We start from the raw sequence: 141,605 nt of genomic DNA, 5'->3' as shown, positions 1-141,605 counted from the left end.
CTGCTTCGATGTGTTCGTTTCGGCCGCATGTCCACCAGGGAGCTGCGGAGGGTCCGGGCCATGGGGCTGCCTCCACCCCTGCCCTCAGACTTGCTGCATCAGCTCCTGGTAGAAGCTGCAGTTCCAGGTCAAGAGAGGCGGAGGGAGCCTGACCAGGCCCTGGTAGTGATTGGTGGGGACGCGCTCCGAGCAGACATGGCCATAAGACAGCCATCCCGGGGAGTGTGGTGGGTGCGCGCCTTTTGCTGCGGCACGGGACTGGTGCGAACCGTGGAGTGGGGGCGACTGCCGGCTCTGCCTGTCCCGGGGCGCTTCCGGCATGGGGCTGCGAGCCTAGAAGGAAGTGAGCTCTACGTGTGTGGGGGACAAGATTTCTACAGCCACTCCAACACCCTGACTTCGACTCTCAGGTATGGGCCCCTTGGAATAGCAGGCCCTAAGGTGGGTGGCTGAGGGGAATTGTTGGCCCAGCCAGCCACAGGGTCCCGGGGTCACTCTTCTTTGGTCCTGCTGTGTCCAGGTGGGGCCCCAGTCAAGAGGACTGGGAGGAGATGGCACCTTTGTGCCAGGCTCGGAGCTTTTTCCCCCTGGTGGCGCTGGACGGATTACTCTATGCCCTGGGCGGCCTAAACGGTGGACTTGCCCTCAACTCTGTGGAGACCTATCACCCTGAGCTCAATGTCTGGAGGTGAGCAGGGAAAGGGCTGTTTCTAGACATCAGGGAAAGGACTTGGAAGAGGAGAGTTGAGGATTTTTGCCTGATCATGTGCCCTGTTCTCCCTTAGGCCAGCACCTGCTCTTCCAGCACCTCTCTTTGCCCATGCAGCTGCGGTTCTGGAGGGCCAGTTGTACCTGAGCGGTGGCTGCAGTGGGGCCGGCCAATACCTGGACTCATTGCTGCACTATGACCCCAAACTTGAGAAGCCAGGGACGCTTCTGAGCCCTATGGGGGTACCTCGGGCTGGCCATGTCATGGCTGCTCTGGGTGGCCGGTTGTATGTCGCAGGTGGGCTAGGTGAGACCGGGGACCTGCTGAGCTTTGAGGCCTATGAACTGAGGACTGATAGCTGGACTCAGTTGGCACCCTTGCCCTCCCCCCATGTGGGGGCGGCAGGGGCCGCGCTGCAGGGAGAGCTTCTGGTGCTGGGGGGCTACAGCCACCGTACTTATGCCCTGTCCCACCTTATCCATGCTTATTCTCCCGGCCTGGGCCGATGGCTCTGCCTAGGAACTCTGCCAAGGCCTCGGGCTGAGATGCCTGCCTGCATCCTGACACTGCCCACTGTGCAGCATGTAGCTTTGGGTCCCACACGGCACCAAACCAAACCCGCTGGGTGAGTGGGGAGCAGCGGTGCATGGGGGGAGGAAGGGATAAGAAACGTCACGAGAGGACAGAGATTATGGGGGGAGAAAGAGAAGGCTTGATTCATGATAGCATCTTATTCCAGCACAGCGTTTTACAACTCACAAACTGCTTTTGTATATGTGGTCTTCAGTGAGGAAAAAGTAGCTCCAGAATTCCTGGAAAAGGCTGTTGGAGGAGGGGAGGAGATGAGGCCCAGGAGCAATTTCATAAGGTTTAGGGACCCTGACACCATTCTTGGTGGGGAAAGCGCAATTGGCTGGGAAGACAGTCCAGAAGCTCCAGTAGCCAATGTGTAGGGGCCATGAGAGGAGAGTTAGAGAAATGATGATTCTGACCCATGGATCTAGATGGAAAATGTGGAAAGGCCAACCGTAACAATATTCTTTCTTAGGTAACTTGCAGTCTTAGTCCAGCGTTTCCTCAGTCCGCAGCCCCTAAGAGCCTCTTGGTCTTCATTCTGAGGCGGAAGTCCTTGCCTGGACCTGGCACGGCACAGGGGCCTGGGGTGCCAGGGTGCTGAAGCATGAGTGCTGTGTGTAGGGAAGATGAGGAGGGTGGAGGCAAAGGAACCAGGCACCTGGAGTGGGAAAGGGATGGCATGGAGTTTGAGGGGTGAGGTGCAAGAAGCCAGAAGCCTGACTGGCTTCTTTCCTTCCCTTTGGGGTGGAGTCTGGGATCAGAAGTGACAGGCAGCTGTTGTGAGCGGCTAAGTTGTGAGAGGAAGTGGTGGAGAGAAGACTCAGAAAAGTGGTTTCCTCCCTTTCTTTCCCCTTTCTCTAGAGTTTTAAAAATCCATTCCCCCCACTTTTTTTTTTTGGCCAGGATAAGTTAAATCAGATGCTTCCTCTCTTCCTTCTTTCACCCCTCTCTTCCTTCCACCCTCCCCCGCTTCTTTCTTTTCTCCCTTCTCCCACACAGTGATCAATCACCTACTAGTTGCCAGGCACCAAATGAAGCATTAAGGATACAAAGATCAGAGAGGTCCTGACCAACGAGTAGACTTGTAAACAAATACAGTTTTCACAGTGGACTTACGGGTATTGACACTTACCTCAACCCTGTCACACCAGGCACTTAGAGGTACAACAGCCCAGACAATGGAGAGTGAACTCTGCTCAGGGAAGGCTTCTGTTAAGGAAGGCATCATCAAATGAGTGTAGTTGGAGTTGGATGTCGAAGACTACTTGGAAACTCACCAGTCAGAGAAGGAGGAAGGTACTCCAGTCAGAGAAAAGAAGCACGTGGGTCATGTAGTGCCTTGTGTCTCTATAGCAAAGGGGAAGTCAGTATTCCAGAGGGTTCTTTAGTGAATTCTGCTGCTGTTGCCAGCCCACCTCTTACTCTGGAGCTTTTCTGAAGACAATAGCTTTCACGTAACCGTATATTCCCTCCCTCCACAGCTTCCCTATGTCTTTCCTGTATGGTATTTCCATTTCTGACCCCTGAGCAGCTCAGGGCAAAGAAGGGCCAGTTCTTTGTATAGGTCAGTTTTCTATTACCATTGTTTGTTAAGATTCTCATACTCCTAAGGGTGAAATAAAGGAGACTCCCTTGAACCTTTTTTCATCCTGGCCTGTAGGTGTTTGACATGCTTTGTTTATTTTTTTTGAGATTTCATTAATGAGTTCTTTTTTCCCCTATATCTCTGTTTTGGAGCATAAATGAAAATGAGGAGGGATATATAGTATATATTTGAGAAAAGGGAAGAAAAAATGAAGAAATCAGGAAAGAAGGAAATTGAAGGTACTGAGAAACTATGAATATGGAGTCTTTAAGATGAACTTCTATGAACATGTTCTTTGTGGTTTGTAGGCAAAGACAGCTTTAAATAAAGATTTCATCACTGTTGAATGCTGCTTGTCTGAGTTTCTCTACTATAAAAAGCTTTTAAAAATCCCCTGCAGTTAAGTTCCTCCTAATCCTCCTATACGTGCAAACATATGATATTTGTCCTTCTCTGCCTGACTTATTTCACTCAGCATAACACCCTCGAAGAACTTAACTGAGGACCATGGGGGAGGAGAAGGGGGGAAATGGTGGGGGAAAGGGAGAGAGGCAAACCATGAGAGACTCTTGAATACTGAGAAACAAACTGAGGACTGATGGATGTGGGGGGGAGATGGGCATGGAGGAGGGCACTTCTGGGGATGAGCACTGGGTGTTATATGGAAACCAAATTGACAATAAACTATTTGTAAAANTGGAGGAGGGCACTTCTGGGGATGAGCACTGGGTGTTATATGGAAACCAAATTGACAATAAACTATTTGTAAAAAAAAAAAAAAAGAAAGAAAAGAAAAGAAAAAAGAAAGGAAAAGAAAAGAAACTACAAAGTAAAAAAAAAAAAAATCCCCTGCAGTTTGGTTCCTATCTCCACCACAGTATTGAAACTACCCTCCCTCATTGTCGCCATGACCTACTTCTCACCAAATACCGTAAAGCCATCCTCATTCTCCTTCATCTTTCTGCAGGTATCGACTGGCTTGAAAACTGGCTCTTAACCCCCAAAATTTCTCCTCCCCTGGCTCCAAAGAGTGCACTTTCCTGGACCTTCTCTTATGTCACCCAACCAAACAGGTAGCAAAAAAACAAATAATATTGTCCAACGGACATGGCTCCATCCCAGGTGGAGCTGACAGCCACGGGCCCAAAAGTATGCAGATGGGGGCAGTTAGTTACAGAAGTCTCTAGCTTTCATTATTTAGTTTTTAGAGTTTATATTTTAACTTTTTTAATTTTTTTTTTTTTTTTTTTGAGAGACAGAGCATGCACAGGGGAGGGGCAGAGAGAGAGGGAGACACAGAATCCGAAGCAGGCTCTATAGATTCTGAGCTGTCAGCACAGAGTCCAACACGGGGTTGAACTCATAAACCGTGAGATCATGACCTGAGCCAAAGCCAGACATTCAACTGACTGAGCCACCGAGATGTCCCTCATTATATAGTTTTTAAATTGAGGATAGAGTGAGAAGATAGAAGGAGGCCTCTGGTTTGTAGCAGGACACCAGTCAATGGTCCACTCTTCATTGAGAGATGCCTCACTGAAGGTAATAGGTTGGGGTCCTAGCCAAGTGGTCTGAGATTCAAGGTAGTATTGCACCCCCCAGAAGGGAAGAGGGATGAGAAATAGGAATTGGGATGGAAAACATTCACACAGAGTGGGCAATTATGGCAATCCAGGGATTAGGCTACTGTTTGGTGAGTGTGTAGAGGCCCAGGATTCTTACCTCTGATACATCAGATAATGAGGCAAGATGTTTTATTTTTTTATTATTTAAAAAAATTTTTTTTAACGTTTATTTATTTTTGAGAGAGCACGAGTGGGGAAGGGGCAGAGAGAGAGACACACACACACATATGCACAGAATCCGAAGCAGGCTCCAGACTCCGAGCTGTCAGCACAGAGCTCGATGTGGGGCTCAAACCCACGAACTGCAAGATGATGACCTGAGCCGAAGTTGTAAGCTCAACCGACTGAGTCACTCAGGCACCCAGAGGCAAGATGTTTTAGATATTCCCCTACTAGCTCCCTCTGCGCTCTTCTTTCAACCCCTTTTGTGAGTAAGGGTGGAATTTCCACTAGTGCTCCCATCTTTTCAAGACTGACTCAGGAAATGGATAGGATTGGGCATGTGGACTGGTTTACCAGTAAATGCATAGGACTGCCTGAGTCTTTTGTCTCCCGTGCCCCATTCTAGATTGCCCATGTTCTTCTTTTACCTTGTTTTATGTTCCTCTTTTAGAAAGCTCACCTCCCCTCTATCTAAAGTCACAATAACTCACCTGTGTTCCAGACTGATTTTTTTTTTCAGCATTCCTCACCTCTACTTGGATGTACCACTATCATAACTTCAGACTCATCAGGCTTTGTTGATGCTCTCATTTTCCCTTTTCCCTAGACACAAAGCTTTGAAGTCATTTAAGCTTGCTCTCCCCTTATCTTTCTTGTCTCATATGTGATTTTGAATTGCTGAAATAGAAACCTAACTGGTTTCTTGTCCCAATATTCTCTCTGTCAAAGACAATACATGTATGATGCTCTGGACACCTGAAAAGTTGAAGGCAGAAAAGGTTTAAAAATGAAAAAAAAAAAAAAAAAGGAGATTGAAAGTCACGTGAAAATCCTACTAGCTACAAAATCACGTATCCTATTTACCGAGGCGGTCTGGACTGTAGAGATCGTGTAATTCAAACCCTTCTCTATCAAGTGCAGGAGGCCAAGGCATGTGGCACAGTCTGGATAATGAAGAGGAAAGCTTTTTGTGAGAGCAGTTTCCAGGTGACATATCTTTTTTTTTTAATGTTTTATTTATTTCTGAGAGAGAGAGAGAGAGAGAGCATGAGCAGGGGAAGGTCAGAGAGAGAGGGAGACACAGAATCAGAAGCAGGCTCCAGGCTCTGAGCTAGCTGTCAGCACAGAGCCCGATGTGGGGCTCGAACCCACGAACCGTGAGATCATGACCTGAGCTGAAGTCGGACGCTTAACTGATTCAGCCACCCAGGCATTCCCCAGGTGACATATCTTTACCTAAGGACCAAGAGGCTGGCTTGAACAAGCATCACGGTTAAGGTCTATAGGCAGGAAAGTCCTAACACCCTTTCAGGGTCACAGACTACATTCCAAATCCTGGCTAACCCTTGGGATCAAGGGGCTATAGGTGGACAAGTATGAATTTATCACAGCTCCTAGTAATACAAAAAAATACATATATGCAGAAATATAGCATGTCATTAGCCATGATATTAATAGCCTTTTTTTCCCTCAGAGATAGATATTTATGGTATTATTGTTATAGTTGATAATTCAAGATATAATTATCTGTATTTCTGATAATAATAGAAAAAAGGTATAGCTTGAATATATTGAATTAGAATCAGTAACTTGGGTTCGAGCCCCAAATCAATTGCTGTTTTGGTAATCGTAAATCCCTTAATCAATTTGAATGCCAGTATCTTAATCCATAAAACAGGAATAATAGCTGTACTGTAACTATCAGAGTGCTATTATAGTTGTAAGCCTCAGAGCCTGGGATAGTCTTAAGGAACTCTAGGCACATTTGGAAAAGTATGCCCTGGTAGTCCGTAAGTGTGCCTTGGTAGTTCCAAGACCTCATCCTTTTAGATGATGTCAAATAAGATAGTCAGGCCCCTGAGACCATGAGTGCCACACAAAGGGTTACAAAGTTTATCCCCAGCTACTCTGATCTAACACTGCTCCCAAGACAGGGATGTGGGTTCGTCGGGACTCTACCTAAAGCCAAAGCATTCTGGGGGTTATGGTTCTTCTAACTATATACCAGCTTGACTAATCATCAGATAGGCAATTTGATCCCCAGTACCTACTTTTCAAGCAAACTGTCATTGATGAAAGCCAATTCTCTCATAACAAAGTAAAAACCACTTGTTTGAGATTATAGTTAACGTTAAGTGGTTGCTATGTACCAGGCAGTATGCTAAATGCTTTATATCCATGATCTCATTTAAATGTCAATATAACCCATATAAAGTGGATGCTGTTATTATCCCCATTTTACAGATAAGGATACTGAAGCTTAGAGCAGTGCATTTAATTACCCAAGGTTACACAGTTTTGTAAATGTTGAGCATGCATTTAAACTCAAGTAGAAGGATTTAGAGCCTACTTTCTTTATTGTGCCATCTCTCCAATGTAGATCCACTTCCACAAAGGGGCAGGATTTATTCATAAAACTCATTGTTGGATTCTACTAATGGGAGAAATTAAAGGGTATGCATGATATTGGAGGCTTAGAGACATAGTCTTGAGGAGTCTGACCTCCAACTGCTATAACACATCCTAACTGTGAATTTCAAAGAAGGGACCCTAAAATAAAATAATTTGTTTTATTTATTAGGATATGTTGAGTCAGGGACTATTATGAGTACAATATACCAGGTGAAACTTTTCAAATGGAGGACCCTGACTGGCCCCTTTACCTTATCAGCATCATCTGGTCTTACTGCAGACTCAAGGACCAGTCTCTTACACCATTCGGGGTTTATAAGATTGTTTACCTTATTTTCTTCTGCAGCTTAGGTCACACAGCCCATCAATAGCAAAGCAGAATTTAAACACAGATCTGTTGGACTCCCGAGTATACGTTTAGTTACTATACAGTGTTATACCATTTCTACCTCATCTTAGATTACTCTAACATGGTGGCCAAGTATTCCAGTCCTCCTGGGACCATCCTAATTTCCATGTTTTGTTTCATTATTCCTACAAGCCATTAAAAGATTCCCCTAGGGCCATCTGGGTGGCTGAGTTAGTTAAGCGTCTGACTTTGGCTCGGGTCATGATCTCACGGTTCGTGAGCTCGAGCTCCGCATTGGGCTCTTTGCTGACGGCTCAGAGCCTAGAGCCTACTTCAGATTCTGCGTCTCCCTCTCTCTCTGTCCTTTCCCTGCTCACACTGTCTCTCTCTGTCTCTCAAAAAAGGAATAAATGGTAAAAAAATGATTCCCCCAAGTCCACTATTTTGACATTCAAAGTTTACTTTGAAATGCCCTGCCCACCCAGAAGCAGCACTCAATCCTATGTGAGATCAAGTGTCCTGATCATGTTTTTAATATGATTACTTCTTAAAAATTTTTTTTTAATTTTTTTTTTTTATGTTTTATTTATTTCTAGGAGAGAGAGAGACAGCGTGAGCAGGGGAGGGTCAGAGAGAGAGGGAGTCACAGACTGAAACAGGCTCCAGGCTCTGAGCTGGCAGTCAGCACAGAGCCTGATGCGGGGCCCGAACCCACGAACCGCGAGATCATGACCTAAGCGAAAGTCGGACGCTTAACCGACTAAGCCACCCAGGCGCCCCTACTTCTTAAAAATATTTTTAATAAAATTTTTAATGTTTATTTATTTGAGAGAGAGAGGAAAAAAAACAACATGAGCAGGAAAGGGGCAGAGAGAGAGGGAGACACAGAATCTGAGGCAGGCTCCAGGCTCTGAGCTGTTGGCACAGAGCCCAGCATGGGGCTTGAACCTATGAACCTTGAGATCGTGACCTGAACCGAAGTCAGATGCTTAACAGACTGAGCACCCAGGCACCACTGATATAATTAGTTTTTTTGACATGAGTCTGTACTTCCCAGGAAGGTCCCATTTTCCAAGACTTATGGACTGCTGACATAGTCTTTTTTTAAAAAATGTTTATTTGTTTTGAAAGAGAGAGGGAGAGTGTGAGAGTGAGCAGGGGAGGGGCAGAGAGAGACAGAGAGAGAGAATCCTAAGCAGGCTCCACACAGTGCAGATCCCCATGTGGGGCTTAATCATACAATCATGACATCATGATCTGAACTGAAATCAAGAATTGATGCTTCACTGACTGAGCCACCCAGGCACCCATGACATACTCTTTTAATGTGTTCATGTAAAAGGCCTCCAGGGCAATGGTTCATTTTAGCGGTGGCCTTCTGTAGGCAATAATGCTAAAGACATGTCAAAAGAAGCAGGTGCTATTGGACTGTGAATCAAGGGACTGGTGTTCTAATCCTAGCTCCTTCTCTGAGCTATTTCAATAGTTCCCAGGTTGAACCTGGGAAAGTCAAGTGAGACTTTCAAGTGACTGTCAAATGAGAAATTAATGACTTGTTAGGAAAGTGATAAGAGCTGTTTTTCTCCAACGGCTAGAATGTGGCTAGTAAGCTAGAGGTAAGATTGTCCAGGCCCTGTTTAGAGCCTCCAGGATCACTAATCCACAGCATGGACTCTTTTTGCCAGGTCCTTACAAGAGGCAGTGCTAAGGGGTATGATGCTAAGTGCTAGAGTATCTGGCCATAGTGACTTCCGAAATGATTTGGGTCAGTTTTTATTGTGGCTACATATCTAGAATGTGGCTATCCCAAATGGCCTCTGACTACTTGCATAGTCTTTTTAAACACAAACATGTATTTAAATATACACAAGGAGCAGGTGCCAAAGTTACCTGTTGGTTGAGTTTTAGACAACAGGGATCATTTGGTGATAATACTCTTTAAAAACCAGTATCCTAAGAGGGTATGGAAATTGATACTAAATTTTTATTCAAAAGGCAGAAGAATATATGGGAACATATATTAAATCTATACATTGTCTTCTGTAAAGACCTCTTCCCGATACCTCTCTGTAAGCTGAGAAACAGGGCCACTTCCCTCACTACAAAGACTAGATCAAGGTGGGGAGCAGTTCTGGATCTGATAGATCTAGTGTCTCCTTCTACCTGTTGACCCTAACTGTGGAGCTGTACAGCTATTAGGGAAACATGACTTCACTGTATACATCCCAGAGGTTGGTTTAGCTGTTGATTAATTTGATATCAATGAATAAATATTTGTTGAATGAATGATGAGGGAGTGTAATCAGTTCCTCAACTATTAGGCTCCTTGTCCAGACAGATCTGTTTGCCACATAGATTGGCATCTTCTTTAGCTAACCTACCTCCATGATAAGCAGTTCTACTACAAGGAACTATTGCACAAACCAATGTAATAGGAATTAAGTGATTTAGAAGACTTAAGGAAGGACTCTTGGGTGGGTCAGTGAGTTGAGCACCCAACTCTTGATTTTGGCTCAGGTTGTGATCTCACAGTTTTGTGGGTTTGAGCCCCACATCAGGCTCTGTGCACTGACCTTGAGAAGCCTGCTTGGGATTCTCTCTCTCTCCCTCTCTTTCTGCCCATACCTCGCTTGTGCTCTCTCTGTCTCTCTCAAAGTAAATAAGCTTAAAAAAAGATTTTAGGAGAGTGGGTTGACTACATGTAATCTGATGTAAACTAGCCTTAAGTGTTGCAGGTCTAGTGTTCCAATGCTCTAATGATACATAACAAACTACCCAAAATTTTTAGTGACTTAAAACAACTATTTTGCTATATTCCTCATGACTTTATATGTCATTGGTTTCACTTAAATTTGGGCTAGTTTAGTTAGATGATTCTTCTGTTCTGTGTTCATTAATAGAAGTTACTCAGTTGTATTCACTGACAAGTGGATTGATCTGGAGTGTCCAAGACAGGTTGGTTCACATGTTTGGTGATACTGGCTGGAAAACTAAGTTCAGCTGAGATTGTTAACTGAAACACCTGTATGTGGCTCTTCTGTGTGGCAGTCTAAGGGTAGTTGAACTTATGTGGCAGCCCCCAGAGGGAATATTCCAAGAGTCCTGGGTAGAAGATGTGAAGTTCCTTAGATCTGGCCTCAGAAGACTGACACTTCTGCCACATATATTAATCAAGCAAGTCACCAGATCAGCAAAGAATCAAGAAGTGAAAAAGCAGACTCCATTTCTCAGTGGCAGGAGAAGCAAAAAAATTTGTGGTCTACTTTAATCTGCCATACTTGGTAAAGGACACTAGGCAGGGAAGGAGGGATCACAATGGGAAACACTCATTGAAGGAGGGTCAAGAGAGGTGTTGGTAAATGTCAACAGGCTGGAAACCAGATGCAAGGTTGTTTTGAGTCAGAGGAATCAGAAGGAAGAAGGCCCTGAAGTTCTTGTAACCAACTGATTGGCTTCTGTGGCTTTCAGATGGCCCAGAGGGTGCTTTGGGATACCAAGTACTATTGTAGTAAGTGCTTGTCCACATATCACAACTTGTTAAAGTTGGCAGGGTTAGACTGAATGGAAACACAAGCTGTAAATCTAAAGGTAATTATTCACAAATGAGGAAAAATCCACTGAAACCAGTAGCCTATACATTATTTTTTTAAAGGTTTATTTGTTTATTTTGAGAGAGAGAGAGAGTGCATGCAGGAAGAGGCAGAGAGGGAGAGATAGAATCCCAAGTAGGCTCGACACTGAGTGAGACTTGGGGCTTGACCATGAAATCATGACCTGAGCCAAAGAGTTGGGCACTTAACTGACTGAGCCACCCAGGTGCCCTGGCCTTTACATTCTTATCAGAGGCCTGCCCTTCCCAGTTCAAAGTTCTATTCCTCCAGGAAGTTACTCAAAGTCCCTTCCCCACATAACCCTATAGTTTGTTTCTTAGTGGAATATAGCATTTCTCATAATCTGCCTGGTATCTTTGTGATTTCTGCATGTATCTAGCTCCTTCGTTAGACCATGAAACCTTGAGAAGAACTCATGTTTTATACATTTTACATGCTATCATTTGCTCTTGATATATGCTTAACAAATTAAACAATATTTTTAATTAAAGTATAGTTGACACTTTATTATGCTATATTAGTGAACAGGTGTTTGTCGAATCAAAATGAGGGAGGACAAGAAGTATGCAATAAAACTGATGAGAAGAGATGAACAATGTTCATAGGTGGTAGGGCCCTAAATAAAGGGGCTTTTAGGGGTGCCTGGGTGGCTCAGTTGGTTGAGTGTCAGACTTCTGCTCAGGTTGTGATCTCATGGTTTGTGACTTAGAGCCCCATATCAGGCTCACTGCTGTCAGTACAGAGCCCACTTCAGATCCTCTGTCCTCCTCTCTCTTTGCCCCTCCCCACCATATCTCTCATCTCTCTGTTTCTATCTCTCTCTCAATAATAAGTAAACATTAAAAAAAATAAAGGGACTTCTAAGGGCTGAGAGGATGGCGCTCCTTTACCCCAGAAAGGAATCAGCCTGGACACTACACTCATCACTTAGACATTGCAGCTCGGTGCCACTGATCAGCAATTAGTGGTATAGGCTGGATATAAAGAAGAAACAGAGTGGTATCCTCTAAGAACTAGGAAACAAGGAAAATAAGATCAGTTTATGAGAGTTAACACGGTGGCGAACACAATGCCCCCTTAGCTCTGGCATAGTTATTTGGTTGGCAAAACTCCCTGATTTCATCAGTAATAGTAATCTGAAGAAAGGTTGCTTCAACTCAAGAGGGTGGCTAATTTAGAAAAGCAGGACTCAAAAGAACAAATATTGGCAAGATGCCGTTAGCACCGTCCACCAGAATGAAGAGCTAAATTTGGACTTTGTAAACTTTTTGCCAGTTGAGAGATTTTTCTCTGTTGCAAGGCAGAGGGAGTTCATCTGGCTCCCTGAAAGTCCAACTGAAATCTCCTTTAGGGGATCAGTCAGTGGCTCTCTAACTGGGATTGAATCAAATTGGGCCCAACATATATGAAATACATATGTGAAATTCAGGTGTGGCAAGGACATTCCTTATTAAGCCTCAGTGGGGTAGGTAGTTACCATCTCTTTGGGGATTCACTCTGGACCAGTGGTTTCCAAAAAGGTGGTCCTGGGATCAGAGATCAGAACTATCATTACCTGAGCAATACTTTTTAGAAATATAAATTCTTGGGTCCTATCCCAGATCTACTGAATCAGAAATTTCTTCAGCAAAATTGCCTGAAGAATCTGTTAAAATACCGATTGCCAGGCCCAGCCCCCAGGATTTGGAAATGCTGCTAAGGGTGCACTCCACTTGTTAAGATTAGCACTTCTCAAATTTTAATGTGAGTGGAAATAATCTGCGAACCTTGTTAAATTATAGTTTGTGATTCACAAATCAGTGAGGGAGGCTAAGAGTCTGCATTTCCAACAAGGTGATGCTGCTGATGGTGGTCCACAGCCCACCATTAGCAAGACCCTGAGGCAGAGGTTCCCAAACTTGTCTGCACATTAGTATCACTGAGGGAGCTTTAAAAACTACTGATACCTGGGGTCCTACTCTGGAGACTGTAATTTAATGGGTCTGGGGTGTGGCTTCGGATTTTTAAAAGATCTCCAATGTTTAGGCTTTGCTGGCCTTGAATTCCTTCTCAGCTAACCAGAAAGTAAACTCTAGGTCTTCCTAGTAAATTAGGAAGTGGTGGTCCCCAGTTGCTATTCTTCCTGCATCGCTAGTGTCATCAGATCTGATGCTTCAGTGCTCATTGGACTAAGCTGGAAGGGCTTGCATATGCTTTTCTGTCACCGGTAGGGCAGGCAGATATTTCCTACAGAGGGCTACAGAGGAGGGCACCTTGAGGTTGGGACAATTACCTCCAGTATCTCCCTTATTCCAAGGGGAAGAGGCTTTCAGAAGGAAGTCTTGTGTACACTCCACTCTGTTCTTCCTTCCTTCTTCTCAATACGCCACCACTCGTGTCTTCTTGCAGAACCCCTTTTTTGGGTTCCCTAGATCTTATGTTCTTTCACCAAACTCCTCCTCTTCCCCTATAGGCCGACCTTCAATGGGCAGTAATGCCCCTGGGGTGGGTTCAGGAATTCGTGGAGGCGTTTTTTGCTCTCATAATGATTAGAGTTATCCATAGACATTTAATGAGCAGGATTAACATCTAGTCAAGATTGCTAGACATTCAGCAACTGTTCAGGGCTCTCCCACACAATGGGGAATGTGCCTACATCACTGACAACTTTGAATGATTTGCCAGCCATTTGTGTAGTTGAAAACCCATTGTAATTAGGATCTGAATTTATTTTAAATATAAACAAGGCATTTCGTATTTAGCTTAGTATATCTTGAACTTTCCGGGAATGCCACTGATATAAATATCATAGGATGATCACGCCTTGTTCTGTTCAAAAATTTTCCAGAAATTATTTGTCATTTTGGAAAATCATGCCACATCAGCACCTCTATTCATGGTATTTGAATCACCATCATAACACCCCTATATCATGCTACATTTGTGACTGTTACATTCAAGGTGCTATTATATAGAGCTGCATGTGTCTGAGTACTACATTGTGCCTTCTTGAATGTTGTGCCCAAATATATTTTTTTAAGTTTATTTAGTTATTGAGAGAGAGAAAAAGACAGAATGTGTGCTCATGAAGAGGGGTGGGGCAGAGAAAAAGGGAGAGAGAATGGCAAGTAGCCTTCTTGCTGTCAGTGTGGAGCCTGCCACAGAGCTCTGTCTCATGAACCATGAGACCATGACCTGAGCTGAAAGCAAGATTCAGATGCTTAACTGACTGAGCCACACAGGGTCCTCCCAAACATTTACATGCATAAACACATAATGTTTTTATAATAGTCTTCTTTTTATCCTTTTATATCTCTTCAGACATTTTATAAATTTTTAAATTGTGTATGGAGGTATGATATATTATTTATAAATTGTAGTTCAGGGTTCTAAAGGGGGCATAAAAATATTTGTTATAAGAAGGGAGTGTTGGGACTGGTAGTGTAAGTAGCAAAGGAAGCATCTAAGGAAAGAAACTGGAATCTGGCTCAATAAATTGAGAAGGTAGGATTTGGGGGCACCCAAATCTGAGATGAAGCTCAGGTGTTTACCTGAGAATGAAAGGTATCTCCTTAAGGAAGGGAATATTATCTAGAAGACAGATAATCTGTTTTACCCAATGTAAACTTATTTCTCCTGTTACTATCTGTTTGGCTCTGCTCTTTATGAAATGGCCCTAGAATTACCATCCTAAAGGTCACTGACTCTTTCCTGAGCCTATGCCCCCCCTTCTGGGAAAAGTTCTGCTTAGCCTTTCAGGATGGCTCCAAATACATTCTTTGTAATCCACGGATCTCTCTCAGATGGACACTGACACGCTCTCAGTTCACTCTGCCTTAATTATTCCATATCTACATTTGGTTACAGGCCATTTCCCTCACCTTTTATTTCCATTTTCGCCAGGTAACTTTATGATGAATTAAGAGTCCAACTCTCTTTGATACCAAGAGAAAAGGAGTCCAGATAGGCAGAGAACATGCCAAAATCCTTCCCAAGAAACAGAGTTTGAAGATATAACAGGTGAAAGGAGAGGAAATCTAGTGAAACTGGGATTTGGTTAGGAGAAAAGAGAACCAGGAAATGGGGAGTGGGGGGCGGGGAAGCGGAGGTGGGGCGGGGACTAAACGCAGGTCCCAGAAGATGCTGCAGGGTCCTCTAAGTGTTCGGATTCCCAGCGAGCAAGTCACCTCCCCGAGGCCCCGGGCTGGCACAGCGGCGGCCACACCCCGCCGGGCCGCGTTCCCTCCCGGCTCCCCGCCCGCTCCTCCTCAAGCTTCCACTCTTCCCGACAGCGGAGCCAAGAGCCCGGCTCCCGCTTCCTGCCGCCGAGAACCTAGAGGCCCCGCTTCAGACAGCCAGGGTCTCCGGCCATACTGGTTCCGGGGACGGTCCGGGCGCAGGTAGAAGCCGGCCCGGGCCCTGGGACCCGGCTGCTGGGCTCGGCTGCCGGAAGCCGGCGGGAAGGGCCTGGCGTAGTCACTTAGGAAGCGCCCGGGAGTGGGGAGGATCTGCGCCGGCGAGGGGAGCCTGCCCGCCGCGCCCTCCCGGAGCTCGGGGAGGGGGTGTGGGTGTGAAAGGGAAAGCGGGAGAACTGGCGAGGACTGTGAGGGGGAGGCAGGGGCGGGGGTGGAAGGCTCCGGAAAGAGACCAGGTGAGAATGAGTCTTCACTCCTCGGCCCTGAGTGCTCCTTGGAAGGGAGAGTAGCTGCCGCTGGTGACACGTAGGTGGTGTGAGTACTGCCTCCAATAAGCAGGAGAGACTGACGCCCAACTTAAAAGTGGGCGTTAATGTGTTAACTGGCAAGGTCTCCAAGACACACTAAGTGCAGAATATGGTCCTCTGTGGAAAGGAAAAAAAAGGTGGGGGGGGGGCGGTAAACATGTATTTGTACATGCATAGAAGAGTGTCTGAAACTGCATACGAAACTGTACGCCATGGTTATCTCTGCAAAATGGAGTTAGAGATGAGATTTTTACTTTTCATTAGTAGCCCAGCTGAATCTCCCGTCACAAACTCCAGGGTCCAAAAAATATTTAACTGTGTTTTTTCTTTTAACTTACTTTTTATTGTAAGGGTTTTTGTTTTTTTTTTAAATCTTGGGTCAGTTCTGAGATTCCCTGCTCCTTTCCCTAGGGGCTTATATAGTGCAGACATGAGGGAAGTGTACAGGGCACAGAGGCCAACATTCTTGATGTAATCTGCTTACACTGATATCTGGTGAAATATCACTGTCTTTTTCTAGTTCTGGTTTGATAGCCCCTTCAAGTCTTGGAAGTATTCTGCATTCCTGTCCCTAAGCTCTTATATAATAAGATCTAAGTGATCAACTTAACATACTTATCCCTAAAATACTTAAGTGTAAATAGGAGATAAGCACTTGTCCAACTAAGTAAGTAAATCATGCCTAATGGTATAAATTCAAGCATTTTCTCAGGCAGAGGTTCTTAATTTGCAGTTAATGGAGATTCTAGGAGTTCCATGAATGGGCTCCCTGACAGTTGAGTGCAAAATAGAATATACTCATGTTTTTCTGTGAAAAAGCTACATAGCTTTCACTAGATTCTCAAAAACCTCTGAATCCCACTGAGTAGGCAATGTAGAAACAATGGGGAACAAGGCTAAAGGGTCTCTGTCCTCAGGAGCTTGTTGTCTAGTGGGGGGGGCAGGTGGACATATAGGCAATTACAGTATAAGGATGTGTTCTACGATAAAGTTTGCTGTTGTAAGAACATAGAGCCATCAACATCAGATACGGCTGGCTGTCAGCAAAGTTGCCGTAGAGGAACTGACTATTAAATTGAGACATGCAGAGTGACAGGAAAGTAGAATTTGGACTGGTAAAGGAGGGGCTGGGGAAGGGAGTGGTCTTGGCACAAGGAAGAGTGTTTTAGGCATCTGCCTGTGTAAAGATCCAAGGTCAAGAGATACCTTGGTTATTCATAAGCTTAAAAGAGTTTGTATGGTTGCAGTTTAAGTATGAGTAGCAGTAAGGGATGAGGCTGGGAGAGTATCAGAAGCCAGGTTATGTGTATGATGCTGGCTATGCAGATGTGAACAAGAAAGAGAAGCTCCTTGAGCTTCAGGGAGTTTTATTTTAGTAAGGAGAAACAACGAACAAGTAGACATGTAAGCAAACAAAATCATTTTTTATCGTGGTAAAACAAACAAGGTGATGTCGTAAATGGTGGCTGGGGTATGTATTGAGGAGCTCCTTTAGACAGAGCTACATATAGTGTGCCATATAGATAGAGTTTCAGCAAAGGTGGTGACGGGTAGAATGGAGAGAATTGGATAGATTTGAGAGACACTGAGGGAGTAGAATCAATAGATTTGGTAGTTTACTGGATGACAATAATAATAAATAATAAAAGCTTCCAGTTAACTAATTACCAGGCACTGCTCTAAGTGCTTAATATACTTTTATTTATTCCCATAATAACTCTGTGAGGTAGGCATTTATCTCAGTTTTGTAGGTGAGGAAACTGAGGCACAGAGAGTTTAAGTAACTAGCCCAAGTAGATTCAGGGTCTCATCAGGATTCAAACTCAAGTTTGTTTCATTCCATACCCCTGTAAGCAGAGGGGGAAAAGGAGGGGGTTGGGTTTGGGGAAGAGTGGGAAAAAGGTGATACATTTGGGGTCTAGAGTTTTGGGTACCTTTGAATCAGCCCAGTGGAGGTGTCCAACAGGAAAATGGATAAATGGATGTGAAACTCAGATGAGATCTAGGTCAAGGAATGAATTTGTGAGTTGCCAGCATAAAAATGTGACTTGGAGCCTGAGTAGGTGAGACTACCCTGGAAAAGTATGGAGAGGAATAGAATAGAATTCTAAGGAGCTTCCACATTCAAGGGACAGCAGAGAAAGGATCTTCATGAAGAGGGGGTCAGAGATGTAAGAGAAAAACCAGGACAGTAGCACCATGGCAGCCAAAGGAAAAGAAAGTTTCAATGACAGAGTAAGCAACAGTGTCATATTCTCTTGAGAGATGAAGTAAGATAAGGGCCAAGATGCATCTGTTCTCGTAGTAACAAGAATTCCATTGGTTAACCAAGAGGACAGCTTTGGAGGCATAGGAGCCACAGAATCCAGTTTAGTTGGTTGAACAGTGAGTAGGAGGCAAGGAAGTTGAGGTTGGTGAATATAGACATCTTGATCAAAATGTTTGTTTCTCTAGAGCTAAGTATCTAGAGTCCAGATTATAGGTGCTCCCCCTATATTTAGCCGGGATCACACTCATAGCTCTAGGGGGCTCCTTCTTCATGAGAAGACATGTCCTTTTCATTTAGACTTCCCTGCTCTTAAGCTACTACCTTACCTTTTCCCTACTCCTCTCACTTAGAGTACCTAGAGAACTCCTAAGTGTTCATTCTCTCTGTGTTCATTCTTTCTGTATAATATTCTCTGAATGCATCCTTAGAATGAACCCAGTCCTGGACAAAGAAATCTTGGTTGTTCTCTGCCTGCATGTCGCTGGCATTATGAGGAGGACTATTAGAAAGACCTACTCCCAGTGCACATGCACTCCAGGAGCTCATCACCTGTCTTTCTTTCCTTCTAGGCATATGCTGGTTGGGCTCCAGCTATGGAGAAACTCCATGGGCATGTGTCTACCCACCCAGATATCCTCTCCTTGGAGAACCGGTGCCTGGCCACACTTCCTGACCTGAAGACCATGGAGAAACCACGTGGGCATGTGTCTGCCCACCCAGATATCCTCTCCTTGGAGAACCGGTGCCTGGCCACACTTCCTGACCTGAAGACCATGGAGAAACCACGTGGGCATGTGTCTGCCCACCCAGACATCCTCTCCTTGGAGAACCGGTGCCTGGCCACACTTCCTGACCTGAAGACCATGGAGAAACCACGTGGGCATGTGTCTGCCCACCCAGATATCCTCTCCTTGGAGAACCGGTGCCTGGCCACACTTCCTGACCTGAAGACCATGGAGAAACCACGTGGGCATGTGTCTGCCCACCCAGACATCCTCTCCTTGGAGAACCAGTGCCTGGCCACACTCCCCATTCTAAATAGTACTGTGTCTGCCAGCCGCTTGCTCCACTGTCTCCAGAGAGCTGATTTGGTGAAAGGTGATCACAGCCTGAACATCAGCAACTGCCTGCTCTCTGAGCCTCCAACTTGGAGGGCCCAAGGCCTCTCTGAGGGGCTGGGCCATCTGACCTGCCCCAGGGCCTTTAATTCCATCTCTGCCACAGAGAGATCTCCTGAAACAGCTTTGGTAATGGCTCCAGGCACCCACCTTAAGTCCACCCATGTCTGTTGGTTGCTGTAGTCCCTAGATTTTGATGTCATGGTTTCCCTCTGACCTGCTCTGTGTCTGTGTACCTTCTACCCTCAGAGCCCCTTCCTGAGGTGCCCTTTCTCCTCGGGCTGTGTTCTTCGGCATCATTACTTTTATTGCATATCTAGTTCAAATATTCTGGACAACAGAGCCAAAGCAGGTCCAGCCCTGAGAAAGCCCCTGCTTAGGAGGAGGGGCAGCATGATACTGTAGGAGCAGTCAGTCAAGTGCTTTTGAGATCTTACATCTGGCATGAGACACATCTGCTATACCGGGGTCCACTTCCCTGTATGTATATGTGTAAACGTATGTCCACTTGTACACATCAATACAAGCACATTTACGATACAGAGCAGAATCGGTAGGTAAATACATATTCCTTCTGTATGGACTTAGGATTCAGACTGAGGCAAAGGCTATACTATCTCTGCCAATTACAAGCCATACAACCTTGGCCAAGATTTAACCTTTTGAAACTTTAAGTTCTCCATCTTTATAATGCAGTCGATGAGGGGCTCCTGGGTGGCTCAGTCAGTTGGGCGTCCAACTCTTCATTTTGGCTTGGGTCATGATCTCAGGGTTGTGGGATAGAGCCCCACATCAGTCTCCACACTGAATGTGGAGCCTGCTTGGGATTCTCTTACTCTCTCCCTCTGCCCCCTCCCCCATCTGCATGCACTCTCTCTAAAACATTAATTAATTAATTTAAAAATATAGTCAATGAAAATCTACCTCATAGGGTCATTGTCAGGATTACTATGGCCATCTTACATTTATGTGAGGCTTTGCAATTTGCCAAGAGCCATTTATATATTATCCCACTTAATTTTCTAATGGCACCGTCAGGTGGGTGGTGGTAGGGAATGACCTGCTCAGAGGTCAAGCAGTTCAAGACTGCTGGGGGATTGATCTGGGACTTGGCCCTTTTTCTTCTGAATCTAGAATACCTTAATAGTATCCTGGGAGGTGTGTTGTGAAGGGCCCCAGACTCCTAAGCTTTGGCATCAACAAGGAGAAGAAAGCAAGGGGAGATCCCAAAGCATCACAAGTTTGAGTTGGGAAAGGTGGGGTGTGTGAGAATGAGGGGGTCACTGCATCAGCCAGGATAGATCCATGTTGGAGAGTAAAGGGGGAAGGAGAGGACTTTAGATGATAAAAGATTAGATGTAGACTCTTCCTGTCTCTGGGAGCTGCCTTCATATCTGTCTTTGTTTGAGGGACTGTGGGTACATGCTGTGATTAACAAGTGCCACTATCCTCAGGATCATTGCTCCTCTTCGGAAGAGAAAATGCCAGAAGCAAAGGAATGGGCAGAGGTTCAAATGCCTTTTTATAACCTAAGCTTGGGAGAGGAGGAAAAGGTAGAGGAGCCGGTCCTGAAGCTCACCGCTGGGGACTCTGGATCTTGTTCTGAGCCCACTGACCAGGCCATTAAGGAAAAGAAGGTAACAGTCCCAGAGCTGGGGAGAAGTTGATGATGGTGGAGGGGAGGATGCATGGGAGGGGTGGTGACGGAAGGCCGAGCCAGATCCCCTCCACAGATAGAAGGGGAAGGAGATGGGACATTGCCCAGCTCTTATTTTTCACTCCCTAATCCCTTTTTCTAACCTCTCAGTTGGACAAACATCTTCCTGAGTGTGGGGTTGTTTTTCTCTGTTCTAGATTTCCTAAGCTGGCCTGAGCTGGTGCTTCAGTTGATCCTCATTCCCTCTTTTTTTCCTTTCTCCCATCTCTTTCCTGATTCTCAGATGGCTCTCATGAGCTTGCTGTGCTCCACACTGGCATCAAATGTAAACATAAAAGATGCATTTGACCCTACCTCGGTGTCCCTCTTTGAAATCTGTAGTGAGCTTGCCCCCTTGGAGCCCGAGTTCATCCTCAAGGTACTGTGCCTGTGAGGGAGTGGATGGGAGCGGGGAGGTAGGAAGTGTGGCCATGGTGTGTGAGGGGTCAGTGGCCAGCTTGGTACCAGGGGTGGGAGGGAGGAGGTTCACATGGGAAGGGAAGATGATCTTTGGGTGAGTCTGAGGGCTAGTCCCTGGGGTTCTCTGAGGAGCAGGGGAAGATGAGATTGGGAAAGAGTATACTAGGACTCATTTGTTTAGTAAGTACAAGTGCTAGGCTAAGTACATAGTGCTATGCCATGAGGGTCATTCCAAAAGATGTAATTAAACTTGGATCTGGCTCTTAAGGAGCTGATGATATTGTTAGGGAAGCAGAACACTCCCAAGTATTATATAAATGCAAATAGAGTAGTAGGTAGTGAAGGCTTCAGAAACAGAGGAAAGGGGGGAAAAGAGTTTTCTATGAGGCTTTGGAAGACATCAGGTTTAATCAGCAGTTTGAACCCTGGGTAAAATTTCCGTAGACTTTGATGATGGAAGCCTTCTAAGTGCCTGGTTGACTTGGGAGGTAGTTTAGTAGACACGGAAGAAGCCGTGCTGCAAAGGTACATAGGGGCTAGATTATGGAGATATAGAGTGCTAAGCCAGGAGGCTTGGACTTTCTATTTTATAGACCATATAAAGGGCTCAGGAAAGGTTTTATGCAGGCAGATTAGGTTCACAAGTTAGTTTTGGGCATGATGTTGTGGGACAAGAGGCTGAGATGCCCGCCTTCCTCACCCTTTGCCCTAGGCATGTCTGTACACTAGGCAGCAGCTGAACATCCGGGATGTGGCCAACAAAATGTTGGCCATTGCTGCCTTCTTGCCTGTCTGCCGCCCTTACCTGCGACGGTATTTCTGTGCCATTGTCCAGCTGCCTTCTGATTGGATCCAGGTAGCTGAGTTCTACCAGGTATGGCACTCCGTTCCCTGAGCTTTGGCTCTTACTGGTTCCTCCTCCTTTGCTCACTGCATCCCTGTGGAAAATTCTCAGCCAGTTTTTGCCTCCCCTCAGCTGTCTTCAACCCTACATCCCAGGCAGGACAGCTTCTCCCTGAACTGGGTTGAGTTGCCCAACAAGAGGAAAATGATTGAGAAGAGCTGGACCGCAGTTTGAGGAAAATTGGTCTTATTCTGGACTTCATGTTTATGACTGGCCCAGTACCACAGAAGTTGTCACTTTAGAGGGCTGGGAACTGCCTCCATATTCTGTGCTCTCATTTAACCCTAGAAAGTGGTCTCGCTTGTTTAAGAGGTCAGTTTGTGTCTCCCTCCTGATGGCCTCTCCTCCCTCTCTGATAGGACCTGGCTAAAGGAGAGGAGGACAAGCTGGTGCCCCTGCCTGCCTGCCTGCGTGCTGCTATGACTGACAAATTTGCCCAGTTTGATGAATACCAGCTGGCTAAGTACAACCCTTGGAAACACCGGGCCAAGAGACGTCCCCGCCGGCCCCCTCGCCCCCCAGTCAGTCCCTGCTCAACCTGGTCATTCAGTCCAGGCCCCTTTTCTCTGGAGAGAGGGAGGGTTGGAGGAACATGCTGACTCTGGGAGATCCCACACTGAACATCTGACATGTTCCTACCACCAGAAGTAAAAGGTGTCAGAGAAAGGCAGAGGAGCTGAGTAGAGCTCAGGGGCAAAGAGGCAGGGCTTACCTCTTTCCTGAGTGCCTTCCTTTTTAGTAGAGAGGGGCTTTTGGAACTATTGGAATGAATCTCTCTAGGGACAAGCTCCATTTTCCTTTTTGAAATTGCTTCTTCTGGGGCACCTGGGTGGCTTAGTTGGCTGAGTGTCTGACTTGATTTTGGTTCAAGTTATGATCTGAGTCATGCGATCGGGCCCCACATTGGGCTCCATGCTGAGTGTGGAGCCTGCTTAAGATTCTCTCTCTCTCTCTCTGCCTCCTTCCCCTACTTGCTGTCTTTCAAATTAAAAAAAAAAAAAATGGGGGCACCTGGATGACTCAGTTAAGCATCTGACTCTTGATATCGGCTTAGGTCATGATCGCACAGTCATGAGATCGAGCCTAGTGTCAGGCTCTGCACTAAGCATGGAGCCTGCTTGGGATTTTCTCTGTCCCTCTCTCTCTGCCCCTCCCCAACTTGCGCACACAGGCACGCATACTCGCTCTCTCGCTCTCGCTGTCTCTCTCAAATAAACATTAAAAAAATAAAAGTGAAATTGCTTTCCTGTCCCTGCAGAAGACGAAGCCCCCATTTTCCGAGACACAGCGTTTGCCAAGGTACCTTAAGCCTCTTAAAGATGAACAGAAAAAGGTGAGTACCTTGTTCTGGGATACTGTATATATGCATGTACAACTTTTTCTTATCTAATATTTCAAAATGGAATTCCATTTGGTTTAGAAATACTAATGGTATGGTAGGCACATACCAGTTTCCTACCTGGGGAGTTCTCAGTCCTGATTATATGCTCAGGTGTTGAGAGCACTGAGAAAGGCTCCTTTTATTTTCCAATTTGCTCCCCTTGGTATTTACTGACAGGTGGCGTGTCCAGCCGGATAAGTGAGTTAAAAATGTGTGAAACATCTACCTTCCATAGGAAGTTTGAAAAACAAACCAAGCAAAACCTTTTGCGTTAATGACAAATGAGGCTCCGCACTTGGTGGTTAAGATCATAGAATCAGGGTTTGGACCTGGGTTTGAATCCCACCACCACCACCACTTGCTGGCTGTGCGACTTTAGCCAAGTGACTTACCCTGTCCTCCTTCAGTTTCCTCAGATATAAAATGGAGATAATAACAGCACCTCATTGGGTGTTTCATTGGGTTTTGTGAGGATTAAACCAATTACTGAATTTAAAGTACTTCTGGGGTGCCTGGGTGGCTCAGTTAGTTGAGCACTGACTCTTGATTTCTGCTCAGGTTATGATTCCAGGGTCTTGGGATCGAGTTCCACATCAGAGTTTGTGCTTAGTGTGAAGCCTGCATAGGATTCTTTCTCCCTCTGCCCTTCTCCCCCGGCTTGCACTCTCTTCCTCTCTAAATAAATAAATAAATAAATAAAGTATTTCTAACAATATGTGGCACTGAATAAGTGTTAGCTATCACCAATCATCCTTAAAATAGATCATTAGGAAAATGTATGATCGTGTTATAAGAGAACACATTTTCAGTTGGTCAGCTGATCTTTTCTCTTTATTCTAATACATCCCAAAGTAAGCTCTTCTACCACAGATGATTCTGGAAGCCAATTTCTTTCAGTTTACTCATTTCTCACAGCATTGTTCTGATACCTCCATTTACATCCTCCTCCAAGTCTTGGGATTTAAATAAGAGCTGCTTTTTTCCTTTCCCTTCAAGAATAAGATGTTCTCTGTTCATTTTATCCCCATCTTGTTTTTCACAAGCCAATTATTTCATGGTAATTGAGTTATTGATAGCTCAGTCTTGGTATAAATGAAACACAGTGACTCCAAAGAGCTACTATCGTGTGTTCACTGCAGGATCTCTTGTTGCTGGAGATTTTTTCCCCCATTCCTATTCTTTGCCTAGATCTACTCTGGGTAAAGAAATGACCTCATAGCTATAGGAGGTTTGAGGTTCTGATTTCTGAAGCAAGTGACTATGGTCATGGATTAAATGACCCCTGTGTGACCTGAGGGATATTTCCACAGTTTGAGGAGACCTACAATGCAGTACCAAAGAAAAAGCAGCCAAGATTCACTCTGAAGAAGTTAGTACAGCGACTGCACATCCAGGAGCCTGCTCAGCATGTCCAAGCCCTGATGGGCTACAGGTGAGAAGACACACCCTGAACATACCTTCCACCTGGGTAACGCCATGGCTTTTTCAGCATCCATGGTCCCAGCTCCTGTAGTTCTGACCCCGGCAACATTAGTTTGGGCAGATATGGGCTGTAAACATGACTGACTAGCTTTGACTGACTGACTTTTTCTGAGTTATTTTCAGTTGGCCTGGAAATGATAATCTTTTCCTTCTCTGTCCCAGATACCCCTCCACCCTACAAAAGTTTTCTCGAAGTCGCCTCCCTGGGCCGTGGGATCCTAGCAGAGCTGGGAAGCGGATGAAGCTTCTTCAGCCAGAGACCTGGGAGCGGGAGCTGAGCTTGCGGGGAAACAAAGCTTCCGTCTGGGAGGAACTCATTGGTAGAGTAACTTTGATCATATACGGCCTTCCTCTCTTCCCCATGCACACATCTACCTTATGGAAACTGACTTAATTTCCATGGCATGATACAGTTAATCTCTTGCCTGGTGGTTGCATCACTGAAAGTGATCAGATTTATGATGTTTGCCACTGACTACACCAAAGTGGACCAGTGGTACCTGCTTTGAGTAGTATTGGCATCATAGGGTGATCATTCTTCCAGATGTGGCTAGGTGATGCACCAGCCTCTATCAACATGTGACAAAAATGGTAACTTCTCTCTGATTTCACTTGCATCATACTGGATAAGCCATCCAAACAAGATGGGACTGGTACATGGCATATTGGAATCTCCACAGAAACCCATAAGTTTAGGACATGGATGATTTAGGCAATTTGCCCATACTAATAAAGAAAAAGCATTTTTAATTGGGAGGACGAAGTTACTCTCAGTCTTCGGTTGGTCTCTTTTAGCCTATTTTTAATTATAGAAGGCTCTTTCTATTTGATTTTGTCTTTTTTTACTTCCTCTTTCATCTTTGAAAATTTCAAGTCTACTTCTATCTGTTGGAAAAATATCTTGCTGTGGATCTCTTAACTGCTTGAGTTTTGGAGAGTTCATACTTTGGAGCTTCAGAAGCCCCAGTTGTTTTTTACCTATTTCTCCGTGAACTGCCAAGTATAGATAATACTCAGGGCAGCCCGAATTGCTCAGCTGTTTATCTGTCACAGCTCTCACTGTGATGGTGTAGTCATCAGAATCACATGGGGATTAAAACACACACATACCTAACAGCCTCTTCCCCAACATTTGATACTTTGGGTGGAATAGAATACAGTGGCCTGGATGGCATCCAGGATGTATAGATGATTCTGGTATGGGTCATTTCCACTTCCTCCCTCTGCCCCTGAAAATTAAAACTGTCATTTATCTAGGCTGAGACTAATGCCCATAGTCTAATCCGGTGGGCTCAAGAGGTTTTTTTTTTTTAATTTAAAAAAAATTTACTTTTGAGAGAGCATGAGTGGGGCAGGGGCAGAGAAGGAGGTACAGAATTTGAAGCAGCTGCCAAGCTCTGAGCTGTCACTATAGAGCCTGACGTGGGGCTTGAACTCGTGAATCACAAGATCATGACCTGAGCTGAAGTTCGCTGCTTAACCGACTGAGACACCCAGATGCCCCCAGAGTTTTTTGATCATATATTACACAAAAAGTTTTGGAGTATACCAGAATGATTTATATATAATTTAAACAGTTTGGTATATGTACTAATAAATTATGTACTTTAGGAAATACATGAAATATAATTATATAAATACAGAGCTGAAAGTCAGTATGAGTGGAGGAGGGGCAGAGAGAGAGAGGGAGACACAGAATCTGAAGCAGGCTCCAGGATCTGAGCTGTCAGCACACAGCCCAACATAGGGCTCAATCCCATGAACCAGGAGATCAGGACCTGAGCCAAAGTTGTACGCTCAACCAACTGAGCCACCCAGGCGCCTCTTAAAAGAGGTGTTTTTTTTTTAATGTTTATTTATTTTTGAGAGAAGGAGAGAGAGCAAGAGAGGGAGAGAGAACGAGAACGAGAGCACACAAGTGGGAGAGGGGCAGAGAAAGAGGGAGACACAGAATCCAAAGCAGCCTCTAGGCTCTAAGCTGTCAGCAAAGACCCTGACATGGGGCTCAGACCCATGAACTGTGAGATCATGACCTGAGCTGAAGTTGGACACTCAACTGACTCAACTGACCCAAATGCCCCTGGAAATCATTACTCTAGATTAAAGAATATATTTTGTCAGTTGAGTCCAATCTCAGGGCTGGAGCCAGCAAAGTAATAATAGAAGTTGTTTATTCAAATAGCCATTATAGACAATGTTATATAAATCTTGCTCCACACTTCAGGCCAATTCTGTTTTTATGTTCCCAGACCTCTAAAACATTTTGAGTAGGGTAGATCGTATGTTATAGTACCTCACCCTCCATCTTGAATTTTCTACGTGGCCTCTTGCTCTGGTCTGTGACCTCTTTTACTCATCCTTTGTTTGCTTTCCTCACCCTGTGCCTGACCCTCCACAGAGAATGGGAAGCTTCCCTTCATGGCCATGCTTCGGAATCTGTGCAACCTGCTGCGAGTTGGAATCAGTGCCCACCACCATGAGCTTGTGCTCCAGAAACTCCAGCATGAGGTATGTGGGAGGCTCAGGAAGACTAGTGGTTGCAGAGGTGCTGCCACATCTTCCTTGAGGCTGGGGAAGGCCATGGCCACCAAGCCATTTCCACATGAACTGTACACAGGTACACGGGGGAGACAGATCTGGGGAGACAACCCCCAGAGATTCAAGTATAAAAACTTTTCCTTTTTATATTCTGGGATCATTGATTTACCAAGAAGAAATACTTTGTGATGTAACTGACTTCAGAGGGAGTCTGGTACAAAAGAAATAAATTTGGCTCCTTCCATTACTTCCTCTCCATTTTTCTTCACCTCTTCTCATTTTCTCACTTGACAACTTTCTTTTTTCTTTATTCTTCTCCACCTTTCTCTGTATCTCTTCTCTAATATTCATTTTTATGCTTCTTCACTTTCCCGCAAATCTAATAGAGTAGTTATCTCATACTCCTGGCCCCTGATTTACCTCCCTACCCCCCTGATATTTAGCTCATGACCCTTCCTTTGTTTTTGTTTTTAAATTTTGTTTTTACATTTATTATTTTTGAGAGACAGAGTGAAACAGAGCATGAGCAGGGGAGGGGCAGAGAGAGAGAGGGAGACACAGAATCTGAAGAAGGTTCCAGGCTCTGAGCTGTCAGCACAGAGCCGGACATGATGACCCCTCCTTTGCTTTCCAGAAATCGGTGATCCACAGTCGGCAGTTTCCGTTCAGATTCCTTAATGCCCATGACTCCATCAATAACCTTGAGGTTCAACTCAAAAATAAAGGTATTTATTATCTCTCTTCTTCTGAATCCTGTTTGTTTCTCATGTCGGAGAGTAGGTGACACAGGAGCATTGGTATGTGTCAGCCTCCTGCTTTCTAGTCCCAGGGTATAAGGTGGGCAGAGGTCAGACACTTGCCAGCTCAAGGGTCTGGGCTCAGGCCGGTATTGATGGGAGGACAAATGGAGGGACCAGAAGCTGCTTGACTCAGTTGCTTACCTGTCATCACACAGCATTGCCACTTCCTTCCAACACAAAACTGATGCATACGATAATGAGTAGAAATGCAAGAAAGGACAAGAATTGGACCTATCGGAGGTATCCTTACAACCCAAGTCGTCGGGAACTTCGGACAACAATGATGATACCTGTGATATACGAGCAGCTTAAGCGGGAAAAGCTGAAAATACAAAAGGCCAGGTGTGTGTGTGTGTGTACATGCACAAATGTGCATATGTGCATGTGCTATCTGGGAGCAAAGGGTGGGCACCAAGAGTCACCCTTACAGGACTTGGGAGTCATCTAAAACCCGAACTTTTATTCTGTAAAGACATACTTGTCCCAGTGGCTCAGACTTGCCTGGTTCCAATCATCTCTTGCATAGCAAACCTTGTCTTTAACATTGTCCTATGGAGAGATCATAAAAAAAAACATGTTTTGGCCTTCAATTCATTTTATTTTATTTTCATGTTTACTTTTTATTTTTGGGGGGGGGGGGCAGAGAGAAGGAGAGAGAGAGGATCCCAAGCAGGCTCTACACTGACAGCAGAGAGCCTGATGTGGGGCTCGAACTCAGGAACTGTGTGACCATGACCTGAGCCAAAGGTGGATGCTCAATCGACTGAGCCACCCAGGTGCCCTTAGGCCTCTAATTTATTATGTGATTGTTTTATTGGTTTCTGTGGGTTCTGTGAATCTGCATAATATTTCTCTTTCTCTTAGTGTATGCTAGTGTCCTCTGCTTCTGCTCTGGTTTCATTTCTTTTTCTTCTCCAAATAAGATGTCTGTTTGTTCTTTTTGTTTCTGTCTCTTTCTCAGTCTTTATTTTCTGACTCATTTGCTTTCTTTCTTTATACATATACAAGATATGTGTAAAAAATCTTTACATATTTATAAAGATAGTTAATACCAAGCAGGCTCAAAGTCAGACATAAACCTGTAAGTTTGATGAAGTCCCAGCACTCTGTCCTTCAGGTGCTTCAACAGTATCTTCATTCAAGATACTTCATTCATTCGAGACAAACTCAGGGCTCATCTAACCTACTACAATCAGTGTAGGTTAGATGAATCAGTGAATCCTCTGAATCAGTGAATCAGTGGCTGAACACACGGCCATTTAAGAATGAAGCTTGGCGTACTGTCTAAACAATGTGCCTTCTCTGACCAGTAGACTGGCCACTAGCCACATGTGGCCAATTGGACCTAACATGCACTAGATTTTGAGGACAGTATGAAAAAGGATGTAAAATATCTCCATAACTTTTGTATTAATTCTATGTTAAAATGAAAATATTTTAACATCCTATGTTAAATATCATATTAAGTTAATTTCTCCTGTTTCTTTTTTTAATGTGGCTACTAAAAATTTTTAATTACATGTGTAATTTAAATTTTATTTTATTTCATTAATTGTAACTTGGATAACACTGGTAGAGACTATTGAATTTTCTAGATTGAAAACAGTATTATGAAAAGATTTTAAACACATACACACAATGAAAATAGTATAATGGACTCCCATAAAAGTGTTAGCATATTCAGTGATTATTTAGATTTTACCATAGTTCCTTTCCTGGTCCCTTCTTTTTAGGGGAAAGATGGTCTTAAGAAGATGTTTTTAAGAATGGTGAATAATATGATACATTTTATTTCATCCTTTCATATTTCACGTGTGTTTTTTTTTTAATTTTTTAATGCTTATTTATATTTGAGAGAAAGAGAGAGAGAGAAAGAGTACAAGTGGGAGAGGGACAGAAAGAAAGGGAGTTAGAATCTGAAGCAGGCTTCAGGCTCTGAGCTGTCAGCACAGAGCCTGATGCAGAGCTCAAACCCACAAACCGTGAGATTATGACCTGAGCCAAAGTCAGACATTTAACTCACTGAGTCACCCAGGTGCCCCTCACATGTATCTTTTAAAACAGGCATTTTCAGGGTGCCTGGGTGGCTTAGTCAGTTGAGTGTGTGCCTCTTGATTTTGACTCAGGTCATGATCTCACAGTTTATGAGTTTGAGCCTCAAGTCAGAATCTGTGCTAGCAGTGCAGGGCCTGCTTGGGATTCTCTCCTTCTCTCTCCCTCTGCCCCTTCCCTGCTCATGCTAGCTCTTTCTCAAAATAAATAAATACTTAAGAAAAAGAAATTAAAACAGATATTGTCTTATGTAATTAAAATGTCATTAATATACCTAATAGAACTGAAAATAATTCCTTGGTATTATCATTTATTATCTAGTCCATATTGAAAATTCCCAATTATCTCAAAAGTATGATTTCACAATTTTTTTCAAATCAAAATCCAAATAAGGCACACACATTACATTTAATTATTAAGTGTCTTATTTTTTTTTTAATCTTTTCATTTTCTTCATGCCATTGACTTGCTGTAGAAACTGGGTTCAAGGGCTTCACAGAATGTCCCACATTCTGGATTTGTCAACTTCCTCATGGTGTCTTCTAACTTGTTTCTCTGTTTCATGTACTGAGGGCATTAACTCTAAAGGCTTGTATAGATTCAGATTTCACTTTTTTTTTCTTTGCAAGAATATTTCATAGTACATCCTCTGTACACTATGAGTGAGATTAGCAGACTTCTTTTTTTAACCTTGTAAAATACAGGCTCATGAGGCACCAAAGATCTGGTGGTCGTACTCAGTGTGATGCAAACTAAGATTGACTCAGGTGCTTAAATGGTTATAGCCTGATATCTTCACTGGAAGTTGATAGTTCATCCATTGGTGATCTTTTCCTGAACTAATTGTTTCATTAACAGTTCTAGAATGGGAGTTTTCTATCATTCCCATATTCATTAGCTGGAATTCTATAAAGAATTTGCCTTATCAACTAAAGCTGTTTAGTTACCCTGGAGTAGAGATTCTACTAGAAACATGAGGTGAATGTTCTTTTTTTGGTCCCCTTTAATTGCCTCTTTTCAGAATAAGGAGTTAGTATTCTTTAAAATGCAATTTAAGGGGGGGAGGGGGGATGGGCATGGAGGAGGGCACTTGTGGGGATGAGCACTGGGTGTTATGTGGAAACTAATTTGACAATAAACTATTTGTAAAAATAAATAAATAAATAAAAATAAAAAGCCTAAAAAAAAAATTAAAAAATACAATTTAAGGAGTACTTGGGTGGCTCAGTCGGTTGGGTGTGTGACTTTGGCTCAGGTCATGATCTTGTGGTTCATAAGTTCAAGCCCCGTGTCAGGCTCTGTGCTGACAATTCGGAGCCTAGAGCCTGCTTCGGATTCTGTGTCTCCCTCTCTAAGTTAAATGTTGCCTCATGAAGTAAGTATGGGTTGATGTGGCAGGTGTGGCAAACGATTTCAGAGAGTGGAACAGGAGATGCTTTCTCTCCAGCCATGAGACTGGGTTAGAAGAGTCCTATAGGACGGGTGCAAGGGAGGTTCTGTCTCGATCTTCTCTACTTGCAATGGAGGCAGGCTGCAGAAGGAGTGTGAACACTTTATTCCGGTGTGGCAAGTTCTCATCTTCCCATCTGCCTCAAGATGGCAAACAGAGAAGCCCCTGAGCCCTTTTGTGTCTTTTCTGCCTGCAGACAGTGGAAATATGATGGTGAAATGCTGGCTCGGTATCGGCAAGCCCTAGAGACAGCTGTGAACCTCTCCGTGAAACACAACCTGCCCCCACTGCCGGGCCGCACCATCTTGGTCTATCTGACAGATGCCGATGCGGATCAGTTCTGTCCCAAGCGCAACCCAGAAGGGGTAAAAAAAAAAAAATTAAAAGGTGGGGGGTTGGTAGGATGCTGGGGATTTTGAGAGCTATCCTGTTCCCAGATGTGGCTCTCCCAAGGAAGCACTCAAAACTAAAATAAATGGCATACATTTGCTTCTCGGGATCAGACCTTGGTTCCTAGGGACAATTCCTAGAATGTTGTCTTAAGCCTGTTCGGGAATTACAGTACTTATATTTCACATTTGGCTGGTGCTTAATTCTTTCTAAATTTCTGTCACCGAAGCATGCTTCATTTTTACTTCCTACATCCCAGTGTTAAATTTGGGCAGGACTGCTGGTCCTTCTCCACCTTCCTCCGTGACCAGCTCTTCCTGAGAGCTACTGAAGCTGTCCCTTCCTAACTGGAGATTTTGTCTCTTTTCCCCAACCAATGGAGGCATTTGGCCTTCAGGGCTGGATGGGCAAGGGTGGGTTTCAAAATAGGGGAGCCAGGGCGCCTGGCTGGCTCAGTCCGTTACTCTTGATCTCAGGGTGGTGAGTTCAAGCCCCATGTTGGGCATGGAGCCTACTTAAAAAAATAGGGGATCCATATTTCACCATGATGTTTGTCCAATCAGCCCCCCCTAAACTATGTGCTGCTACTGATTGGGATGGTAATTGCACGGGCAGAGCAGGCGGATCTCTTACTGTGCGGAAGAGGCACTGTGAAGACTATCACAGTTAAGGCAGAAGAAGGTATCCTGAAGACGGCCAGCATACTCCAGGCTCAATTTCAGGTCAGATACCCGCCCCCACTGTGCAAAAATGCATGAATGGACACAGCCCTGGATACAGGGTGGAAAATCAGGAAAGGCTTGGACATATACAGTGCTGAAGATTCCCGAGCAGAATTGGGTGTTTGTTGCTTACCAATCATCTCCCATGCAAACAAGGAACGTGAGACTCTTTCTTTCAGGAGCCAGATGGAGAGGATGAATGGTCCCTGCACACTTTTGGGAAGCATCTGTTGTCTCTGGCTGCCCAAAGGGTCCCTGTGAGTACTCCCCAGTCCCTGAGAAACCCTCCCCACCCTCACCATTCCCTCCACAACTGATGTATCTAATTTCTCAAAGATCATCTCTCAAACGAGGGGCAGTACCCACACCCGCTCCCTGCTGGCTGCAGCCCCTGCCCAGTGGTGTGCTGGTAATTCTTTAACAACCAGCACTCTGGAAAAAAAATGAGTCTTGGTTAATAATAGCATTTGCTAATTTCTATGGTGTAAATTAGTCCTATCATGGCTGATTTCAAGTTACCACCATGGTATCGGTGAACAGAGGTGAGAAGAGATGCTGAGTAGTACACCATTATATAGTATTTCTACAACATAGATAAGTATGTAAATAAGATCTATATAATGGTAAAATGTAGTAAAATAACTAGGAAGTAATGAGTTTCAAGTATTTATTACCTTTGTTTTTAATATAATTTACTTAACTATAAGTTTATACAGTTTAATGTTTAATAGTGGCAATATTTAACAATTGGATCACAAAAATTCCTAAAAATTTAAGTCAGCTCTTGTGAGCTTGAGTGTGCCAGCTACAGCACACCACTGCCCCTCCCCTAACTTTCTTTCCCCTCCAAGACAGGGTGTAGTGACCTCCCCCATCCTAAGGGCCCTCAGGGGAGGCAATTTCCATTCCTTTCAGAGGAATGCTGAGGAGGAATTCCTTTCAGAGTTCTCCTAATCCCCTAGGCCCTAGAGATCTCTTCTCTTGATGTCCTGAACTTATTAGTATTTCTTCTGTCCCTCTGCTCCCTGGTCTCTGCCCCTCCCTTTTCATCTTACAGGTGGACAGGGTCATCCTCTTCGGCAATAATATGTATGAGAAACTGATAAATGAGGCCAAACAGCTTTTCTGGCAGCATGTGAATTCCAAGTGCCTCTTTGTTTGTGTTCCCCTAAGTAGGACATGTTACACGTAAGAATGCTCAAACTCCTTGTCCAGTGCCAAAAGTTAGGTTTCCATGTTTCTTCTCTACCCCCACTGATGCTTGGAACATTCCCACTCACCAGGTGCCTCCCCATCTCTGCCTTCTACCTCTGTTGCACTTCCAGTACTAGAACCTTCCCTAAAGTCTTCAGCCTAACTCCATACCCCTTTGTGAGGGTCCATCCCAGCCCCAGACTAGCACATGACCCTATTAAAAGTGCAGAGGTGCGGTATCTATCCTAGAGGGCAGGGACTCTGTTCCTGGCACTGTTTCTGATTGTTGCTTCTTTTTTTGCCAGATTATCAGATTCAAATCCTAATGACGTGACACTCTCGGGCTGTAATGACGGAATACTGAAGTGAGTACAGAATGGACACAGAAGGGGTTGGGAGCTTTGTTAAGAGTATCTTTCAGAGATTACTTGTGGCTTCCATTCCACTTGCTTTTCTTTTTAAGCGAGATAGAAGCTTATTTTTCCTTTGCCGCTTTCCAGATGTAGCAGCAGCAGAGTGTTACAGGGACCCAGGCACCTTCTATCTTATTGTTCCACCATCCTCAAATACTCTGCTTTCCCTCATGGTTCAAGACAGCTGCTCCAGCACCAACCTTCATTTTTGTATTACATCTAGTAGGAAGGAAGAGAAGGGGACAGGGGAGGTTGCACTGTTTGCTTTTAAGGTAACAACTCAAGAGTTGGTCACATCATTTCTATTCATTCTTTATTGCCTCTGTTCCACTCCTGATCCAGAGGAAATCTCATGCTAAATTTATTTGTAGATGACAAATTTATAGAAATCTTTTAACTTTGTCTCCATGCTTAGCCATCTTATTTACTTGTTTTCTCTCTCCTACCTTTTCCTTTGTATGCCTCCACTGCCCCCAGCTCCTAGTAGGAAGCCTCATGCCCATTCCTCCTCCAGAGAGCTTTCACAGCTGATACAGAGCTGATCAAGCTCTGAATGGGATGGCCTTAGTCTTTAACCTTTAATCTTAACCTTTGCCAGCCTAACTGCCCCTGGCCCAACGGAAAGCCCATAATAACCATGCCTAGCAGAAAGTGCTGGAGCTGGGTGTCTTCTCTGTTCCTTCATCCCCATGGTTCTGCACCCCTGTTGATTTTAAGTCTGCATTCACTGCTTATGGTCGTCTTCTTAAGGGGCTACAGTTAACCAGGTGACCTACCCTCGCTATATCTTTGTCCCCTGCCCACTTGGAAGACCTGCTTGAGTCTGACTCTGGTATGCACTCTTACTTATTTTGTCATACTTATTTCAGGTTCATTGCAGAGCGCGGGGACTCCTGTCTTCTAGAGCACGTGGGCCAAATGGACAAAATATTCAATATTCCACCACCTCCAGGAAAGACTGGGGACCTGTCTCTCCGGCCCCTGGAAGAGAACACTCTAAGCCCCTTGGCTCTGATTTCCCAGCACGGGTCAGTCTATGTTTCTATGCCTTTGTGAATTGGGAGAGACTGCGGTCAAAACCTGCAGAAATTCAGGTGTTTGCAGTTCTGGCTGTGGAGATGCTGTTTGTTCTACTCACTGAGTAGAACTCATCTCTTTCCCAGGTAGGGATTTCTCTGACGGAGGAAGTTGTCAGATAGTGAGCATACGACTTTCTCTACCTGGGCAAGGGGGTCAGAATGTGAAGCGGGCAGCAGGCAGCACCCACCATAGACATACAGCCAGGGCTCAGGCAGAGGGCTTAGGAGAACAGGCCCTGGCTTTCTCATCACAGCTTTGCCAAGTAGTAGCTTGAGTCTTGGGTTGTTTTTAACTTCTTAAAACTTCAGTTTTTTGATTACTAAAATGGAAATAATGATTGTGCTTACCTCATAGCGTGGGCAAATAGTAAGTGTATAGTAATCAGCTGACAAAGAGGGGTGCGTGAGAAATGGCGAGTAGAGTTTAAGTTCCAGGGCTCTACAGGGGAGGCTATGAGCAGGTTATTCTCTCGAGGGCTGCTGGACATCCCCTTGCCGTCTGTCCTACCTTACTGGTACCAGCTAGTGCTGAAGGATGTGCTCAGCCCCATCTGTGGAATTGGCATGTGGCGCTGATGGCTAGAGTGAGCCACGCCTCTGCTTACCCCAAGGTGGCGCAGCATCAGGCTTTTCATTTCCTCCACCTTCCGGGACATGCACGGGGAGCGGGACCTGCTGCTGAGGTCCGTGTTGCCAGCGTTGCAGGCCCAAGCGGCCCCTCACCACCTCAGCCTTCATGCCATTGACCTGCGCTGGGGTGTCACTGAGGAGGAGACCCGGAGGAACAGGTGAGGGGGCCACAGAGAAGAGCTGGGACAGAGATGAGGGGCTTGAGTGGTAGAACTGAGGCGGGTAGGGTTGAGGCTGCATGGGAGGTTGAGGGCCTAGGGCAGGGACTGCTGTTTGGATGCTGACAAAGGCAGCCTGCCTTTACTTTGCTCAGTTTTGAGCCAGGGCCCTGTCTTCCTATTTATACCTGTATTCCCTGATCTGATGCCTCCATAACCATGTCTGCAGACAACTAGAAGTGTGCCTTGGGGAGGTGGAGAACTCACAGCTGTTTGTGGGGATCCTGGGCTTCCGCTATGGCTATGTTCCCCCCGACTACAACCTCCCTGACCATCCTCACTTCCGCTGGGTAAGGCAGGTTGGGGGTTGGAGTGGGGTCCAGGGAGGAAACAAAGGTTGGGGCAAGTGTGGAGAGAAGCCACAGTGTGTTAGAAACCTTGGGACTAGGTCCATGAGACTTGAAGGTGAAACCCAGGCAGAAGGTTCTGTAAGTGGCCAAGTCCTAGATGAGGGAATTCCTTTGAGAAGTACCTCCCAGTTGGCCAAGAGATGCGAGGGGTAAGAGGGTAGGTCTGTTTAGGGTTTGCTATCAGACAGATCTGGGTTCTGATCTCCATTCTGTCCTTTACAGATTGTGTGACTTTGTGGGAAATGGCTAATCCTAACCTAGCCTCAACTTCCCCATATATTAAAGAGAAACAGTGGAGTCTACATTGCAGGGTTACTATAAGGATTAGAAACCTATATTTTAAAATGCTCAACACGTGACAGGCATTCAATACATGTTACCTACTAGCTATGTTTTGTTGACTTGTGTCTGGAGGGAGGGAGGAACATTGCTGAGATCCGGGGTCTTGGCAGATCTCAGGGAAGGGGTCAATGTGACCTGGAACTGAACCAGCCTGTTCTCTGCCCTCTCCCGTCAGGCCCAGCAGTACCCTCCAGGTCGCTCTGTGACAGAGATGGAGGTGATGCAGTTCCTGAATCGGGGCCTTCGCCAGCAGCCCTCTGCACAAGCTCTCATCTACTTCCGGGATCCCAGCTTCCTCAGGTACCTGCTGTTGCCTCTGGGCCTATCTTCTCTCTCCGCAGCATTCAGAGAATAGGAGGGGGAGCTAGAGGAGAGCACAGAGCTCAGAAAGCTTGCCTCGCAGCATCAAATCAGCCCTGCCACCAAAGCCAGGTGATCTCTGCTTGCGGAGTTTCAGGGAACCACAACCGGGTCTGATGGTTGGGGCTGAAGAGAGGCTGGGGTCTGTGTGTAGCCTCACTCTTGGGGTATCTTTGGTGGTCAGCTCTGTCCCGGATGCATGGAAATCTGACTTTACTTCTGAGTCTGAAGAGGCTGCACATCGGATCTCAGAACTGAAGAGCTACCTGAGCAGACAACAAGGGATTACCTGTCGTAGGTGAGTTGGGGTGGGGGCAGGGTGGATAGAGAGCCCCTGCATGGAGGGATAGAGGGAGAGGGGGCCAGGCCTGCTCTGACTCTGTGCATGCTTTGCCTGTAGATACCCCTGTGAGTGGGGGGGTGTGGCGGCCGGCCGGCCCTATGCTGGGGGGCTGGAAGAGTTTGGAAAGTTGGTTCTGCAGGATGTGTGGAATATGATCCAGAAGCTTTACCTACAGGTCAGCAGGGGCACCCATGGCCAGGGGAGTGGAGAGAAGGTAGGGTACTCTGGATAGTCCTGGGTGGGAAGTAATTTGTTGGGGGCTCTGTGAGTTTTCAGGCCTGGGGGTCCTGAAGGGCATGGAAACATTGTCAGTCACTGTCCCATGTGCCTTCAGCCTGGGGCCCAGCTGGAACAGCCAGTGTCCATCCCAGATGATGACTCGGTCCAGGCCACCTTCCAGCAGCTGCAGAACCCACCAAGTCCTGCCCGACCACACCTTCTGCAGGACACAGTGAAGCAGCTAACGCTGTACCGAGGGAGGCTGAGCCTGGTGACTGGGCAGTCAGGACAGGGCAAGACGGCCTTCCTGGTACATAGTCTCAGAGCCCTGGGTGGGAGGAAGTGAGGGCCGTATGGGCTAAAGAAGCGGGGCACAGGGACTTGTGCATGTAGCAGTGTGACCATGTTTTCTCTTTGCTGTCCACACAGGCATCCCTTGTGTCAGCGCTGCAAGCTCCTGATGTGGCCAAGGTGGCCCCCTTAGTCTTCTTTCACTTTTCAGGGGCCCGCCCTGACCAGGGTCTTGCCCTTACCCTGCTCAGACGCCTCTGTGCCTATCTGCATAGCCAACTGCAAAAGCCAGGTGCCCTCGCCACCAGCTACCGGTGTGTATCCACAGCCCAGCCTTGTTGATGCCACATGATACCGCCCTGTGTCTCCCTCTCCCATTGACCCTGTCCTTACAGGGGCCTGGTATGGGAGCTCCAGCAGGAGCTACTGCCCATGTATGCTCAGTCCCTGAAAAGTGGCCAAACCCTGGTACTGATCATCGATGGGGCCGACAGGTTGGTGGGTCAGCATGGGCAGCTGGTCTCGGACTGGATCCCAAAGACCCTTCCCCCGGTAAGTGTGAGAAGGAGGTGGGGGTGGGATACAGTCGTGGGGGCAGGGGCCTCTCCAACATTGTCCTCTTCTTTTTCCTTCCACCTTCTTCTCTTTTTTGCCCAAATATCACAGCGGGTGCACTTGGTACTGAGTGTGTCTACTGATACGGGTCTGGGGCAGACCCTTGAGCAGAGCCAAGGTGCCCATGTGGTAGCCCTAGGACCTCTGGAGCCATCTGCCCGGGCCCAGCTGGTGAGAGAAGAGCTGGCCGTGTATGGGAAGCGGCTGGAGGAGTCACCTTTTAACAACCAGGTTGGATGTAGGCGAGGGCTGGAGGGTGTGTGGCCCCAGGGTGCTGAGGCTGCCAGCTGCCCCAGGCAGCCCACTCCTTTGTTTCTCAGGAACTCTGTGCCAGGGGAGGCTGCTAATAAGATAACTGGGATTCCTTATAACACCAGCCAGCCTTTTCCCCCTAGTTAACGGCCTCCCAGGGCCGGTCCTGGGGAGGGGAGGACTAAGGCTATGATTCTTGAGTGGGGTGGGCTGAACTATAGGGGCTTTCTAGAGAGGAGAGCTGGCTGGCAGAGCAGTGTAGCCAAGGGATGGCTGTGAGGTGATTCCATCAGGTCACTGCTGGGGACTCTCAGAGGAGGAACTGCCCTGCAGCAGGCTTGGTGCTTGGGGTGGAGCTCAGGGGGTTGAGGGCTGGCTGTGGCAGGCTCTCTGCTCCCCACACTGAGTCCCCTTCATCTTGTCAGATGCGGCTGCTGCTGGTGAAGCGGGGGTCGTCTCTGCCACTCTACCTGCGTTTGGTCACAGATCACCTGAGGCTCTACACACTCTATGAGCAGGTTGGTTAGGGATGTAAACCATCACCACTCATTTTCTGAGTCCTAATCCACTTCCCATTCTTCATTCAGCTTCTTTCACCCCCATCCCTCTACTTTTCCTACCCTCATCCTGTGCCATCTTGTGATCACCAATCCCCATCTTGGCCCACCCCTACTCTCACTTTTCTCCCACTGTTTCTCTTCCTTTTTTCATCCTTTCCCACAGTTTCTCCAGCTGCCCACTTCCTTCCCCACAACGAAAGCCACCTCTTTTCCTCGTCTCACTGGCTGAAGCCCGGTCTTGTCTTCTCCCAGGTGTCTGACAGACTCCGGACCCTGCCAGCCACTGTCCCCCTGCTGCTGCAGCACATCCTGGGCACGCTGGAACAAGAGCACGGCCCTGACATCCTTCCCCAGGCTTTGGCCACCCTTGAGGCCACACGCAGTGGTCAGTGCTTGGGATGGGCTGGGAGACTGAGAGCACAGGGGTTGAATGACCTTGGTTCAGCTGGGGTCTCAGTGAGCAGCGTAAGGAGGAGCCAGATGTCCTGGGATGGGTATGCTGTGTGGTTTGGTGAGGGTCTCAGAGAGCTGGGCTTTTCAGGTCTGACTGTGGACCAGCTGTATGGAGTGCTGAGTGCATGGCGGATACTTCCCAGGGGAGCCGAGAGCTGGGATGTAGCAGTGGCTGCTGGGGACAGCAGGGACCCCTTCCCCATGGGCCCATTTGCCTATCTTGTCCAGAGTCTGCGCAGGTACAGCTGCTCCCAAATGAGCTCCCACCAACCTCCTGTGCCTTCACAGCATTGAGCCAGAACCCCATGTGGTCCTTTCCATCCCACCCTTCCCTCATTATAGCCCCTGACACCCATCTCCCAGGCCCTAAATGGGTTGCCACTCAAGTTACCACTATGTGGAGTGGGAATAGGAGTCCACAGCTGTGCCAGGTACTCACTGACATGCCCTTTCCCTCCTCTCCTGTCCTCTTTCCCTCACGTGAGGACAGTTTGCTAGGGGAGGGCCCCCTGGAGCGCACGGGTGCCCGGCTCTGCCTCCCTGCCGGGCCCCTGAGGACAGCAGCCAGATGTCGATATGGGAAGAGGCCAGGGCTGGAGAAGACAGCACACACCCTCATCGCAGGTGATTGCAGCTCAAACTGACCCCGGGGCACTGAGTGTGTGGCCTGCACCCGGAGGCCAGGACCACCCACTGGTGCTCCCCATCGGCTGGCCCCTCACCTGCCACCCCAGTGGGTTGATGACTTTTGCTGTAGCCTGTGGAATTCGATCTTTGGAGATGCTTTAAGGCTGAGCCCATCTCAATGTCTGTTCTGTGACCCACACCTACAGCTCAGCTCTGGAAGACATGTGACCCCGATGCCTCAGGCACCTTCCGAAGTTGCCTTCCTGAGGCTCTGGGAGACCTGCCTCACCACCTGGTTAGTCTTGAGATCCCATAGGCACCTTTTCCCAAGCAACTGCTTTGACTGTTCTGAGGCCCCACTCCCCCTTGAGCACCCCCACCATCACCACTGCCATGACACCCCTCTACCTTTCTCCTTTCAGTTTCCCTGCCCTCTTTCTTGAGATCCTTTGTCCCAGCTCCTAGGTTGAGGTCCTGGCTGCATAGGCAAGGTCTAAAACTAGACTATTCTTCCTCACCTGCCTCATTGTATCCTAATAAATCCAATGAACTTCCCAGCTCCAGAGCGGGAACCGTGACCTTCTTGCAAAATTCCTCACCAATCTCCATGTGGTTGCTGCACACCTGGAACTGGGTCTGGTCTCTCGGCTCCTGGAGGCCCATGCCCTCTTTGGTGAGAGGTGGCTTCTCTGAGATCTGGGCTTCCTGGGTGTGTTCATGGGGGGGCCTTCTCCGGGGGAGGTATAATGCAAAGAACAGTTAAATTTCTATTCTAGGTTAAAAATGCCAAGAGGGTAAGCAAGAGATTTTCAGGGGACCTTCTGCCCAGATCTCTTAGACCAAAGGTTCCCAAACTTTATTTAATAGGCATCAAATTACCTAAGATTGTTGTTCAAACTGCAGATCTCTGGGTCCCCAGATTCTGGATCCCTCAGTCTGGAGCAGGGCCTAAGGCTTTGTACTTCTAATAGGCATTCCTGACATGGGGTCAGAAGACTTTGAGACGACATTTTAGACACACTGTCTGACATACTTGGTTAATGGAGTGAATGGGGTCCTGGCTACCTCTCCAGTGACACTCTGCTTCTTTTCCATAGCTTCCTCAGTTCCTGAAGAGGAACCAAGTCTTCCTGAGACTGACACTGCTGTGTTTCACACCTTCCTGAGGCAGCAGGCTCCAGTCCTCAACCAGTACCCCCTGCTCCTGCCCCAGCAGGCAGCCAACCAGCCTCGGGACTCGCCTCTTTGCCACCAGGCCCCCCAGCTCTCCCAGCGGTGGCACCTCCAGCACATGCTACGATGGCTTAATAAACCCCACACCGTGGAGGGCCAGCAGAGGTAAGGCCCTTGGCCCCAGATGCTGGTAAGCCCACCAGAGAGCAAGCTACAGTCCTTTCTGAAACTGGAGAAAAAAGGACAGACCAGAGTCACCGTGGAGAGGGGGATTCGGGCACAAAAATCCAAACATGACTTTCCGTTCGCTTCCTTCCCTGAATTCCCCATTTCTTCCCTTTCTTCCTCCTCTCTCTAGCTCCAGCCTGTCTTTGACAGTTTCCTCATCCCCCACAGCAGTAGCCCTCTCCCCCAGGGGGCAAAGAGCTGCTGTAGGCACCGCCAATGGGATGGTTTACCTGTTGGACCTGAAAACCTGGCAGGTATGACACTCAAGGCAGGCAGAGGTTGCCTCCAGAAAAAGCCTCACAGACTACCATGAAGCCTTAGGCAAGCTAGCCCTACCTGTCATCACCCTGTTTGATTTGGCAACTTTTATTCCCTCACATCAGATCAAAAGCTTAGTTACAAAATCAGTACCGCTTTCCAAACATTTGCTGCACACCTTCCGTTCAAGGTTGTACTGAGGCTGTACTGCACTAAGCATCACAAGGAAAACAGAGCTAGGACATTATCTTTGCCCACCAAGTGGTCAGTTTTGTTGAAAGATATGGCATACAAGGAGAAGGGAACCAAACATAGCCATGTGACATAGACAAGGGACAGACCCTCCTCAGACCCATCAAAGTTTTCTGTGACTTGGAGATACATATGGGGTTTGGAGTAGGGGAGAAGATGTGGCCCCACTTGAACCCGAGCTTGGCCGACATCTGGAGTTGGACCCAACGCTTTTCACTTTTAACACGCATTCCTGGAGTGGGGACGGGGCCATACTTTCTCCAGCCCTTCTTGCCTTGGCCTCCTTTTTGGGTGGGGCCTGGAGTGCTAGACCCTGGGGTCAAGGGAGTGTCCTGAGCATGCTTCCCTGACTATTCTCACAGGAGGAGAAGTCTTTGGTGAGCGGCTGTGATGGTGTGTCCTCTTGCTCATTCCTCTCAGACAGTACCCTCTTTCTTACTGCCTTTGACGGGCTTCTGGAGCTCTGGGACCTGAAGGAAGGTTGTCGGTAAGGGGTCCCTCCCTCATCTCTTGGAGTGCGGGCCTTCCCTGCTTATGAGGATCCCCCAGAGGAGGGAGGTCCGGGGCCCCCAGAGCCTGACTTTGTCTCCCTGGGGTAGGGTGCTCCAGACCAAGGCTCACCAGTACCAAATCACCGGGTGCTGCCTCAGCCCAGACCGCCGGCTGTTGGCCACTGTGTGCCTGGGAGGATGCCTAAAGGTAATGACCAAGGGGCTGTGGTAGTCAAAGTGGCCCTAACTGCCAAGTCAGCCCCGTGAACTTGTTTTCTTTGTGAGGCAGAACTGCTGACTGCTTGGCCTGGGGAGGCCTTTCCTGCTGAGGGCAGGGGACTGGACAAGGTGGCTTCTGGGACTGAGAAGCTCAGGCATCTATGCTCAGTATCTAGATTCCTCTCCTTTTCTCTCCTTCAGCTGTGGGACACAGTCCGCGGGCAACTGTCCTTCGAGCACACCTGTCCCAGGCCCCTGAACTGCATTGCTTTCCACCCAGAGGGGCAGGTGATAGCTGCAGGCAGCTGGGCTGGCAGTTTTGGCTTCTTCCACGTGGATGGGCTCAAAGCTATCAAGGTGAGGGGGCGCCGGGGTGGCTTAGTCGGTTAGGCGTCCGACTTTCGCTTAGGTCATGGTCTCGCGGTTCGTGGGTTCGAGCCCCGCGTCGGGCTCTGTGCTGACTGCCAGCTCGGAGCCTGGAGCCTGTTTCAGTCTGTGTCTCCCTCTCTCTCTGACCCTCCCCTGCTCACGCTGTCTCTCTCTCTCTCTCTCCTAGAAATAAATAAAACATAAAAAAAAAAAAAAAAAAAAATTTAAAAAAAAAAAAGCTATCAAGGTGAGATGGGTCCTGTGTAGCCGTGCAGTAGAAAGCTCAAGAGGGAGGGAGCAGCAGATGTGGAGTGATGGACACCCACATTCTGTTTCACTTTGGGCTTATGTGGAGAGCAGGTCCTGATGTTTCCATTTCTCCCTCCTCACATAGGAACTGGGAGCCCCGGGAGCCTCTGTCCGTACCTTGGCGTTCAATGTGCCTGGGCGGGTTGTGGCTGTGGGTCGGCTGGACGGGATGGTGGAGCTGTGGTCCTGGCATGAGGGGGCACGGCTGGCTGCCTTCCCTGCCCACCATGGCACTGTGGCCACTGCCCTTTTCCTGCGTACTGGGTGCCAGTTACTGACAGCCGGAGAAGACGGCAAGGTCAGGTTGCAGAGGGCTGGTGGTGGGTTCTGTGGAAGGGGTAGGCAAGGCAGGGAATACTTGGGTGAGGGTGGAGACAGGGAAGGAGCTTAGCTGGTGCAAGCTACAGGGAGAGCGGTGTAGGCGTATGCATGGGCAGCTGTCTGGAGAAGACTCTTTGGGAGGAGGACTTTCATGGGAGTGGCTGTCACTCTGGGGGTGGAAGTGGTGGTATCTTCAAGTCCTGTTCTTGGTCCTCAGGTTCAGGTGTGGTCCGGATCTCTGGGTCATCCCCGGGGGTGCCTTGGTTCCCTTCCCCTCTCTCCTGCCCTGTCTGTGGCTGTCAACCCAGATGGCGATCAAGTGGCTGTTGGGTACCGAGCAGATGGCATCAAGATCTATAAAATTGCTTCAGGTACTGAAGAGAGGGAGGATAGGGTGTTTGAGCCTTTGGAAACAGCCTTCCCACCCTGAACTCCCTTGGAATGTCTTGCTCTGTGTTGTTTGGTCATTCTCTAGGTTCCCCGGGGGCCCAGTGTCACACACTAGATGTGGCAGTGTCCGCGCTGGCCTGGCTCAGCCCTGAGGTGTTGGTGAGTGGTGCAGAAGATGGGTCCCTGCGAGGCTGGCATCTCAAGGAAAGTTCCCTTCAGTCCCTCTGGCTCTTGTCCAGATACCGGAAACCCGTGTTGGGATTGGCCACCTCCAACGAACTCTTGGCGTCTGCCTCAGGTACTGCGGGGCAGTGGGTAGCTTTCTTTTAAATATGCTAATAGCTTCCCTCAAGTTATATGTGTGTGCATACAAGAAAATATACACACATACTCTTTTTTTTTTTTTTTTTAACAACTTTGAAAATGCTTTTAAATGCATTTATCTTACATTAGCAGTCTAGACTGTTTCTTCTTATTTCCTAACCCTGTTTCTGGGACCTCTTTGCAATCCCTATTATCCTTTGAGTTTCTGCCCAGTGGGACACTTTGCTTTGTGGAGTGACGTTCCCTTATGAGGAGAGATGTTGAGGTGAAAATGAGGAGAGAGGCCTTAGTCCTCTCCAGGTAGGAAGGTTGGTCCAAGTGACAGTGGACACTTGAGAAGAGGAGGGTCTGGAGGTGTTGCAGGGAGTTAGACAGCTGAAGAGCGAGAGCCGGGAGTGCCTGATATTCCTGTCCCGTGAACTCATATGATGACCAACCCCTGCTTTCCACAGCCTCTGACTCACTGATATTCTCCCTGGAGCTGTACTCTGGGACATCGCCTTCACCCCACATGATTGCCTTTGTCTTTGGGGTCCTGTCACACTTCCTCTCCCAGAGAATCTTCCTTTCTCCTTATCTCCATTGCAGAAGATTTCACAGTGCGGCTCTGGCCAAAGCAATTGCTGATACTTCCCCAAAAGGCAGAAGACTTTCCCTGTGGCACTGAGCTCCGGGGACATGAGGGGCCTGTAAGCTGCTGTAGCTTCAGCACCGATGGAGGCAGGCTGGCCACTGGGGGCAGGGACCGGGTGAGCCACAAGGGTCTTCCCTCCTTGGGCCTCAGAGTCCTCAACAGCCCATTACCCATTGCTCCCTAAGGTATTTTGCTTTGCCACACATCTCCTATGCCACATTTGCCCACCACCCCTTCCTTGATACTCCCTTTCCCTTTAAAATTTCTTGCCCCAATGGGGCGCCTGCGTGGCTCAGTCGTTTAAGCGACCAACTTCGGTTCAGGTCATGATCTCACGGTTCATGGGTTCAAGGCCCGCATCAGGCTCTGTGCTGACAGCTGGCTCAGAGCCTGGAGCCTGCTTCAGATTCTGTGTCTCCCCTCTCTGTGGCTCTCCCCTACTCATGCTCTGTCTCTGTCTCTCTTAAAAATAAATAAAAAACATTTAAAAAAAAATAAAAAATAAAATTTCTTGCCCCGAGTGCCCCTGGTGTTCCTACCTCCCTCCTATGGTCCTGACTGCCTCTCTTGGTACCTATCCAGAGTCTCTTCTGCTGGGATGTGCGGATGCCCAAAGCCCCTGTTCTGATTTGCTCCTTCTCTGCCTGTCACCGTGACTGGGTCACTGGCTGTGCCTGGACCAAAGACAACCTACTGGTAAGGGAAGAGGTGGGGGTGGGGCAGAGCTCAGCAGGGTTCCTGGGAGAGAACAACACTGTCCATCTCATCCTATTTCCAACACCCATTTATAATAATAGTAATAGCTGACATTTACTGAGCACTTAGTATGTGCCAGGAATTGAACTAAACTCTTTGTATGTCTTGCATCTTTTAGTCTTTACAACTCCTTGTAAAGCAGATACTACTATTATCTCTTTCACAAACAAGGATATAGAGCTCAGATAGATTAAAGAACATTTCTAAAGTCATGTAAATTATGAAGCTGAACCAGTAGACATAAGAAAGCCCATGCACTTGGGGTACTTGGGTGGCTCAATCAGTTAAGCATCTGACTTGGTTTCAGCTCAGGTCATGATCTCACAGTTTGTGAGTCTGAGCCCCACGTGGGGTTCTGTGCTGACAGTGCAGAGCCTGCTTGAGATTCTCTCTCTCCCTCTTTCTCTGCCCCTCCCCTGCTCAAGCTTTGCCTCTCTCAAAACAAATAAACATTTAAAAAAGAAGAAAAGAAAGCCCATGCTCTTAACAAGAACACAAACTGTTTCTCTAAGGACTTAGGATGCCCTGTCCCTGCAGTAAGGCTACTGCTGTGATTTCTTTAGTCCTAAGGCAAAAAACAAAAAACAGAAAAACAACTCAAATTATGGACTCAAGGTTGATGAAGCCTAGTGTTCCAGTGCAGAGTCCGTATATTATTCTCAAGAAGAGATGAGAAAGGAGTAGCAGTTGAATAAACTTGTCAGAGTCTGCTCTATCCTTGCCTTTTAAGCTGGATCTTTTCTTGGCATTGCAGACTTTTCACCTTTGTCTGGGTTTGTTGACTGACATTATGTTAATAACAGGGCCAATAGCCACTATTCACTCAGTGCTTAGTATGTACCAGGCAGTGTGCTAAGTCCTAAGTCCAGGCAGGTGCATTAGCCCCATAGCAGCCATATGAGAGAGATACACTGTTGTGTTGTTCCGTATTGAATAGATAAGAATCCTAAGGCTTAGAGACATGAACTTGCCCCAGGTCACAAAATAAATAATGGCAGAGCTAGGATTTGAACCCAGGACATCCTAAGTTCTTAATCACAAACCTTACTACTCCTCCTCCCCAATATTATAAACATACAAAAATTCTGGAGGCTTGCTGATAACCGCACTCCTCTAACCTCTGACTCTGCAGGTCTCCTGCTCCAGCGATGGCTCTGTGGGGCTATGGGACCCAGAACTCAAACAGCAACTTGGCCAGTTCCTAGGTCATCAGAGTGCTGTCAGCGCCGTGGTGGCCGTGGTGAGAAGGCAGAGGAGAGCTCAGTGGGGGCCCTAGGAAAGCTAAGGAGGCTTTGGGACACTGGGTGCTGTGCATATCTAATCTCAAAGGTAAAAGAAGTATAAAGAATGAGATACTCAGGCCTGGATTAGAGCAGGACTAGGGTATTGAGGCTGAGGGTTGGTGTGAGGGGAGGGAGAGGGCAGCTTAGTATCTGGACCTCATGCAGAATTGCAGTCCTGAGCCACCCACCCGAGTTTTCCTCACTCTTTGACAATGCCTAAGCCTTTAGTGGTCTGCCTTCACCTCCGTGGCAGGAGTCACACTCCCCATACACTGTTCAGTGGGACTCTGTTCTGATCCTGTGCTCTGGGGCAGGAAGAACACGTGGTATCTGTGGGCCGAGATGGGACCTTGAAAGTGTGGGACCATCAGGGCATAGAGCTGACGAGCATCCCTGCTCACTCAGGACCGATCAGCCACTGTGCGGCTGCCTTGGAGCCCCGGCCAGGTAAGGGATTGTCGGCCCCCTTTCCTCCCCTTCGCCCATGCTTCCTCCCTTCTTCTGACTTAGTCTCTGTGCCTTATCAGCTGGGCAGCCTGGGTCAGAGCTTCTAGTGGTGACTGTTGGACTGGATGGGGCCACACAGTTGTGGCATCCACTCTTGGTGAGTTCCCTGAAAGGACTGGGGTGGGAGGAGTGGAGAGGGTATAGTGGAATAGCCTTCTGTTGTGTTGACATTGCTGACCACCGGCCCACCTCCAGCCTTTCCTCCTAGGTGTTTCTTCTTCTTCTTTTTTTTAAGTGTTTATTTATTTTTAAGAGAGAGAAGGTGGGGAGGGGCAGAGAGAGGGAGACACAGAATCCAAAACAGGCTCCAGCTTTTGAGCTGTCAGCACATAGCCTGATGTGGGGCTCGAACCCATGAACTGTAAGATCATGATGACCTGAGCTAAAGTCAGACGCTTAACCGACTGAACCACCCAGCGCCCCCCCTTCTAGGTGTTTCAAACACACACCCTCCTGGGACACAGTGGTCCAATCAGTGCAGCTGCTGTTTCAGAGACCTCAGGCCTCCTGTTGACTACCTCAGAGGATGGTTCCATTCGGCTCTGGCAGGTACCTAAGGAAGCAGGTGAGTGAGGCATGGAGCGAGGCAACGTATGAAAGAGGGGTGTGTTAGTGGGACCATGAAAGTCAGGGTGGCCTGATACCTCCTCTTATATCCCACTAGTGGTCCAGCTTCTAACACATCACTTTCTTCCTTCTCCAGATGACAGGTATACGCCCAGGAGTCCTATAGCCATCACTGCTGTGGCCTGGGCCCCAGATGGTTCTATGGCAGTGTCTGGGAATCAAACCGGGGAACTAACCTTGTGGCACGGAGCTAAGGCCGTGGCAACAGCACAGGTGCGTTGAGGCATCCTCAGCTCCTTGTCTATGTGAGTTCTGCCCTGCCTGTGCATGCAGTGGCACATGCTAGGGTAAGAGGCTGCATAGATGTCTGGGAGGGGAAGGAAGGTTACTCCTGGCTCCTCAGGAAGACTGAAATGGACCTGTTATGTTCACAAGGCTCCAGGCCGCATCAGTGCTCTGATCTGGTACTCGGCACACACCTTGATTGTTCTCAGTGCTAATGAAAAGGTCAGCGAGTGGCAAGTGGAACTGCAGAAGGGTTCGACACCGAGAAATTTCAGGTGAAAGGGGCCAGCTGGGTTAATGTGATACCATGGTGCTCCCCTTACATCCAGGATTTTGTACAAATCACTCCACTTCTGAACTCTACTTCACCTCTACTTCTGAACTAGGTCAACAGGATGTTAATAAGTGGGGAAAAGACCCTGGGAAATTGTTTTTGGTTCCTCATCATGTCAATTTAACAGACTGAACCACCCAGGCACCCCCTGGTTAAGTTTATTTTTATTTATTTGGAGAGAGAGAGAGAGAGAGAGAGAGCAGGGGAGGGGCAGAGAGAGAGGGAGACAGAATCCCAAGCAGGCTTCACGCTGTCAGGCAGAGCCAAATGCAGGGCTTGAACCCACGAACTGTGAGATCATGTCCTGAGCCAAAATCAAGAGTTAGACGCTTAACTGAGTCACCCAGGCGTCCCTGAAATTACCTTTTAATTAAGGAAGCACAGTAGAGGAATGTGCACTTAAGTAAACCACCAGAAACATGCAGAGTGATTAGTGCTATAAGGAAAAGAGAGACATATAATTCCTGGGGGTGCAGGATTTGAGATATTTATAGTTTACAGAAGAATTGCTATTTGAGCTTGGTCTTAAAGGATGAGCAGGAATTTTCTAGACCCATAAGGGAAGGGAATAGTGTTTCAGGAAAAGGAAGTAGCATTAACAGAAATCAAGGAGGCATGAGAGGGCATCATATATTCTGGGCACAGCCAAGTCTTTGGGTTCCTGGTGAGATAGGGGCGGCAGTGTCAGGGAATTGGATTGAAAAGATAAAACTGGGGCCAGGTTGTGGAGGGCACAGTGCTAAGAATTTTGAGCAGAATAATGATCTGAAATTGAGGAAGAGGATTCTAGTGGCAGTATGGAGGATAGATAGTACAGGAGAGATGTGAAGGGCAGGGAGATCACCTGTACAGCAGTTGTTCTAGTCCAGGGAAGACATAATGTGGGCCCTGAGCCAGGCAGTGGGATACTAAGGGGGGATGGAGGTTTAGGCATGTGTTACAAGTAGAATCCATAGTGCTTATCATTCAGAAGGGAAGGAAAAGACAGAAATGTAAGAGAGTCCTAGTTTGGGCAGGTAAGGAGGTGGTGATAATGAATACTGATAAAAGAAGAAAAACAGAAAGGGGAAGAGAATTTGTAGTGAAGGTAATGAATTGTGTTTGTACTTCACTCCTGAGGAATTCATGGGGAGCAGAGGAGCCTGAGAGAGTCAGACTAAAATAGGAACTTTCTGTCCCATATACCTTTTTTGCGCTCCAGTCTTCACCTGAACCGAGTTCTGTTGGAGAACTTAGGGTTCCTGACAGGTGTGGCCCTGGCCCCAGACGGTCACTCCCTCATCTTGGCCAAAGCAGATTTGGAGTTGCTGCACGTGAAGCCAGGGGATGCTCCCTCTGTAATCTGGTACGTTCCAAAATGCTGTTTGCTCTTAGGCTACAGAAAGAGGAAAAGTGGGTTGGTGGTTACCCTGAAGTTTGGTGTCACTTAGAACAAAATACTGGAATCTTACAGAGAGATGTTTATGGGTTTACCTTCTTTCTTTCTTACAAACCAGGAGCGGCTTTTCAGAATATTCTATGATGTTGTCTACCCATCAAGACTATGGTGTGTTTTTCCTGCAGCCGGGGAAGTCTGGAGTTCTTTATTTCATCGTAAGTCCTATATGAGTGTATGTTAAAATGAACATTTTATTCAGGGCCAAAATATATATATATATATTTATATAATATAAAATATCATATTTTTTTAATATTTATTTTTGGGAGAGTGCAAATGAGGGAGGGGCAGAGAAAGGAGGGATAGAGGATCTGAAGCAGGCTCTGCCCTGACAGGCTGACAGAGTCCAATGTGGGTCTCAAACTCACAAACTGCAAGATTCCTACCTGAGCCAAAGTCAGATGCTCAACAGACTGAGCCACCCAGGTGCCCCCAGGACCAATATTTTTAAAACCTTGGGGCCACGATTGAGGATAAGAGGAAAGGAAAGGCATTGGTTCCAAATTCCCTTCTCTTCCTTCAACTGGAGCATTTTATAGGGGGTTTCAGCTTTCCTAGGAGGTTTTCTTTTTGATACAAAACAAGGATTCTAGTGTTAAAAAGATCACGGGAAACCACCAAAATAGGAGTTTTCTTAATTGAATTTTTTCATGTCTCTCTTGCCTTGCCACAGTGCAAGTACTGATATCTGGAACAGAACAGACGTATCTCATTGACATTACGTTGGGTGAAAGAGGGCAGACACAGAAGGGCACATGCTCCATGATTCCATCCAAATGAAGTTAAAGAACAAGCAAAAGTCACTCACAATGACAACTCAGAATGTTGTTGGCGCAGGGGGGTGGGGGGCTCTGGCATTGATACAGGGAAGGGGCGTGAAGGCAAGTTTCCAGGGTGATGGAAATGTTCTGCAGTTTGATCTGGACAGTGATTGCATGGATGTGTACATGTGTGAAAATTCATTGAGACATACATTTAAGATTTATGAAACTCTACTGTATCTAAATTATAGTTAAGAAAAGTCCTGACCAGCCCAGAGCAGAAAAGAGTTGCTTTGGCTGGGTAGGTGGGTAGGGTCAAGTGCCATGAGGAGGCTAAACAAAATGAGCCATCCTTTCACAGAGGCAAAAGGAATCAGGAGAGTTTGAAGACAGCCTGGAATTTAATCTCACCTTGGAGAATCCAAATGGAACCCTACTGTTGATAACTCAGGCCAAACCTGAATCTGGTGAGTGTGATGAGTAGATCAAAGGAGTCTGGAGATGCCTTGTGTAGGATGGATGGTAGGTCCTTCAAAGCTGGAAACCTAGTTCTAACCTCTGCCCTTGAAATGGCAGAGTCATCATATTTGTGTGCCAGCTCTGATGGGATGCTATTGAAATTCGCCAAATGCACCCAGGAAGGAGAATGGGACACAGGTGACATCTGGCAGAAAGAAGCAGAAATGCCTGAAACCCAAACTCCAGGGACAGAGCCATCTACGAATGACAGCACAGATAGCTGGTCACCACCCCCACAGCTAAAGACGCAGCAGCGTAGAAAGGTGAGTTTGAGGGAAAGGTCACAAATAGAGGGGAGGAGCATCTAGGGCTGACAGACTGATGCTTCCTTGACAGAGGAGGGCCCACTGAAAGCTCACCATACTTCTACTTTCCCTCCAAGATTCACTCAGCCTCTGTCACAGCTCTCCATGTGCTGCCTGGGCTGCTGGTGACAGCCTCAAAGGACAGAGATGTTAAGCTGTGGGAGAGACCCAGTATGCAACTGGTAAGTGTGTATGTGTGCAAGAAGGGCTAAAGGATGTCATAAGAGAGCAAACTTAGGGGAAGAGTGTGCAAAAGATGAAAATTCTGGTTTCTTCTGTCTTTGCTATGATGTGCAACTGACCTGCATCCAAATTAAAGGCATTAATGTTTAAAGGCAAATGTGAAGGGCGACTGGGTGGCTCAGTCAGTTAGGCATTGGACTTCAGCTCAGGTCATGATCTCACAGTTCATGAGTTCGAGCTTGGTGTCGGGCTCTGTGTTGACATCTCAGAGCCTGGAGCCTGCTTCATTTTCTGTGTCTCCCTCTCTCTCTGCCCCTACCCTGCTTGCACTCTGTCTTTGTCTCTCTCAAAAGTAAATAAACATTTAAAAAAAATTTTAAGGCATTAGTGTGAGAGATAAGTTAGTAAGGAGGCCTAGGCTTGTAGCCCTCATCTCCCACTTTTCTGTTCCCCATTGTAGCTGGGTCTGTTCCAGTGCGAAGGGGCTGTGAGCTGCCTGGAACCTTGGCTGGGCCCTAACTCCACCCTGCAACTCGCAGTGGGAGACTCACAGGGCAATGTGTACTTTCTGTCCTGGGAATGAAGATGTGCTACTCAGGGCAGAGACACCGCTTGTGCTAGACATACAAAGCCTGAAGGTACCAGTGGCTACTTTCTTGATTAAATTTTAAAAATAAAGTGTCAGAAAACTTCAAGTGCAGTCCTGTGTTCTGAAGTGGATGTGGACTAAGAATATGGACATTCTAATTTTTTTTTCTGATTTAACATTAATCCTTATTAGAACCACAAGAAAGAGAGCCAGATTTTTAGTTGATATTCTTTGAAACCAGGCATTAGAAATCTTGTATCGTTTGCTGGCCTCAGGATCCTGGGGGAACCATACCATTCCTGCCAGGAGGAGGGCTGAGTGATGTTGGCCAGCACTTAGTTTGAACAGAGAGCTGAAGACCTCTCACTTAGTCAAGAAAAAATAAGAGGGGCACCTGGGTGGCTCAGTTGGTTAAGTATCTGACTCTTGATTTCGGCTCAGGTCATGATCTTATAATCTTATGTGAGATCAAGCCCTGTGTCAAGCTCTAGACTGATAATGTGGAGCCTACTTGGGATTCTCTCTCTCTCTCTCTCTCTCTCTCTCTCAATAAATAAATAAAATAAAAATAAATAAATAAATAAATAAAACTTAAAAAAAAAAAAAAAGGGAAGAAAGCATAAGAGAAGGAAGAGTGAGTTGAAAGTGTCCAGTCAGGGCATTTAGAGAGACATTGAGGCTCCACTCATAGAAACAGCATCTTCTATGCAGAACTACCTGCCTAGCTGAGAGGTGAAAAGCCGGGGCACCAAAAGTAGAACGAGACTTCTGGCTTTCACACCCTCTGACAGAGCAGCAGCAGCCATTTGACTTGCACACATTCATCAATATAGTAATTCACATTCTTGGAAGAAATCACAAAAGTGTATCTCTCAAATCCAAGTTCACACACATTAAAATGAATGAAAAGGTGGAACAGTCATACCCATTGCCTCACCTCGACTGTGATCCTTTTAAGCTCTAGAACCTTATTTTCCTGTAATTCTATCTTATGAGAGAAGAAGTTCCCTGAGTTCCTTCCTAAGGGTTACGGAAAGGTTAAAGATCTTCTGTCTCAAGAATTCAAGGACTTGTATATTAGAAGCCAAGATTTTGTCGTGGGTTGGTAGGGTTCTCTTAAAGAAATACCACTGCACTCTGATCTAGAAATGAGTTTTGAGGACTTTGGGAGTTGAGGGGTACTGAATTTTATTCTCAGTTTACCCTGATTCTGGGTCTTACATGGAGAAATCACCAGAGGGACTTTTACCTTATTTCTACCAATGCCTCATGCTCTCCCTCAGCCAGAGAAAAAGACGTAAGAAATGCCATCGGCTGATGTTTTAATCATAGGTCATGCTTCTGTTTTTTCTCATGTGCCTCATGCAAAGGCTCTAAAAATACCTTCTAGACCACCTACTCCATATACCTTGTGACTAGGAGTCCAAATTAGGGTTATTTGAAATTTATGATTTATAATACTACCTAGAAACGCTAGAGATCCATGGCATGGCATCATCCTAAAAGTTGCTGGTTTCAATTTTTGGCCTTTTCCTACCCTGAAAGCATGGGCCAGGGACAGGATGAAGCCCTAGATGTGTCTCTTCTATGCTCTAAAAATTCTATAAAAGCAACCCAATCAAAGGCTAGAGGAATGGGGATATAGAAAATTAAAAGGCTAACTTGACCTTTGCTCAATAGACTCAGCTTTATTGGCCAGGCCTCCTTGAAGGGTTTTTTCCATCTTTCTTCTCTTGTAGATGGATGGCAAGGTCACAGTATAATTGCTGTGAGTGACAATAAGCAGAGACTCTAGGTAAAAGTAAGTATGTTCCCAAGGGAGTTCAGGTTTTAGTTTAAACATCTTCTCAGTTCTTATGATTAAAAAGAAATTCAGTGTTTCCTAGTATCTGGATGAGTTCCACAGTTAGAGCCATTGGATTGTGGGATCATAGAACATCAGAGCAGTCTTCTCTCCATCCACAAAAACACATTTTTCATATACCAAATTTTTTTTTTATCTATCTACCTATTTTTATACATGTTTATACCTATACACAATCTGTTTTGAAATTGAGAGCAGAGCTACTCAAAGTTTGGTTTGTAAACTAGTGCCAGTCCACAAATTATTAATGGTTCACAATAAGTACAGAAATTGAGAGTCAGCATTTAGAAATTGCTATAGGAATTGGAACAGTAATCTTATATATCTGACAAATTTAATAATAAAAACTGAAGAATTTAGCCCAGATTTCATCTGGCCAATTAAATAAGTATCAGTAATGAAGACATTTTTTGAGGAAGAGTAACAAGGTAATACTTGCACTATTGGGTCAGTAAAAGAACAATCAAGCTAGACTTACTGAACACTTAGCACATTAAATGTTTCACCCATCATGACCCATCTAGTTCTTACAATATCCCCAAGCAGTAGACACCATTACTGTTCCTATCTTATAGACAGGGAGAAGGAGGCATGAAGATTTGAACTCAGGCAGTCTTGTTCCAAGTCCATGCTTTTAGCTACTTTGTTACTCAGTTTCTCTCAAGTAGTGTGTATATATATATATACATATATATATATACACCTTACACAGCCATGTTACATTTATCAAAACTAAGCAATTAACATTGATACAATATTATTAACTACAGACATGATTTGGATTTCCCATTTTCCACCATCCATAATATAACATTGCATTTATTCATCCTGTCTCCTTAGTCTCCCCCAATTGTGAGTTTTTCAGTCTTTCTGTAACCTTGACACTTTTGAAGACTACAGCGTTATAGAATGTTTTTCAGTTTGGCTTTATCTCACGTTTTCTCATGAGTGGAATCAGACTGTGGATTTAAGGGAAGAATAAAAGATATGATACGCCTTTCATGTTACATATCTGAAGCACATGATATCAACATGACTTCTTACTGGTGATGCTAATTTTGATCACTTTAAAAAAATTTTTTTTTTGGTGCACCTGGGTGGCTCAGTTGGTTAAGCATCCAACTTCAGCTCTGGTCATGATCTTGTGGTTCGTGAGTTTGAGGCCTGCATGACCAGAGCTGTCAGCACAGAGCCTGGTGCCTACTTCAGATTCTGTGTCTCCCTCTTTCTCCACCCATCCCCTGCTCAGTCTATCTCTCTCTCTCTCTCTCTCAAAAATAAATATTTAAAAAAAATTCCCTTCCATTCTTTGTTGAATGTTTATCATGAAAGGGTGTTGGATTTTGCCAAATGCCTTTCCTGTAGCTCATGAGATGGTCATGTGACTTTTGCCGTACCCTGATTGATTTGCATATGTTGAACCAACCTTGCATTCCTTTGATAAATCTCACTTCATCATGGTGTATCATCCTTTTTATGTTACTGGTTTAGGCTTGGTAGCATTTTATTGTGCACCCATATTCTTTTTTGTTTTTTTTTTTTAATGTTTTATTTATTTTTAGGAGAGAGAGAGAGACAGCGTGAGCAGGGGAGGGTCAGAGAGAGAGGGAGTCACAGGCTGAAACAGGCTCCAGGCTCTGAGCTGGCAGTCAGCACAGAGCCCGACGCGGGGCTCGAACCCACGAACCGCGAGATCATGACCTAAGTGAAAAAACGGACACTTAACCAACTAAGCCACCCAGGCGCCCCTGTGCACCCATATTCTTAAGGAACGTTGGTCTATAGTTTTCTTTCCTGGTGATATCTTTATTGATTTTGTTTTCATATTGCTGCTTAGAATGAGTTGGGAAATATTCTCTTCTACTTTTTGGAGAAGTATGTAGTCTAGTTTTAGCAGCAGCACAGTATTTCAGTGAGTGAATATATTTAACTAGTTCCTTTCCTAGGGATCTTTTTGCATATAACAATGCTACACTGACATCATCTATATAAACACGTACATCTGTGGTTTTTAAATCAAAGGGTATGTACATTTTAAGTTTTTTTTTTTAATGTTTATTTTATTTATTTCTAGGAGAGAGAGAGTGACAGCGTGAGCAGGGGAGGGTCAGAGAGAGAGGGAGTCACAGACTCTGAAACAGGCTCCAGGCTCTGAGCTGGCAGTCAGCACAGAGCCCGACGCGGGGCTCGAACCCACTAACTGTGAGATCATGACCTAAGTGAAAGTCGGACACTTAACCGACTAAGCCACCCAGGCGCCCCCATTTTAAGTTTTGATTGGTAATTTGACTTCTAAAAAGTTGCAGGCTACTGTTTTCATTTAAATAACCTTCATTGTTATCTAATGAAGTATGGTTTTGTCTGTATGTATCTCTGTATTGCATGTGTTTACAAATAATCAGGAAGTCTTTGGATCTGACCTGGACTTTGATACTTCTTAAATGGAGCAGGGTATGTCAAAATTCATTCTACTTCTCTCCTTTCCTTCCTGAGATGTATTTAGGCTTAGTGACAAGTCCTCTAAGTGCTTCCAGATTTTTGGACATCTGCTGAGTCCTAGGATAAGTGGTGGGAGACCTGGTCTGCAGTTGGTAAATGGGGGGAAAAGTCAAGTTAGAAGATTTGGATGGGAACAGGGAACAATTCAGCCTCTGTTGTCTCTACCCTTCTTGTAATAACATCCCACAAACTCCAGTTTGCATAAAAATTGAATTAAGAGGGGGAAAAACATCAGTCTCCATTAGCATCCTTCAATGCACAGAAGCTATTCTGCTATGAAGGAACAGGATTGTGAGTAACTTGCAGCTATTGTGGGATACATAGAACAGTATCCTGAAAATGAAGAAGTACGAACGTGAGAAGTAGGTGTTGGAGAAGTTGAGCCCACAGAAGCCAGTGGTAGATTTGTGCAATTTTTATTACATAAAATATCAGAAAACTCAAAAGTACAACACAGCCCATTTTCTTGTTTGAAGATCACATCTTATCCGGGTTATTTACCATTGACATTTACCACAGCTGCAGGAAATTAAACCGAACCTTTAGAAGGTATCGCATACGGACTTGGTTGGGGCTATAGACAATGAATTCATTGTAGTTGAGGGTATAACCCTCTGGATTCAGAATTCCTGTGTCACTTGCTGGTCCTAAGGGTACTGTACTCCCATTCCTGCCAAGTAGAAGAAAGTGTGTCAACATTGGCATCTGGGTCAGAAGTTAGAACACAGAAAGTAGAGTCTTATCCAACCAAAAGGAGTCTTCTTGCCCTCTAGGCTCTGAGTACTTACAGGGTGATGAAGGAAGCAGGACTGGGAGCCATCTTGCCCAGTCCCTTGGTGCTATGTTTGCCCTGAAGTAATCTTTCTGCCTCAGGATTGGCCTCTAGTAGCTCATTACACTGACCTAGAGCTACCTGCAAAGCAAAAGATCTTTGAACACTCACATCTACTGAGAACTGGATGGCTCTAAGATCAAACAGAAAATCCCATCAGTACTTTCTTCCCCCTATCTCTGCAGACAAATGGAATGAAAATTGCCCTTCATCCCCTCTCAAGTTCTCCCAGGTGTACTTCTTGGTTCTGGAGTCAAGCTATTCTCTTTGGAGAAACAGGAACTCATAATAAACTAGAGATCATAAATGTGTTCATCTCACCTCTGATAAAAGCAGCAGTCCGGTATCCTTTACACGAGAAGCAAAACAGTAATTGGCACTCTTAGAAGACATGTCGGCAAAGTAGATTCCTTTCCCAAACTGAAATAGATCAACAACCATGAAAGTCAGCTGCTTAACACATTGTGTTAGAAAGGAGGCCTATACCACTAACCCCGTGTTTCCCTTATCTTAAACACTATATAGACCCTTCTCCATTTCCGCTTGCAGTTTTGTTCCAGAGAAGGCAGGTATATTGGTGAGTCTCTCCTTCCTGAGGGAGTAGATGGGATATCTTTAGGAATTTAAAGGAAGAGGGACATAATAAGAAATGTTAGGGTCATCAGTGAGATGGTTTAATTCTTGGGAAGGGTGCTACCTAATCCTAATCTAGAAAAACAAGAGGAAAAAAAAAAGGACTTAGGAAAATTATTGTATCCTTTACCCCTGTGCCTCCTTCCAGGATTCAGTTTCTACTCACCATGTACCCTGTGATGGGAGCCTCAGGTGGAGCAATTCGAAGTCCATGGCTCAGAATTCCCACCCAGTTACTAAGTCTGGAGCCATGCCATAGCAGCATCCTAGGGAAAAGCCATTATTATTGTCTCCTGTTGCTCTCCAGCAGGAATAGGCCATAAGCACAAAAAAGCCATTTTCTGCCATTTTCCAGAAGTCCAATAACTGACTGAACGTTAGGCAGAGGAATGTCTTTCCAAACCCAAAGCTAGACTCAGACCTGTTAGGAAGGTCCTCTCTGAAGGCTTCTTTTTCACCCTCCTTCTCTACTTGAAAAACATCCAGCAAGGTCATGGTATAGTCCCTGTGTGTGGGAGCATGAGTAGACTGTAGGTACTGGGAAATCACCTGTGAAAAGAAATGAAAGAAATGGCTGATATGGACTCTACAAGAGACCAGCCTGAGATGAAGGACCTCAGGGCTCCAGGTAAAAACTGGCAGACTTCCTGCTCCCTATTGGTCTCACAAGGCAGTGAGAGAGCTCTACCTTCCCCAGTTCCTGGTACACAGAAACTCTCTATGTAAAAGTTTGCTCTTAACCAGAAGCAGTGAGACAACAGTGGGTTTAGGAGGATGGGTCTTAAAGGTAGGAAAATACCTGATCATTTTTCTTACTTTGAACTCATGACTTTCATGGTCTAAGGGGTGCAAGGCACAATGCAGTTTCCTATAGTGCTGGTCCAATGGGTGTTCTGGGCTTTGCAGCTCTGTCTTCACAAGCTTAATGGCAATTTCAATGTCTCCCAAAGCCTGGCAAGATGAGAGACAGGATCAATGTGTAGGAACTTGGGAACAGGATGTTAATATTTCCCAATCCACGCATGGTCTCACCTCTAGTAGCTGTACTTTGTCTGACAGCTCTTTTTCTGTCCGGATTAATGGAGGGGTACGGAGTCTAAGAACAAAGATGTAATTCATCATCAGTTCTCTGATGTGTGGCCAAAGGCAGGTGACTAAAAGTAACAGACTAAAGATAGGTTCTTTAGAAAATAAGTATAAAAAACTGGGGTTTTTCAAGTGAGGGAGAATCTGTAAAGAGACTTTAACTTCCAAATATATAAAGAGAGTTTATATATATACTCTGAGAAGGATAAAATAAACATACTGTATAGATTTTGACATTTGGGACTAGAACTAAAATTCTTTTTTATGGGTTCCTTCCACTTAAATATATATAATTTTCAGATGTAGATCTTTATAATTTGACATCTGTATATACTACAAAGTGATCCCAAGTCCAGTTACCATCCCTCACCATACTGTTGACCTCCTTCACCCATTTTGCCCACCCCCAACTGCCTTCCTCTGTCTGGTTCTCTGTATCTGTGAATTAGTTTTTGTTTTTTTAGATTCCACATAAGTGAAATCATATGGTATTTTTCTTTCTCTGTTGACTTACTTTGCTCAGCAAAATACTCTCAAGACCCATCCATTCATTTTGTGGCAAATGGAAAGATTTCATTCTTTTTATGGTTGAGTAGTATTCCATTGTATAAATATACCACATCTTTTTTACCCATTTGTCTGTCAGTGGACACTTAGGTTGTTTCCATACATTGCCTATTGTAAATAATGCTGCAATGAACATAAAGATGCATATATCTTTCCAAATTGATGTGTTCATATTCTTCACATAAATACCCAGATGTGGAATAGATGGGCCATATAGTAGTTCTATTCTTAATATTCTGAGGAATCTCCATACTGTTTTTCCTAGTGGCTGTGCTTATTTACAATTCTACCAACAATGTATGAGAGTTTGCTTTTATAAACCTACAATCGTTTGAATTAGGGAGTTATATGTCTGAAGGTATTTTACTTGTTGGTTAGAGAGCTAGAACCATTTTCTTTTGGATAACTTCCATTTGGTCAGAAAATATGGTTGTAATCAGGTCAGGAGATTGCATTCCAAACTTGTAAGCTGACTAAATAGGCTATCTCTAAATCATTTTGGCTCTGTATCTATCCAAGATGATTATTTCATTAGAAATGAATAATTATAATAAAAGATTATAGTTGCTGCTCAGTGATACAGGGGATATGGTTAGGCAGAAGACCAAAGAGAAGTAATAGCACAGGCCTCACCCAAAGTCATGTGGGATCCTGGTGTAGAATTCATTGCATGCTTCTAGGAGAGCTCGTCCATGCTGGCCAGCCCGAATACAATCTTCAATCTTCTTAAGAGACTGGTAGCCCGCCTTGATTTGTGCTGCTGTCAGCTTCCCTGCAGGCCCAGCCAAAGATCATCAGACCCTACAACTGGGGTCTTACCCTGTAAACTGTATTCATATGCCTACCCAACAAAGACTCCCACCTCTCAACTTTCAAAACAGCTTCACTTCCCCTCACACTACCTCTTACCCCAGATCTCCTTTCCTTCATTCACACTATCAGCAAGCTTTAAATCATGAAGGTGACTAAATATCTTATGAATGGAACTAGGAAATATAAACAGGAAACGTAGGATAGAATCTGAAGTCCTACCGAGCGGGGCTTTCTTGGTGTCATATTTCATTTCCACCATCATCTCTTCCATGGCCCGGACATTACAGATCAACTCTATCAGCTCCTGTACACGAAGATCTAGCTGTGATTCTGGTTTCAAGGGGGATTTAGGAGATTCCTTTTTTGTTTCCTCTTCATTCTGCAGCCAAAAGAAAAGAAAAATATGACAGTATCTATTCTGAGGTTCCTGCAAGGGTTGGCTCTACACTATTCCTGGCAGGTGAACATCAATCAGCCTCTGCTACACCACAGGTTCATTCCATTATTAACCTAGTTAGAGTACTCGATGTGATTCCACCTTCTACTCCTACATCTGCCTCCCATAGTTAAACACTCAGAATAAGTCTAAAAGGCTCTCCTGATACACTGGTAAGTATGTAAAGATAGCTATTATGTCTCATATCTTCTCATCTTAAAACAACTAAGACGTTTACATTTTTCAGATACTGTATGTAACAGTTTTCAGCATCCTGGTTGCATCTCAATTTGTCAAAATTATTATTTTTTTATTGGTATGGTATATACTGGTAGCATATAACCAGAAGTGAAAACAACTTTAAATACAGTTTCGTCACTGTGACTATCTATACTCCTTTCTTGATCCATACATTAAACTTCAGGACCTAAGATTTTATAAGATCCATACTAGACAGTAGAGACTAGAAAGCATTTTCTATCTTCATTCTATTGTCCCTTTAAGATGACAAAGATCCGTGAAAGTTACTCCTGAGGGAACTGTTATCTTCAGTTAGGTGGTGAACAGCAAGACTCAAGGCAGCCTGTCTGCTCTAGTCTAGCACCTGATCTAAGCTATTCTACTAGACTTCACCTTGGTTAAGAGGAAGCAGTCTCTCCCCAAACGTGTAGTCAAAGTTTACCTGTGCATTGGTGGCATAGTCCATTTCCAGCATATCGTATTTTCCAGGCACTTTCTTAAACTTCTCACGATCCTCCCAATTGTTTTTTGTTTTGTCAAGGAATCTGTAGAGTCCACGACGGTGAGAAAAATCTTACAAATAAGGGTATACTAGGAATGGGCTTATAATTGTTTCCTTAGAACATCCCCAAACTATGTCATTTTTTTCCCCCGAACTATTTCTTAGAACTCTTTTATACCCAACTTCCCACAAATCTGGATTCTAAGTTAGGATCCTGAATAGAAATAAAAACTCTGGAGACAAAGGGAACAAAAAGATGGGGGGAAAAAAGGGCCACTGAACTTCTCAAAAGCCCCCAAATACGACACAAGCCATTGAGATTTTAAACAAAAGATCCCTATCTGCTCCTTTTCTCTGACAGATTCTCAGAGACTACAGAAAGCTCTGCATCCACATCATAGTGAAAGAATTTTTAAAACTCTAGCTGCAGTATTCTCATCCCACCCATTTGGGTTTCCCAAGTTTCCTAAATTGTTGGTCATGTGTTAATTATATTAAGTTCTTCTGTTTTTAGCTAATTTCAACATTAGGTGATATAATCACTAACTAAGAAGGCAGTTTGGTGTTCCAGTCACAGAATGTCACAGTGGAAATACATTACCATTGAGGCCAAATCACACTTCCTATAAAATTCTTAAAGAAGACACATCCAAGAAGAATGGTATTTTTTTGGTACTCACTTCTTATGAAAGATTTCCTTGGCTTTGCTGAGGTCCCCTGAACAAGCCACCAAGCTGTGCTGACCCATTTTCCCCACTGCAAAGTAAATGCAACACGTAAGATGGTTTTCTGCCAATCCAAGAAGAGTTCTCTCCCGTAACAAGCCAGCTCTCTAAGGTCTCCCTACTTAGCCTGTGACAAATGGGCAGGAAGGGGAGGAGAGCTGAACGGGTCCAGGAAACTGATCCTGTTGATATTAGTTACCTACTAACTCCCACAGTCCCTTAGCAGCATTTGCAGACCAATTGCAGGACACTTCCCAGCCTCAACAGGCTACTTTAGTTTTTCCAGTGGAAACTTCAAAATGTGGATGCTTGCTATTGCATTTGAAAGCCCCTCCCAGGTTACAGAACCTCCATTCTACCAATTGAAACCCAGAGGATCTTATGTTTACTCACTAAGCTGCTTCTGGCTTTCTGAATGACAAATCAGAAAATCCATAATCAAAGTCATTACCCCGGCCCCATCTCATCCAAACACTGAAGTGCCTCTGGGCATCATCTTCTAACAGCTGAATCAAATAGTACTTGTTGTTGTTGAACTGAAGATTAGTCTACGATGAGAGAAATATGAACATAGGAGAGAAGTTTACAAATGGAAGCCAATAAACGATGATTCTTCCTTGGTCACAGGTACCAGTAATTGCTGTAAGGAAGAGACTAATGTAAGGCTAATATAAGGGACTTCAGAATTAAAGATCTGGGCATTGGGACACTATCATCAGTAATTATCAAGAAGAAATTCCCATAAAGAGAATAGCTCCTCACTTTACCTGATTTAGCATGACATCATAGACATCCTTCCCTTCACAGTACACATGGGCCTAGAGAGAAAAGGAAAAAAATTGACATCAGTATAGTCTGAGTCCTAATGAGATCCTAAGCAATGCTCTAAATTTTCTTCTGCCTCAAAGTGTCATTCTCCAGCACTACCAACAGCCATCTATCTTCCAGGGGAAAAAATGCAAAAGTATGTTCTTCTATACATAACCTGTTATTCCTATAATGAAAACACGTTGCTTTTTTTGTAATTACAGAAAAACAAATGATTCTGACAGTTAAAGAAAACCTGCTCCAGAGGAAGCCTTTCTTCTATATTCTTCAAATCCTTTTCACATTTATCAGTAACTAATGCCATACCAGGGCAGTTTCTCATTAGAACAGAGATGGTTTTTCCTTGATAATAGTATCATTTTCTAATTGAGAAAGAGAATGAGGTGTCTCCACCACTCCCATCTCGTAGCCTTGGAGAAAATTAATCACTAGTAGTAGTTTGGAAAGGGCTCCTAAAATGAATACTAGCAGTGTTCTGGACAGGAATACAAGTAACAAATGAACAACTGCTTTCTGAAAAACCAATGGGCAGAGGAATCTCTCACCTTCCCCACTTTGGCTGTGCACTCCGGGTCCACAGGAGCTTTGCCCTTTAACAGCAAAGTCTTCACTGACTCTGAGGAAAGACAGATATGTACTACAGCTACTTGTATGAGAATCAAAAATAGCTATCATGTCATGATTAACTTTGCCCTCCCCAAGAAATCCTGATCTACTCAGGTCTCAATCTGTCTAAACTACACGAAACTAAAGATTCTGAGAAAGTAGGTGAGTACTGTGCTACACCCAAAGGATAGAATATTAATTATATCTTCGAGAAAGGAAGAAGTAAGAGTGGAAAGAGCAAGACATCCCTCACCCTCAGCCCTCCCAGCCTCCCATAGACACTCTTGCTAACCCGTGTCTTCCCTGGCCTCCCACTTGAAGCTGACCTTGTTTGTCTTCCATCCTGTCATTATTGGCCTTTCTTCCTGTCACAGGCTCCTTCTTTACCCCCTGCCTTTCACATCTTCGAGTCTTCTTTGCAGGAGGTGGGTCTTCCGTAGCTATGCTGCTATTAACTCTTCCGGCTTTGTCTAATGCTACAGAAGCTATGGGCATGAAGAATGGGCAAAGAACCGAAAGAAATAATGAGTACCCGCTGAACATGCTCCTACTTTGAAAAAACATCATCTTTTCAAAGAAATGGCTCAAGATGGTTTTGTAAATTTACAAAGAAATAACAACTGCATACCACTGTTCTTGATAATAGTCTGAGAAATCACTTCCTAAACTGCTATTCTAGCCAAATATTAAACTAAACTGAACTTAAATAAAAATTAAATAAAATGGAGTCCCAAGGGCTCTTGTGAGCTCATAGCCCAAGGCAAGAGTCTCATAGCGTGCTTATCTCTATTTACTTGTGCCCCCAAACTTTCTCAATACCTATCCTCAAACTACCTAAGGTGATATGAGATTATGGTTAGCAGAGTGCTCTGGAGTTTGTCTCTAGCCCCCCCGGCACTAGCGCCCTGTGTCTTCTGGCTGTGAAATCTTGTAGAAGTTATTTCATCTCTTTGTACCTCAGTTGTCCCCACTGTAAAATCCAGAGGATGACAACAATAGTATATAAAAACATAATTCACAGAGTATGTTATCCCATCTCTCATCAGTTCTAAAAACTGAATTTTACTATCTCTGAAACTGGGATGCATCCTACAGTGGATGACATACAAGCAATGAATCCCGTGTTAGTTGGAAGCATTTTTCCTTTCTTAGAGATACATAATGATGCACCTTACAATTAAAATTTTTAACTGGATGACATCAGGTGTTTAAAATAGTGCTGGCACTGTTACTAGATATCTACAAGCAAGCCCTTTATACCCAATTCTGTAATTCAAAAAGCTCTGACAACCGAAATTTTAAACGTTTTGCACTTAAACTAGCTTGATAGCTAAGGGCGGGTCAAGGGGCGACGGAAGGGGAGGGGCCAGAGCAGAGCTCACCGTTCCCCTTCAGACTCCCCACCCCTCCGCACTAGCCCCCCATGTGCTCCGAACCTCGCGTCCGGCCGCTGCGAGTACCCCGCCGCCGGGCCGCCATGGAATCAGAACTTGGACGTCATCAACCCTCTCCCAGGTATCGCCCGCCTCGAGTCACAAGGCGGGAACACAGTGCGCGTGCGTCCTGGCTAGAAGACATTTGCAAAGGACAGGGGTGGTACGCTTCTCTATATTTGCATGTTGCTGTGTGTTGTGGGAAGTCACCATAACTGTGAAATGCCTTTAGATATGGGAGCCTTATAAACGCTCAGCGGTACCTCCCTCTCCCATAGGGCGGAGGGAAGCTCATCGGTGGGGCTACGAGCTGAGTGCATTTGCGTCACTCTATCCCATGTCCCCTGGGAAGGTCTGAGACTAGGGCCATAGAGCGGCCCTAACAGGGTCCTCCCTGAGTCTCGGGGAGGTGAGTTCCCAGAGAACGGGGCTCCGTGCGAGGGCAGACTGGGCAGGAGATGCCACGGACCCCGCCTTCCGGGAGGGGCCTGGCGGATGCCTCCTTAGCCGGAGCTTGGAAAAGACTCACGGCCAGCGAAGTGAGTTCAATGGCTGAGGTGAGGTACCCCCTAGCGGGGGGGGCCTCATAACCCAATTCAGACTACTCTCCCCCGTCCTCTTTTGGGGGGGGGGGAAACGCAATTGAAAAAAATTGGGCGGGCATGAAAAGCAGGACAAGGAGAGTTAAAATTACAAATTCTAGAATAGAAAGCTCTAATAGTGGAAGTTAGCGTAGTGAAAGCAGAAAGTTGAGCTTGGTAGGGGAGGAAAGGGGGATGCAAGGGTCAGGGAAGCCATGAGAATGCTAATGATCTTGGGAGACTTTGAAGACCAAAGAAAGCAGGTTCTCTGGATTTTAGGAAGGTACTTGGTGATGACATTATGTTAGGGGTTCAGGGTGGCGGGCACCTAACAAGTATAACAAGCAGACCTCAGATCCCCGCCCCCCATCCCAGACCCTCTAAATCTGAGAGGCTTCATTCTTAACGTCAACAACACCTGGCAACCCTGGTGTTGGTGATTTTCATTGTATGCATAGATATAGAGATATTTATATATTCATTACTTCAACAAATATTTATTGAACAACTTACTGGGTTTGGGGATTACAGTACTTTGGCCAAGATAGAGACAGTTCATGGCTTCATGGAGTTCACAGTGTAGTTGAGGGCAGACATTAATCAAGTAATCACACAAGCAAAAGTACAGCTGCAACAACCACTATAAGGATGGAAGTTCTAATTGGAGAGTAAACTGCAGAACTCATTATTGAGTCCATGACCTGAGTTGAGCCGTATTGAAGAATCACAAAGTGAACACGGGAGAACAGTGGCTGAACCAATGAGGGCAAAACCAAGCTTGGTGTGAGATCAGCTGGAGAGGCAGCTAGTTTCCACAGCAAGCTAGGCTAGAAGCTATGCTTTGTCCTACTCTGTGTGTGTGTGTGTGTGTGTATGAACGACAGATGGATTAAGGACTAACATTCAAAAATAAAACTTGAAAATTCTTTGGCAGAAAATAACACACAAATATCTTATAGACCTAGAGGTAAGGAAGGGGTTTCTTAAGACAAAAGTCACCTGAGTTTCAGAGAAAATATTAATATATTTAATTATATTAAAATTAAAGATTTTTGCTCATCAAAACACAAAGTTTAGAAAAAAGAAAACAAAATTCTCATTGTTTGCATGTGGTTTGATGGTGAATATAAACAATCCAGAAGAAACTACAGGATAAAATTTTTAACTCAATAGGGAAGTTTAACAAGGCTGATAGAAAATAACCTATAAGAATATATTGCATCTTTATAACAGAGCTTCAGACAAACAGAAATAGAATTTTTAAGAAATGGTAGTATTTCATATAACATCAAAGTGTATTAAGTACTTGGGAATAAATCTGACAAAATGTAGATGCTCAACAAATGCTCGTTGGATGAGATTGGTTTGGTTAATTTCTTTCCTTGCTAGGTCAAAATCTGTTGCATCTAACTTACTTATGGCACAAATAAGCTAGAGTGCTCTAAAAGGCATTAGTTTAGAGATAGGAGAGTATTCTAAAAATGGAAAATTTATTAAAACTAGCTGCTACTCAGCAGAGCTTTGGTACTAGACAGAGTGAAGTAAAGACATGTTTTAACATGCATAACCTCATTTAATCTTCAAAATGATAATAGCTAAGATTTATTTGATGTTTACTATGCTATGAGCTTTACGTATATTAATTCTTACGACAACCCTACAAGGTAGGTATTATTATTGTCCCCATTTTATGGCTAAGGAATTTGAGCTTTAGAAAATTGTAAGTAATTTATTCAAGCTCCCACAGTCTATTCGTTTGCTACGGTTGCCATAGCTAACTCACAGACTGGGTGGCTCAAACAACAGAAATTTATTTTCTCAATTCTGGAAGCTAGACATCCATGATAAAGGTTTCTACAGTGTAGGTTTCTTCTAAGGCTTTTCTTCTCAGATTGTAGATGGCTGTCTTCTTCCCTGTCTTCCCATGCATTGTCCTCTCTCTGTGTCTATGTGCTAATGTCTCCTTACAAGGACACTAGTGATACTGGATGAAGAAGGCCTACTCATATGACCTATTTTTACTTTAATTATTTCTTTAAAGTTCCGACCTCCAAATACAGTCACATTCTTAGCACCTGGGGGGGGGGTGGATAAAACATATGACTGGGGGGGGATACAATTCAGCCCATAACACCCAGTTCATAAGAGGCAAGTCAGATCTAGGTAACTAAAAATTTATTTTTATCTACTAGACTATTATATTCTTCAAGTTTCCTAGTAGTAATTACCATCCCACACACGTTTCTAAAAATTTATTTTTACTTTTTTCTCTTTATTTAGTTGTTATTTTTTATGGTAGAGTGAGAATTACTGAGATATATTTTGAAGATATAACTTTTTATAGTCAGATACAAAGTAAGCATAACCAAAATAGTATTAAAACATATCATCAATAACCAGAAGATACTATTTAACAAATGTGTGCTGAATGAAAATTTTCTTAGGCCGTTTTTAAATTTTTTTTTTTATGTTTTATTTATTTCTAGGAGAGAGACAGACAGCGTGAGCAGGGGAGGGTCAGAGAGAGAGGGAGTCACAGACTGAAACAGGCTCCAGGCTCCGAGCTGGCAGTCAGCACAGAGCCCGACGCGGGGCTCGAACCCACGAACCGCGAGATCATGACCTAAGCGAAAGTCGGACGCTTAACCGACTAAGCCACCCAGGCGCCCCTCTTAGGCCGTTTTTAAACAAAGCAAGAAAACAAAGGAAAATAACATATTTGACTATTTATTCTTAAAAAAGAAAATGAAAGAATTTTAGAAAATGCCCAACAGAAAGCTACAGTGTTTAAAAATTTGAATTTAGGGGTGCCTGGGTGGCTCAGTCGGTCAAGCATCTGACTTCGGCCCAGGTCATGATCTCGCGGTTTGTGGTTTCAAGCCCCATGTCGGGCTCTGTGCTGACAACTAGCTCAGAGCCTGGAGCCTGCTTCGCATTCTTTGTCTCCCTCTCTCTCTGACCCTCCCCTGCTCACGCTGTCTCTTTCTCAGAAATAAATAAAACATTAAAAAAAAGGATTTAAATTTTTAAAAAAATTGAATTCAATGTACTTAACACATAAAGAGCTATCTTATAGTCATAAGAGAAACCAAATCGTCTGTAGATAACTGGAAAAAAGATATGAATAAACTGCAAATATGAAAAGCAAGGACATGGAAAAATTGTTGAGGCTCACATAGCATAAAAATGCAAAGTATTAGTATTCTACAGGACAATTGGCCTGGTCTCTTCAAGTTATTGTTATAAGAAAAAAAGAATACGATTGGCACTGTTCTAGATTAAAAGAGACTTTAGAAGTGTAACAACCAAATGCAGTGTTTGGTATTTGGATGCTGCTTTAACTAAGCCAGCAAGAAAAAGCCGTTTGAGAGCAGGAGGGTATGGAGATATGAACTGAGTATTAGATTATTTATTAGATGTGGTGATGGTATTGTAGCTGTGATTTTTAAAAAGTTCCTTTAAAACATGCCTGCGATAGTACTTAAGGGTGAAATGTCATGATATTTGGAATTTGCTTTGAAATACTTCAGCCAAAATAATCAAATGAAGCAAATATGGCACAATACAGACAGTTGTTAAATCTAGGTAATCTATGTAGAGGTGTCCATTATATTCTTTTCTCTAGTTTTTTGTGCACTTAAAATTGTTATACTACACTGAAGATACATTAAGGAAAAAATGATGAAAAAAAGGATGAATTTGTCAAAATAACTGTAACTAGAGAGAAGAACCAACTGCCAATCAAGACTTCATATCCTGGAAAGTGAACATTTTAGATAGTATTACTGATTATAATGTGATATTCCTAAGATTTATTTACATTTTTTAACATGTCATAATGACAGGAAAATTGATTAATCAAGCTAGACATAAAAGATACATAATTTCTCAGAAAGTCTACATATTTCAAAAAGTAAAGTGTGTGAAAAATGGATTTAGGATGCCCAAGATTAAACAGATAGGTCTTTAAAGTAGAAAAGGACTCTTCCTAATGACTAGTTTAGGTTTGTATCCCATTGGGCTGAGTAACTAGTTCCCATGCCTGGATAAGAATCATTTAGTTCATACATAAGATCATGCAAACCTCAAATGGCTGAAACCATCTAGAAATAAGTATGATTTTATTTTCTTTATTTGGGTTCTGAGAAGGTATAGAAGTAGTATCTAAAAAAATTTCTGAAATCCCAGGATATATACAATATATAGGGAGAAATAGCAGGAGCAGAAGAAAAATGGAGAGGAAGAGAGAGGATGAGGAAAAGAAAGGGGGAAAAGAAGGATAAAAAATTTTAACAGTCGTATTTGCAGAATGTAAGTGTGAGTTTATTGCTTGGACTTATAATCGTTAAGATATTTTTTGTGTGCCTTCCGTGGGCATAGCAGCAATATTCATATTGGTGTGGCATCATAAATTTGTTCAATTTTTGGGAAATGAAATAGTAGCAGATTTTCAGAAGACCTGCAGAGCCTGACCGACGGGGAAGAAAGAGAAAAGGTAACAGCATGGCTACTGATGGGGTAAGATGGGAACGGGAAGGAATTACAAGTCCAGAGAGGAAGGAAGGAACCAGCTGAAAAACCTGGTGAAGGATTGTGATTAAGGCAAAGGGACCCGGAGTGTCTCAAGGTCTCAAGGACTTTATGTAAGATGTGTTCTGTGGAAGAATGGAAGTGGGGAAGAGATGAAGAGAAGTATTAAGTGGAGCAAGAGAGATGAGCAGAGTAGCTGCCACAGAGGTGACTAGAGAGGGGCCTAAGAAAGGAGGTTTCTGAAAAAGGGTGATTTGGGGAGAAATTTATTTGCTTTCTTTTGCTTTTGTTTATAATGGTAACATCAAGAATTGGGGATAATGGGCTAAATCTGTGATACTGTATAATCTTTATATCATTTGGTAACTATAGATATGTAACTGACATGAATTCTTCCACAAATTTAGAGTGTGTGTGGAGGGTAGGGAGACTGCTGTTTCCCAGTGTCTTATTAAGGACAACAACCTCTCTCTCCCGGGAATTATCCAAAAATAGGGCTGGGGGGAGGGGCATTCCCTTCTCCAGGAATCCACTTGAAAGACTGGGCAGCCTTTCCTATCCACCCTTGAAACACATAGGGTCAGTGCATCTCTGCCTTTATATGTCATCTTGGTATTCCAAAGCACTTTACTAAAGTAGCTTGTTTTTCCCCACAGTGATTTCCGAGAGCCCTATACTCATCTTTCTAAGGTTCCAAAATGATCCGCTCGTATCATTTATTGGAGAAGAAAATCTGCAAAGTAATCTTGTTACTTTCAGAATCAGGGAATTATGCGTGAGTGTAGGTCTGTAATCACAGAATTTAGGAGCAAAAACTAAATTCCATTGACTTCTTATATCTAGAAAGAATTGTATGCTGTGTAGACAAATAGAAGTTTATAAGTAAAGTCATGCAAGCAGTTATTTACTTTTTCACTTCCTCTGTATATAAGAATGAGGAATGAGCAAAGAAGGAAGGAGAACATAAATTGAGCATGTACTACGACCGGTCATTTTGTTAGACTTTTTCATATATTTGTATTTATGTTAGGGAGGTAGCTATTACTATCTCCATGGTACAGATGAGAAAATTAAGTCGCAGAGAGTTTAAGAAATTTATTCCAGATTGTGCAGCTAGAAAGTATCTTGGAAACTATCACAATTTATGTGAAATGTCCTAGAATATCCTTGTGCGGCACCTTGAAATAGAGATTTTCATTTGCTACGCTAAGAGAGGAAAAAGTTTTCCTTAACCTTCTTAGAGTCCCTGGCAGGATCTGAAAATTGAACTGACAAAGACAGAATAACAGGAGAAAAACATACAAATTATATTGAATTCTTACATGTAAGTGGGCACCTTCACAGGAGAATGAAGACTTGAAGTGACCAGAACAGGAAGCTTTTATACATTTAGACAAAGACACAATAAATTTGTGAAGAATTGACAAAAGACAGAGGGCTTTGAACTAGTAGTAGAAACTGGTGAAGAAATGGCTACAAAGACACGGGTTAGTTTAATAAGGTTTGTTTATACTACATTTTACTTCAAAGCATAAACTCCTAACCACACCTATCTTTTACGCACACAGCTTAACTGGAATATTACCCTGAAGGTAAATTCTAATTTGAATGGATCTAGATTGTTTGTAATGAAACCTGTTATTTTGCATAAATTAACCTTATTGAGATCCTCAAAGGTTAGGAAATTATCCTAAAGGAACAAAATTGTTTACAGTAGGGCCATCTAAAGAGAATGTGTGTAAATAGATTAAATTAGCCTATGTTTGCTTGCGTTAAGTACTTGAACTCAAAAGGAAACTTGGTTTAAAAAGGTCATTCTAAAAATAGTGCATATAGCATCACTGTTCTAAAAACAGACAAAAAGGTGAGGGAGGGGTTGTATCATTTCTGCACCTTTTAAGGTAAAGGAGGAGGGAATTTGCTTTTAACTCATTAGCCAATCAGGCTTTCAGGCCACTTCTCAAAGCCACTTCCTGTCTCTCCACTTAGTCTCTCCCTTTTGGTGGTGGGCTGGTGAGTATGCACTTAATTTTGCTCCCTAATTGTTCTGAATTTCTCTTCCATTACAGCCCTATATCCTGATAGCAGGCCTTTCCCCCCCCCCCCCAAACAAATATTAGAGTGTGTGAGTCACAGGCAATTAATTTTGGCTGTGTGGAGATTGGGGGAGGGCAGTGAAATGCTCTGCCTGGCTTATGTCCACGTGGGCCTCTGCAGTGCTGGGTCTGCCCTCCCTGAGACCTGGTGACCCAGAAACAATGGACTTTGCTTCATGTACAGAGTGCCTGTGTTCCTGAAAAATACCTGGATTCATTTTGTTTGGAGGGAAAGGTACTGTTATTATCCCGATGCTGTTTTGACTTAGATCTCCCTGGGTGAGAGGGTAGACCTTGGGAGGAGGTTCAGACTAGTACATTTTAATTCTCTCGTGTCTGTAGGGCCCAGGTCCTCACTGGGTTTGTGGGAACTGTAGCAAATGTTGTCTTTGCCCTGGTCTTTGCTCAGAGCATTATGGCTTTCTTAGTGAGCCTAGGCAGCAAGCTCTGAAGTTAGGTGATTTTAATGAGCCCTCAGAGGAGCTCCCAATTTTAATGTCGCCACTGTAGTGAGGGTGCCCTAAAAAGCCTAAGACCTACTAAAGAAAAAGTCAGGGGCCTTAGCTCAGGAAAAGCCCAAATCAAATTCTAGCACTAAAGTTTGCTCCTCCAGTGACCTTGGGTAGTTCAGTGGACCACTATGAGGCCCTGCTTTTGAAAATCAAAATATACAAAGGCCCGGCATTATAATAAATGTTGGACACCTTCTAGAAGTAAGCAAAAAAATTATTTTGTATATCTTTTTTCTTATAAAAAGTTTTGCCTAGTTACCTTGAGTGTAAATAGATTCCCATTATTTTCTCCTTGATATACATTAGTTTGAATATAATGTATGTGTTCATTCTTACAGGCAGAAGTATGAAAGAAATAAACTAGTGGATGGAATGTAGTAATAGAATGTTGTAGACATCTCATAATACTTATAATTCTCAAGCTTTATTGTTAAGTTACTGTTATTTTTTGGAAAGTAATATAGTCACATGGTTCAATTAAAAGGATCAAAGTATATCATGAAGTCTCCTATGCCACCTAATTCCTCTCCCCAATAACAGCATTTATTTGTATATCCTTTCTGAGATATTTTTTGTAAGTTTAGGCAGATAGATGTATTTTACCCTCCCCTCTTACATACTCTCTTTCCCACTTCAGATTTCCAAACGAATAAAGAATATCCACATTCTTTATGACGTTAGTTACATACTAATCTAATGTATGTGCATACCATAATTTATTTAACCTTTATTGGTCAACATTTAGGTAGTTTACAGTCCTATTGTTTCCCCCAAAACGAATAACCTTGTATATGTCAGTTGTCATATGCCACAGTTCAGCTGGGTTTTGATACATTGTTTATAAGGACTCTAAACATGCAGTGCTTCCTGTTACTTATATTTATTTATTTATTTTTTAAAAATATTTTTATTTATTTCTAGGAGAGAGAGAGAGACAGCGTGAGCAGGGGAGGGTCAGAGAGAGAGGGAGTCACAGACTCTGAAACAGGCTCCAGGCTCTGAGCTGGCAGTCAGCACAGAGCCCGACGCGGGGCTCGAACCCACTAACCGCGAGATAACGACCTAAGTGAAAGTCGGACGCTTAACCGACTAAGCCACCCAGGCGCCCCACTTATATTTATTTTGTACAGAGTGAGAACCAGAAACCAGCCAACACCATTAATGTCTTGATTGAGCAATAAAGGATTTTCTGTCAAAAACAAAACCACACTGATGGCTTTAATGTGAATGGATCTTTGCCCACTTCAGTTAAAGTAAGGAATGGTTTATTTTGCTGCGAACACATATTTAACTTTGAGAAGGAATGGCAGCAAGAGCCAGAGAAACCACGTGGTTTTGTTTTCATGAGGGCAGAAGGAGCATGTTTTCAGTGTTTAGTTAGCAAAATGCATACTGGATATCTTCCTGAAATAGTGGTATGAGTGAATAAACTCATGTTTTACCATTAAGTTAGGGAAGACAGAAATGTTTTTGGGGGATGAAAATATGCAAAACAAAAGCTTCTGGGAATTCCCCCGGAGCTTTTTTTTCCCCCCCCAAGTCTTAAAACGCTAAGGTCACGTCTTGTGAAACGTGTAGTTTTCCAGTTAGGAGAGTCTTGGATTTGGAAGCAGCCTTATTAGTGATGTGGGTGACTTTCCAGGCTTCACGATTATTATGAAAAGTGGAATTTTTAGGGAGAATATCCCCATTCCTACTCATTAGCTGGTTGAGCTTGGACACCTGATAATAGAAACAACATGTTAAACAATTGAGCTTCATGTCAGCTACTGTGCAACTTGGGTTGGTTACCCAACCAACAGGTGTGTGGTATTTGTTCTCATTTCACAGAAAGGGAAACTGAGGCTTAGAGAAGTTGCAAATAGGTGGGGGAGTCAAGCTCCAAGTCCAGTTTTGTCTGACTTCAAAATCCATTATGTTAACCATTAAGGTACCTGCCATTTAGTCTCCAAACCGTGCTTGCAGACCTATAAGGTGGAGATGACCTAGTATTTGTGAAATGAGGAAATATTATATAGAAAGGGATTTATAAACTTGGAGATAAAGTATTATGAAGTAGATAAAATATCAAGTTAACAGAGAAGATTTACTGCCTCTTATATTCTGATTTCAAGTTATTTCCTGCTGTTGTGATCCAAAGCCCTCAGGTATTATATTTTCATTTGTGACCCAGGTGAAAATAGTGTCTCTTGGTATGAGCTGCATGGTTAGTCTGTTTCTCAGCTCCTCACTTTTATTTTATATATGCTCTGAGTGGATTCTACCTGAGCTGAGGCTAAAACAATTGGCATTTTGGTAAAATACCTTACAGTGAGTGAGAAACAAAACTTGGAATCTTTTCTGATAGCAGTGCTTTATAGAGCTATCTCTAAAAGAAAACTAGCCAAGTGACAGTTTAGCATTTAATTCCTATATAGAATTTTGTATTTTCCTTTTCTTCAGGTTGAAAATGGAGTCCATGGATGAAAGAAGGCCTGGGTCTTCAAAATCCTATGTGCCAGCCCAAAAGTGGCACTGTGAAAGCCTCTGTAACATCTGCTGTAGATGCCCTGATAATCAAGTGGGCTTAGATTTGGACATTATCAGTAGGAATGGTTAAAGGCTGATGGGACCGTAAAGCAAGTACTTGAACTCTAAGATATGCCTTAAAGTGTTCTCTGTGTCCCATGTATATGTCTTTTCTATCTCAGAAAGCTAGGGTTTTTAAGTTATTGTTGTATCCCATAATCCTAGACACACAGTGAGCATTGAGTAATTGGCATGGAACTGAGTAATACTGAGTGGCAATTGTCATCTTAAAACGGAAGCATCAGATGATTTGGTATGATCAATTTGTAATTTATATCAGGTTTTCATGAAGCTATCTGTTCAGATACATAAAATGTATGTTCTGGCCATGAACACCAGTACTTAGAAACATTTACTTCTAAGGGGACAAAATGAGGGGGTCATTGATAGTTCATGGGATATTTATAAAATATTTACTTGATTTCCCAAAATGCTTAGTAAATATGAAATATTTACTATTTACTACCATAGTTCATATGGTAGAATGTCATTGGTAAAACTGTAGAAAGAAACCTTATACCTATGTTCCCTTAGTTAATCTAATATGCTGCTTATCTGAAAACACCTTAAATAATTAAAGTATTATTCAACTATCAGACAGGAGTAAAATAACACTGATTATATCTCTTAGGTACTTAAAACGCCTCAGTTTCTTTCTGACCTACTGAGCCAGTATGTCATTCTCATTATATGCTAAAACCAACCATCTTCTGTAACTCTGCTTCCTATTTCATACAGGAAGTAGCATGGTGAAGTGGACAGAACTGAATTTAAATCTTAGCTCTTTAAAAAAAAATGTTTACTTATTTTGGGGTGGGGGGAGTGAGGGTCAGAGAATCCCAAGCAGGCTCCACCCCATCTTGCAGAGCCTGACATGGGGCTCCATCTCAGGATTCTCAGATCATCACCTGAGCTGAAATCAAATGTCTGGAGGCTTAACTGACAGCCACCCAGGTGTCCCTAAATCATAGCTCTTAATAGCTAGCTAATTTAATTTCTCTAAGCCTCAAATTTAACTATAAATATGGGATTATAAAATTTGAGTGAAATGATTTTTAAAGTTTCTGACAGAATAGGAATTTTTTAAGCTTATTTTGTGGGGTGCCTGGGTTGCTCAGTCAGTTAAGCATCTGACTCTTGATTTCGGCTCAGGTCATGATCTCATGGTTCTTGGGATCGAGCCTAGTGCTGGGCTCTGTGCTGACAATGAGGAGCTTGCTTGGGATTCTCCCCTCTCCGTCTCTATCCCTCCCCCACTCCTGCGCATGTGTGCTCGCTCTCTCTCTCTCTCTGTCTCAAAATAAATTAATAAACATGAAAAAAAGTTTATTTTGAGAAAGCATATGCCCGTGTGTGCACAAGAGGGGATGGGGAGGGGCAGAGAGTGATAATCCCAAGCACACTTCGCACTAAGTGTGGAGCCTAACAAGGGGGTTGAACCCAGGAACTGTGAGATCATGCCCTGAGCCAAAATCAAGAGTTGGATGCTTAACCTACTTAGCCACCAGCTGCCTCCAGATAATAGGTATTTTTAAGAATGGTAGCTACTACTTCCGTTTCTGTCAGCTTATTTTAGTTAAACCCATCCTTTAAGGCACTGCTATCCAACAGAACTTTCTATATTTGTATTGTTCGGCATGGTAGCCGTTAGCCACACGTGGCTATTGAGCAACTAAAATGTGACTGAGGAATTTAATTTAAAATTTAATGGCTGTATGTGGTGTTACTTATTGGATAGTTTAATTTTTTTTTCTTGATGAGAATTTTTATTTATTTTTTTTTATGTTTATTTTATTTTTGAGAGAGACAGAGCATGAGCACTGGAGAGGCAGAGAGAGGGAGACAGAGAATATGAAGCAGGCTCCAGGATGTGAGCTGTCAACAGAGAGCCCGATGTGGGGTTTGAACCCACGAACTGTGGTATCATGATCTGAGCTGAAGTCAGATGCTTAACCAACTAAGCTACCCAGGGACCCCTTTACTTAACTTTTTTTTAAAGTTTATTTTGAGAGAGGCAGAGAGAGTGCTAGTGCAGGAGGGATAGAGAAAAGGAAACTCTCAAATAAGGCCGTGCACTGTCAGTGCAGAGCCCAACGCTAGGCTTGAACTCAAAAAGTGAGATCATGACCTGAGCCAAAATCAAGAGTTGGATGTTTAGCTGAGTCACCCAGGCACCTGTGAGGAGATCTTTTAAGATCTCTCTTAGCAACTTTCAAATAAAGAATATGGTATTATCTTAAGTGCAATTTTAAGGCTCATTCAAGATCTTTTTTTCTTCATGAAGACTTGTGTGACCAATGGTTCTTATTCTTAACATTGCTTGCTGTACCACTTTTTGGTACTTCCCATGGACATTAATATTCATCAGTCTTGTCTTTCTAACTAGATTGTATCTGAGGTTATGGATTTTTAAGTCTTCATATTGCTGTATGAAAAGGAACATAAAAATATATTATTTTTAGTTAGTAACTTTTAAAAAATCATTAAATATAAAACAAGAAACTTCCTAGTTAATAATTTGGTGAATAGGGAATAGTCTGAAGGTTGCCTGAAGTGATGAACTTTGTGTCTAGGCTGTTTCACCTCAAGGTTAGATTATACTGAATCCTAGGAAAAGGAAATTATGCTTTTTCTTATATTGCCATCTTGTGGTCACCTTGGGCTCTACATGATGCTAATTCAATTTTGCTATGTCAGGAAAAGTTTTCTTTAGTTTATTGTGATAAATTTTTACAAAAAGTAAACAAAATCAGTATTGTCTGAAATTAAATTGAAACATGCTTTGGAAAAAAGTTAACTATTTTGGATTACCTTTTTTTTTTTTTTTTTTTATGGGGCTTGAACTCAAACTTTGAGATCAAGTTGAATGTTTTACTGAGTCAGCCACTGGCCCAAGATTACTTTATTTATCTTATGAGTTACTGGTTCCTTCCTTCTTTTTTCTTTCTTTTTGTAATGTTTTTAACATTTATTTCTTTTTTGAGAGACAGAAACAATGTAAGCAGGGGAAGTACAGAGAGGGAGACACAGAATCCAAAGCAGGCTCTAGGCTCTGAACTGACAGCACAGAGCCTGATGTTGGGCTTGAACTCACACAGTGAGGTGACCTGAGCTGAAGTTGGATGCTTAACCGACCGAGCCACCCTGGTGTCTCTTCTTTTTTAATTAAAAATTTTTTGTTGTTGTTTATTTTTCAGAGAGAAAAAATGAGAGAGAGCATGAGCAGGGGAAGGGCAGAGAAAGAGGGAAACAGAATCCAAAGCAAGCTCTAGGCTTCGAGCTGTCAGCACAGAGCCTGACATGGGGCTTGAACTCACAAACCGTAAGATCATGACCTGAGCTGAAGTTGGACACTTAACCAACGGAGCCACTCAAGTGCCCCTTTTTTCTTTCTTTCTTTTTTTTTTTTTCTTAAAGGATTTTGTGAATCTAACGACTGGTTGCAAGTATTTTCTGTAGTTACACACCCTGTGGACTTGGAAAGGTTGGCAGTAACCCATGACATTTATACTCCATCTCGCTGAATTTGTTCCCATAGCTACAAAGCGGTGGTTGCAGCCAGCACATGCCTCCTTCCTTTTGCATACTGTTCTCTTATTGTGAGACTATTTACAATAACCTTTCAGAGTTTGGTGAGATTTATTGTACAGTTTTACCCAAACTTTTAAATTTATACAGGAAGCTGAGCTTGTATAAGAAGTCCTGCCCTAATGTGGTACTGAGTTTGAGCATTTCATGACATTCTCCAAATAGATGGGTCAATTTATATTACTGGTTGGAAATTGATATAAAGAATGAAGTTTTCCTTGAGGTTAATTTCCCTTGAGGCTATAGGAATATGGCTTGGGAATAGGCTGGGATGCATTCAAGTCCTGTAATCATAACCTTTATTGTTTATTCTTTATTTTCCAGAGATGATGCATTTGGAAAGATGATGCTCAGATAGTTGGTAGATTGTGTATTTCAACTAGTTCCTAGATAGAAGCTGATTCATTTGATACCAGAGGTAAGTGTAACAGAAAAGTATTTTTACTTGATTTGGATTTCTTCTAATCATCTACTAAGTTGTGGGGCTCAGTGTCCTTCGTGGCTGGAATTCGGCAGTTTGAAAAAAAGCCTTAGTTCTAACCTTAAGAGTGTTCTCCTAGTTAGAGACATGGAGCCTGTGGTGGTTTGCCCTTCATCTGTCACTTATAGTTTGCCATGATGAAATGCATGTTAAGTCCGTGTTTCAGCTGATCACCCTGATTAAACACATGCTCTGAGCAGACTAAAGCTAGGGCAAACACCTAGAATTGCATTCTGCTTCTTGGAATTCTTGGGATCTAGCCCTCCAGGCCCAGGTAATTCTTAAGTCTTTGAATTACAGATCTGACACTACAACCCTTCCTTGTGCTTTGATCTTTTGTGATATCTTCTTGAGATAGATAGAACCAGCGTCAAGAATCTTTAAACATTCAAACACTACAGAAAAAGTACTGATAACTGGTATAATTCTATCACTCACTTTACTTGGCAGAGTTTAACTAATCACTGTTTTATTAATTTATATATAAGATTAAGAGAATTTCAGAGTTGGTTCAGTCAATTTTGTCATAAAATTCAACACTATATAGTCACTTAAAGTTATGATACAGGTTTATCTTTTTTGAAATGGAAGGATATTCAAGATACATTAAGTTAAAAACAAGTTATAGAGCAGTGTGTATAATCCCTTTTATGCTTAAATATTTTCATATACTTATGTTTACTTCAGAAATTATCTGAAAGGATATACTCAAATACTAGGGATTATTGTTTCTAGAACTGGGTTCTAAGGGTGATCCTTTTAACCTGTGTTTTCTTACTTTATTTTATTCATGCATTGTATTAATTGAACCTACATGGAACAGGCTTCTATACTTTTTATCTGTGCCTGCATGCTTCAGCAGAGAATGGGGTACATCTGAGGGAGAAATCCAGGAAATGCAGATAATTGAAAGTAACATTAGTACTTGAAATAGTTTTTAGCTTTGGCTGTGTCTTTTTTGCAGATCTGAGTTTGCCTTCTTTCCCAGCTTGGAATTCTTGGGTGTAATAAGTCCTGGATATACAACAGATGATGACAGCATATTTCTTTTGTGGTAAGGCTTATGTTGAAATTGAGAAGCTTTGACATACATATGAATCTTTGAAAATTTCAACTTTGGGGCTTCATGGCCAGTTGCTAGGTTGCTACAAATTTAATTGATTAGAAAGTCAAAGCTGTTGAGAGGTAGCACAGTATAATAGATATGCATGGATTCTAGAGTCAGACTGAGTTCAAACCAATCCTTTGTCACTTAAACAGCTATGTAACCTTGGCAAGTTTCTTCACATCTCAGTGTCTTAATATCTTAGAAGATGAGAATGATAGTGCCAGATACGAAAGAATCGTACTTCACTTTGAAGATCAGATAATAAATTTGTGGCCTTAGAACACTGCTTAAGCATATAGTGATTGCTCAGATAGATACTACTTATTTTTTTTAATGTTTTATTTATTTCTGAGAGAGAGAGACCTCATGAGCAGAGGAGGGTCAGAGAGAGAGGGAGACACAGCATCCGAAACAGGCTCCAGGCTCTGAGCTGTCAGCATAGAGCTCAACGCGGGGCTCGAACCCACGAACCGTGAGATCATGATCTGAGCTGAAGTTGGACGCTTAACCGACTCAGTCATGCAGGCGCCCCATCAGATAGATACTACTTTAAAAAAAATTCTTTTTAATGTTTATTTATTATTGAGACAGAGACAATGCGAGCAGGAGAGGGTCAGAGAATGCCGGAGACACAGAGTCTTGAAGCAGGCTCTAGGCTCCTAGTTATCAGCATAGAGCCTGATGGGGGCTCAAACTCACAAACTCTGACATCATGACCTGAGTCGAAGTCGGACACTTAACCGACTGAGCCACCCAGGTGCCCCTAGGTATTAGCTGTTTTATCATCAAAGTCCATATGCATATTTATCTTAGACTATACTACCTGGCAGTTTCTGACATCTTTATCTCCAGCACATGAAGCCTAATTTAGTTCTAGAATTAGGCAAAGTATGGTAATAAGGACTATAGTATGTGTCTCTATGTAATTGTTCCAATAACATTTTCTTTAGTTGTTTGATCTTGTTTTGGCACCGATTTGTTTATCATCCTATTTTTCATTTTGTCTTTTAGTTGGAGCAGATGATACTTAATGGTTCATTTAGCTCTTAACTGACTTAAAAATTTTAGATGTAGTGATTCCTATTAAGAGTGACTTGAGGGGCACCTGGGTGGCTCGGTTGGTTAAGCTTCCGACTTCGGCTCAGGTCAGATCTCACGGTTCATGGGTTCGAGCCCTGCATCAGGCTCTGTGCTGACAGCTCAGAGCCTGGAGCCTGTTTCAGATTCTGTGTCCCTCTCTCTCTGACCCTCCCCCACTCATGCTCTGTCTCTCTGTCTCAAAAATACATAAACTATAAAAAAATTTAAAAAAAAAGAATGACTTGAGGGGCTCCTGTGTGGCTCAGTCGGTTAAGCGTCTGACTTCAGCTCAGGTCATGATCTCATGGTTCGTGGGTTTGAGCCCCACGTCAGGCTCTGTGCTGACAGCTATCTCAGAGCCTGGATCCTGCTTCAGATTCTGTATCTCCCTCTCTCTGACGCTCCCCTGCTCATGCTGTCTCTCTCTCAGAAATAAAAAAAATAAAAAAGAGTGACTTGAAAAAAAGAAGTGACTTGATATCTTTATTTTTATAAATGTTTGCTAAAACATTTATTAAAATGGTTAGAGATAAATTTTGATGGCTGTTCCTCTCACTGCTTGGAGCCTTAGGTAGTGGGATTTTAGTCCATCATAAATGTAAACTGACTTGTCTTCACTCAGGGCACCATGGGGATGGGTTGGCTGTCCGTTAGTGTCTTCTGATTTTTGCGGAGTCAAACAATTTACAAAGCAGGTGGTGATTCTAAGTTAAGAAAATGTACCTGTGATTGAAAAATAAAACAAAACTAATAATAAAACATAAGGATATAGTTTATCAAGAATCCTTTGGCTGCAGTAGTATTTGAATAGCACTGACCTCGGGCTATGAAAGAAAACGGTCTAGTAAATTGAGAGTTTCTGAAATGTTATACTCTGAAGTCATTCATGTTTACTTTTTAAGTTTAATCAGTTTTCTACTGATCAGTTTTCTACTGAGTGGTTGTTTACACATTTTAGGTTAGTATTAAAATGTCTTTTTTGGGGTGCCTGAGTGGCTCAGTCAGTTAAGCGTCTGACTTCGACTCAGGTCATGATATCGCAGTTCATGAGTTCAGGCCCTACATCCAGCCCTTGCTGACAGCTCAGGAGCCTGGAGCCTGCTTCAGATTCTGTATCTCCCTCTCTCTCTGCCCCTCCCCTGCTCATGCTATGTCTCTGTCTCTCTCAACAATAAATAAACATTAAAATTTTTTTAAAAGAAATACAAGAAAATTATAGTAAAATATTTCCTCTTATCATTTGTAGATTCTTTGCTAGATTGTAAACTCCATGAAAGCAGGAAAACTTTCTTATCTGTAACACTTGGCCTAGAATAGATACTCAAAAATATGTGAAGTGAAACCTCCATTAGATTTTTTTTTTTTTTTAAGTTCCTGGAAAATGGCACCCTTTTTTTTTTTTTTTTTTAATTTTTTAATGTTTTATTTATTCCCAGGAGAGAGAGAGAGACAGCGTGAGCAGGGGAGGGTCAGAGAGAGATGGAGCCACAGACTCTGAAACGGGCTCCAGGCTCTGAGCTGGCAGTCAGCACAGAGCCCGACGCGGGGCTCGAACTCACGAACCGCGAGATCATGACCTAAGCGAAAGTCGGACGCTTAACCGACTAAGCCACGCAGGCGCCCCAAAATGGCACCCTTTTTAATGGCATTTTGGCAAGACATTTATTGACATGTAATAATTGGGACTTGAATTTTGACTCTGATGAAAAATACACATATATAGGTACATTGTATACATAGATACACCTGGGTACCAATGAGTCTACTTAAACCTCTTAAATTTTTTTTTAATGTTTTATTTATTTCTAGGAGAGAGAGAGAGAGAGACAGCGTGAGCAGGGGAGGGTCAGAGAGAGAGGGAGTCACAGACTGAAACAGGCTCCAGGCTCTGAGCTGGCTGTCAGCACAGAGCCGGACGCGGGGCTCGAACCCACGAACCGTGAGATCATGACCCAAGCGAAAGTCGGACGCTTAACCGACTAAACCACCGAGGCGCCCCGAGTCTACTTAAACCTCTTAATACTTGAGGTGCCTGGCTGGCTCATCGTTCAGGCATGTCGCTCTTGATTTTGGTGTTGAGTTCAGGACCCAAGTTGGATGTAGAGATTACTTTGATTATGATGCTTGATCCTTTAAGAGTCAATGAAGAATGCTGCCAAAACAACCTAGGTATGTAAAGAATGATTATATAAGAGCTTCCTGTAATTTACTTATTTATCTAATAGTTTATTTATTTTGAGAGAGAGAGAGAACCAGCTGGGAAGGGGCAGAGAAAGGGACAGAGGATCCAAACTGGGCTCTCTGCTGACGGTAGAGAGCCCAATGCAGGGCTTGAACTCATGAACCATAAGATCATGACCTGCGCTGAAGTGGGTCAAAGGCTTAACTGACTGAGCCACCCAGGCACCCCAAAAACTTACTGATATTTAATAGGACATCTTTTATGGTGAGCATTTTATTTATAGCCTTAATTGGACTTTTAGAATTTGAAAACTATTTTTAGGTTAAGATTCTTCCAGGGACTCCTGGGTGGCTCAGTTGATTAAGTGTTTGGCTTCAGCTCAGATCTTGATCTTGCAGTTTGAGTTCGACTCCACATTGGGCTCTGTGCTGACAGTTCAGAGCCTGGAGTCTCCTTCAGATTGTGTGTCTCCCCCTCTGTCTGCCTCTCCCATGCTCATGCTCTGTCTCTCTCTGTCTTTCAATAATAAATAAAAATGTTAAAAATTTTTTTAAAAAGATTAAGATTCTTCCATTAAAATGCATATAAGTATCAAATTAGTTTTAGAGTAGATGATACTAACATTCTAAGATTCAATAACAGGGGAAATGACTGTCTTCAAATTTTTAGAGAAACGTGGCATATAAATAGTATAGCTGATACTTAGTTAGAATATCTACACAAGATCAATATCAAACTTTATGATAAAAAATCATTTTTGAGGGGCCCCTGGGTGGCTCAGTCAGTTAAATGTCTGACTTCGGCTCAGGTCATGATCTCATGGTTCATGGGTTCGAGCCTTGCATCGGGCTCTGTGCTGACAGCTAGCTCATAGCCTGAAGCCTGCTTCGGATTCTGTATCTCCCTCTCTCTCTGAGCCTCCCCTGCTCATGCTATCTTTCTCTCTTTCAGAAATAAAGAAAACATTAAAAAATTAAAAAAAAATATTTTTGAAACATGAAGATAACCTGTAATTAAATAGTATAAATGAACATTGGGGTACATGTGCTCCTATGCATCAGCATTTCTGTATCCCTTGGGTAAATTTCCTAGCAGTGCTATTGCTGGGTCATAGGGGAGTTCTATTGTTATTTTCCTGAGGAACCTCCACACTGTTTTCCAGAGGGGCTGCACCAGTTTGCATTCCCACCAACAGTGTAGGAGGGTGCCCGTTTCTCCACATCCTTGCCAGCATCTAGAGTTCTCTGATTTGCTCATGGGGGAGAAGAAGGGGGAAAATGGTGGGGGAAAGGGAGAGAGGCAAACCATGAGAGACTCTTGAATGCTGAGAAACAAACTGAGGACTGATGGATGTGCAGGGGAGGAGGGAGATGGGCATGGAGGAGGGCACTTGTGGGGATGAACACTGGGTGTTATATGGAAACCAATTTGACAATAAACTATTTGTAAAAAAAAAATAAAAATATATATAATAATCCAAAAAAAAAAAATAGAGTCTCATGGTTAAAAATAAATAAATAGTATAAATGATGTGTAAGCACAAATTGTACAATTTATCGAGATCCTTTTATTAGGAAGAGTGGATTAAAGATTTATAAATGAAAAGCAAAACTTTAAACCTATAGAAAAACAAGGAATATGATGATATTGGAATAGACATAAGCACAGAAAGGAAAGATTGATATATATTTGTGTACATTAAAATTCAGACTTAGGTTTGCATGCCATATAATCAACAAAGGACTCCATATAAATCTAAAAGTGATCAAAGGAAAATAATGAGTAATTCACACATGAGGATCTCTGAGTAGTCTGTCACCTGAAAAGATGCTTAATCTCAGTAGTAATCAAAGTGCACTTTAAAACATAGAGATGCCATTTTACTGCCATCATAAGGGCAAAAAATGAAAACAAGATTAAAAAATGACACTTGAGCATATGTTGCTGAGTCTGAAGCAGTGTGCTCTCATCTTTGCTGGTGCTAGTGAAATTTATTTGAAGTTCATCTATACATGAATCCAGCCTCTGGATTCTATAGGTTCTATAGGGATTCTTGGCATGAGTATTCAAGGAGACATGTACAGAAAGTTTTTTGAAGTGTTTTTAATTGTATAAACCTGGAAGGAATGTCTATTAGAAGAAAGGATAAATTGTAAATTTTTAGTATTTGGCTATTAAAATGAATTAGTACAAAGTATGTATATTAACTTGACTACACCTCAAAAACAGTTAATAAAATGGCAAAGCGATACGTGCTATAATAAGGTTTAGTGGTTTTAGGACATGCAAATGAAGATTGATCTTTAGCATGCATGAGAATGATAAATACCAAAATCTGTATTATCAAATACCAATATTTATTTACCTCTGGAGAGGTAGGAGGAAAATGGACAGACTTCAGTTATATTTGTAATATGTTACTTCATTAAAAAGAATCAAATTTGAGAAAGATTTCAGTTTATTAAAGCTGCATGATGGTCATTCACATTTTTTGTATGTTTGATACTTAACAATAAAAACCAGTATTTTAAAAAGCTCTTCTTGGTGGATGGGTCTTTGTATCTCAGCCTTGATTGATTTCAGTAATCTCATCCTCAGAAGCACTCTAGAAAAGAGCCAGTGAAGGCAATAGAGGGTTTGCCATAACAGAAGAGGACACAGTGCCACTAAGAAGCAGGTTAGTTCACTTCCTGGTGTTCCAGATTACTGGGATACTAAATCTTTGTAGCCTCCTGCCCCCTTTTATTCTGTCTGGCAAAATGTGTTAGCAAAAAAAACCAAAAACAAACAAAACACACACACACACAATGTGTATGTTATTCCTATAGGCTTTTAGCCAAATGGGTTGGAAATTTGAAACTGATTTTAGAAGGAAAATTGTGTGGGGAACACTAAAGTTTGGGGAATCAGTGGTCTTGATGAAGTAGGAAGAGATCATGTTGCAGTACAGAGGTAAGTTAGGTCACAAAGTTAAGTGCTGGTTGAATTTGAATGCTTTGTGTTTTTTAACTTTAAATTAGATTCTACCTTTTTGTTCTATATTTGGCAAAGTTAAAATCAGAAAATGTATAAAAGGCTCAGATCTGCAAAATAGATGTTAGAATTTACACAGACATCCACTTTTGTTTGAATCCAATTTGTAACACTAGAATTAAGTTACCACTCTAAACTCTCAGAAGACAGTTTAGGAAATGTATGCAAAGGCCAAGATGACCCTTTCTGATTACTGTGAACAAGTTACAAGTCGACAGAAAACTCACCAAAAGTTGTGTGATTAGGATAGGTTTTTGTATGAAGAAGAAAGGGTTAGTATTAGAGATTTACAACCCATAAAGGGGTTTTACAGTGCTTTGGTGTCAGGTGGCTGGGGTCACGTTATGTAGACAGGTGCAAAAGACAGCTTTAAGGCTTGTATTCTGAGGACCCCTCAAGCATTCTTGAGCTTAGTTTCTAATATGAATTCCAATCGACTCCTATAGATTGAGCAGAAAAACACAGGTTACACAGAACAGAAAAGAAATTGATAGGTGACATAATCAGGGTAAAATGGGCATAAATATTTAAACAGTTAAAAGTAGGTCCAGGAGCGCACACAGGCAGATCACCTCAAAAAAGCTGTGACACCTGATCCTCTCGCTTCACTTCAGGCGCTGTCATGAATGTTTGTAGCACAGATTATAAACCAAGGAGAAGTTCTGTTCTTAAATGTATATAGAGGATGTGTAAAAGCTAGAAAGATGATATACACATCTTTCTATAATGGCAGATCTAGAACGTGGAGGTGATAGCTATCCAGTTACGGGAATCACATTTCCGGGACTTTTTCCTACTTAGCAAGTTTGTGCTGCCCAGCTGGTCCTCCCCAAGTGCTCTAGGACAAACCCCTGTGTACTCAGAGGCCCTGTTAGCTTCTCAACTGCCCCTCGCCTCCTCCTTCCTCTTAAATCGGGAGACTATGACCTCAACTGTTACACCCAGGATAGCTAGGATGTTACTCTTCTGCCAGTTGAGGGCAGTGAAGGGCATTCAATGACCGCATCCATGGGGCTCCCTAGCGGAGAACCTAGACCACACTCCGTGAGATTCGCACCCTCACAGCGCCTGGTATGCGCCTGCGCAGAGAACACATGTCCAAATCCGGGTACTACAGCGTGACCCGTCCCAGGATCCTGAGCGGCCGAAGCCCTGTGCTCATACCGGCAGGCTCCGGGGCACCCCACGCACGCGCACGCGCTCTCAGACGTAGTGAAGACGCAGGGCGAGTCTTCGCTAGTGTAGTTGTGGAACTGTGGCGGCAACGGCGTTTTCCCGCGCTTTTTGTGGGCGCGTCGGGTTAGTTATTTTATTTATACTACTGTTGTTACTGTTTTCTCTATAGAGTACAGAAAGCAGGCCAATAACTCCAGAGTGACGTTTCCGTGAGTCCAGTTCTCAAAAACTTGGCCCTCGGTAACTTGGACAACTAAATTGGCCCTTTATTTACCCCAGTCAGGGAAAATTTGAAATTAGCTGCACCCCTGGCTTTGCCTGAGGAGGCTCTCAGCCTTAAAACGTCCCAGCCTTTTCTGCTTCCCCTATGCCTGTTAGCCTTGTTGGAGATAAAATAAGCCTTATAACCTCTGCTCCAAAGTGCCATTTACTTTTGGAGACTACCTCAGCGGGCACTTTTGAGGTAAAGGTGTCAGAACGTCCTCCTCGACCCCTGTGACTGAGGCAACATTCTTGACAGAATTTGTTGGTTGAGAGATGTGAATATTTTTCCTTGGTGTATAATGGATGTGTCACAATTATTTCATAACAGTATATAATTTTGATGTATCCAGAATATTGCTGTCCAGTTTGGGTTAGTAAAACAGCAGTGAGAGTGGACGCTATATTGAAGAGTAACTTAAAAGCATTTTTTTAGTTTTACATTTTTTTAAAAATTGCAAGTATAGCCTTCAGTAGTATTTATATTAATAGGTGAATTGTTTGATGATAAAGCAGCTTTCATATAGCTGTTCAGGTTTCATAATGGTCATTTGCTTGGACGAATTAAATGATTTTCCATTTAATACCATCAGATTACCACTGGCTTTTTAGTTAAGGCAATACAGGTGAAGAATCTGAGAAATCAATGTATTATGATAAACCTAAAAATATAACTTAAACACTTTGAAATCAGTGCTTAGACTTATGTCGGCCCTGTGAGAAGTGATACTAAAATATTCTGGCAGACTATGGATAGGTAATTTGGCTTTTTTATTTAGGTATTGAGGAATGGCTAAGGGTGTAATTAACTTTTATTTGTACTTTGTAAATGTTTAAAAGCTTTATTTTCCATGTACGTATTATTTTTGGCTTTAGTAAGATTTGGACCACTTGTGTCTAATTTTTTTCTTAAAATTTTTTTTTCATGGGCTTTCTAGAGGTTGACACAAAGGAACACAGTTAATATTGTTGAGTGACTGAAATCAATGTAATATATTGATAGTTACAAAAACAATAAAATACATTATTTTATCATAATAAAATGAAAACATGCTCTGCTTATTTATTATTTGTTTCATTTTCCACAAGTTGACTTCTTTGACCTTTTCATTTACCCCTTATTAGGATTCTTTTCAGCCTCTGGAGACCTCACTTTCTGTTATGTCTTTGTGTGAAGACATGCTGCTTTGTAATTATCGCAAGTGTCGTCTCAAACTCTCTGGTTATGCATGGGTCACTGCCTGCTCTCACATCTTCTGTGATCAGCATGGCAGTGGTGAGTTTAGTCGTTCACCAGCTATCTGCCCTGCCTGCAACAGTACCCTTTCTGGAAAGCTAGACATCGTCCGCACAGAACTCAGTCCATCAGAGGAGTATAAAGCCATGGTATTGGCAGGACTTCGACCAGAGATTGTGTTGGACATTAGCTCCCGTGCACTGGCCTTCTGGACATATCAGGTTAGTGCTTAGGCTAGTTTTTCTGGAGAGCGTGATTTGAGGCATGTGGAAGCTTCTAATATTTTTCCTTCACTGTGTTTGTATTATTTTTTATGAATATGTAGAGAACTTTCTTTTTAATAAATACTGTTTTCAAAAGTAATGTGTTTAGGGGCGTCTGGGTGGCTCAGTCGGTTAAGCATCCGACTTTGGCTAAGGTCATGATTTACTCGTTTGTTCATTTGAGCCCCGTGTCAGCTCTGTGCTGACAGCTGGGAGCCTCAAACCTGCTTCAGATTCTATGTCTCCCTCTCTCTGCCCCTCCCCTGCTCATGCTCTGTCTCTGTCTTTCTCAAAAATAAACATTTAAAAAAAATTTTTTAAGTAATATGTTTATTTTTGGAAATACAAAGGGAAGAAAATAAAAAATCACCCATAGTTCCATAACTCAGAGATCATTGTTGATATTTTTCTTTGTGTATTACTGGACTTTTTTGTGCATAAATATATGTTATATATATAAATACATATTTTGTCCAAAAGTAGGATAATATCAGTTAAAATTGACAGTGTATTATGACTACTACAGATGTTAGTATTTTTAAATTCACCATTTTATAATTTAATAGCTATATTGTATCATAAATTATTTCCAAGTTATAAAAAATGTGATAAGCATTCTTCTCAAATACACATATTTAATTATTTGCTAATATTAAATTCCTAAAAGTGGATGAATACATTTCAAAGTTTTGGAAGTTTAATTTTTAAAAAATTTTATTTTTAAGTAATCTCTCTGCTCAACATGGGACGTAAACTCACAACCCCGAGATCAAGAGTTGCGTGCTCTACCAACTGAACCAGCCAGGTGCCCCGCAAATTGCGGTTTTTTGTTTTTTGTTTTTTGTTTTTTTTTTACAATGTTTTATTTATTTCTAGGAGAGAGAGAGAGACAGCGTGAGCAGGGGAGGGTCAGAGAGAGAGGGAGTCACAGACTGAAACAGGCTCCAGGCTCTGAGCTGGCAGTCAGCACAGAGCCCGACGCGGGGCTCGAACCCACGAACCGCGAGATCATGACCTAAGCGAAAGTCGGACGCTTAACCGACTAAGCCACACAAATTGCGGTATTTTAAAATTGTCCTCCAGTTAGGCCATATCATTTTGTGTCACTTAAGTGTATGAGGGTGCTTGGTTCTTCATACCCAGTGAATAAAGTAGAATCTTGTTTAAATATGCATTTCTTAGATGACTTTTAAAAGGCTGAAAACATTATCTTGTATTTTTTCATGTAGTTTTTCTGTATGAATTACTTGCTGTAGTTTGCTTATTTCAGTTTCTGTAGGTTTTTTCCCTATTGATTGTAAGAATTCTTTCTTTTTTTTTTTTTTAATGTTTATTCATCTTTGAGAGAGAGAGACATTGCATGAGCGGGGGAGGGGTAGAGATCTAGGCAGACACAGTACCTGAAGCAGGCTTCCTCTGTGAGCTGTTATTAGCAAAGAGCCTGACATGGGGCTTGAACTCACAAACTGAGATCATGACCTGAGCTAAAGTCAGATGCCCAACTAACTCAGCCACCCAGCCATGCTGAGATTTCTCTATATATACTTAACTCAGGTGTTGCAAGATATTTTCTTTTTCGTTTATCTTTTATTAGTCTTGTGGGGTTTTTTGACATAATAGAAATGTATCATAATTTTTTTCTAGTTTATTAAAACCACTGTGATGAACACCCTTACTATCAAGTTCACATTCTTAACTCATGATTTTTGGCTTTGGTACCTCTTAGAAAGACTTTCCTGTGGAGAACTTTTATTTATTTATTTAGTTAGTTAGTTATTATTTATTAAATGTTGTATTTATTTCTGAGAGAGAGAGAGAGACAGCATGAGCAGGAGAGGGTCAGAGAGAGAGGGAGATACAGAGTCTGAAACAGGCTCCAGGCTCTGAGCTAGCTGTCAGCACAGAGCCCGATGGGCTCGAACCCACGAACTGTGAGATCATAACCCGAGCCGAAGTTGGACACTTAACCAACTTAGCCACCCAGGCACCCCGAACTATATGTTAAAGTGGCTTCCTATTTGGGGCATACTATTGATTGAACATGAATATGTGTTATTGTTTTCATTTTTTCAGATATGGTGGAAACCAGTGAATGAGTTAGTTAAGGTAGCCAGAAATAATTTTTATTTCCTATTTAGTTATTCAAATATTTTCAGGAAACATTTATATTTCATGCACCTTCTTAGGTGCTGAGTATACAGCAATGAATAAAATACATGAGTTTCAAGGAAGCTATGGTTTAGTGGTGATAAAGATTTTTTTAAAAACCCAGACATTTAGAATATATTTGTAATGTGTACCTTGTAAGGAAAATACAGAGTCCTGTGGGTCTACATAGAAGGGACTGGTAACCAGACTTGGAGTTACATCACACTATATTGAATGGGCAAATTAAAAAAAAAAATTTTTAAGGTGAGTACTCATATTTCATTTTTGTTAGTATTTAAAGGATAGTGCATCTAGCGATAAGCTAAGATTTGTGTCTGTATATAATAGTTGTATATGTGTAACAAATTTAAGGGCTTAATCAACAAATTTAGTGGCTTAAAACAACGTATGTTTATTATCTCAGTTTGTATAGATCAAGAGTTCAGGCATAGACTCTGCTTAGGTTCTCAAAACTATAATGAAAATGTTGACAGGGACTGCAGTCTCATCAGCTCAGGAGAGATCTGCTTCCAGGCTCATGCTGGCAGCATTTACTTCTTAGTGGAATGTGAAACTGAGGGCCTTATTTTTGTTGGGTTTTTTTTTTATGTCTTTATTTTATTTTTGAGAGACAGAGAAAGAGAGTGAGCAAGGGAGGGGCAGAGAGGGAGACAGAATCTGAAGCAGGCTCCAGGCTCTGAGATGTCAGCACAGATCCCGACACGGGGTTCGAACCCACAGACTGTGAGATCATGACCTGAGCCAACGTCGGATGCCTTGTTGTTATTTTTTTAAGTGACTTTATATTTAAAGCAGTTTTAGGTTTATAGCAAAATTAAGAGGAAGGTGCAAAGATTTCCCATGTATCTTTTGTCTCCCATACATGTATAGTCTCCCATTATCAACATCTGCCCCTGGGATGGTACATTTGTTCCAACTGATGGACCTACATTGATAAGTCACTATCGTGCAAAGTCCAGAGTTTATATTAGGGTTCTCTCTGTGCTATACATTCTGTGAATTTAGACAACTGTATAATGATATGTATCCATCATAATAATATCCAGAGTAGTTTTACTGCTCTAAAAGTCCTCTGTGCACTGTCTATTTATCCCTCCTTTCCCCTAACACCTGGCAAGCACTGATCTTTTTACTATTTCCATAGTTTTGCCTTTTTCAGACTGTCACATATTTGGAATCATACAGTTTGTACTTGTTTTAATTGGCTTCTTTAACTTAGTAATATGCATTTAAGTTTCCTTTGTTTTTTCATGGCTTGATAGTTCATATCCTTTTAATGTTAATATTATGTTGTTAGATGTACCACAGTTTATTTATCCATTCACTTACTGAAGGTTGCTTCCAAGTTTTGGTAATAATGAATACAGCTGCTATAAACATTTGTGTGCAAGACATGTTTTCAGTTCCTTTGGATAAATACCAAAGAACATGATTTCTGGATTATATCATAAGAGTATGTTTGGTTTTATAAGAAACTGCCAATCTGCCTTCCAAAATGGCTGTAACATAACATTTTGCATTTCTGCCAGCAGTGAAGGAGAGTTGCTTTTGCTCCATATCCTGCTAGTATTTGGAGTTATAAGTGTTCTGGATTTGGGCCATTCTAATAGGGGTGTAGTGGTGTCTCTCATTGTTTTAATTTGCATTTCCCTGATGACATGATATGGGATATCTTTTCATATGCTTATTTTACATCTGTATATCTTTGGTGAAAACCTACTAAGGTTTGTGACTGATTTTTAAATTGGATTATTTGTTTTATTGTTAAGTTCTAAGAGTTCTTTGTATGTTTTGGAAGACAGACTTTTATCAGATATGGGTTTTTTTTTTTTAACTTTTTAATGTTTATTTTTGACAGACAAAGAGAAGCATGAGCAGGGGAGAGGAGAGAGAGAGGGAGACACAGAATCCAAAGCAGGTTCCAGGCTCTGAGCTGTCAGCACAGAACCCGATATGGGGCCTGAACTCACAAACTGTGATATCATGACCTGAACCAAAATTGGGAGCTTAACAGACTGTACCACTTACGTGCCCCAGATATGGTTCTTTTTAAATATTTATATTTATTTTTGAGAGAGAGTATGAGCAGGGGAGGGGCAGAGAGAGAGGGAGACAAGAGGATCTGAAGCGGCCTCGAGCTTAAGAACCATGAGATCAAGAAGATGTGGTTTATCTATACGATGGAATACTACATGGCAATGGGAAAAAATGAAATCTGGCCTTGTGTAGCAACATGGATGGACCCTGAGGGTGTTATGCTGAGCAAAATAAGTCAGGCAGAGAAGGACAAATATCATATGTTTGCATGTATAGGAGGATTAGGAGGAACTTAATGGAGGACCATGGGGGAGAAGAAGGGGGGAAATAGTGGGAGGGGAAAGGGGGAGAGGCAAATCATGAGAGTCTCTTGAATGCTGACAAAACCTGAGGACTGATGGATTGGGGGGGGGGGAGGGAGGGGCATGGAGAGGGGCACTTGTGGGAATGAGCACTGGGTATTATATGGAAACCAACTTGACAATAAACTATTTGAAAAAAAAAAAAAAAAAAAAAGGAAGGTATTTTATTAAGAAAAAAAAAAGAACCATGAGATCATGACCTGAGCTGAAGTCTGATGCTTAACTGGCAGCCACCCAGGTGCCCCCAGATGTCTTTTACAAATATTTCTCAGTCTGTGGTTTGTCTTTTCATTCTCTTGACATTGTCGTTTGCAGAGCAGAAAATTTTAACTTTAATGAAGTCTAGCTTATTAGTTCTTTCATAGATTGTGCCTTTTGCTGTTGCATCTAAAAAGTCACCATTAAACTTAAGATCATTTTGATTTTCTCCTCTGTTATCTTATAGGAATATCTTATGTTTACATTAGTTCTCCGATCCATTTTGAGTTAATTTTTGTGAAGGTTGTGTATAGTTTTATGTTTAAATTCATTGTGACCTCAGTATTTTGCCAGCTGTTGCCCAAAGGCTGTGCTCAGTTACTTGGCCTTAGCGTTTGCATCATGGCTACTTGCTTTTACAAGCCAGCAAGAGAGTGTGCTACTAAGGCCAACTTTATTAAAGTCTTATGTAGCAGCATCCTGTAATTTTTCCTGTATCTAGTCATAGTTTCTGTCTATATTGTAGGGGAGGATCTAAGTACAATAAGGCAGGGATAATTGGAGGCTGTCTTATAATCTGTTCTTTGCACTATGGATTACTTGAAATATGAAATTTATATTTCTTTTTTTTTTAATGTTTTTTATTTCTAGGAGAGAGAGAGAGAGAGAGACAGTGTGAGCAGGGGAGGGTCAGAGAGAGAGGGAGTCACAGACTGAAACAGGCTCCAGGCTCTGAGCTGGCAGTCAGCACAGAGCCCGACACAGGGCTCGAACCCACGAACCGCGAGATCATGACCAAAGCGAAAGTCAGACACTTAACCGACTAAGCCACCCAGGCGCCCCGAAATTTATATTTCTTAAAGACTTTAAGACTACATGTCACTTTTTGGGGTTAGACAAATACTTCTTTTGTTGGTATAATGGTAGCAGTTTGACAATATTCCTTGAGTTTTTACTATGCATTTAGTGACATCCTGTATTATTTTCTATTCCAGTTGTACATCTAGATTCCTTCTTAACCTGGTTCTAAATGTTAAAATTAATAACATTCTGGTATAAATCTTTTGTTTTTGTTTGTGAAAAGTTTTATAGTATATAACTTTGTACTTTATTACCTTAAAAATCTCTTTTTCTCTCTCTTGGGACAGGTACATCAGGAGCGTCTCTATCAAGAATACAATTTCAGCAAGGCTGAGGGCCATCTGAAACAGATGGAGAAGATATACACTCAGCAAATACAGAGTAAGGATATAGAATTGACTTCAATGAAGGGGGAAGTCACCTCCATGAAGAAAGTGCTAGAAGAATATAAGAAAAAGTTCAGTGACATCTCTGAGAAACTTATGGAGCGAAATCGTCAGTATCAAAAGCTCCAAGGCCTGTATGATAGCCTTAGGCTGCGGAACATCACTATTGCTAACCAAGAAAGTACCCTTGAACCATCCATGATTGCACAATCTGGTGTTTTTGGCTTTTCATTAGGTAAGAAAGGACAGATAATATCCAATAACTATTCTTTAAATCTTTCACATTATGTTTTGCACAGTTCCAGGAAGTCAGTGGGGACTCCAAAGGCCTAGAGTGGTAGTAGGCTCTTCATCCAGGTTCTGCATCCAGTCTCAACATGTACATCTTTGCTTTTATCTATTTTTATTTGCTTGTGGTTAAGTTACATCTTCATCATAGAGAGTAAATCTCTTCAAAATAAGTTTGAAAATCGATAATTTAAGTGAAAAACTATTTCCTTGCAGTAATAATAATAATAATAATAATAATAGCTGCCAGTTTCTGATCCTTACAAAGTACTCGTACTTTTATAATTTTACATGTATTCATTTTATTTTTAAAACTTTATGAAGTAGTTATTATCCCTATTTTACAGATGAGAAAACTGAGGCACAGAAAGTTTAAGTAAATTAGTCAAGGTTATGGAACTATTTTCAGAGTCTACTCAACCATTTCCTATCCTCAAGAAGTCCATGTTTCATTTTCTTTCACAGGCCTATACTGATTGTTCAGTTCTTAAGTTATTGTTGGTTTGCTTTAGTGTATTTACTCATCAAATATTTAACAAACATACTTCATGTGCTAGTCTGCTAGACATAATTCTAGGCAACAAGAATATAAAGATTATGCAGATAGGATTCCTGCCTTCTGAAAGTACACAATCTAGGAAGATACCAGTTCTTTTCTGCTTGTTAGGTCCCTTGGCAGATGCAGTGAAACTCCAGTCTCTTCCTGAGTTCTCCCCTTTACACTATTCTTGATATAACAGAATATAATAAATTTTTGCTATGCCATTAGTATAAATTATTTTTGGAATGTAAAAAAGTGAAGTTTCCTGGGTTTCATTTTGAATTACAGGCTGAGGAAAAAGATTTAGTGGGGGAAGAGATCTAGAAAAGGCAGGAAGTAAGATGAAGAATATCAGAAATAAGAATTGAAACACAAACAAATTTTTGCTTAAATTTAAGTTGATCATAATTATAATTTAGTCAATTAAAATGTTATTGTATATTAACATTGTAGATATTTTTCCTTTTTAAAAAAAAAATTTTTTTTAATGTTTTATTTACGTCTGAGAGAGAGAGGGAGAGAGAGACAGAGTGAGCAGGGGAGGGTCAGAGAGAGAGGGAGACACAGAATCAGAAGCAGGCTCCAGGCTCTGAGCTAGCTGTCAGCACAGAGCCCGATGCGGGGCTTGAACCCACAAACCGTGAGATCATGACCTGAGCTGAAGTCGGATGCTTAACCGACTGAATCACCCGGGCGCCCCTGTAGATATTTTTCCTTATTACGATCCACATTTATTTTGATTTCTTTATATTCACCTTTTCTGTCCTGTTCTGTTTATGCACACTTACCTTTTTACTTTTACCTCTTTTTACAGCTGTTGGCTTGAAGCAGGTTGAAACTGTTGGCTTGAAGTCAGCATTCTCTTTTAGTTACATATTCCCTTTAAAATTTGTAGAAGCCAAAGAATGGTTCAGTGGAAATTGTTAAATGTTTATTTAATCAGATCTACTGTGTGATTTTTCTTAGTGTTATTCTAATCTTGGCCATGAGTATGTGCCAGTTTTTTATCCTTGCCATATATTTTCTATAGTGTTTATGGCAATCTTAAAAAGTAAATTAATCTAGAGGCTCCTGGGTGGAGCCAGTTAAGCATTTTGACTCTTGATTTTGGCTCCAGTCATAATCTCATGGTTGTGAGACTGAGCCCTGCATTGGGCTCTGCAGTGGGTGAGGATGTGGGGCTCGAACCCATGAATCGCGGGATCATGACCTGAGCCGAAGTCGGACGCCCAACCGACTGAGCCACCCAGGTGCCCCGACAAAAGGTTTTATACACATACACACACACAAAATTCTTTTGGAATAGATTACATAGGTAAATAATAAAATTATGAATTGTAAATTCTGACTTTTCTAAAAATATACTTCATTGTGTCAGATTACTTTTGATGATGAGGTCATAACTATTGAAAAGTGCATCACAGCAGAAGCTATAGTATATACTGTGGTTGGGGGAGGAACTGGGCGCTATCATAGCCCTTTTCTTTATCCAGTATTAAGTTTATATTTTCTTGTCTCATAGGATTTGTGTTCTGTTCAAATGTTTATTAAATGAATTTTGTCTTTTTGTTCCTAAAGATCTATAAACAAATGGATGCTTAAGTTTTTTCTTTATTTTTTTCCTAGGGAACAACTCCAAGTTTCCTTTGGACGGTACACCAGTTCGAAATCGGGGTGGTGGAGATGGAGATTTTCAGTTCAGACCATTTTTTGTGGGTTCTCCCACAGCTCCTGAACCCAGCAACAGCTTTTTTAGTTTTGCCTCCCCAAGTCGTGAAGTAGAGCAGCAGCAGATCTCCAGTAGGGCCTTTAAAGTGAAAAGAATTTAGCTCATTTTACAGAACGTTTCTCTGTTCACTATCAGTGGTCTCTTTTAGCAAATTATCTTTATTCTAGTTAGGGTAGGAGTCCCCATCCTCTGTGCTATTACATTTTTATGAGAAACTAAATGTCTATAGGAATGACTTTAGAGTCTGGTTTCTTTTTCTGTTTCCATTATTTAAGGGATGAGCATTATATTAAACTCAATTTTATTGTGAACTGTTTTCACAAGCAATGAAAAGGGTACAATATTATTGAGTGTTTTGTAGATCACCATTTGTTTTCCGTTTGGGTTATATCTGACTGGACTACATGTTTATGTATATGTATGTAAGCACCTGTGGTATATGTCTACATGTCACTCTGGGTTCTGGTATTTATGCATATATTTATGTATTTGACCTTGTATTAATTTGTTTGTGGAGGTGTGCTAATGTCAGTGAATGAGAGTACAATTTGATACATGTATGTCAAGTCTTATTATTTCTTTTTAAAATGACTCACATTGATAAAGTTATTTTGTAAAGTTGATTTTTGGCATTCATTTTAAAATGAAATTACTCTTTAACTGTTGCCAGCAGTTGCCTTGGGCCTATTTAGGAATGCACTCTTACACAGAAAACTTAAACAATATGTTACTGATCTCAAGAGATTATATGAATTAAAATACTTATTAAAAGTATTAAATTAAATACTTATTAAAGATTTATTCCTTGTTTTCCTTTATTAAATAGCATTTCTGACCACTGTCACAGATTACTTATTTAAAATGTGGAGCCAAGAGGCACCTGGTTGGCTCAGTTAAGCTTCCTGCTTCGGCTCAGGTCATGATCTCATGGTGCATGGGTTTGAGCCCCGCATTGGGGGCTCTATGTTAACAGCTCAGAGCCTGGAGCCCGCTTTGGATTCTGTGTCTCCCTCTCTCTGTCCCTCTCCTGCTCACGCTCTGTCTCTCAAAAATTAATAGATGTTAATTTAAAAAAATAAAAAATGTGGAGCCAAGAAAGAAATTTGAAGGACACTTTCAATTACCTTACATCCACTTTAGGTGTGACTTGAAAGCATACTGGTTGCAGAGGCAGAACATCTGGGTTTTAATTGTTTTTTTCCCCCATACATTGGTGGTGAGTTTGAATTTAAACTTTCTGGGAATTTGTTTCTACATCTGTAAAATGAAGGACTGAATTAAATTATCTTGTAGGCCTTTTCTTCCTCTTAAATTTTATTATTTTTATTGGTTTGGGAGGAATTACAATGGGATTACCCAAAATGCCAATCCCATTGTTGTGTGAGTAATAAAGTTGTACTGAAAGCATTTGAAGATGTTTTTATATTTAGTTATAGAAAGGCAAGTAAATACCCTGACTTCACATAATTGGACAGCAAGCAAGTAATGTTTTCTTCCTTAGTAGTTTAGAATATAACCTCAAAATCTTTTTTATTCTATTCCAAAGTTAATATGGCATCTGAGAAAGAGGATGGAAAATCCTGACTTAAAAGTTTTAAAAACCCTCTCCATATTTCATAACTGTTAACATGGATTTTATAAATTATGTTACAAAGTATTTTTTTTCCTTATGCAGTTTTAAATTTTGTTGGAAAATGGTTTGGGGAAATAATTTTATGTATTTCATGATTTCTGCCTTGAACCTTTGCTTTTGTTAGGTTCACAGGATCAGTTTGAAATACAAATAAGCTGGAGCGCCTGGATGACTTAGTCCGTTAAGCAACCGACTTCGGCTCAGGTCATGATCTCACAGTTTGTGGGTTTGAGCCCCGCAACAGGCTCTGTGCTGACAGCTAGCTCAGAACCTGGAGCCTGTTTCAGATTCTGTGTCTCCCTCTTTCTCTGACCCTCCCCTGCTCATGCTGCCTCTCTCTCAGTAATAAATAAAACATTTAAAAAATTTTTAAAAAGAGATACAAATAAGCTATAATTAAAAAGTAGAGAGACTTTATTAGGACTATTACACGCTACTTTAAAAAGTTACTGAAGAGTTTACTATGTTCACATGGCACGAAGGTACAAAAAAGTATAGAGTGAGATCCCTTTCACTCCTGTTCCCCAGTCACTTCACTTTTCTTAAAGCCGCTGTTGTCAGTGTCTGGTGTCTCTTTCAGAGATAGTCTATGTAGAAGCAACTATTATTTTATTTAGAAATTGTGTTTACCGGGGCGCCTGGGTGGCTGTATTGGTTAAGTGGCCGACTTTAGCTTAGGTCATAATCTCATGGTTTGTGGGTTTGACCCCGAGTCCAGCTGTGTGTTGACAGCCTGGAGCCTGCTTCAGATTCTCCTTGTCTCTCTGCCCCTCCCCCACTCACGCTCCTCTCTGTCTCTTTCAAAACTGAATAAATGTTAAATGTTAAATAAATAAACATAAAAATTATGTTTATTTCTGGGGTGCGTCGGTAGTTCAGTCAATTAAGAATCCGACTCGATTTTGACTCAGGTCACGATCTCATGGTTCCTGAGTTTGAGCTCCACATCTGGCTCTGTGCTAATGCCTTGCAATTCTCTCTCCCTCTCTGCCCCTCCCCCACCTCAAAAATAAATAAATATTTTAAAAAACTTTAAAAATTATGTTTGTCTTTAAGTAGATAGTACATGTACATAATCCAAAAGTGTACACAGCAAAAGAATTTTGTTTGCCCACTGACCACTCTTGGTCCCCATTTCCCTTTACAGAGACAGTCATGGTTTCTTATGTATTCTTCTAGATATAGTCTGACAATATATTGGCATTGGAATTAAGAATGTTACAGCTTTCATGATACCATCTTGAGCATAGTGGGCTTATTAGGATAGTGTGTTCAAATGATAAAATCCCACTCAGAAAATAAGTTTGGAAAATAGACAAATTTCCTTCAAAATCTTAAACTTACAACACAGACTGAACACTGTCTTATCCTGTCCTTTTTTTGGCAGGAGAAAGTGTATTACAATCTTGGTATACATAGAAAGATAGAGAACAGAAGTGCCTGGGCGTTTCTGTTGAATGTCAGACATTGGCTAGTGTCATGATCTTGCAGTTTGTGAGTTTGAGTCCCACATCACCAGCTGTTAGCCAGTCAGTGGGGAGCCAGCTTCAGATCCTCTGTCCCCACTCTATCTGCCCATCTTCTGCTGGTGCTGTCCCTCCAAATAAATAAATAAATAAGAAAGAAATGGAACAAAAATATACATGCAATTAAGCTGAGAGTAGTTTGTTTCCAGGATTTGGGAAAGAAACAAGTTTATGAACTCAAAAGTGATTATACAGCACCTCCTTTGAGCTACAGGCATCGGGTTAAGTTGGTCTGGCCTGGTGCCTTTCCTTGAAAACCAACTCCTAATTACCCTTCACACCCTCCTCGCCCTCCTTGCAGACACCATGCTCTAGTTTCTGCTTGGATTTACTTTTGGCAGTGTGGTTGGAATATATATGGCTCAGAATTACGACATATCAAACCTGGCTAAAAAACTTGAAGAAATTTTAAAAGAACTTGGAAGACCAGAAGAAACCCTCTAGTTCATGAGGTAGACTCCAGCCCTGACTTCTGGATTTACTGATTCTGCTGTTCATAAGGGCCTCCTTGCCATCTGAACCAAAAACTTTTGTTTTCAATTCCAGCTTCAGGCATTTTTCTCTGTTCTAGACCCTGCATTGCCTTAAGGCACAAATGGGGCCACAAGTTAAGAAGTACCCTTTTCTGGGGCACCTGGGTGGCTCAGTGCCTTAAGCACCCGGCTTCGCCTCAGGTCATGATCCCATGGTCTGTGGGTTCCAGCCTGTGTCGGGCTCTGTGCTGACAGCTCAGAGCCTGGAACCAGCTTTGGATTCTTTGCCTCCCTCTCTCTCTGACCCTCCCCCACTCATGCTCTGTCTCTCTCTCAAAAGTAAGTAAACATTAAAAAAAAAAACAAAAAAAAACACCCATTTCCAACATCATCACCTCTGCTTTTCCTCCTTTCAGCCACTTGGGGTGCCCTAAGACTGGAGATATGGTGCTAGATTAGTAAATGTGACCTTTAGTAGTTTCTTCTTTATTCTTTGGGATTTCTACTACCATTTTCTTGTTTTTAAAGGATGACTGTTGTTTAGCTGATCAGTTATAAAGCTGATTTCACAGCTTAGCAATTATAATGAATGTTTATATATTTGGTACTAAATGATGTTTTTTCAAACTAATTAAAATTAATGTCCAGAAGCCAGTTACTCCTAAATTATCCAGCTGTTGTCAGGTAGATCCATGCTTGCTAATTTAACCAGTAAGTCATTTTGCTACCCGTTAACTGAGAAACTATATTCTGAGAACTCTGTCAGAACTAGGAAGTTTAAAAACGGGTGGGGCGCCTGGGTGGCTCAATTGGTCAAGCGTCGGACTTCGGCTCAGGTCATGATCTCACCGTTTGTGGGTTCGAGTCCTGCGTCGGGCTCTGTGCTGACAGCTAGCTCAGAGTCTGGAGCCTGTTTCGGATTCTGTATCTCCCTCTCTCTCTGACCCTCCCCTGTTCATGCTGTCTCTCTCTTTCTCTCTCTCAGAAATAAATAAAAAACATAAAAAACAAATTTAAAAAATAGGTAAAATAGGGGCACCTGGTGACTCAGAGCATGATCTCAGGGTTTGTGAATTCGAACTCCACATGGGGCTCTGTGCTCACAGCTCAGAGCCTGGAGGCTGCTTTAGATTCTGTCTCCCTCTCTCTCTGCCCCCCACCCCAGGTAAATAAGCATTAATTTTTTTTAAATATGTAAAATAATGGTCTTTGTCCTCCGTAGAATTCATAGTCTGGTATGCATGCTTTTCCTTAATGATGTTTTTGATTTGGCTCCTTTCGCTCAAAAGAATCATATTTACTTTAAGGGATTACAGGTACATTTAATATTACATGATAGATAAGTGACAAGTTATCTACAAAGAAATTTTATGCATTTTCACATTAAGAAATGTATTTACATTATAACTTTATAGTGATTCTCATAAGAAAATGAGTTTTTTCGTTTTTTTTTACCCTGCAATCATAAATAACCATTTTAGTTTGTCAAATGTATAATTAGTCCATATTTTTAAACATAAAAATAATGTTTGGATACATGTAAAAAAAACCCCGCAAAACAACCAGCTCCTCTATTCGGGTGCATGTAAGCCTCCAGCGCCCTAGATGTCGCTCTGGCTTCACGATGAGGGTGGGCATGAGTCTCTGTGGTTACAAAGTTGGGGGCGGAGAAGCCGAAGAGTGACTGGGAATGATGGCTGATGAAGACGAGGAAGTCAAGCGGATCTTGCAGAAATTGCAGGTGGGGCCATAGATTAAAATCTATATGTGCTTTTGTTACTCGGGAAGAAGCGGGGAGCCCAGTTTGTACCGTACTAGCGAATTCCTTGGCGCATGCAGGAGGCTGCATGTGTTAGTGAGGTTACTATAACAACTCCTGGCGGCTCACCCGCTGGCGGGGAGGGGAGCCTCCCCCGTTACGGGAGGGGCACAGCGGTGTGTTGGGACCTCCTGCTGCTGACCTGCGTGCACTCAATTTCAGCCCCCTTTGGAAGAGGATTTTGTTGCCCCTAAATTTATTCTTGCCCACTTCCATGGAGTGTTTTTTTTTCTCGGTTCACCCATAACGGATAGTATACACGTGTGTATAGCCGATCTGCAGGAGCTATTATCATGTATTGTTTTCATTCCCACAAAGGCCATTTCTTTACTACTTACCTGCTTTGAAATTGGCAACAAGCACAGTAATAGCTTGCACCACTTGTATCCTGGTTACTCCCCTCAGGACTCCACGGTTTTGATTTTTTTGCACACTTGGCAATCCCCATTTGGGGTCTGATGCAGAGGGGTCCATACTCCACCCAGTTCACAGTTGACTGCAGTTGTGAGGATGGCTCGTCTTTTGTACTTGGTAGGTACGAGCTAACTGGTTACATGTTCTTTACCTTATTTCTGTGACCCAGTATTTTCCTTAAAACTCAGAAACTTAGTTCTTTGTGTTCCAAGACAGACTGGAATTTAAACATTAGACCTGTGACAAGCTTATACCCTGCTTAAAGGCTGGTAATGCAAAAGTTTCAACATTGGTGAGATTTACTTGTTTTTTGAGCAGATTAAAATGATCACAGTTTTTAGAGTGTGACATTTATTTTCCTTCCAGTTGACTTGGATTAATTTATTTTCATTCCCTAGTGTGACTCGCTGAAATCGGAGATTATCAATCCTGGCTCTATATTAGAGACATTGTGTATATGTATTTGTATACGTATAGGAAAAATTCTGAAGAGGTAAACAGTAATTATACCTGAGGCTGTTTGGGGGTGATTATGAGGGATTTCTTACTTTTTTTTTTTACATGTACATATTTGAATTTTAGCAACTTAACATATATTGATTTTTTCCATGAGACAAAAAGTTATTAAAAATGTTCAGTGCAGTGGGAACTTGAGTGGCTTTGCTGGTTTAGTGACTGACTTGATTTCAGGTTACATCATGGTCTCACAGTTGGTGAGATCAAGCCTTGTGTTGAGCTCTGTGCTAACAGCACAGTGCCTGCTTGGGATTCTCTCTGTCTCCCTCTCTCTGCCCCTTCCCTGCTTGCATGTGCTCTCTGTCACTCTGTCTCTCTCTCTTGCTCACTCTCGTTCTCTCAAAATGAATAAATAAACTTTAAAAAAGTGTTCACTGAAGCATAACCAAAAAAACCCCAACTAAACAATTTCATGCATATTTGCTTTCACAGCTAGAATGAGACAAGGAGACCCTCTCTAATTAAAATACCTAATTTGCAGCCATGCTGATTGCAGGACAAAAGGAGTTGTATTGTAAGTTTTACTGAGAACTGTCTTTTCTTGGGCTCATTTGTAGTAGATGGACTAAGCATGTATGCTGGGATTGTCTTGGGGTGAGTGGGCAGGAGTGGTGCAGGAATGGTATGAGTGAATGGAGTGGGGGAGAGGGAAAAGATAGTGATGTTAACTATCTGTGGCAATGGTGGTACATTTTGATTTCTGCATATAAAGGGAAGAAGGAATAAAATAAAAGGATATTTCTCTCTTTTTTTTTTTTTAATGTTTTTAGTGTTTATTTATTTTTGAGAGATTGAGACAAAGTGTGTGCAGGGGAGGGGCAGAGAGAGAGGGAGACACAGGATCTAAAGCAGGCTCCAGGCTCTGAGCTGTCAGCACAGAGCCTGATGCAGGGCTGGAATTCACAAACTGTGAGATCATCAGACACTTAACCAACTGAGCCACCCACACGCCCCCAGGATATTTCTCCAAGTGTGTTTTATAGACCTTTTCCATTTCAGCCATCTAGAGTGCTGGTTAAAAGGTGTTTTGAGTTCGCTAAAACTCCTAAAACCAGAATCTGTGGGCTGGGTCCTGAAAATAGTACACACAGTAAATTTTGAAAAATATTGCTGTTACAGAGGGTACTATCCATTCTCTTTGCTCTAGGTAGGGTTTTAAATTAAGTATAGCACATAAGCGTTTGTTAAGAGAAGGGGATGATTCATTAAGCCATTTAGTCAACATTTTTTTTTAATTTTTTTTTTTTAATGTTTTATTTATTTCTAGGAGAGAGAGAGAGAGACAGCGTGAGCAGCGGAGGGTCAGAGAGAGAGGGAGTTACAGACTGAAACAGGCTCCAGGCTCTGAGCTGGCAGTCAGCACAGAGCCTGACGCGGGGCTCGAACCCACGAACCGCGAGATCATGACCTAAGCGAAAGTCGGACGCTTAACCGACCAAGCCACCCAGGCGCCCCTAGTCAACATTTTTTTTAAATGTTTATTTTGGGCAGAGAGAGCACGAGTGTGAGAGGGTCAGAGAGAGAGGGACAGAGGATTTGAAGCAGACTCTGTGCTGACAGCAGAGAATCCAATGTGGGGCTTGAATTTATGAACCATGAGATCATGATGTGAGCCAAAGTCAGACACTTAACTGACTGAGCCACCCAGGCGCCCCTCAGTCAACATTTTTAATGAGAGCCTATCATGTCCCAAGCCCTGTTGTAGTTCTCAGGTATAGCTCTGAACATGGGAGATGGGAGATTAAGACCCTCCCATCATGAAGCTTACATTCAAGTGATGCAAACAGATATACACAGCTAATATATAGGCCATCTAATTTCTACTGATAAGTACTATGGAGAAAAATAAGAGTGTGTTTTAACAATGGGCAGAAATGGAAGTGATTACTTTAGTTGGGGTAGTCAGGGAAAGCCTCTCTGAGAAGTTGATACTGAGCTGAGATCTAAGTGATGATGAAGAATGCGGCACGCAGAGATCTGGTGGAAGAATGTCCAGGCGGAGGGAACAACATGTATAAGGCCCCCAAGATGGGACTGAGCTTGCTGAATCTGAAGAACTCCATGAAAGCCAGTGTGCCTTGAGTATTGTAGAGGGGAAAACGAGAAGTAAAGTTTGTGGCAGGGTGAGTAATGTGAGGTCAGATCGTACAGTCTTCTGGGCCGTGGTTAGGAGTTAGATTTTAATCTATCTCCAGTCGAAAACTGAGAGTTTGTGAGATGATGTATACATTTGTAAGGTCATTCTGACTACAGGGGGGAGAATAGGAGAGAACAGAAACAAGATGACCAGGTAAGAAACTATTGCAATAGTCCAGGCAAATAATGGTGCCAATTTAGTCCAGGATATTCCTAGTGGGTTTGAGATAGGTGGATGGATTTAGTTGTGGAGGTAGTTAAGACATGACGGATGTGATGTGAATTATGTTATATATTTCTGCTGCTGTTCATTTTCAGGAAAGAATAGATGATGGAAAAGATTTGGTGTCCCAGGAAGACTCAGAGACAGAAGTATTTAGAATAGGAAAGGGGACATTTACTTGGGAAAAACACAGGAGAGCCAAAAGGTGACTTGACAAAAACAAAACAGAACAAAACAACAACAAAAATATGAGTATTTGAAGAAACAAAATCCTGTAAAAACACCAAGGTTCTCAAACTTAAACTGGTCTATTTGTTGTGAAAAACAGTGGCTCTGACATGTTTATCATATTCACAAAGGTCATATATTTTCAGATACTAGTATAGGAAAAATCAGGGATAAGATTGTTTTTGTCAGAAAGTCCAGTTTTCAGGGTAAATTTCAAAGTTTTTTTCTCTGGGGGCCAGTGCCATATTGGATTATCTTATTAACTTTCTGTTTTATCTCAAGTTGCAAAGTGTTTCCCTCCTCTTGACTTTGGTATATGAAGTGCTTAGTCATACTGAACCCTGCTGGGGCTGGGAGAGAGACAGCTATCATCCTGGTGCAGAGACTGGCACGGAACTTCACCAGAGTGGTCCTGGGACACTGGCTACTTGTCTTCATGACCTGTCTGCCTGCCTCTTGTGTCAGACCTAGTGAGACAGAGGATCAGCAATTCTAGGCTCAAGCTGGTATGGCCAGCCAATCTCAAGTTTCCGTGTCTGCCGTTCTCTCCTTTTCTCCACAGAAATCTTTAGTAAAAGTTGAAAGACTTATACGATCTGAAGAGAAACCAGAGTATGGCGTTCTCTCCTCTTCATGGTACCGTTCTTACACTTCCTAGGAACTGGTGGATCAGCTCTATTCGTTTCGAGAGTGCTATTTCGAGACACATGGTGTTGAGGATGCTGGAAGGAAGCAACAGGACGTGCAGGAGGAGATGGAGAAGACCCTGCAGCAGATGGAGAAAGTAGTGGGTACGAGTCGCAAGAGAGCATGCAGCCCCCTTCCTGTGGTTGACATGTGCTGGAGTTTTGCTCTTTCTGTGTAAACTCTGCTGTCTTGTTTGTGGCTGCTGCAGGATGGTACAACAGAATATTTCTTTTCTTTTTTTTTTTTTTTTTAATGTTTATTTATTTTTGAGAGAGACCGAGCACAAGTTGGGGAGGGGTAGAGAGGGAGGGAGACACAATCTGAAGCAGGCTTCAGGCTCTGAGCTGTCAGCCCAGAACCCGATGCAATGCTTGAACCCACAAAACATGGGATCATGACCTGAGCCGAAGTTGGACGCTTGACTGACTGAGCCACCCAGGGGCCCCAACAGAATATTTCTTCGAAGGGCCCCTGTGTAGGATGGCAACCTATCAGTCCTCTACACGATGTTTTCCAAAGTTTGATTATAGCAAATGCCATGAAATGAAAGAACATATTTGCTTCTTAGACTGTTCTTCTTAACTGACCTTTCTGCTTCTCATTTCTTTTACTTCCAAATTAATTTATGTAATGATCATGCCATTATCTTTCTAAATATTTCTTTCTGCATTTAATCTTATTCTTTTGTTTGCTCCTTTGCTCAGGTGTATTCAGAGGTTCCTGCTACTGATTGGTTGAAGTCTCAACGCTTTAATTTGGTATTCAAGTCTCTATTGTCTGACCATTTTTGTTTGTTTTCTTCTCTTCTCTGCCTACTTACTTACAGAGGAACTTTTTGTTTCTTTTGGGTTGGACTATCTGTTCTTCCTCGAACATGCCACATGGGTTCCTGCCTCTCTGTCTTGGTTTACATAGTTTTCTTCTCTGGAGGGTCTTGGTTTTTCTCCTTTTCACTTTTTTTTAATAGACTATTTTTTTTTTTAATGTTTTATTTATTTCTAGGAGAGAGAGAGAGACAGCGTGATCAGGAGAGGGTCAGAGAGAGAGAGTCACAGACTGAAACAGGCTCCAGGCTCTGAGCTGGCAGTCAGCACAGAGCCCGACGCAGGGCTCGAACCCACGAACCGCGAGATCATGACCTAAACGAAAGTCGGACGCCCAACTGACTAAGCCACCCAGGCGCCCCTCTCCTTTTCACTTTTTAAAGCCCATTCATTGGGTGTATGCCATATGTCCTCTTTCATTGTTGTTTTAATTTTCCATGTATATGTTTTATTCTCTCTACCAGATTCTAAGCCCCTCCAAGGTAGGGATAATGCTTTCTTTGTTACCCCATTAACTAACATAGTGCTCTGCATATGGTAGACTTTCAATAAGTGGTTTGTTCATACAGATTTTCCTCAACTGTTTCATTCCTAGGGCTGACCTGAGGTTATTTCTCGAGAGAAAGTGCCCTGGTCTTATCTGTAAGATTGCTTTGGTTTTTCCAATAGCCTTTTTCTTTTTCCCCTTCCACCCAGGTTCTGCCCAGGGCAAGGCCCAGGTTTTGATGCTGATGGGGAAGGCACTTAATGTGACTCCTGACTATAGCCCTAAGGCTGAGGAGCTTCTGTCCAAGGCTGTGAAGCTGGAGCCCAAGCTGGTGGAAGCCTGGAACCAGCTTGGTGAGGTGTACTGGAAGAAAGGGGATATTGCATCTGCCCACACCTGCTTCTCAGGAGCCCTCACCCATGTGAGCTGTCTATTACGCTCTTGGAAAACACAGATGGGAAAGATGGGATTCCTTTGGTTTTGTGAATTTCCCTAGGATATGAATAGAACTATCCTGGAACTAGGAGAATGGAATCAGAGGGGAGGAAGAGTCAGGGAGCAGGCTTGGATAAGGAAAACAGGGACAGGGGACAGAAAGGAAGAAGATGATGGGATCAGGTTCAGGGATAGATGAGAGGTGAAGAAAGGTTAACAACCAAGTTGATCCTTGTAGATAGGAGTCTAAGATACAGATGGCAGTAAGAATTAAGATGAAAAATCAGATTTAGAAGGTTAAGATGGGTAGATCTAGAAAGGAGAAATAGAATCAGGAAGGGTGAGTATGTGTCTTCTCTGTTTGCAGTGCAAGAACAAAGTCTCCCTTCAAAACCTGTCCATGGTGCTTCGCCAGCTACGGACTGACACTGGAGATGAGCATTCTCGTCATGTAATGGACAGTGTCCGGCAGGCTAAGTTAGCCGTGCAGATGGATGTCCATGATGGCCGTTCCTGGTGTGAGTGCTCTCAAAAGAAAAAGATCTCCAAGTTTCTAGAGCAGTGGTTCTCAGTAGGGCTACACTCCAGAATCATCTGGAGCCCAACTGTTGAGTCTGGTTCTAAGTATCTTTGTTTTGAAGAAACTGAAAGGTGTTTTGACGAGCCACTATTCTAGGAACACTTGGATCTTTTCATCCAAGAGAGGACGCTTATGTTTGCACATAAGCAAGGCAGAGCTTTTGTGCAGTTGTTCAGGTTTCTCCTTTGGGTCTATGTTTGCCACTTTATCCCAGTATAAATTGGGGTATACTAAATATAGTGTTATCACAGGATTTTGTCAGATGTGGAGCCTTTCAAATAGACTTTTGAGGGTTACCTGAATAGTAGTTTATGTCTTGAACCTGGACCCTGAGATGATTCACCACTCAGTTTTTTCTCTACTTAGGAGGAGCAGGATGGCTGGAATAGGCTGGAGGTGGGTGTTTTGTCTCCCCTGTGTGCAAGGGTAGAGGCAGGTGGACATTTTCCTTCCTTAGGTCAGTTAGGTTCTGGTTAGCTAGTGTCTGCCTTTTTTTTTTTTTTTTTAATGTTTTTTATTTATTTCTGAGAGAGAGAGACAGCCTGAGCAGAGGAGGGTCAGAGAGAGAGGGAGACACAGAATCTGAAGACAGGCTCCAGGCTCTGGGCTGTCAGCAGAGCCTAACACAGGGCTCGAACCCACGAACCGTGAGATCATGACCCGAGCCGAAGTCGAACGCTTAACCAACTGAGCCACCCAGGCACCCCTGGTTAGCTAGTATCTCCTGAGGGCAGGCCTTGTTAAGAACAGGGTGCTCTACCATAGTTCAGAAGAGTTCTTTCTCCCCTTCCTCTTGCTGGAAGTGAGGGTATTTTTCTCTGATACTTGCTATGGGAATCTGGTTGAACTTCTGGAGGTAAATCTCACAGTATTGTGGAGGCCTCCTTATGACCAGGATCCCTGGAGTTTCTTGCTCCCACGCTTGTCCACGCTGAACCTCCAGCACTTTGTCAGTTACTGTTCAGGTGTGCCTGCCTCAGCACTGGTTCCTGCAGCTCATGAATTTCTGCCATGGTGAGCCATCACTCCCTGTGTTCGCATGACACCAAAACAGACATCCAGTGTTAGGAGCAGTGGTTTGCCCTGTGTTGTTCCCTGTCTTCTGGATCCAAGAAGAGTTGAGGATTTTTTCAGCCTGTCAGGATGGAGTGGTGACTTCCAAGCCCCTTACACAAGGAACTGGAAACCCTTTGTTTCTTTTTCAGATATTCTGGGGAATGCATATCTTTCTCTTTACTTCAATACTGGCCAGAACCCTAAGATTTCCCAGCAAGCCCTCAGTGCCTATGCCCAAGCAGTAAGTATTTATGGTCACCCAGGCCAGATGAATAGAGGCAACAATAGAAACAGCACGGGTGGTCATTAGTGGTGTTCAGTGTATATGGTTTTGCAAAGTTTTGTTTTCAGAGGTGACTTATTTCTTCTTCTTAATTTTTTTAAGTTTATTTTTATTTATTTTGAGAGAGAGAGATAGAGAGCAAACAGGGAGGAGCAGAGAGAGAGGGAGAGAATCCCAAGCAAGCTCCATGCTGTTAGCACAGAACCCACCCAATGTGGGGCTCAAACTCACAAACCAGGCAATCATGACCTGAGCCAAAATCAAGAGTCAGATGCTCAACTGATGGAGCCACCCAGGCACCCCTATTTCTTCTTAAAACTTGAGTATTAGCAACCACTTGCAAGGGTGCCTCACTGCTAGACAGCTCTTTGAACTCTCCAGGTTTCCTATAGGCATGTATGACCGAATTGCAGAGCCCACCCAAACATGTTCATTTTTTGTAGTGAGGAAAAAGTCTATGTTAAAGTAATGCTTATTGGGACACCTGGGGGTCTCAGTCGGTTAAGCTTTGACTTCGGCTCAGGTCATGATCTCACTGCTGATGGGTTCGAGCCTCATGTTGGGCTCTGTGCTGACAGCTCAGAGCCTGGAGCCTGCTTCAGATTCTGTGTCTCACTCTTTCTCTGTGCCTCCTCCACTTAAACTCTTATTTCTTTCTCTCTCAAAAATAAATAAATATTAAAAATTTTTTAATAATTCTTATAAATATTTGTGTACATTTTTAAAGAAAATGAAAGCTCCAATACTTAAGTATAAATTAAGTGCCATCCCTAGATTAACCATGAGATACTATGGCTCTGGATTTCCCACAGGCTAGCATAGAAAATAGCATATATCCCTTTCTGCAGTCGTTTCCTTGGGAATAAACCATTAGAGCTCCTGCTTTGTTTAGGCTTTCAAGCCATTTTTATATCAATAGCCACTTACATGGGGGTTTCCTTCAGGCTTGAGAACCTGGCTACTCATTGTTAGACGCTTCACATTGGCCTTCTAAGCACTTTTTATTTAGGCCTCATATACACTTTTCTGTTTTTGCTTTCTTGCGTCTCTTGACATAGACCTTTGCTTTTTTTTTTTTTTTTTTTTAATGTTTTATTTATTTCTAGGAGAGAGAGAGAGAGACAGCGTGAGCAGGGGAGGGTCAGAGAGAGAGGGAGTCACAGACTGAAACAGGCTCCAGGCTGAGCTGGCAGTCAGCACAGAGCCCAATGCGGGGCGTGAACCCACGAACCACGAGATCATGACCTAAGCGAAAGTCGGACGCTTAACCGACTAAGCCACCCAGGCGCCCTGAGACCTTTGCTTTTTAACTTAACATTACTTACTTTTTTCTGTGTGGCAGAATAAAGAATGCAGTTTCCTTACATTCCTGTTTATAGTTTAGGGACTGTCCTTTTTTCAGTCAGGAAGCTTTAAGGCAGAGGAATTATATTTTAGTCTAATTTCTTACTTTGGTGAGTGTTTACATTTTAAAAAATAATAATGGTGTACATTTAAAAATTTTTATATTTGACTTCTGCTAAATTGTTGCTCTTAACTTTTAATGTTGTTACCCAACCATAAACATATTTGAACCAACCATTTAAACAATTTTAATTCATGTGTTTCTACTTTCGTAATGTGCTAGGCAATGAACATAATTAGAAAAATGCAATGAACATAGCAGTTTGTTCATAGCACATCTGTCTGCACTTTCATGTGGTTTCTAGCCATCTATGTGTGTATATATGTATGTATTCATTCTTTTTTTCATCATTTTTTTTCTTTTAATTAATTTATTTAAATTCAAGTTAGTTAACATACAATGTAGAATTGGTTTTAGGAGTAGAGCTCAGTGATTCATCACTTACATATAACACTCAGTGCTCATCCCAACAGGTGCCCTCCTTAATGCCCACCACCCTTTTAGCCTATCTCCCCACCCACCTCCCTTGTAGCAACTCCAGGTTTGTTCTCTGTATTTAAAGATCTCTTATAGTTTGCCTCCGTCTCTGTTTTTATCTTGTTTTTGATTCCCTTCCCTTGTGTTCATCTGTTTTGTTTCTTAAATTCCACACATGAGTGAAATCATATGGTATTTGTCTTTCTCTGACTGACTTATTTCACTTAGCACAATACACTCTAGTTCCATCCACATTGTTGCAAATGGCAAGATTTCATTCTTTTTGGTCACCGAGTAGTATACCATTATGTATATGTACACCATATTTTCTTTAACAGTCGATGGACATTTGGGTTCTTTCCACGATTTCTGGCCATCTATTTAAATTAGAGAATCAGAATTTGACTTCTCCCTTGTTTTTAATAATTTTTTAAAAAATGTTTATTTTTGAGAGAGGGAGAGAGAGAGTCAGTGAGCATGCGAGCAGGGGAGGGACAGAGAGAGGGGTCAGAGGATCCAAACCCGGCTCTGTGCTGACAGCAGATAGCCTGATACAGGGACTCAAACCCGCAAACTGCAAGATTATGACCTGAGCTGAAGTTGGAGCTCAACTGACTGAACCACCCAGGTGCCCCCAGAATTTGATTTTCGATGGATGCTTTAGGGGGGCTTGAATGTAGAAACATAATTCTGCCTGTATTTGGAGCTGGGCTTGTGGGCAGAGGAAGTGCATTAAATCAACGGCGTTTCTTTTCTAGGCTTTCCTCATTTATACCATTATCTCACTATTTAAAAAATTTTTATCAGAATGCTTTTACACATTTCTTTCATCTGTATACTATTGCATGGATATAATCATATTTTAATGTTTTATGCATACATAAAAACGCTTACATCCTTGAGATGTCAGGGACTGAGTAATATGCCACTCAAGCTGTTACTCTATAACAGGGTGGGTATAGGTAACATTTTGACAAGGAAGAAATTTGACTTCTTCCAGTGAGAAGAGGTCTAGGGCATGTTGGCCATCTTTAAAAGTGAGATAGGATCCACTGATCGTCTTTTTCTCTTGCTATAGGAGAAGGTTGACAGGACGGCTTGTAGCAATCCCGATCTTTATCTGAACAGGGCAACGGTAAGACTTGTGGGGTAGTGATCATCTGAGTCAAAACAGTAACATCTCGGTCTTAGCCTGGGAGGATAACTGGGTATTCACAGGGATGAGGTTGAGTACAAACTCTGACAGGAAAGCCAAATTGTTTCCAGGAAGAGCTGGCTCCGTTTGACTTCAGAGTCCGATGGAATGTCTGGTGGGAAAGAAGAGTCTGAGATGGCGGGAAGGGGACATAGAGGATCGGGAGACAGTTTAGAAGACTTTTCTGAAATGTTCATTATAAATATACAAATACAGTGACCCACCATCTGCAACTTAGCTGTTTTAGAATTTGGAAGTTCGCTTCTTTGAAGGATGCTATCTTTGGGGTTCATGATCACCTTAGCCGGGATGAAGGACGTAAAGCATGCTGTTTCTTCAGGTTTTTCATTGTAGAGCAGGAAAACAGCTGGGGAAACAGCTCATTTCTTTCTCTCTCTCTTTTTTTTAAGTGTTTATTTATTTTTGAGAGAGAGAGCGTGAGCAAGGGAAGGGCAGAGAGAGAGAGGGAGACAAAGGATCCGAAGTGGGCTCTGCACTGACCGCAGAGAGCCTGATGCGGAGCTCAGACCCACAAACCTTGAGATCATGACCTGAGCTGAAGTTGGATGCTTAACTGACTGAGCCACCCAGGCGCCCCAGAAGCAGTTTATTTCTGTAGATTGCTAGTGCATTGTGCTGTAACTCCCCTCGGCAAAGTTTGTGTTAAATATGCATATAATTGGGAGGTTTTTGGTTATTTCTTATGCAGTTACATAAATACGAAGAGAATTATGGGGAGGCTCTGGAGGGCTTCTCTCGGGCTGCAGCACTGGACCCTGCGTGGCCAGAGCCCCGGCAACGAGAGCAACAACTTCTGGAATTCCTGAATAGATTAACCAGTCTCCTTGAGAGCAAGGTAAACATGTCAAAAGGCCAAATCCTACTTTTATGCTCCTGACCCTGTGGATCAATAAAATAAGAAAAGACTAGGCTTCAGTAGTAGTGACCCTACCTATAGAAGTGGGTAGGTGGGAATAGGAGTAGACTTGCAAAGAGAGCAGACTGGCTTCCAGCGTCTTAGCATTTTTCCTTTTTTTATTTTTATTAAAAAAATTTTTTTTTAACGTTTATTTATTTTTGAGAGACAGAGTGTGAGCAGGGAAGGTGCAGAGAGAGAAGGAGACACAGAAGCAGGCTCCAGGCTCTGAGCTGTCAGCACAGAGCCCGATGCGGGGCCCGAACTCACGAACTGTGAGATCATGACCTGAGCTGAAGTCGGACGCTTAACCAACTGAGCCACCCAGGCGCCCCTTCCTTTTTTTAAATTAAAAAAAATTTTTTTTAAGTTTCTAAAAAAATTTTTTTTAAGTGTTACATATTCAGAGAGGGATAGATACAGAGTGTGAGCAGGGGAGAGGCAGAGAGGGGGAGACACAGAATCTGAAGCAGGCTCCAGGCTCTGAGCTGTCATCAGCACAGAGCCCAACGCGGGGCTCGAACTCACGAACCACGAGATCATGACCTGAGTCGAAATCAGATGGTTAGCTGACCGAGTCAGGCAGGTGCTCCATCCTTTTATTTTTTTTTTTCTTTTTAATTTAAACCCAAATTAGTTAGCATATAGTGTAATAATGATTTTAGGATTTGGTGATTCATCACTTACATGTAACACCCAGTGCTCATCCCAAAAACTGTCCTGCTTAATACCCATCATCCACATAGCCCATCCTCCACCCACCTTCCCGCCTTCAATCCTCAGTTTGTTCTCTGTATTTAAGAGTCTCATATGGATTGTCTCTCTCTCTGTTTTTCTAATTTTTGGTTACTTTCCCCTGTGTTCATCTGTTTCGTTTCTTAAATTCCACATATGAGTGAAATCATATGATATTTGTCTTTCTCTTATGGACTAATTTTGCGTAGCGTAATATGTTCTGGTTCCATCTACATTGTTGCAAATGGCAAGATTTCATTCTTTTTTATTTTTATTTTTTATTTTTTTTGCAGGGAAAGGTGAAAACCAAAAAGTTGCAGAGCATGCTGGGAAGCTTGCGCTCAGCCCACCTAGGCCCTTGTGGTGATGGGCGCTACCAGTCAGCCTCTGGGCAGAAACTGACCCTGGAGCTCAAGCCCCTGAGTGCGCTACAGCCTGGTGTGAACAGTGGTGCTGTGGTCCTAGGAAAGGTGGTATTCAGCCTCACCACAGAGGAGAAAGTCCCCTTGTGAGTTTGTCTTCCCTTTCTTCTTTTTCATTCTTTTGAACTAATTGGACTTACTTGGCCTTTCTTTGACCTTGAGGACATTGTTTGTGGTCACAGATTAGTGAGTTCTTCCCTCTGACTGTCCCATGAGCAGGTATTGTCGAGGTGATGTCTAACAGTCTCTCTTTAGATTCTGTTGTCACCCATTTTTTTCTCTGAGCTTAGTGCTCTGTGGATTCCTATATCCATAGCTAAAATTGGACTGCTAATATATTTTTTTAATGTTTTTATTTATTTCTGAGAGAGAGAGATACATCATGAGGAGGGAAGGGTCAGAGAGAGAGGGAAGATACAGAATCTGAAGCAGACTCCAAGCTCTGAGATGGCTGTTAGCACAGAGCCTGAGGCAGGGCTGGAACCCACAAACTGTAAGATCATGACCTGAGCCGAAGTCAGATGCTTAACTGACTGAGCCACCCAGGAGCCCCAGGACTGCTAATATTTTTTAAAAGACAGAAGGAAACCTTGAAATTCTTATGCCTCTGTGTTTTCACGATCATAGAAGTTAAAGGAGGAAGAATTTTCAGTCCTGTTTGGACTTAGGTATGCCTAGGCAGTTTTGGAAGGTTAGCTTTGAGTTAGAATTTAAGGCCTGATGGGGAGATTGTCTCAGATATTATTTAACAAATATTTATTGAGCATCTGGTATACATGTGGTAGGGAGTGAAATATAAAGGATCCAAGTGAAGGTGCTTACAGTCTAGCAAAGGATATGAGTTAAGAATGTTCACCTAGAAAAAAAAATTTTTTTAAAGATTTTATTTAAAGTTATTTTATTTAAGTTATCTCTACACCCAGCACGGTGCTCAAACCCATAACTTAATGGAGATCATGAGTTGCATGCTTTACCGACTGAGCCAGCCAGGAGCCCCTTAAACTTAGAAGATTTTTAAGTCTTGAAAAATTAGGGTTCAGTCCATGCCATCACTCCTTGGTCCTTCACTCACTTCCTAATCCCTTGTTGACTGGTTTCCTTTTTCTGTTTTCTACTGGATTTGTTTTTTTTTTTTTAGCCTCACCAGTGTCTTGTCCAGTGGCTTCCACTATGTGGCTCCACAGCACTCTGACTTACTTCACTACTTATTCCCTTTCACATCCCTTCTGCTTCATCCAAACCGAAATACTTACTGTGATATGCCCAAGATTTCTCCGTGGCGTTTTCTAGAGACATGTGGGTTGAAGAGCAAGAAGGGAGTTGAGAAAAGTTTCATTAGCTAGAGCAGACTCCAGAGCTAAGAGGAAGGAGAAGGAAATTCAGACAAAGGTGGATTTTAGGAGGCCTTGAGAACAAGTATCTTGTCACTCCTTCATTTCTCTTTTTCTTCTAAATGTTAAGTTCCAAGAAGACTCTCTTTTCTCTGTTTACCAGGATGGCAAACAGGTGCTAACTTTTATCACTTGGCAGCATCTGCCCAAGCTACTCTCTAGAAGGGTTTTGAGGCTTTGATTGTCTTCACCGGGAGAACATTGGGGCTTGATTGCAGGTTGGCTGTGAATTCAGGTGTGTGAATTCACCATCTCATTTATAGATCTCTTTTGGTGATGTCATATAAGGCGAAGGCTTTGGCTGCTTCTACCATGTTCACAGGTGGAGCTCCAGCCCACGCCTCATTCCCAAGTTTTGGATTCCTATATCCATCTGCCTCTGGGCTCCAATCAGAAATCTAACTCAGTAGGTTCAAAATTACTTTGTCTTTCTCTCTGAACTATTTCTCCTCCCTGAATTCCTTGTCAATCAGTGGTACAACTTCTACTCAGTCTCTTAATTAAGACTTCTGGCAATTATTCTAGAATTCTCCATTTTCCTGCATTATGGCACTCACCATGTCCAGTGCATTTGTTTTGGGGTTTTTTTGGTCTCTGCTTTTCTGTCTCTATTGACTTAATATAGCCCCTTATTGCCTTTCCAGACACATCTTGTGACTCCTTGTTTTCCTCCAGTGTTCCACGGTGCAGAGAAATATTTCCCAGATGCAAAACTGACCATCACTATTTCTCATCTGAAATCCCTTACTGCTGTTTTGGTATTTTTAGGATAAAGTTTGAACTCCTTAGGTTAGCTTAGCATGCGAGCCCTTCGTAATTTACTCCTTATCTGCCTCTTTCTGTTATCTTCTGTCACTTTTCCACTTGTGCCTTTTGTCACTATCATGGGATGATTTTGTAGGTGTCAGAACAGCTATTTTCATGCCTCTGTGCCTTTACACACAGTTCTTGTGTCTGTCTGGATAATCTTTTTACTGCTTCTTGATATAGATAACATTTTCCCCCCAACATTTATTTATTTTTTATTTTTTATTTAAAAAAATTTTTTTTAATGTTTTATTTCTAGAAGAGAGAGAGAGAGCGTGAGCAGGGGAGGGTCAGAGAGAGAGGGAGCCACAGACTGAAACAGGCTCCAGGCTCTGAGCTGGCAGTCAGCACAGAGCCCAGCGCGGGGCTCGAACCCACAAACCGGGAGATCATGACCCAAGCGAAAGTCGGACGCCTAACCGACTAAGCCACCCAGGCGCCCCTCCCCCCAACATTTATTATAAGAATTTTCAAACATAGAAAAATTGGAAGAATTTTACAGTGAATACCTGTGTACCCAACCAGTATTCTACTGTATTTTGCTACTATTTTACTACGTTTGGTGTTTCACATATCTATCTGCTTATTTATCCACTGATCTATCTTATTTTGGTATATTTTAAAGTAAATTGCAGAGATCAATATGCTTTTCTCTAATTACTCTAGAATATAGTTATTAACTAGAGTTTGGTATGTGGTTTTTTTTTTTTTTAACAGTTTTCTTCCTTTTATGTAAAAATTTACATAGAATGAAGTATATAAATCTTAGTGTACATTTGCTGAGTTTTGACGAACATGTACACCTGTGGAACCCAAACACTTGTCAAGATAGAGAACATTAATTACCAGTACCTTGGAAAGTTCTCTCATGTTCCTCCCCACCCCCCGCAGTCAGTCCCTGTTCTCATTCCCCCAGAGGTTGTTTTTTTTTTTAATTTTTTACTTATTTCTAGGGGAGAGAGAGAGACAGCGTGAGCAGGGGAGGATCAGAGAGAGAGGGAGTCACAGACTCTGAAACAGGCTCCAGGCTCTGAGCTAGCAGTCAGCACAGAGCCCGACGCGGGGCTCGAACCCACAAACCGCGAGATCATGACCTAAGCGAAAGTCGGACGCTTAACCGACTAAGCCACCCAGGCGCCCCCCCACCCCCCCACAGAGGTTCTTTATTTCTACTGAGGATTAGTTTTCATTTTTTAACCCAGATAATTTTTCATCCTTTACGATTCAGTTTGAGGGTCTCCTCAAGGAAATCTTCCCTGCTTTCTAGTTTTGAACACTACTCCTCTGGGTTCCCACAGTCCAACCTTTGGCCTCACTGAACTCAGCACAAGGGAAAAGCTATTCTAGCACCTGTCACATTTGTCCTGTAAGTGATGATTTAACTGTCTGACTCTTGCTTGACTGTAAACTCACTCCTAGCTGGATCAGCTTGACACATGAAAGGCATTCAGGAAAAGTTTGTGGGATTCAATTAAATTGACAGTGATGGTGGTTAGAGAGTTGGAAGGTTGTGATGGTTAAATTGATAGATCAGGAATACCTGTTCATATTAATATGAATATTTCAATATTTTGAGCTGCAACATTTTGAGCTGGTTCATTATTAATATTTGTTGAATGGTCTCAATGCGCAGATGTCTCAAGTTCTTGGCAAAGTGACAGACTGATGAGTCCTGTGCATATGCTTTAAAGATAGTACATATCTAAGACAAATGAGGACTCAGACATGCATGGTGGGTAATGGTACCTGTCATAAGTTTTCTAAGTAAGTAACTGGGAAAGTATTTGTTAATTTGCTTGTATTCTAAAACTACTGTTTTTGCTCTTCTTTCCTGCCTACTTTCCTCCTCACCTCCCCCCCCCCCCCTTAACCCATCTTAACCTGGCAGTACATTTGGCCTGGTAGATTCAGATGGACCTTGCTGTGCAGTAATGGTATATAATATGGTACAGAGTTGGGGAGTGCTCATTGGGGACTCCGTAGCCATTCCTGAGCCCAACCTTCGGCTTCACCGAATTCAGCACAAAGGAAAAGTGAGTGATGGCCAGGGTTTTTTCCCCAGCTCATAGGCTCTGAAAGTGGCCAAGTTTATCTCTTTTAACAAACATGTAAAGTAATGCATATGTGTGTGTGTATATATATATGTGATATACATATGTATGATGTACATATACATATTTTGTTTACTGAAAAAGGAAACTACTGGTAAACAAGAAGAATTTAAAAAGTGGACTGGACAGAGAAAAATACTGTATGATAACACTTATATATGGAATCTAAAAAAGCTGAACTCATGAAAACAATAGAATACTCGTTACCAGTGGCTGGGGGGTGGTGGACAAATTGGGGTGATGTTGTTTAAGGGTGCAGACTTGGAACTAGTAGGTAAATAAGTCCTGGAGAGCTAATGCACAGCACAGTGATTCCAGACAACAATACAGTATTGTATACTTTAAAGTTGCTAAGAGATCAGATCTTAATTGTTCCCATGACAAAAAAAGCAGTGATAACTGTATGACATGATAGGGGTCATGGTGGTCATCATATTCCAATATATAAATGTATTAAATAAACATGTTTACACCTTAACATGTTAAACATATGTAAATATATAAATGTATACACATATACATATATATACATATAATACATATAAATATATATATTTATAATTGTGTATTTATATATTATTTATATATTATACATATATGTGTGTGCTTATATATATATATTCATGTGTATATTTTTAATGAGTGGAATATTATATGCAGTGTTGGTGAACATTTCCTGCATTTTTACATAATCTAACAGCGTTGTTTTGAATTGACACACAGAGGTGGTGATGAAGATGATGACAGTTAATATTTACTGAACAACTTAACTGTTGAGTGCTGGGTTAAGAGGTTTATTGCCTGTACTGGCATATTTAATAATCATAGAAATCTTCTAAGAGTATCTGTTTAACCTCTTTTTCACCATTTAGATCAGAGTTTGGCAAACTGTGGCCTATTGATCAAATCTGGCTCCCTGCCTGTTTTGTATGGTCTGTGAGATAAGAATAGTTTCTATATTTTTACTTATCTATTTTTATCAAATGTTTATTCATTTCTGAGAGACAGAGACAGAACTGTGTTCTGGCAGGGGAGGGGCAAAGAGAGAGGGAGACACAGAATCTGAAGCCAACTCCAGGTTCTGAGCTGTCAGCACAGAGCCCAACATGGGGCTTGAACTCACGAATTGTGAGAACATGACCTGAGCCAAATCAGACACTTAACTGACTGAGTCACCCAGGTGCCCCAGTTTTTGTATTTTTAAATGAAGCAAATGGGAAGAAGAATAATTGGTGATATGTGAAAATTATAGGATATTCAAATTTCAGTGTCCAAAAAGTTAATTTGTTTGAGAATACAGCTACACTTCTTAGTTTACTATTGCCTGTGGCTGCTTTTTGCACTGTAAAAAAGGTCAGAGTTGAATAGTTCATGACAGAGACCGTATGACTCACAAAGCCTAAATTAATTATTATTTGGCCCTCTATAGAAAAAATTTCCTGCCCCCAGATCTAGATTATTTTTAATTTTTCCCAATTATAAAGGCACAGTAGTAAAAACTGGTTTTATATCTGCCCATATCTGTGATTAATTAGAAAAATTAATTTCTAGGGTAGAATTCTGGCTCCAGAAGGTATGCAGAATTCTAAGACTTTTGATTCATACTGCCAGATTATTTTTTGGAATGTTGTACCAGTTAATACCAACAGCAGACATAATTGTTTCTCTGTAGTTTTCTTTTCAACTCTGGGTAGAAACCTTGGAACAATTAAATGCTGATTTTTACATGAAAAACTACAGCATCAGTATTGTTTTGCTTTGGTTTCTTGATTACTGGTGAGGTTGAACATTTTATCATGTTTATTGACTATTTATATTCCTTATATAAATTGGCTTTTTTTTGGCCATTGCCCATATTCCTGTTAGGATATTTTAAAAAATTGATTTATGAGAACTGTTTAGTTCATGTCTTCACTTTGACTTAAAACCACCTCCTTCACAGTCCCAGTGCGACAATAGTTTTTGGATGAAAATATTTTAACAACATGTTTTATAGCCTAAAGTATATTTGAACTGGTAAAGTGGGCTATCTTTTCTGTTACTGGAATGTCTAAACAGCACATTCTGTTTCTTCCTCCTGATAGAGGGTAAGAAGGGAGAAGTAACATGAATTTATCTTTGGCAGGTTAGTTTAGGGCCTTACAAACACTGGGACTCAGAATTTCTCAGGCTTCTCCCTGGCGGCTGTGTGTCTGGTTTTCAGTGTCAAAACACTGCGACAGACAGATTCTGTGAAAGCTGGTTAGGCAGTGCCAGAACCTCTCGTTTTTCAGAGATCTGTCTTATTCTTGTGGTAAAACTACTGGCATCTTACCTACCCCAGATTTTCCTTCTGAAGATTGAAAACTTGGGGGGAATTCTATCCCCTTTGTTAGCTCAGCTTTTTTTATTTGACGTGAGATGGAGGGAAGGAGTGTATACATTGAGGGGGAAGGAAAAGGGAGAAAGTCACAGATGTGTATCCCTGTGTTTCCTAGCTTAGGATCTGTAACGAGCCTGTTTGTCTGTCTTTTGCAGGACTATTCTTTTTCCAGTGTTCGTGTGGAGACGCCCCTCCTGCTGGTGGTGAACGGGAAGCCCCAGGGCTCCAGCAGTCAGGCTGCTGCCACAGTGGCATCACGGCCACAGTGCGAATGACCGTCCTTGACTTGCATGCTCAAGAAGGAGCGAGGCGAGAGGATGAGCTCAGGGGCCCTCAGCAGCTGGGCCAGCTCCACCCAGCGACTCAGCCAGGAAGGGGGACATTGTAGATGATGACTTTCTTTCCCCTGCCCTGTAAGACGCGTGGTGTCTCGTCTTTCTCTCCTGTTCACATGGTCAAGCTCCCTCTGCAGTCACACACTTCTGTGGTATAATCTCTCCTGCCTCATTCATTGCTCTTCTGTGTTTTAGGCAAAGGGCATGGAATGGGTAAAAGTACTGGGATCTTGCCGTGGGACAGAGACCCCGCGGTTCTCGTTCTTGTCTCCTTCCGGAGCCTCATGTGTATATATCATTGCAGTATTTATTGCTAAGGGAGGGGATTTAATTTTTTAATGCTTGTTTTTTTGCAATTTTTATTTTATTTTTAAACTTTAGGTCCTTCCCCTTGTTTGGGGCTGGAACAGAATTAAATTTGTTTGGAGAAAAAAACATACTGTTAGTTTGGTTTCATTCTCTTCAAGCTTAGATTTTGGTTTTAGGATCATTTCAATCCATTATAATAATCTCCCTCACCCCCCCTTCCCACCTTTTTTTCCCTTTCTTTATACTAAATAGTTCATTTCTCTTCCAGTTAAATGAATTCTGGCAGTAGGCAGCCCAGGGCAGGAATGGCAACTCCGAAAAGTTGCTGGGAAGCAGCTTCCAACCATTTTCCCATTCTGTCATCCTTGGGGGTGGCCCTCATAGTGGTGCAAGATGGCAGCAATATTATTCGAATAGTGTTATTAGGCTGGAAGACCAACGAGTGCTAGGAACTCAGTTTCTTTAGATTCCAGTGATACATTTTGTAATAGTTTCTCTTAATAAACCCTTGTAGGAAAATGGAAAAATGTGAAGGATTAATAGCCAACTGATGACTATAACCAGAGAGTACATTAATGGATACAGATTAATTTGGAAGACTCCTGGTGATCTGGCTCTGGTCTTTGTATTTGTCTGGTCCCGTTGAACTGTTGATCAGTGGCTTGAATATCGTTGGTGGCTCATTCATTCCATGAAGAATCAGAATGGATAATAAAATCAGCATCTATCTATCTAAAGAAGTTATAAGGGCTGAATCTAAGATAATAGTTTGAAGTCCATTCTTTTGGCCTGAAAAGACCAACTTCCTAGGTGTATCTTTAGCATTAGGTATGAAAAATTACCAGGAATTTTTTTTCAAGTATATTTTTGTTTTGAGAGAGCACATGTCTGTGCATGTACAGGTAGTGGTGGGGGTGGGTTGGGGAGGGAGTGGGTGAGGGACAGAGAGAGAGAGAAAGAGAATCCCAAGCACATTCTGTGCCATCAGCATGAAGCCCAACGCAGGGCTCGAACCCATGAACTGTGAGATCAACACCTGAGCTGAAATCAAGACCCGGGCACCTAGTGGACTGAACCACCCAGTTGCTCCATAATTGCTGAGAATTTTAGTAGATAAAGTTAGTATGAGTAATCAATATAAAACAGTTGCAAAAACACTTTCGGCCATACCAATGAATCTATAATAGGCAGGGAAAGAGTTCTCAATACAGTGTCTGTCAGACCACATGCGGAGCTTTGTATTCAGTTCTGGGTGTTGATTGTGAGACCTACAGTCATGGAAGAGCAATCAGGGACTCCAAGGGGTGTGAAATATCTTGAGGAGTGGTTGAGAGCACCTGGGGAGAAGGGCTGGTGTGATGTGTGCGTTAGTCAGTAGAGAGATGAGACCTGGTTACCCCCTTTTACTCAAGTCCTGAGTATGGCTTCACATGCTTGATGTAGGGCCAGCCAGTAGAAAAATCGCCAGTAGGCGGTAGAGTGAAGCAGGAAAGATTTTATGATGAAATACACAGACAAGCAAATATACAAAACATGTATGGATAGTTTAAAGAATAATCAGAATATCTGACAATGTCCACCTGGCTTCAAAACTAGACCGACCATCAGTTGTATCTTAGAAGCCCTTGTGTGCTCTCTACGAGCTCATTGTTTTCACAGCTATATAATATCTCACTGATTATGCCACAGTTTACTCTGTTAAAGGATGTTTGGGTTTGTTATCAAGGATGTACATTATTAATATCCTGCACATGCCCTGATATGTAAGTACAAGAGTTTCTTTTTTTTTATTTTTAAAATGTTTTTATGGGGGGGGGGGAGACAGAGAGAGAGGAGACACAGAATCTGAAGCAGGCTCCAGGCTCTGAGCTGTCAGCACAGAGACTGACTAAGGGCTCCAACTCCTGAACTGTGAGATCATGACCTGAGCCATAGTCAGACGTTTAACCGACTGAGCCACCCAGGTGCCCCAAGAGTTTCTTTTATAGCAGTGATTCTCAGAATAGTGGTCCCCAGACCAACAGCATCAAGACCACCTGGAACTTCTTTTAATGCAAAATTTTAAGCCCCAATCCCTGAATTGGAAACTCAGGGAAGAGTCAAATAATCTGTGTTTAGTAAACCCTTTCTGGGATTCTGATGCACACTGATGTGTGAGAAGCACCGTTTCAGAGTATTAGCACGAGGGTGGAATTGCTGGGTCACAAAATATACACATGCTCAACTTTTTTGAGAAATACCAAACATTTAGGGTGTCTGTTTCAGGCCTCTTGTGTGGCTCAGTCGGTTAAGCATGGACTTCGGCTCAAGTCATGATCTCAAGGTTCGTGGGTTCGAGCCCCGCGTCGGACTCTGTGCTGACAGCCAGCTCAGAGCCTGGAGCTGTTTCAGATTCTGTATCTCCCTCTCTCTCTGATCCTCCTCTGCACACGCTGTCTCTCTCTTTCTCTCTCTAAGAAATAAATAAAACATTTTTAAAAATTAAAAAAAAATAAAGTGGCTGTTTCACTTTATGTTTCTACAGTGCCTGAGTCTTCCTAATGCTCCTTACACTCTTCTGTGTTTGGTATTCATCTTATTTTTTCGGGATCACAGATTTGGGAGGTTTGAAGGATATCCCCTGTGGCCTTAATTTGCATTTCTCTTACTATGAATGGGCTTACATGTCTTCGTTTATTTATGAGCTACTAAAATTTTCTCATAGTGAAAGGACTGTCTTTACCCACTTCTTTACTGGATTTCAAATTGATTTGTAGGAATTAATTTATCTTTGTGCTGATCTTTTGTCATTTTATGTGCTGCAAACATCTAACAGTTGCTTTTGTTGTGTAATCTCTGTACTGGATCTTTTGTTGAAAAGTTAATTTCAGTGTTGCTGAATTTAGCAATCTTTTATGGTCAGTGCTATTTGTGTTCTAAGAAGTCCTTCCCTGTCCTAAAGTCAGAAAAATAGTTCCTCTCTACTGTTTTATGCTTTTGTCTTTTTCTTTCATTATTACTTTTTTTTTTTTTTTTTTTTTTTTCTAGGAGAGAGAGACAGCGTGAGCAGGGGAGGGTCAGAGAGAGAGGGAGTCACAGACTGAAACAGGCTCCAGGCTCCGAGCTGGCAGTCAGCACAGAGCCCGACGCGGGGCTCGAATCCACAAACCGCGAGATCATGACCTAAGCGAAAGTCGGAAAGTCGGACGCTTAACCGACTAAGCCACCCAGGCGCCCCTCATTATTACATTTCTTTATGTTGTGGTGTAGGTATATACTTTTTTTCTTAATAAATAATTAATTGGCCCAGCATCTTTTATTAAAGAATCTATCTTTTAACCGCTGATCATTAAAGCCCAACCTGTCTTAAACCAACTCTTAAACCAACTTTCCATATATGTATGTATATATATATATATATACACACACACATATACACTTCCATTATATTACATATATATATAAAATGTGTATATTATATATTTTGTGTTTTGTTTGTTTCTGAGGTCTCTATTCTGATATTCTCTGGTCTATTTGTTTATTTCTATGCCAATATCACAATGCCTTATAGCTTTATAAAAGTCTGAGCTGATCAGACAAGCTCCTTAATGTTGTTCTGAGCAAGCAGCCCATTTACATTTTAGAATTAGCTTGTAAATTTTCACAAAAAATCTACGATTTTGATTGGGATTGCATTCCATTTATAGATCGATTTAGGAAGACAAGACATCTTTATATATTTTAAATCTTATCCACAATTTTCTTCATTTATTTAAGTCTTCTTCAGTGTCTTTCAACATAATTATATACTTTTTCCAGAAAAGTCTTACATGTATCTTTTATTAAATCTATTCCTAGATACTCCATAGTTTTCAATGCTATTGCAAAAAGTATAATTTTAAAAATTACCTTTGCTGTGTCTGGAAATAGAAATACAATTGGCTGTTCTATTTATTTTTTTTTTATAGCTGTGACCTTTTTAGAATCTCACATTCTAATAATCTCTTATGTTTCTGTTGGGTTTTCTGGGCACAAATATTGACTGTTTTATCTCTTCCTTTCCAGCCCTTTTTACCTTTTCTGCACTAGTTAGGACCTCTTGTATGCTGAGTACAAGTGATGATTGCATGCATCCTTGTCTTCTTCTGATACTCAAATATTTTGGGGCGCCTGCATGGCTCAGTTGGTTGATAAAAGGATTAAAGGAGATAAAAGAAGAAAAATTATTTGCCATCTCAATAAATGCAGAAAAAGGATTAGATAAAATTTAACACCTTTTTATGATAAACACTCAGTACAAGTGTGGAATCTAAGAGCTGGCATATGTAAAAATCACATAATAAACAATTTATTAATCTAGTCTGGTTTTGATTTGAGTTATGCTAGCCTTATACAATGAGGAAAGAGTGTTTCTTCTACATGTTTATTTGAAAATTTATTTTACATCAGTTTATCTTTTTCTTGGTAAAACTTGCTTATGATGTTATCAGCACATGGCTTTTTATTGTTGTTTCAAGTTTTTATTTAAATTTTATTTAACATAGATGGTGCCTGCATGGCTCAGTCAGGTGAGCATCCAACTTCGGCTCAGGTCATACATGATCTCACCATTGGTGAGTTTGAGCCCCGTGTGGGACTCTGTGCTGACAGCTCAGAGCCTGGAGCCTGCTTCAGAGTCTGTGTCTCCTTCTCTCTTTCTGCCCCTCCCCTGCTCGTCTCTCAAATATAAACAAATATTAAAAAATTTTTTTTTAATTCTAGTTAACGTATACTATAATATTGGTTTCAGGAGAAGAATTTAGTGATTCATCACTTACATACAATACCTGGTGCTCATCACAAGTGTACTCCTTAATTCCCATCACTCATTTAGCCCATCCTCCCACCTCCCTTCCTTTAGTTTGTTGTCTATAGTTAAGAGTCTCTTATGGTTTGCCTCCCTCTTTTTTTTCTTCTTTTCCCTATATTAATCTGTTTTGTTTCTTGAATTCCACTTATGAGTGAATTCATATGGTATTTGCCTTTCTCTGCATTATTCCACTTAGCATAATACTCTTTAGGTCCATCAGTGTTGTTGTAAGTAGGAAGATTGAATTCTTTTTTATGGCTGAGTAATACATAGATATAACATATGAATATATATATACATATATTCTTTATCCATTCATCAGTAGATGGACATTTGGGCTCTCTCCATAGTTTGACTATTGTTGATAATGCTGCTATAAACATCAGGGTACACGTGCCCCTTCAAATCAGTATTCTTGTATCTTTTGGGTCAATACCTAGTAGTGCAATTGCTGAATTGTAGGATAGTTCTATTTTTAACTTCTTGAGGAACCTCCATAGTGTTTTCCAGAGTGGCTACACCAATTTGCATTGCCGCCGGTAGTGTAAGAGGGTTCCTCTTTCTTTGCATCCTCACCAACATCTGTTGGTTCCTGTGTTGTTAATTTTAGCCATTCTGACAGGTTTGAGGTGGTGGTATCTCATTGTAGTTTTTGATTTGCATTTCCCTGATGTTGAGTGATGTTAAACATCTTTTCATATGTCTTTTGGTCATTTGTATCTCTTCTTTGGAAAAATGTCTATCATGTCTTTTAGCACCTACATTTTTTTAATTGAAAGATTAACTACTGATTTAAATTCTTTAATGTTTTTATTCTTTTGATTCAGTTTTGGTATTTTATATATTTTAGTAATTTATCCATTTTAAGTTTTCAAATTTACTAAATTATTTATAATATGTCCTTATTTATTCCTTACTGTACTAGAATTTATGTTCTTTTTCTGTACTGATATTGTTTATTTTTATCTTGTATCTTTTCTTTTGGCAGTTTGTCTCCTGTAAGTCTTCAAAGAACTTGATGTTGTTTACCCTCATCTTTTGAAATTTTTTCTATTTTATTAATTTTTATTTGTATCTTTTGTGTGTGTGTGTGTGTGAGAGAGAGAGGGCGCAAGTGAGCAAAGGGCAGAGAGAGAGAGAGAGAGAGAGAGAGAAACGGGGCTCACCCAAATAGAGGCTTGAGCTCACCCCATGTGGGACTTGAACTGACAAATCATGAGATCATGACTTGAGCCAAAGTCATATGCTTAACGGCTGAGCTATCCAGGCACCCCTATTTGTATCTTTATAATATTATTTCCCCCCTTCTCAGCTGCTATTAGAATGGCTATTCATGACCTGGGATACATTTTTTTTGGTTATTTTCATTTTCTTTTTTTAAAAAGTTATTTATTGTTTAATTTACATCCAAGGTTAGTTAACTTATAATGCAACAATGATTTCAGGAGTAGATTCCTTAATGACCCTTACCCATTTAGCCCATCCCCCCTCCCACAACCCCTCCAGCAACCCTCTATTTGTTCTCTATATTCAAGAATCTCTTATGTTTTGTCCCCTCCCCCTGTTTTTATATTATTTTTGCTTCCCTTCCCTTATGTTCAACTGTTTTGTTTCTTAAAGTCCTCATATGAATGAAGTCATATGGTATTTGTTCTTCTTTGACTAATTTTGCTTAGCATAATGCCCTCCAGTTCATCCATGTAGTTGCAATTGGGAGGATTTCATTCTTTTTGATTACCAAGTAATACTTCATTGTATATATATACCACATCTTTATCCATTCATTCATTGATGGATATTTGGGCTGTTTTCATATCTTGGCTATTGTTGATAGTGCTGCTATAAACATTAGGGTGCATGTGTCCCTTCAAAACAGGACACCTGTATCCCTTGGCTAAATACCTAGTAGTGCAATTGCTGGGTTGTAAGGTAGTTCTATTTTTAATTTTTTGAGGAAGCTCCGTACTGCTTTCCAGAGTGGCTGCAGCAGTGTGCATTCCCACCAGAAGTGCAAATGGGTTTTTCTTTCTCCGTATCCTCACCAACATCTGTGTTGCCTGAGTCGTTAATCTTAGCCATTCTGACAGGTGCAAGGTGCTATCTCATTGTGGTTTGTCCCTGATGATGAGTGATGTTGAGCATTTTTTCATGTGTCTGTTCTCTAGCTGGATATCTTCTCTGGGTAAGTGTCTATTCATGTCTTTTGCCCATTTCTTCACTGGATTATTTGTTTTTTTGGGGGTGTTGAGTTTGATAAGTTCATTATAGATTTTGGGTACTAACCCTTTATTTGATATGTCGTTTGCAAATATCTTCTCCCATTCTGTCGTTTGCCTTTTAGTTTTGCAGATTGTTTCCTTCACTGTGCAGAAGCTTTTTATTTTGATGAGGTCATAATACTTCATTTTTACTTTTGTTTTCCCTGCCTCCAGAGATGTATTGAGTAAGAAGTTGCTGTGGCTGAGGTCAAAGAGGTTTTTGTCTGCTTTCTCCTCGAGGATTTTGATGTCTTCCTGTCTCACATTTAGGTCTTTCATCCATTTTTAGTTTATTTTTGTGTATGGTGTAAGAAAGTGGTCCAGGTTCATTCTTCTGCACGTTGCTGTCCAATTTTGTGAGTACCATTTGCTGATGAGATGGTCTTTATTCCATTGGATATTCTTTCCTGTTTTGTCAAAGACGAGTTGGCCATACATTTGTGGGTCTATTTCTGGGTTCTCTATTCTGTTCCATTGATCTGAGTGTCTGCTTTTGTGCCTACCATACTGTTTTGATGATTACAGCTTTGTAATACATATTGAAGTCTGGAATTGCGATGCCTCCAGCTTTGGTGTTCTTTTTCAAGATTGCTTTGGCTATTTGGGGTCTTTTCTGGTTGCATAAAAATTTTAGGATTGTTTGTTCTAGCTCTGTGAAGAATGCTGGTGTTATTTTGATAGGGATTGTGTTGAATATGTACATTGCTTTCGGTAGTAGCGACATTTTAATTATTTTTTCTTCCAATTCAAGAGCATGGAATATTTTCCCGTTTCTTTGTGTGCTCTTCAATTTCTTTCATAAGCTTTCTATAGTTTTCAGGGTATAGATTTTTCACCTCTTTGGTTAGGTTTATTCATAGGTATTTTATGGGCTTTGGTGCAATTGTAAATGGGATCGATTCCTTGATTTCTCTTTCTGTTGCTTCATTGTTGGTATACAGGAATGCAGCCGATTTCTCTGCATTGGTTTTATATCCTGCAACTTTGCTAAGTTCATGGATCAGTTCTAGCAGATTTTTGGAATCTTTTGAGTTTTCCATATAGCATATCATGTCATCTGCAGAGTGAAAGTTTGACTTCATCCTGGCTGATCTGGATGCCTTTTATTCCTTTTTGTTGTCTGATTGCTGAGGTTATAACTTCCGATACTATGTTGAATAACAGTGGTGAGAGTGGACATCCCTGTTGTGTTCCTGACCTTAGGGGGAAAGCTCTCAGTTTTTCCCTATTGAGGATTTTAGCAGTGGGTCTTTCATATATGGCTTTTATGATCTTGAGGTATCATCCTTGTATCCCTACTTTCTTGAGGATTTTTATGAAGAAAAGATGCTATATTTTGTCAAATGCTTTCTCGGTATCTATTGAGAGGACCATGTGGTTCTTGTCCTTTCTTTTATTGATGTGATGAATCACATTGATTGTTTTGCAGATATGGAACAAGTCCTACATCCCAGGTATTAATTCCACTTGGTCTTGGTGAATAATTCTTTTAATGTATTCTTGGATTCGGTTGACTAGTATCTTGTTGAGTATTTTTGTATCGTGTTCATCATGGAAATTGGTCTGTAGTTTTCTTTTTTAGTGGGGTATTTGTCTGGTTCTGGAATCAATGTAATGCTGGTTTCATAGAAAGAGGTTGGAAGTTTTCCTTCCATTTCTAATGCTTCAAGAGAATAGGTGTTAACTCTTACTTAAATGTTTGGTAGAATTCCCCTGGAATTCCCCTGGACTATGATTCCCCTGGAAAGCCATCTGGCCCTGGACTCTTTTTTTCTTTTTTTTGGAGATTTTTGATTACTAATTCTTTTTTTTACAAATAGTTTATTGTCAATGATTACTAATTCTTATTGGTTATGGGTCTGTTTAAGTTTTCTATTTCTTCCTGTTTCAGTTTTGGTAGTTTATATGTTTCTAGGAATTTGTCCATTTCTTCCAGATTACCCATTTTATTGGTGTATAATTGCTCACAATATTCCTTTATTGTTTGTATTTCTGCAGTATTGGTTGTAATCTCTCCTCTTTCATTCTTGATTTTATTTATTTAGGTCCTTTCCATTTTCTTTGTGATCAGTCTGGCTAGGGGTCTATCAATTTTGTTAATTTTTCAAAGAACCAGCTTCTGGTTTCACTGATCTGTTTTCTGTTTTGTTTTGACAGCATTGGTTTCTGCTCTAATCTTTATTATTTCCTGACTTCTGCTGGCTTTGTGCCTTATTTGCTATTATTTTTCTAGCTCTTTAAGGTGTAAGGTTAGGTTGTGCATCTGAGACATTTGCCCTCTTTAGGAAGGCCTGGATTGCTATGTACTTTCCTCTTATGACCACCTTTGCTGCATCCCAGAGGTTCCGGGCTGTGGTGTTATCAAGTTTCATCGGCTCCCTTCCATATACTTTTAAATTTCCTCCTTAACTTCTTGATTAGCCCATTCATTCTTTAGTAGAATGTTCTTTTTTTTTTTAAATAGTTTATTTATTTTTGAGACAGAGAGAGACAGAGCATGAGTGGGGGAGGGGCACAGAGAGAGGGAGACACAGAATCTGAAGCAGGTTTCATTTCAGGCTCTGAGCTGTCAGCACAGAGTCTGACGCGGGGCTCAAACCCATGAACCCTGAGATCATGACCTGAGCCGAAGTTGGACACTTAACCGACTGAGCCACCCAGGCGCCCCTTTAGTAGGATGTTCTTTAGTCTCCAAGTATTTGTTATCTTTTCAAATTTTTTCTCATGTTTGATTTTGAGTTTCATAGTGTTGTGGTCTGAAAATATAAACAGTATGATTTCGTACTTTTTGTACTTGTTGAGGGCTGATTTATGTCTCAGTATGTGATCTATTCTGGAGGCAATTCCATGTGCACTTGAGAAGAATGTATATTCCCCTGCTTTAGGATGAAATGTTCTGAATATATCTGTTAAGTCCATCTGGTCCTATGTGTCATTCAAAGCCATTGTATATTTATATATTTGGTGTGGACCATAAATGTTTACAGTTGTTAGGTCTTCTTGGTGGATAGACCCCTTAATTATGATATAATGCTCTTCTTCATGTCTTGTTACAGTCTTTAATTTAAAATCTAGATTGTCTGATATAAGTATGGCTATGCTGGCTTTCTTTTGGCGACCATTAGCATGATAGATGGTTCTCCATCCCCTTACTTTCAATCTGATGATGTCTTTAGGTCTAAAATGGGTCTCTTCTAAACAGCATATAGATGGATCTTGTTTTCTTATCCATTCTGTTACCCTATGTCTTTTGACTGGAGCATTTAGACCATTGACATTTAGAGTAAGTTGAGTATTGAAAGATATGAATGTATTGCCATTATGGTTCCTGTAGAGTTGTAGTTTCTGGTGGTGTTCTCTGGTCCTTTCTAGTCGTTGTTGCTTTTGGTCTTTTTGAGTTTTTTTGTTTTTGTGTTTTTATCTTTTCTCCCCTCAAAGAGTCCTCCTTAAAATTTCTTGCAGGGCTGGTTTAGTGGTCACAAACTCCTTTAATTTTTGTCTGGGAAGCATTTTATCTTTCCTTCTATTTTGAATGACAGCCTTGCTGGGTAAAGAATTCTTGGCTGCATATTTTTCCAGTTGAGCACATTGAATATATCCTGCCACTCTTTTCTGGGCTGCCAAGTTTCCGTGGATAGGTCTGCTGTGAACCTGATCTGTCTTTCCTTGTAGGTTAAGGATTTTTTTTTTCCCTTGCTGCTTTCATGATTCTTTCCTTGCCTGAATATTTTGTGAATTTGACTATGATATGCCTTGTTGATGGTCAGTTTTTGTCGAATAATGGGAATTCTCTGTGTTTCCTGGATTTTGATGTCTGTGTCTTTCCCCAGGTTAAGAAAGTTTTCTGCTATGATTTGCTCACATAAATTTTCTACCCCTTTTTCTCTCTATCTTCTGGGACCCCTTTGATTCTGATGTTATTCCTTTTTACTGAGCACTGAATTCTCTAATTCTTATATCTTGCTCTTCTGACTTACTCTCACTCTTTTCTTCTGCTTCATTTTTCTCCATAAGTTTGTCCTCTTTTTGGATGATTCTTGGCTTTGTCTCCTCCATCCTTGCCGCCATGTCATCCATTGGAGCTTGCATCTCAGTTACAGCATGTCTTATTTAATCCTGACTAGCTTTTACTTATTTTATCTCCACAGAAAGGGATTCTAATCTATTTTTCGATTCCAGCTAGAATGCTTATTACGATTCTAAATTCTGTTTCAGGGGCGCCTGGGTGGCTTAGTCGGTTAAGCGTCCGACTTTCGCTTAGGTCATGATCTCATGGTTCGTGGGTTCGAGCCCCGCGTCGGGCTCTGTGCTGACTGCCAGCTCAAGAGCCTGGAGCCTGCTTCAGTCTGTGACTCCCTCTCTCTCTGACCCTCCCCCGCTCACGCTGTCTCTCTCTCTCTCTCTCCTAGAAATAAATAAAACATTAAAAAAAATTAAAAATAAATAAATAAATAAATAAATTCTGTTTCAGACATTCTGCTTGTATCTGTGTTGATGAAGTCCCTGGCAGTCATTTCTTCCCATTCTTTCTTTTAAGGTGAATTCCTTCATTTCGTCTTTCTGAAGGAAGAAAATGAACTAATAAAGTAAAAATGAATAAAAATTAAACAGTTAAAAACAACACAAAAAAATCAAATATAGGACACTAGATCCTAGGTGTGTTCTGGTCTGGGGGTTGAAAGGAACTTGATAGATTAGAGAAAAAAGAGAAAGATAAGGAAAAAAGGAAAAAAGAAGGAACAAGTTTGAAAATTTGAAAAAATGAATACAATTAAATAGAATAAAATGAAGTGATGGAAGTAAAATAGAATATAAAAAAATTACAAAGAAGTAAAAAATAAAGTAGGAAAAAATTAAAGAAAATTCTTTTTGATAAAAATGGAAAATAAAATTTATTCTCTTTCAGTATTCAAAAATAAGAAAAGCAAAGAAAAAGAAACAAAATTGAGTAGATAGACCAGAGGGCAGAATCAAATATGTTTCACATTACATCTGGTTTCCCCTAGAAGTCAAACTATGAAGCACTTCATAGTCTGTAAACTAAGCAGGTGGAGAGACTTGTGTTTTTCAAGTGGCAATTGGCACAGTTGGGCTTGGCTGAGTGTAATGGCTCTATTCTCCACTAGGTGGCGCTGCTTAGCTTACTGGGGTATATTACTGTGGCACGTGTAGGCCTGTTGGTGCATGCGCGGGAGGGGTGAAAATGGTATCACCCAGCTAGGCAGCCTCCAGTATCAGAACTCTGTGCTCTCCCAGACCGGCAATCAAGCAGCTTCCGTCTGCTCCCCATTTCTATACTGTCCGTGCCCAAACTATCAGGCTGCCAGGTGGCACCTCTTTCCTGAGTTTTATCTCAGATGGGGCTGTTTCCCAATCTCTCACGTCTGAGGGACTGTGGCTTTGACCCATCCTGAACGTCTGGGGGAGGTTCTTGCTGAGCAATGGCCAGGTGCCCGCCTGCCCCCAGGAACATTTGCCAGATCGTGCTGCTGCTGCTGCTGCTGCTGCCCAGAAACTGCGTCTGGGTGCAAGCTCGTTCCAGAAAAAGTTTGAGGTTCGTGCTGCTGCTGCTGCTGCCCAGAAACTGCGTCTGGGTGCAAGCTCGTTCCAGAAAAAGTTTGTGGTTCGTGCCGCAGCAGTGTTTCAGGGATGGTGGCAAATCAACACACATGTGGTGCCAGGCCTCCTGAACGTCGTCGCTCAACCACCAGTGAATGTGGCTGTTCTCCGGGATCCACTGGGACCTTTGCCTGTGGGGAGGCCACACCACCTCTACGAACGGTCCTCCCAGCAGGGGCACCGCCTCCCCGTGTGGCCCTCGGACCTCGCGTTGTGTTCCTGGGGATTCATTCGCCCTTCCCACCAGGGCTCTACCAGGTATTGAGCTATGAAGTTTCAGACTCTGAGCTCCCCTTTTATACAGTCTTAATGGAATTTAAACCCTCTTCTTTCTCCTTTTTTTGTTCAATCCCTGCAGCTGTTTCCACTGTTCCTTTTTCTCTCCAGCTGCTTTCGGGGCAGGGGGAGGGTTGGGCGAGTGCTTTCCCCTGCTCTCCCGCTCGCTCCCCTTCTCTGTTCTCTCCCCACCAGCGAAAACAGCTTCCTGCCTTCCACGGCTTCTCTCTCCCCCAGTCCGCCTCTCTGGGCCGGGTACCAGCTGAGTTCTGTGGTTCAGGTTGTGCAGATAGTTGCGTTAATCTGCAAATCAGTTTTCTAGGTGTGCAAGATGGTTTAGGGTTAATCTGGCTGCATTTCAAGGAGGAGAGACTCAAAAAAACACTTCATGCTGTTCCACCATCTTGGCCCCTCCCACAAGTAACTGGGATGTAGTTGTTTTTTAAAATTTTCTTTTAATGTTTTTTTTTTAATTTATTTTTGAGAGAGAGAGAGAGGCAGCGTGAGCAGGGGAGGGTCAGAGAGAGAGAAGGAGACACGGAATCTGAAACAGTCTCCAGGCTCTGAGCTGTCAGCACAGAGCCTGATGCGGGGCTCAAACCCACGAACCGTTTGATCACGACCTGAGCCCAAGTCGGACAAATCCCCGACTGAGCCACCCAGGCGCCTCTGGGATGTAGTTTTTATATCCGATAGGCAATATGACACTTCATTCTTTTAAGTTTACATTCCTTTATCCTTGATGTTGATCATATTTTAACAAAATATTTGTCAGCTACTTACGAATTTGATGTGAAATCAAAAAAGAGGACATTCAAGACTGAGGAAACTATTAAAGACAAAAATTAGGGACATATGTTTAGGAAACAAAATGGCACTTTGTACGTTGTATATTACATGGCCCATGTTTTATTGTTTTAGAATTACTTGCTTGTATGGTTTCAACTCTTTAAGGACAGGCACTACCTATCTTTGAGGTTTAGATATTATCACATACACCTGGGGGTTAGATACTGCCTGCCTGACTCTATAACAAACAGCTGGCTGGCTGGCTAGATGGATTAGCAAAGTAGGATATTTTCAGATAGTACAGAGGGTATTGATACTTTGTCCGCAGAATAACAATAATAATTTTGTAACTTAATATTCTGTTGGCATGAAGAACCTGTAGAACAGGCCTTCCGCTCTTGTAGTTGCTCTGGTGGGTCTGTGTGGTCTCTAGCCTTTCACAGACACAGTGGAAATTGTGCGGTTCTTCATCAGAATATGGAAACTGGAGATCAGAATCAGGGAAGAGGATGGAATATATCAGTTCATCATTCAGTTGGGGAGCAGAACCTATAGAGTTATGGGATAAGGGATTTATTATACAAATTAGGCCTTATGCAGTTGTCAGTGGCTGGAGAAGTGAAGGCCCAGGATGAGGTTTACGAGTCAGTCAATCTGAGAAGCCAAGCACATCCAGTCACTGAAATGGGGCTGCCAAAGGGAGGCTCGTCAGTGGCAGGGGGCGGGTGTTGTCTGTGGGAGGCGAGCCACAGTAAACAGTCTCTGTGGGCCAGTCAGGAACAAAGAAGAGCATGACAGTGGAGGAGAGTAAGGACAGGCTGGAGCTTGTCGGCAGCTCTGTGTCTGTTACCACCTTTTGCCACAGTGACCCATTTCTACTTTGCAGGTCTTGTGAAAATCCCCGCCCCAGCCAGACCCCATACAGGGAAGACGAGGCTTGGAAAGGTGGTTCCAGTATAGCGGATCGACACAGTGCAATGCCACACAGGACTTTAGGAGGATACTCCAAGGGTGACAGAAGTTGAGGCTTATAATTAGGTTCTACAGGGGAGGACAGGAGGCCAAAGTACAGAGATTAGGGGAGGATCTGAGAAGAGAAAAGTACGGAATGCTAAATCTGAGAGAATATCCATGAGCATAGTGAACCCCTGTAAGTGCCAAAACATGCACTGTTTCTGATTTGTGGATGTGATTAACATAGCCCTGGTGTTGAAGTCAGAATCTTACTGAGTCCTACTTCCTACAGGTAAACTTCCTCATTATGTGTGTGCATGTGTGTGTATGTGTGTGTATACACATACATATGTATACACACATACATATGTGTATACACACACACACACATATAAAGTTTATTTATTTATTTTGAGAGAGAGAGAACACCTGCAGAGGAGGAGCAGAGGAGAGAGAGAATTCCAAGCAGGCTCCACACTAGCACAGAGTCTGATGTGGGGCTCAAACACACAAACAATGAGATCATTACCTGAGTTAAAATCAAGAGTCAGACGCCTGCCTGAGCCCCTCAGGTGCCTCCCTCACCCCATATTTAAATGAAGGTGGTCTTAGAAGTTCTACTTGTGGCCTGCTGCTTTTCTTTTCAAAACAGTTGTCTCACACTGTTTCATTCATAGCTTACCAACTAGGTACCAATTTTCCCAAATCCCCATTTCCAGATAATTTCCCTAAGCACCAGTGTTAAATTTATACCAACTTACTAGGCTGTATGTGCCAGAGACACTTAAAATTCAACATGTCTGAAACACAACTAACTCTAGCAACCTCCTCTGCTGTCTCCATATTAGAGGCTGACATCACCATGTATTCAGTTATCAAGCCAGAAACCTGGGAAGTCAACTCTGACAGCTCCTTCTTTATTTCTGATAATCATATTTCCTAAATATCTCTTTATTTTCTTTCCATTTCCAAATTGTCTTAGTTCAGTAGTTTAGCATTTCTTGCCTGACTATTGCAATGGGCTTCTGTTTATTTTCCCTATAGCTGAAATCTTTTTCCCCCATTTTTAAGCTTTTTAGTAATGATGATCATAATAGTAGTATTGTCCAAGAGTATAGGCTAGTAAATAACAGAGCCAAGATTTGACATCTTAATTGTTATTCTGCTTCAAAGGCTATTGTCAAGTTTCTTTTCTGAGATTCAGATCGCCATCTGTAAAGTGGAGATAATATTATTACCAACTTTGTAGGATTGTTGTGAGGTTTAAATGAGTTAACATACAGGGGAACCCTCTGTCCTCCCCCACTCGTGCTCTGTCTCTCTCAAAAATAAATAAAAACATTTAAAAAGTTAAAAATATAAATGAGTTAG

General features: G+C 42.3%; 5 protein-coding genes and 2 non-coding genes across 19 annotated transcripts in view; 6 read left to right on the top strand and 1 right to left on the bottom strand.

The window, feature by feature from the left end:
- The window catches only part of KLHL33 (kelch like family member 33), a 7,463-nt gene extending 6,125 nt beyond the window's left edge, over positions 1-1,338 (top strand). Inside the window, exons 2-4 of the mRNA XM_039224134.1 lie at positions 1-410; positions 521-688; positions 786-1,338. The exon at positions 1-410 is cut by the window's left edge and continues 515 nt beyond it. Coding sequence (XP_039080065.1) covers positions 1-410; positions 521-688; positions 786-1,338 — 1,131 coding nt within the window. The remainder of the gene's footprint in view (positions 411-520; positions 689-785) is intronic.
- A 14,240-nt stretch (positions 1,339-15,578) lies between these two features.
- TEP1 (telomerase associated protein 1) lies at positions 15,579-53,500 on the top strand. Of its 3 annotated transcripts, none has more exons than XM_039224137.1 (55): positions 15,579-15,659; positions 18,631-19,247; positions 20,573-20,755; positions 21,059-21,193; positions 21,947-22,108; positions 22,498-22,659; positions 23,397-23,471; positions 24,830-24,951; positions 25,164-25,321; positions 27,400-27,509; positions 28,174-28,264; positions 28,495-28,681; positions 32,038-32,206; positions 32,795-32,953; positions 33,133-33,210; positions 34,011-34,141; positions 34,453-34,512; positions 35,430-35,588; positions 36,251-36,427; positions 36,657-36,777; positions 37,355-37,479; positions 37,724-37,837; positions 37,940-38,057; positions 38,217-38,411; positions 38,531-38,706; positions 38,788-38,944; positions 39,059-39,238; positions 39,685-39,777; positions 40,072-40,204; positions 40,361-40,511; positions 40,763-40,896; positions 41,106-41,194; positions 41,458-41,572; positions 41,997-42,237; positions 42,431-42,554; positions 43,173-43,297; positions 43,410-43,509; positions 43,722-43,877; positions 44,284-44,496; positions 44,737-44,890; positions 44,995-45,207; positions 45,822-45,982; positions 46,450-46,563; positions 47,756-47,863; positions 48,221-48,353; positions 48,434-48,510; positions 48,846-48,978; positions 49,117-49,253; positions 49,416-49,540; positions 50,801-50,944; positions 51,096-51,192; positions 52,160-52,265; positions 52,375-52,580; positions 52,700-52,804; positions 53,266-53,500. In XM_039224137.1, the coding sequence occupies exons 2-55, from the start codon at positions 18,684-18,686 to the stop codon at positions 53,386-53,388; spliced, it is 7,878 nt and encodes a 2,625-aa protein (XP_039080068.1). In that variant the 5' UTR covers positions 15,579-15,659; positions 18,631-18,683; the 3' UTR covers positions 53,389-53,500. The 3 variants fall into 3 exon arrangements, with proteins under 3 accessions (XP_039080068.1, XP_039080067.1, XP_039080066.1); XM_039224136.1 differs by lacking the exon at positions 15,579-15,659 and adding an exon at positions 15,717-15,738 and having other exon boundaries at positions 18,570-19,247; positions 45,825-45,982; XM_039224135.1 differs by lacking the exon at positions 15,579-15,659 and adding an exon at positions 15,717-15,738 and having other exon boundaries at positions 18,570-19,247.
- A 4,523-nt stretch (positions 53,501-58,023) lies between these two features.
- Positions 58,024-66,581, bottom strand: PARP2 (poly(ADP-ribose) polymerase 2). Its single transcript, XM_039224138.1, has 16 exons — positions 66,462-66,581; positions 65,352-65,510; positions 64,965-65,035; positions 64,359-64,409; positions 64,043-64,139; positions 63,547-63,622; positions 62,807-62,909; positions 61,908-62,067; positions 61,509-61,647; positions 60,255-60,318; positions 60,039-60,173; positions 59,644-59,771; positions 59,389-59,488; positions 58,911-59,009; positions 58,546-58,670; positions 58,024-58,427 (listed from the first exon to the last, which is right to left on the bottom strand). The coding sequence occupies exons 1-16, from the start codon at positions 66,502-66,504 to the stop codon at positions 58,268-58,270; spliced, it is 1,710 nt and encodes a 569-aa protein (XP_039080069.1). The 5' UTR covers positions 66,505-66,581; the 3' UTR covers positions 58,024-58,267.
- Positions 66,582-71,736: 5,155 nt separating this feature from the next.
- CCNB1IP1 (cyclin B1 interacting protein 1) lies at positions 71,737-100,489 on the top strand. Of its 8 annotated transcripts, none has more exons than XM_039224130.1 (6): positions 71,737-71,776; positions 80,658-80,751; positions 87,783-87,861; positions 90,780-91,112; positions 97,069-97,402; positions 99,623-100,489. In XM_039224130.1, the coding sequence occupies exons 4-6, from the start codon at positions 90,816-90,818 to the stop codon at positions 99,823-99,825; spliced, it is 834 nt and encodes a 277-aa protein (XP_039080061.1). In that variant the 5' UTR covers positions 71,737-71,776; positions 80,658-80,751; positions 87,783-87,861; positions 90,780-90,815; the 3' UTR covers positions 99,826-100,489. The 8 variants fall into 8 exon arrangements, with proteins under 8 accessions (XP_039080061.1, XP_039080058.1, XP_039080060.1 ...); XM_039224127.1 differs by lacking the exon at positions 71,737-71,776 and adding an exon at positions 73,695-73,900; XM_039224129.1 differs by lacking the exon at positions 71,737-71,776 and adding an exon at positions 80,042-80,067.
- LOC120225962 lies at positions 80,941-81,017 on the top strand. The gene has a single exon (XR_005526914.1). It is a non-coding gene; the product is annotated as a small nucleolar RNA SNORD126 (small nucleolar RNA).
- Positions 83,540-83,687, top strand: LOC120225961. Its single transcript, XR_005526913.1, has one exon. It is a non-coding gene; the product is annotated as a small nucleolar RNA SNORA79 (small nucleolar RNA).
- A 4,542-nt stretch (positions 100,490-105,031) lies between the features above and the next one.
- TTC5 (tetratricopeptide repeat domain 5) lies at positions 105,032-125,638 on the top strand. Of its 4 annotated transcripts, XM_039224123.1 has the most exons (12): positions 105,032-105,098; positions 105,582-105,707; positions 106,539-106,620; positions 109,352-109,484; positions 110,901-111,112; positions 111,494-111,644; positions 112,912-113,003; positions 116,006-116,062; positions 116,832-116,978; positions 118,067-118,281; positions 122,282-122,426; positions 125,022-125,638. In XM_039224123.1, the coding sequence occupies exons 4-12, from the start codon at positions 109,448-109,450 to the stop codon at positions 125,139-125,141; spliced, it is 1,176 nt and encodes a 391-aa protein (XP_039080054.1). In that variant the 5' UTR covers positions 105,032-105,098; positions 105,582-105,707; positions 106,539-106,620; positions 109,352-109,447; the 3' UTR covers positions 125,142-125,638. The 4 variants fall into 4 exon arrangements, with proteins under 4 accessions (XP_039080054.1, XP_039080053.1, XP_039080052.1 ...); XM_039224122.1 differs by lacking the exon at positions 106,539-106,620; XM_039224121.1 differs by lacking the exons at positions 105,582-105,707; positions 106,539-106,620.
- Positions 125,639-141,605: the final 15,967 nt, after the last annotated feature.

The sequence above is a fragment of the Hyaena hyaena genome, unplaced genomic scaffold (assembly GCF_003009895.1).
Source record: "Hyaena hyaena isolate Hyena2069 unplaced genomic scaffold, ASM300989v1 scaffold_1539, whole genome shotgun sequence".
In the NCBI taxonomy this organism is placed as follows: Eukaryota; Metazoa; Chordata; class Mammalia; order Carnivora; family Hyaenidae; genus Hyaena; species Hyaena hyaena.
Note: the sequence above shows the minus strand (reverse complement) of the source record. Positions and strands in the feature narration are given on the sequence as shown.

Coding starts and splice junctions, on each gene's coding strand:
- TTC5 (XM_039224121.1), top strand. CDS start 105,048: ATGATGGCTGATGAAGACGAGGAAGTCAAGCGGATCTTGCAGAAATTG. Junction 116,979..118,066: donor CCAGTCTCCTTGAGAGCAAG/GTAAACATGTCA, acceptor TTTTTTTTGCAG/GGAAAGGTGAAAACCAAAAA. Junction 118,282..122,281: donor ACAGAGGAGAAAGTCCCCTT/GTGAGTTTGTCT, acceptor TTAACCTGGCAG/TACATTTGGCCTGGTAGATT.
- CCNB1IP1 (XM_039224130.1), top strand. CDS start 90,816: ATGTCTTTGTGTGAAGACATGCTGCTTTGTAATTATCGCAAGTGTCGT. Junction 91,113..97,068: donor TGGCCTTCTGGACATATCAG/GTTAGTGCTTAG, acceptor CTCTTGGGACAG/GTACATCAGGAGCGTCTCTA. Junction 97,403..99,622: donor TGTTTTTGGCTTTTCATTAG/GTAAGAAAGGAC, acceptor TTTTTTTCCTAG/GGAACAACTCCAAGTTTCCT.
- TEP1 (XM_039224135.1), top strand. CDS start 18,594: ATGGAGAAACTCCATGGGCATGTGTCTACCCACCCAGATATCCTCTCC. Junction 23,472..24,829: donor TTAAAGATGAACAGAAAAAG/GTGAGTACCTTG, acceptor ATATTTCCACAG/TTTGAGGAGACCTACAATGC. Junction 43,510..43,721: donor GCCTGGGAGGATGCCTAAAG/GTAATGACCAAG, acceptor TCTCTCCTTCAG/CTGTGGGACACAGTCCGCGG.
- PARP2 (XM_039224138.1), bottom strand. CDS start 66,504: ATGGCGGCCCGGCGGCGGGGTACTCGCAGCGGCCGGACGCGAG. Junction 65,511..66,461: donor TCGCAGCGGCCGGACGCGAG/GTTCGGAGCACA, acceptor TCATGCCCATAG/CTTCTGTAGCATTAGACAAA. Junction 60,174..60,254: donor ACAAAGTACAGCTACTAGAG/GTGAGACCATGC, acceptor TCATCTTGCCAG/GCTTTGGGAGACATTGAAAT.